We start from the raw sequence: 117,726 nt of genomic DNA on the forward strand, positions 1-117,726 counted from the left end.
CCTGACTTCACAGAATCAGAAATTGCCTGGATGAAGACCATGCATTTTCCATGACCTTTTCAGCCCTTCAGGTCTTTGTAAGATCCCCTGCAGGGGGTTAGTGAGAAAGGGTATGCTTTGTGGTATGTTTGCTTTCCTGTTAGGAACACGAAGGAAACCAGCAATTTACCTGCCGTGTGAACAGCCTACAAAGTAGATCCGAGAGCAATCCATTCTGCCCAATTGCTCATACCCGGAGTAGGACGCGGACCAAAAGAGATCCTCTGCTCCCCAAGGCATGTGCCCCTGCATAGCACTGGCCTTTCGGAAGCATCCCAGTGGGGTTTTCTGAGGCTCACTGGTGACTCATGCCCTGCATTGCAATCCTCTGCGCTTTTATCCCGGCTCTGACGGATCTAACACTGCTCTGTCTTCCGAAGGGAAAAAAGATTCATTTGTTTTGAGCAATAAAGTCATACAAAATGATGGCCATTCATGTGCGGCTCTTTGTCATAATGGGCCAGACGAGCCACACTCCCCCACCCCTGGCTCGCCATCGTCCCCTCCACCTCCCTTGCTTGTGCTGCCCGCTTGTCACCGAGTCTCCCCCCACACACACTCCATCTCTGTGCCCCGGGGAGGGGCAGATTGCCACCCAGCTTCCCCTTTGTGTCCCACCCACCTAGGGGGACCACTTCTGGTAGACACTGCACTAACAGTAGCAGCACAGATGCGCTTCAGGCCCCATGTCTGCCCCACCAGAGCGTGGGTGACCAGAGGAAGACGAGGAGGCCTGGAGGACACTAGATTTGGGTCTTTCCTACTAGTTCTTTCTTATCCATGCTGTTTCAGAGGAGGTGGGTCACAGGTGATTATATATACAGGAAGGAAACTGAGAACATATATATAGGTGCTATGTTAGTGACACCAGTGCCCTTTGAACCCACACAGTTAATCGCTTTTTAATGAAAATTCAGGATTGTCGTAATGTGTGCAGGCCCTTCTTGGTAAGAGGAGAGGGTACTTAGCTGTGGGTGTGACCAGGTGGCCCTGGGTATGACATAAAACCATGGATGGATCACACCGGACACTTGGCAGTAAGAAGAGTAACGTGTGCTCACATGCTGTACCTTCTCCTTTCAAACTGCCACTGTAGCTCAAGACTAGGGAGGCTCAGGCACTGACCCCGACCCCAGCCTCTGATCATTGGGCCAAATTCCAAGTCGCCTTGGGCCTTGTATGGAGGAGGAAGAAATCCCAGGGTCTTGTACCAAGGACCACAATCCTCCCAGAGACCAAAACTGGCCTGGGATGTGTGTCCTTTTAAAAGTGTGAGATGCACTCTTTTGCTGTACCAAATAGGGCTCCCCACAAAGTGCTCTTCCGGGAGGGGTTCCCGCCAGAAGCACTGGTATGAATGGAAGAAGCAACTAGCCACAGTTCACACAGATGAAATTGCACTTCTTAGTGAAAAAGAAACTTTATAAAAAGTTTGGTTTTTTTTTTTCCTAATTATAAAAAATATCCCCAGAAAGAGCCTGAGCAATGTTCAGACAGAAGCCTCGAAATTACTTTAAATTGTTTACTTTGTAATGTTTACATGCATACACTTTTCACTTTTTAAAAAAAGAAAAAAAATGCAAACTCTGACTTTTTAACAACTTTTCAGATTTTTCATGGGACGGTGGAACTCTGACTCACCAACTGGATTTACATCTTAATTTAGAAATGTATTTATTTGTGTGTTTCCCTCCCTACCCATGTGGTTTTCCCCTAAGATCCTGGCAAAGGATGCCCCCTCCTGCCCAGACCCTTGTCTGTTTTCCCCGGTGGCTCTTGCTTCTTGCTTTGCAGACTGCCTGCAGCCATGATTTTGTCACTGACATCTGTGAGCCAAAGACTGAGCCTTTTTTGGCAGGAATATTAAGCAATACTACACAACTTGCTACTTTCAGAGAACTTTTTTTTTAGCTTCACCGATGACAACAGAGGAAGAAGGGGACTAGGATTTTGGGTAAGTTCTCCTCTGTTGTTTGACCAAATTCTCAGTGATAAATAATTGTGCGCAGATCACTAGGAGAAAAAAGTTTGACTTTGTCTTTCTTAGCGTGGCACATAAGGATCTGCCGATTTCACATAGGCAGAGAAAGGGTCTTGTGTATTTTTGTCCATCTCTGATGTTATATGAACTAATTGTATTGTTTTATACTGTGACCACAAATATTATGCAATGCACCATTTGTTTTTTATTTCATTAAAGGAAGTTTAATTTAAATTGAAGTTGTGTGAGCAACTTGATCTTGGTCTCTGTACCCTTTCATTTCCTCTGCATGAGGGACTGCAGCTGAATTCCAGGTGCATCTCTAGCACCTTCCAGTCTCTCTGAATACTGTGATAGTGCTGGATATTTTCACTAAAGACAAAAGAAGTGGATTTAGCAGGATCAGTACCGGGTCCCCGCCGAGTGGAAAGCGGAGGCCAGGGTCCTGTTGCCTAGCAGGGCTTCCTGGTTCTTTGGTGAATATTCTCATGACCTTATGGGTCCCTCGTCGTGAAAGGGGGAAGCTAGGTGTTGTTCCTCTCTGTGGATGAGGAAACAAACATGAGCTTCTATGACCCTATCGTGACTGGAACACAGCGGCTCTTCTGACTCATGACCCTGTCTGAAGCCAAACAGGTCCAGAGAGTACCAGCTCCTGTGATAGAAAAGCAGTGTTCTCCCCCAGCTGCTGGCTTCCGGAGAAGCCCAGATGGACAGGAGGGAACAGTGAGAGCCCCAATTCCCTGCTGGTCTCCCTTCTCCACCCCCCACCAGCAGCACCCTGTCCCCCGGCACCGCCACTCTGCCCCCTGTGAACCCCGGCTGTGCCCCGGGCAGGGAGCATCTGTCACTGTGAGGTCTTCAGGGGCCAGGTCTGTGTCCTGTTTATTCACCTTGCCTGGAGGTTGGCGATTCTGGACACAGAGAAGGTGCATGCAGTTTAGAAATGCACAGTGAATGCTCTCCTGTGGGCACAGCCCATCGCCGCGAGCTTCTGGATGAACTGGAAGGATTCTGCTCACTTCAGAATGTGACAGTCAGAGCTGGGTTTGAGCAGGCCTCTGCCGACTACTGAAACTGTCCCTCCTCAGTTTATGTGAAAAACAAGTCAGAAATTTGCTTACACACCTACTGGGTGCCCAGGCATTGTGCTGGTTAGTGCAGGGACCTTGCCACTCACTTTTTTCTGCAGGCTGTGGCACATACTGTTCACTTGCCTGGAAACCTCTCCTACCTGCCTGGCTTGTACCTCTGTTTCAGGGCCCAGGAAGCATTTTTGTTTTGCCCTTCTAGGCTGGGGAAGGTCCCCTGACAAATGCTCTGGAAGCCTGAAAGCCTGAGATCAGGGACCATTCACTGCTCTGCACCCCCTGCCCCAGGGAGCTAATTATGGCAATAGCTAGCACTGGGATTATTACAATGTGCCATGCCCCAGGTTCAGTGCCTCAAGTCATCCCAAGGTGGCTACAGCAGAAGCTCTCTTAACTGCTCTCCATGTAACTGGGTCTTCCAGAAAGAAGCTACTCATTTCCTCTGGCCCACCGACCAGTGTGTGTGGCACCCTGTTTTTTAAAACACGGGTTTTGTCATTATTTGGTAATAACAGGGACAGCGGAACAAGAGATGACTGCCATTGAAATGATAGTGCATTGTCCCAAATCCCAAAAGGAGGGGGTGTGCCCTGCCACAGTCTGGGAGGCCACACCAGAAAGGCAAGAGCCCATCAGAAGGCAGAGGGAGGGAGAAGCCTGGACAGCAGCCTCTAAGGTGGTTTTCACGGGAAGGAACAGGCAAGTCATGGTCCACAGGCTTCAGGATGATTCTTTGGATAATTCCAGTGGGCTCTGGGGTACAGGAGCTGTCCCTAGTCACCTGGTCTTGGGGTGAGTAGGGCAGGGGACAGTGGTCCTGAGTGTGAGCACCAATGGAGAAGGTGGCAGGGACGTGGGGCCTGGATCGGTGGCTCTGTGTGGGAGGCATGCTCACAGTGAATCAGTCCCTCCCTCTAGGAAGTGGCTGGCTCCGGCAGGGGCAGTCTTCAGGATCCATGAGGCCCTACCGTAGCAAAGCCTTAAAAGACAGGAAAGAACGACATGATCAATACACTGGCCTCACAGGGCTTGTAGACTGCTCAGGCACCGGAGCCCCACCTATTGAGGGGCGTTCTCCTGAGTGTGCCATCTGATCTGTGTGTTCGCCACCAGTATCACTTCCTGTGATTTCATAAATTTGGGCCATGGTATGTAAACCAATGAAATGTGAGTGCCAAGGAAGGAGGTGTTGGGATTATGAGATGATGCCTGGGCATTTTTCTGGGCGACAGTGCTGCTCACACCCAGAATTTAGACACTTAGCTAAGGACTTGAGTTTAGGAATCCTGCCACAAGTTCCTGCTTTGCTTTTCCCTGGGTACCATTTACAGTAACCACTTGGGGTCAAGCCCTAGAAAAGTTAGTGACCTCTACCCCAGGCTCCTTAAAGGTAATAGGTGCTTGCCACTCTGCTCTCTGTCTCCTGCTCACTTGTGACCTGGTGTGGAGGGCTACCCTTACCCCAGCTCATTGCCCTCACCCCTGCTGAGGGGATGTGTGAGTAATAAGTCTCTTTTAGACGAGGTATGATAGGTCTGGTTTATGCAGGGAAGGGACAGGAAGCTCCAGACAGCAGATTCCTTACCTAATGGAAAGAGTTTGGATTTGATCTAGACATTTCTGGGGAGCCACTGAAACATTTGAATCAGGAGAATGAATGGCTGCATTGACATGTTCAGTCACTCTGGGCTTATGTCCAGAGATTAGTGAGCAAGTCTGTTGGTTGAGGTGAGAATACGCTGTGTAAGATCCATAGGAATCTTTCTCCAGTTCTCGACTACATCTGACATTTTCTGTGAGTTGATTAACAGCTCTGATTATCTCAGATGATGGAGTTCCTCCTGTTACAGCTCCCATTTTCAGAGATAAGGAGATTAGAACCGACATTAATTTGCCCAAATGAAGCAAGATTTGAACCCAGACCTTTCTGACTCCAAAGTCTGTACATTAGTGCACCCCCCCCTTACCTGCAGAGGACCCCAGAGGAAGCCTGAAACCCCGGATAGGACCAGACCCTATATTTTCTATGTTTTTTTCCTATATGTTCCTATGCAGTTTTAACTTATAAAAATTAGACACAGTAAGAGGCTAACAATGATAACTAATAAAATAAAACAATTTAAACAATATGCAATAATAAAATCAGCAAAGGTTCTCTCTCTCTCTCTCTCAATATCTTACTGTCCTGTACTCACCCTTCCTGTGATGACGTGAGATGGTACCACGCCTACGCAATGAGGTGAAGCACTGTGAATGCTGTTAACGTCGTGACTTAGCATTAGGCTACTCTTGACCTCATGATGACCTGACAGGAGGATCACCTACTTCCAAAAGGCTATGGTTGACTGCACAAAGTGAAGCTGTGGGGAAGGGGAGACCACTGTACATGCTCTAAATCAGTACACCAGCCACAGTGCCTGTACATTTTAGGCATTCAGCAAGTATTTGTTGAATAGATAGAAAGATGAGTAAGCACTGGACCCCGTCATTATGAAATTTATGGTCTTGAAGGAGAGGGAGGCACATAAGTAATTCATGTTATCACATAAAAATTATACAATTTGCAAGCCTAGATTTTAAATTCCTTAAATAATAGGCATTTACCAGGGAGGGAGGGGGCAAGGCTCTAAGCAGAGGGGATAGCATTTGCACAGTTAAGGTTGAAAATGATGGTAAAACACAGCAAAAGTACAAGTGGTTCCATGTCTAAAGGCTGAGGTGGTGGGAGATTTTGCCAGGGCCAGCTCATAAAGGTTGAGTCAACAAGTTTGGACTTGATCTAGGAATTTCTGGGGAGCTACTGAAACATTTGAATCAGGAGAATGCATGGCTGTGTTGACATGTTAGATCATCCTGGTAGCAGGAAGCAGGGTGTGCAGGCAAGGCCGGAAGAGGAATTGAACCACATTAGGCCAACAGAAGAATCGAGGCCCTCAGTAGTAACAGCAAAAGGTAGGATGAGTCCATAGAAGATTTGAGGAAGAACTGATGGGACTTTATAAGTGGATGTGGAGTGTGGAGGTCAAGCATGGGTCTGGGTGGTCATTGGTGCATCCCACCACGATGGACACCACCAGAGAAGACAACGATTTCAGCATCGGACTCCAGTTTGCATTTCCCGGAGGACTTTCAAGTGCAGATGCTCTACACCCACTAGGTGGTTAGTCTGAGTTCTAACACTGAGTAGAACAGTGTCTACTATTGTGACATCTGGGGGGATGTTTGTGTGCAGCCAAGCCAGGTTGCAGTGGGCTGAAGTGACAGTGAGTTAGGAAATCAAACAGAACACAGGACACTGGGAAACCACCAGAAATTTGAAGAGAGGAGCAAAGACAAGGTAGTTGGGAACTAGGGTAAAAATGTGGCCATTTAGTAGGGTGGGAGGCACCTGAGCTTCTCTATGGGCATCTGTATCTAAGGGAATAGGAGGAACCCAGGACCCAGGCAAAGCCTGCCTCCTGTCTCTCCTCCTCCCTTTTTCCTCTCCTTGGGACTTAATCTTTACCTGCAACGTGGGGCTTGAACTCAAAACCCTGAGATCAAGAGTCACCTGCTCTACCAACTGAGTCAGCCAGGTGCCCCCGACTCCTTTTTTTAAAAATCAGAGCTGGCTCTCACTTAATCCCTGATAGAAAATTTAAGGACTAGCCCTTGCCAAGGGAGTAGCTAAGTAGATGGCCTAGGAATCCCTTAATTTCTGTTGCTTTTTCTCTTCTGCTACCACCCCCTATTTCCCCATCTTCTGCCCCCAAGCCCGCCCCCACCCAACACCCTGGCTTTTGCCTCTGCCCACAGAAGCCCAGTTCAGGCTTTTCCCCGCAGATAGGAGGTGCCATGCGCCTTGAAAAGCTCTTCAGCCTAGATTAATTGGCAGCTTCCAGTGGAACCGGGCAAGTGGGAAGAGACCTAGGTATCATTCTCCAGCTTGGGGCCAGGTCGCAGCTGGGCCTGCTCAGGGTCGGTTTCTTCCTCTGTTTCACGAGGGCGTTGACTGAGGTCACTGTGATCCCTTCCTGTGGGGTCACTACATGATGTTCCAAGAATGTAGGTCAGTCCCCGGGTTTCTTATATCTTGGCCAGTTTAACACTTGCCAAGGTGAGGGTGGAGTGACCCTCAATTTAACCTGAATTGTAAGAGCTCAAACAATCATGACTAGCTTCCTGCTGATCCCTTGGGGTTTTTCTTTTCCATCCTCCAGTCACACACACTATCCCACACACATTCTGCCTTCTGAAATCATGAATGGCAAGCTAGAAGATACAATGGAAAGAGTATGATCATCTCACACCTGTTAGAATGGCTAAACCAACAACACAAGAAACAACAGATATTGGTGAAGATGTGGAGAAAGGGGAACCCTCTTGCACTGTTGGTGGGAATGCAAACTGGTGCAGTTGCCGTGGAGAACAGTACAGAGGTTCCTCAAAAAGGTTGCAAAAACAGAATTTGCAACACAGTCTAGTAATTCTACTACTGGGTATTTACCCCAAGAATATAAAAACACTAGTTCAAAAAGATCTATGCACTCCTGTTTATTGCAGCATTATTTACAATAGCCAGATTATGGAAGCAGCCCAAGTGCCCATCTATCCATCGACAGATGAATGGATACACACACACACACCACGGAATATTACTCAGCCATAAAGAAAAGTCTTGCCATTTGCAACAGCATGGATGGCTTTAGAGGGTATAATGCTCAGCAAAATAAATCAGAGGAAGACAAATACCATAAGATTGCACTTGTGTGGAATTTAAGAAACAAAATAAAGGAGGGAAAAGAGACAAACCAAGAAACAGATCCTTGACTCTAGAGAACACACTGATGGTCACCAAAGGGGAGGTGGTTGGGGGGTTGGATTAAATAGGTGATGATGGAGATTAAGGAGTGCACTTGTCATGGTAAGCACTGGGTGATGTATAGAATTACTGAATTGCTATATTATATACCTGAAATTAATATTAACACTTGTGTGTTAACTATACTGGAATTTAAAATTAAAACAAAACAAAAAACACTGAGCCAAGAGGAAGAAGGCAGCCATTTCCTAGCCATACCGCCTTGGCCAGGTCAGTTGATTCCTCTGAGCCTGTTTCCTCATCTGTAAAATGGGATTCGTAATACCTGTCACATGGTGATGTGAGCCCTTCTATAAAACCATGTATGTGAAAGTGTCTTGTATGGAGCCTGACAGGTAAAAAGTCCCTGATGAAATAGTTTGGGGCCTGCATGCTTCAGACAGGAGGCCACAGTACCCGAGATTTCTGTGATTTTGTGGAATATTTGTGCATGTCAAATCTGAAAACAACAACAACAAAAACAACAACAAAAACCACTTCTTTTTATTAATCTTCCAGGAACTGGAACATAATTTTTTTTCGTTAGTACATTCCTGTGTTGCTTTGTCCGTTCCTGGCTCTCTCTCTCCGTCTGACTCAGGAAGTGCGTTTTTACATTCTTTTCGGCTGATACAATTACAATGCAGTGATTCCCAAGGTAATAGAACAACACTCTCTCTCTGGCTCTATTTTATCTTTCTTCTTTTTTCCCCCTTGACAACAGAAAGCTGCTTTTTTTCCCCTTCCCTCCAGAAAAGAAGCGACATCACTCTGTCAATGTTAATTCTGCAGAAATGGAGCCACTAAAATAGAAAGAGGGGGAAAATTGGCAATAGCTAGAAATGAGAAGTTGTATAGCATTTATTTGGTTGAATGTATTTCAGGAATACCGATACTATGAATTATTGGCAATGATCATCTCCGTGGTCAATGCTCATTTCTAAAATAATTCTCTTTTCAGTGCATGCAGCAGCAGATTGGCTTCATCGGTAGCTCTAGTCCTTTTTGCCCTGTAACTTTGCTGTTCCCCTCACTAAAAGGATGGAGCCTGATAAGCCATCTCTTGCATTTGGACTTGGTCATGTGACTTGCTTTGATCTATGGGATGTTAGCACCATGATAAAAGTAGAAGCTTTAAAAAGTGCTGTTGTGTTTCTACTAGTTCTTTTGGACTCCTAACCTCATCATGAAAACCAGCTTGGGCTAGCCCATTAGAAGGGACAGCCAAGGCTGTTCTAGACCATCCAGCTGGGATAGGTGACTCACAAGTCTGTGAACAAAAATAGATGTTGACTGTTGCAAGCCATCAAAGTGTTGTGGTTTGTTCTACAGCAATAACTAACTGATATAGTGTATTTGCCTAAAATTTCAGTGCTTGGGGATGACCCATGCTTTCTCCAACTGAAATGATGGACAAATTACTGTAGTTCAAGCCCCACTGATATTATAGTCAACAGCCTGGAAAAGTCGTTTGAAATCCCCATTCAAGATAAACTACCCTTTAATTGTTCCCTGAATATAACCTGTGCATCCCTGCCTTTGTATCTTTGTGCGTTGCATTTCTCCCTCCTGGAATATCCTTCCCTCCCTCCTCTGCCTATTTGAATCATACCAGATCCCCCAAACACCTACTTAAAACCAGCTTTTTCTGAATGACCTATGGCTGCTCTCTGCCTACAGAAGCCTCTTCGGCCTATTAACTCTTAGGATATTTTTTCTCTGAGCCACAAATTGGATACTCAACATACACTGCCTTATTTGGTTACTCTTTCTTCCTTTCTTCTTCCTCTCTGCCCCCCCCCATCTTTCTCCCTTCCTTCCTTCCTTCCTTTCTCTTTCTGTTTCTCTAACAAATACATACACATTCACACACACATGTGATAAAGCACATATGGAAAAATGTTAAAAATTGTTTGAATAGGGTAGCCCTGGTGGCGCAGCGGTTTAGTGCCGCCTGCTGCCCGGGGTGTGATCCTGGAGACCCGGGATCGAGTCCCACATCAGGCTTCCTGCATGGAGCCTGCTTCTCCCTCTGCCTGTGTCTCTGCCTCTCTCTCGCTCTCTCTGAATGAATAAATAAATCTTTAAAAAAATTGTTTGAATATAGGTATAGGTTTGTGGTGATTTTAAAATACCTCCATGGATTCTTGACAGTCCTTTCAAAAAGCATAGCCTTGGGGCACCTGGGTGGCTCAGATGATCGAGCATCTGCTTTTGGCTTGGGTCATGATCTCCAGTCCTGAGATCGAGCCCCATGTCAGGTTCTGGGTCCAGTGGGGAGTCCGCTTCTCCTTCTCCCTCTGCCTCTCCTGCTCATGCTTGCTTGCTCTCTGTACCTCTCTGTCTCAATAAATATACTCTTTAAAAACAAAACAAAAAGCGCAGCCTGATTTCCTTCCTCTTGAGTGTGAGCTGGACTTAGTGATTCATTTTTAACAAATAGAATAGGGTGGAAATGATAGTGTGTAGACTAGACCACAGAAGGCACTGCATCTTCCATCTTGGTCTCTGTCTCTTGGATCACTCAATCTGGGGGAAGCCAGCTGCCATGTTGTGAGGACACTCAAGTGTTGCTGTGGAGAGGCCCCCGTTGTTAGGAGCTCATGCCAACTGACTCCTGTTTCTTATCTATGGTTGTATATTAAGCTAGATTCAAGTTTCTGGAGAGACTGACTCATCTTCCATTTCTCTTATCCCCAAGCCTTGCATTGTACCTTGAAAAGGGTAGTTACAGAGCTTTTCACTAAAGACATTAATATTCATAGTTTGACTGACCTTGGAGGGCTAATTGTTAGGTATCATCACTAATAATAAATCCTCAGGGGAAGAAAGTTAGAAGTTAGAGGCTTCCAGACCTGAATGTATTGAAGGTTACCCTACTCTACTATAATGGCCACTGGGAAAATAAGCCCTGTGTTAAGATTGGCCTGATGTCCCATTCCCAGATCAGCTATGCTCTCTCCCTCCTTCAAATGTCCATACCTCTTTATCTGTATTTGTTCTGGATGACCTCACCCGACTTACCTTGTGTGATAGCCAGCCATGCTCCTGCTTGTCCCCCCACCCAAAATGCTCCACCATTCCAGACAGAAGATGCTAAGATCAGAGGCTACACTCTAATTCCAAATCTCTAGCTATCCCTCCACAATATTTTAAATGCCCTAATTCAGGACCTTATCACTTATATGGAGGACTACAAAAATCTTATAACCAGCCTTCCTGCTTCTAGCCTTGTCTCTCTCTCCCTCATTTTTCAACCAGTTAGCAATACACAACATGGAATTCAATTCAAAGGGAAAACCAATCAGGCATTCTCCTCCTAAAGAAGAAGGGTGGAGGACCTCAAAAGCTCCCCTCATCTATGGAATAAAGGCCAAGGTCCTAGGTCTGGCATGCATGGCCCAGTAAGATCTGCCCCAGCCTACCTCTATGGACCCTGCTCCTTTCATACCAGCCCCAAACTGTATTCCAACAGGAGAGCATGGCTAGTGCATCATTATCCACGCTAGGCTGCTTCTTCCTCAGCTGTACTGCCCCACCCCCTTCTTCCCTAGTTGTCTCATTTGGCCTAGACCAGCCCAGCCTGGTCTTCCCTCTTGCCCACCCAATTTTTCCCACTTCCTTCAGGGACTGCCTTGATGACTGTCTTTGCAACATTGCATTGTGATTCTCTGATTAAGTGCAAGTTTCCTGAGAACAAGGACTGGGTTGCTGACATCTTCATATGTGCAGAACTTACCCAAGCACCCAGCATATAGAAGTACTAAAAAATTGGTGAATGGATGGATGGAGCAGGAATCGGCCTGAAACGGTGGCCTGAAGCACACCAGTTTATTACTGACCTATCTAGATGTAGCCTTGACCTAGGGAACCAATGTCTTCATTGAACCCCTCCTGGTATGATCTTGTCTTCCAGGATTAGATAGGATTAAGTTGGCTGGGGTTCAGTCCCAACTGTTATATTTAGGCATCTACTCGCCATTCATGGTGCCAGGCCCATCTTGGACAGGTGAAGACTCACTTAAATGTCACATGATGGCAGCTGACATTCACTGAGCACTTACTATGTACCAGGTACCATTCTTTTTTTTTTAAGATTTTATTTATTAATGAAAGACAGAGAGGGGCAGAGACATAGACAGAGGGAGAAGCAGGCTCCATGGAGGGAGCCCGATGTGGGACTCAATCCTGGGACTCCAGGATCACGCCCTGAGCCAAAGGCAGATATTTAAGTGCTGAGCCACCCAGGTGTCCCACCAGGTACTGTTCTAAGTGCTTTGCATTAATTCATTCATTCAACTCACACAGCAGTCTGATGGGGATACATCCTCTTAGTATCTCCATTTTACAGATGAGGGTTAATAACTTTTCTAAGATCACTCAGCAATTAAAAATAGGATCTGCATGCAAACCCAGGCAGCCTGGCTCCAGAGACAGTCACCATTACCATCTCCTCGTGTCTCCCACGTTTTGTGTTTTCCAGGGGCCCTTCTTACATTTCATAGTTCTCTCTCCCAAGAGGGAAGGAGAGGTAAGGGCTAAGAAGAGAATGTTACTGCTTGATTTTCTATTTATTTGGTTTACCTTCATTTCCTCATGATTGTCTAATGATACATACTTAGCCTAGACAAGGCCCATCTTTTCTTATTTGTCTGTACACACTTACCCATGAAGATCACTCACTTTTCTCACTCAGATTCAAGTGATTAGCCAAGAACCGTATGATGCAAATGGTTTTTCTCTTTGCAAGCTGTCTGTGTTTCCCAGTGCACTGAAAACCACACTATTGCTTCCTCTTTGCATTTGTAGCAAGAACACAGCTTTTGCCGCTCAGTGTCTGAGCAACTTCAGTGACACCACGAGGAAAGGTCTGTCCTGGCCCAAATGGCACACATCCCACGTGTGGCATCTTTCTTTCTTTTTCTGAGTAAGTGTCATCATTCTCCCTGTCTCTTATCCCAGGAGCTAGTCAACAGGAGGCTGTAGGGTGGCAGAGCAGGACAATTTGGTATTTACAGGAAAAACTATGCCACTCATCTCTGGTGTCGGCAATAATTTTTGACTTTCTGATAGAAGTTGCATGGTTTACCTTGGCATCCTTGAGTTCTAGGGTGGTGCAATGCTTGGTTGAGTCTGTGAACCCATGGATTTTTACAGATGTGTGTTGCTAGATCTGCTAGTTTTGCTGGCCCTGCCTCAACCTTATCTCCTTGGGCTAACCCATCCCTGGCACCAGTGAGGGCTCAGCTCCCCCAGCCTGAGAGGTGACCTTGTGTTTTGTCTGATGTGTTTGCCTTGAGGATGTGGCTGGATGGAAGGGAAAGTTCTAAAAGCCCTTAGAGGTTTTAGGTTAAGCTAACAGAAGGTTCTGGATGTCCCTGGGAGCTGAATTGGGAATCAGCTTGAGGATTGAGAAGGGCCAAGAAGATTTGCCGGGCTCTGCTAAAGGGCATCCAGAGGGGTCTTAGCTGGCCCAGGAGCAGGGTGGAGGAAGGAGAGATTTGGAGGTAGACAGGAGAACACATGGCCTGGGCTAGAAATGGAATTGTTCCAGAGCAAGTAGCAGGTACTGTTTTGGTGCTGTGCATGCCTTAGCATCTGGTGAGGACTATGGATCCCACCTTAGAATAATTTTTTAAATGCCTAAAATAAAATGCATGGGATTATAGGGGAAATCCGTCATACTGGAATGCAATCATCAAAATAGTTTTAAATAGTGATGTAATCATTTATTTGCTTCTTTACAAATTCCATAACAAGATCTAGACGTGGTCTGTTAACCACCAAACTTCCAGGGAATAAGGGATATGAATCATATATCAAGATATCTGCAACAACTATAGTGTGATGTGAAAATACCTAATGGCTTGTTGTCCACAATCAGGACTGAAGGAAATACTAAATTTTCATTAAGACTAATGAAAAATAAAGGTGTAGGGGGGGGGTTTCCCCTCTACATTTATGAGCCATAAATTCCCCTCGAATTTATGGGCTTTTTAATCCCGTGTGTGGCTCAGGTTAAGAACTTCTGTCAAGGGCAGCCCCGGTGGCGCAGCGGTTTAGCACCGCCTACAGCCCGGGATGTCATCCTGGAGATGAGATCGAGTCCCATGTCGGGCTCCCTGCATGGAGCCTGTTTCTCCCTCTGCCTGTGTCTCTGCCCCTCTATCTCTGAATACATAAATAAAAAATCTTAAAAAAAAAAAAGAACTTCTGTCAAGACTAAATGGAATCGGTGTGGGGACTCAAGTGACTGGAAAGGTAGGGGAACTAAATGAATTTATCATCAGTGTGGCCAGAGCTGTGGCTAACGCATAAAGAGGCGACAGCCTTCAGCACAACATTGGCTCGAATTGAACTGGGCTTGTGTCTCAGCAGACATTAGATCATGTGAGATAAGGATCCGATCTAGGGCCTGATAGGGTGAGAAGTGGCCTGCAGGGTTAGTTAGGAGGACTGGTTAGTTGCTGGGTGAGGGATGCCCACCAGACTGGCTTGGCAAGCACTGATGGCCTGGAGGATTGGTGGGATCTTCACTGGCTGGTACATTCCTATTTGCCCTGTTCACTATTGAGTGTGAGTCTGCCTGTCTCTTTCTTTCTCTCTTTCTTTCTCTTTCTTTCTTCCTGTCTTTCTTTTTTTCTTTGAATATGATTCTTAAGTGCACGTGTTTTGTGTATTTGGACTGTGTGTTTGGCTTGTGTATAGGGGAAAGCAGGGTGTATTGTGCAATAAATCAGACACTGCAAAGTCTCTCTCTCTCTCTCTTTTTTTTTTTTTTAAATTCTGGTGAGCAGGCTAGAAGGCTTAGGTGAAGGCAAGTTGTAACCAGGTTCAAAAAAAGAAAGCTGGAAGCTTTTCCTTAACCCACATAAACAATTATCCAAACTGAGGCATGTATTTATTTCTTCTAGGTTCTGACTCACCCTAAAGCACTAATTTTGTATAGAACCACAGTTTTTATGTGAAGAGCTCATAAATCAGGAAGTGACTTGAAAGGACTTTGGAAGCCTGCTGTCTTTCCTTACAAACATGGAGGGAAAATTATAAATAAGGGAGGAACTTAAATGCTGATCAATTGATGGGTTACATTGTTTAGCAAAGGTGTACTTTGTTAATTTTTTTTAAAATTTTTATTTACTTATGATAATCACACAGGGAGAGGGAGAGAGGCAGAGACACAGGCAGAGGGAGAAGCAGGCTCCATGCACCAGAAGCCCTACGTGAGATTCGATTCCGGGTCTCCAGGATCGCGCCCTGGGCCAAAGGCAGGCACCAAACCACTGCGCCACCCAGGGATCCCAATTTTTTTTAAATAAACATAAAGACTGATTAATTTTGTTAGAACATGGTGCTGGAAGAGGTTAATATTATGGGTAAATGAGCTCTTGGACTTAGGACTCAGCTTTGCCTTCCTGATCTGGATCTGTCACCCCTCACCCTGACTAGCTGCCCTATATGTAAAAACCACTAATGTGAGAGGGTGCTAGGGGGGACCGATTTTTTTTTTTTAATTTTACCATGACTGTATTCGTAGAAGAAAATTTTTTTGATTAGAAGCTCTCTCAGCCTTCAAGGGCATAGGGATTTTCTAAGTGTAAAGAAAGGGATGTTGCTTGTTATGTCTGTAGTTCTCCAGGTAGGTTTTGTATGAGATGGAATGATCCGAAGTTGCTATTTTTGTGGATCAAGAAAGGTCAGTTATGGGCCATTTTATATCATCCAACCTTAACAGCTTCCATTTAAATAATATAACAGTAAATTTGGCAACTATTGAGATGCCTGGGTGGCTCAGTGGTTAAGCATCTGCCTTCGGCTCAGCTCGTGTTCCCGGGGTCCTAGGATCGAGTCCTGCATTGGGCTCTCTGCACGGAGCATGCTTCTCCCTCAGCCTATGTCTCTGCCTCTCTCTGTGTCTCTCATGAAAAAAATAAAAAAAAATCTTTAAAGAAAAAAAAAAGAAAAGAAAAAAAGCCAGTACCACCTGAGAAAAGTGTGGCCCTGGTATGGTGTGTAGGTGCCCAGCATTGTGTCCATCAGTCAGTGAGAATTTGAGCTGCTGTGCAGAGATCTCTAACCCTCTGTCCACTGGAAGAAAAGCAACAGAACAGTCCTCTGAATTATTTTACTTCTTAGGAGGAGAGATAGGTACAACATATCCCATAGGGAATATCTTGATAAAAGATGCTTCAGCATATGGTCCCAATGCATAGCCTTTTGAATTGATCTCTGTCAACCATTCCTTTCCACACCAAAAATACCCATGAAACTTCCACACTGTTGCTTTACTTCTCTGAGGAAGCAGTACCTTCCCCCTCCTGTTCTTGACCTCATGCCTCTACCAGGACTTTCCTCCGTTCGTTATCCTGTTGTCATCCTCATCTCCCCTCTCAGCTCCTCTTGCCATCTGCCACCCTATTCTGTTTCCCATCTCCACAAAACTTCTTGGAGTCGTTTAGCCCTCCTACAGTCACTTCTTATCCTTGAAATCTTCTGCTTCTGGTCTTTTGAAACCTCTTGTACAAAGATCTCCTCCTATATCCTCCTCATCAAGCTGAAAGAACCGTCCCCCCTGCCTTTGGGTCCTTACCCTCATAGCAGCGTCCAGCAAACAGACAAGCCCTTCTGTGGAACATTTTTCCTCCTTTGGCTTCTACGCACCTGTGTCCTGGCCACTCTCCTATCTCCCTTGCTCTTCTTTCTGGGTGTTCCTTATCCTAGCCCCTAAATACAGAGACCCTCTCATAATCTCTCTTTAGCCTTCCCCCTTGTATTCCCTAACACTGCCCAGCACTGGAACTGACCTAATCCACACCCATGGCCCAGAACCCTCTGTGGTTATAAAAAGGTGCTCAGAGCAGTGAGAAACAATGGAGACAGCCAGGGATTTCACATTTGCAGATTTAGGTTCAAGAGCAGCTCAACCAATTACAAGTTTGACATTGCTAAATGTGGGACTAACACAGAATTCTTAAAAAGGATTAGACCACAGAGATTTTCAAAGGGTTGAATAGACTTGAAAGTATATATATATATACTTTTTTATATATATATCTATATATATATATATATACTTTTTTTAAAGATTTATTTATTTATTCATTCAGAGAGAGCGAAGACAGAGGCAGAGACACAGGCAGAGGGAGAAGCGGACTCCATGCAGGAAGCCCGATGTGGGACTCGATCCCAGGGCTCCAGGATCACACCCCGGGCTGTAGGCGGCGCTAAACCGCTGTGCCACCAGGGCTGCCCTATATATATATACTTTTTAAAAAATATTATTTCCCAGTGTTTGCTGGCTGTCTTTCCTGTTTATGGTATTCAAATTTAGTATTTTCAAAAGCAAATGCAGTATCTTCTCCCTCACCCTTGAACACAGCAGTCTCTTCCTGATACCCTTATTTCTTTTTTTTTAAATGAGATTGTATTTATTTATATATTTATTTATTTAGAGAGTGAGTGTGAGGGTGGAGGGGCAGAGGGAGAGGGAGAGAATCCCAAGCAGACTCCAAGCCCAATGCAGACTCCATCTCTCGACTCTGAGATCATGACCTGAACTGAAAGCAAGAGTTGGCCACTTAACTGATGGAGCCCCCCAGGTGCCCCATAATACCCTTATTTCTGTTAACAATATCATTATTCTCTCAGTCAGCCTCACAAAACCTGCCATCATTTTTTATTTCTTCCTGCCTTCCCTTTCTCCATCCACCCCTTCTACTACTTCCTAGCATCTGAGATCCTGAAAAACTCTCTAGATTTTATCTCGATGGTGGCTCTTTGCATTCCGATTATGGTCATCATTTCTCTCCTGGGCTACCATGGTTTTCTGTCACATTAATTTTCCTGAGACTTTTCCAACACTTATAGTGGATTCCCCATCGCCCAATTAGTCAAGTCCAAACTTTTAAACCTGACTACATGGTTTGGGCCCCAAATTCCTATCCAGCCTTACCTCCTTCTATTCGTCTTCATGTAACCCTTCCCCTAATCCAGTTTATCACTCCCTAATTGCTAAACAGGTCTTTTGATTCCTAGCCATACAATCGTGTCATAAAGTCACCCCACTTAAATCATCATAATTTTTCTGACGCTCCAAATTCCACTTCTCATCCTGTCTCTTCCATAAACCTTTTGTGTTTCCCTCCCCTAAAAGTGCAATCTCTCCTTCCCTCAGATTCCTTAAAGCACTTTTATCATCTCCCTGACATGGAGATATGACCATCACCCTGCCTTACTAAAATTTTAAAATCATGAAGTCAAAAACTATCCCAAGCTCATTTTCACGTCTTAGTTTCTGAACCATCAGAAATACAAGTTGTTGAATAAATATTTATCAAATTGGCAAATAAAGCAGTAGAAAATGGAGTGCTAGTTTTCACAATAAAATATTTCACATGTGGTACCTACCTTTTAAAGTTATGTAAGATGTTGAACAAGTGTTGCCTAGCCACCAAAATAGCATTGTGGTCACATACCCTGTTAGAAATAGGTTAGTGGTACCTCAGAAACCATATTTCTATAAACATTTTTATTGTGGAATATAACACAAAAGAAAAGGTAATAAAACATAAACATGGAGATTAGCAAATAAGTAAAAAAAGTAAGAACCATGTAGTCACTATCCAGGTCAAGAAATAGAACATTGCTAGGACCCTAGAAGCACCCACCCACTGTGCTGTGTGCCCCATCCAGATTACAACCCTCCTCCCTGACGCACAATCACTGTCCTGACTCCCATGATAACCACTTCCTACCTTTTCTTCTTTTTTAAGTGATTTTATGTTTGTATTTATTAAATAATGCATTGTGGTTGTGCCTGTATTTAAATATTTATAAAGGACTGGAATCATTCTACATATCGTCAAAAAGATTCTCCATATACTGCATCTTTCAGCACAGTCATCCACGTTACAAACAGTTGCGATTCACTTTCATTTCTGTGTAATATTTCATTTTATGGATGTGCCACAGTTTGTTCTGCTGATGGACATACAAGCAGTCTCAAGATGGGGGATATGATGAACGGTGCTGTTGTGGGTATTCTTTCACACATAGCTTGGTGCACAGTGCACACAGTTCTCTAAGATATATCTGAGTCTAACCAGCGTTGCCGAAAATGTTTTAAGTTGCCTCTGTTGGATAATTGTTTGGTAAGTAATAAGTCACATTTTTCCTATATGTGCCTCAGTATTAGAAGAGCATAATATAATTACATCACATTAACTTGGATGTATGAATCAGTTGGCGTATTTTAATTATTATTGGAAATGTGTGTGGTTGGTGGGATGTTTGTTTTTCAGTTTTGCATTGAACATTCAATAGGCCAGTTTTAGTGGGTTGCCTCAGATGACCACTCACCCTTTCTCCCCATATGTTGTAGGCCCCCCTTCTATCAGAATTGTTTCCGTTCCAAAATTCCCATCCCCCACCTTATGGTCTCTGTAACATCATTTTTCCTTTTTCTCGCTTTTTTTTCCCCTTCTACTCTCCTTTACTTGCTGTTCTTGTGGGTTTGCAAAAGTCAGCAGATACCCTGCTTCTTCCCTACCTTCTTATGAGTTCTATTCTGTTCATTCCACAATACCAGCGGTTGCTCCCTGGCGGTGGGGGTGGGGTGGGGTGGGGGGGGAGGACTCTTCTGATGTCTTTCTTGTCCTCTTCCCCTTCCACTGGGCCCCAGATTGGGCTCACCCATTGGCATCTCTGTTATTTGCTCTTTGTTCTTTCTGTGGCACAAACTAGTCTCTTATATCAGCCGGATCCATAAACACATGCCTTTCCATTTCTGCAAGCTGCTTGATTTTGAACACGTGCACTTCAAAGAAAATGTTGCCAATTTGATCATGTTTTCTCCTTTAAGCCCGATGCTTGAGATTTGTCTCAACAGGAGACAGTCCAGAGCAATCCCAACTGAAAACTTTCAGTCAGAGAAGAACTGAAAGGGACTCTGAGGCCAGATCCTGGTGGACTTGACTGGCTGGCTTTTACAAAGCTTTTCGATGAAGCTGTGGTGGCTCTTGAAGAAAAATGACAAAACAAAAAACCCTCCACGGTATAGAAAGGAAGTGCTGCTGTCTCTCTGGATGCTAATTTTAGCTAGTCCTGCATTTAGACCTGGCCAGGAGCTACAAATAGTTCCAGCCAACTAGCAAGACAAAGAAAGCGCAGCATCAGAGGCAGTGGGTAGATTTCTCTTCTCCACAATCTCGGAGAGAACTGTCTGACAGGTACCCAGGAATTTGCTGAATTGTCCTAGAAAATAACATAAAAGGTGAATTTCCTTATGTAGTATTGACTTTCAAATAAGTGCCCTTAGACAACACCGGGCGCTAAGTATTAGCAGGTGTAATAGCCCTAATACTGTTGAAGCTAACCTAAGAGGCTAGGAATTATTACAGAAGTTCAAGTCCTAAAAGAGCAGTGAATTCATCAAGCGATCCCACCGTGCCTCAGCCTGAAGGAGACATCGAACATTCGAGTCAATCATAGCTAATAACCTGTGATCTCATTTACTAGAACTCTTCATACAGGGAGCTGCAGAAGGGGGCACACTGGGGACTGGAACACAAATCTCTTTTGATTCCCCTTTCTCTCTTTCCTCTTTGCAAGCTAAGCTCAGCCTTGGCCAGAGAGAGGTAACCATCCAGAGAGGACCGCTGTACCGGGCTGAGGGCTACCCCATCAGCATTGGCTGCAACGTAACTGGCTACCAGGGCCCTTCGGAGCAGCATTTCCAGTGGTCTGTTTACCTGCCCAAAGCCCCGACCCAAGAAGTCCAGATCGTGAGCACCGTGGATGCCACCTTCTCTTATGCAGTGTATGCGCAGCGGGTGAGAAGCAAGGGGATCTATGTGGAGAGGGTCCGGGGCAACTCGGTCTTCTTGCACATCGCAAAGCTCCAGTTGAAGGACTCTGGCGAGTATGAGTGTCACACGCCAAACACAGATGAAAGATACTACGGCAATTACAGCGCCAAGACAAGGCTAATTGGTAAGCTGCCTGCCCCCCTGTTCTTGCCAGCGTCCCCCCCACGCCTTGCAGTGTGACGTGGCTTTCCGTCGTGTCCTTGCTTTGGCAAGAGAGCCCTCATCACCCTCTGGATATGTTGCAGAAGGGGCACAGATCGGTATCTCCCATTCTCTAAATGTTCATCTTTCCAGTCACCTTTGCCCTGGGAATTTAGATGGTGTGTGTGGTCTAGGCCTGTCCACAGCTAGCCACAGGGTGATCGTAGCAACAGCATCAGACAAAACTCTGGGAGTTCTCCCCATGTCATCTCTTCTGGAGGCAGAACGTGAACTTGGTAATATGATCAGTGGTAAGTCACTCGCTTGGAAATGATTATCCACAAACTAGTAATGTCCAACATATTTACATAGAGAGAGAGGGTCATAATCTTTGTAGTTAGCATTTTGTCCCCTTGCCTAGAATATCTTAGCACCTCTTTCTCAGTCTAGCCAACTCCTACCTATACTTGTACCCAGTTTAGGTTTTACTTCTGTGAAATCTGTCCAGATGGTCTCAGTGCATATTCCCCTTCTTTGTTTCCTCTTGATCCTCTATTCACATTGCTATTATTAGCGCTCACCCGGTTGATGTGGTATTTGGCTACTTACAGGACTCCTACTTCACCCCAAGGAGAACAGTTAGGAGAACATGAGAACAGTTATCTCGGCCCCAAGCACAGTGGCTAGCCCTGAGTAGCTGCTTAATAAATACTTACTGATTGAATCTAAGTGCTGCCTTCCCATAAGCTTGGGCTTGGAGGAAGAACACAATGAGATGGTAGTAGGATGGTTGTCAAAACTTTGGTGAGGGCTGCATTTTGGCTCTGAATGGCAGATTGTAAGGGATTATTGCAGAATTTTACAAATAATCAGGTTAAGGTGTAAGGAAGTGAAGTGACTTGCTCCAATTCCTGTAGTCAAGTAGGGACAGATTTAGGATCAGAATCTAGGTCTTCTAGCTCCCAGTGCTCTTCCCTTTTAAATACTCTGTGTCTGAACAGCTAAATTGGTCACAACCTATGGTAAAAATGTAAAGTCAGGGTCAGTACACCACTGAGCCATTAGTTTTGCCAAGTCCCATGGACTATGTACACAGATGCCAACATTCCTCTTGGGGGTAGGGAAAGCATATGGCTGGTTGAAGAGCAACTCAAAGTATGTGCTTTACGGACGGTGGGTCAGGGCGCCATCCTTATCCAAGGAGGTTTGTCTGACAGCTTATTGGGCCAGTCAGTTATCATTCCTTTGTTTCCAGTTATTCCAGATACCCTCTCTGCCACCATGAGTTCCCAGACTTTTAATAAGGAGGAGGGTGAATCATTGGAACTTACCTGTGAAGCATCCAAAGCCACAGCTCAGCACACTCACCTCTCTGTCACCTGGTACCTGATGCAGGATGGAGAAAGAAGCCAAACTACCAAGATTATTTCCCTCTCCAAAGATTTCACGTTGATCCCTGGGCCCTCATATACAGAGAGGTTTGCGGCTGGTGATGTACTGCTCAACAAGCTTGGAGTCGCTACCTTCAGGCTCTCCATAGGGAGGCTCCAGCCCTCAGATCAAGGTCAGCTGTTCTGTGAGGCAACTGAGTGGATTCAGGATCCAGATGAAACCTGGACTTTAATCACGAGAAAGCAGACAGCTCAAACAGCTCTGAGAATCCAACCCACAGGTAAGGATCTTCTCAAGCAATTCATACTATATTGATGGTGGGTGTTTATGGGATATCTTTTGGTTTTTTCTAATCTTTTGTTGTGTCTACAAAAGATATTTAGGAAGTTTGAATACATTTTGGTTTTGGCATCTGGGAAGCATAAGTAAGAAGAGGGACATTTGGTTTCAGGCCTGTCCACAGCAGGTTTCCTATGGGATAAGATCTTCTGAATGGTTAGAGATTCCACAAGTCATGCATGAAAATGTTTTGTTATCCTCCTTGCTGAGCCCTGTGTAAGCACTTTATCTGCATTATCTACTTTATCCATATTACCTAATTTTAAGTCCTTGCTCCATAGGGCAAGTGGTCAACTCCCCATCTTTAAAACAAGGAACCTGAGCCTCAGACATGCAAAAATGCTGGTGAGAGGTAGAGCTGCTGCTCCAAGCAGGTGTGTCTCTCCAAACCGCCCACACCACAGACACCCAGGCCTCAGAGTAGCTCCAGTTTCTAATGTGGAACTTTGTCTTACTGCTGGGATTTCCTTCCACCTGACCCGATTTCCTGCTTGGGATGGTGTTACTTTTCATGATCCATTGGCATTTTCATCAAAGCAAGTGGGAAGCCTCAGCTGCCATTCCTGGTTTCTCTACACGGGCTATGGTCCAATAGGAAGAGGTTGCAAAAACCATATATTTCCATGCTAAAAGCAGTGATCCATTGGTAGATCATTGAAGATTCTTTCTTTCTTTTTTCTTTCTTTCTTTCTTTCCTATTTTATTTATTTGACAGAGAGAGAGCACAAGCAGGGGGAGTGGCAGGCAGAGGGAGAGCAAGAAGCAGGCTCCCCCACTGAGCAGGGAGCCTGATCTGGAGCTTGATCCCAGGACTCTGGGATCATGAGAACAATTTTTATATAAAACAGTCTTCATTTATTTTTACTTATTTCACAAAAACTCTATGTATTTAAGGTGCACATAATGTTTTGATATACATAGGCATTTTGCAATGATTACCACAATCAAGCTAATGAACATATCCATCATCTCACATAGTTATTTTTTGTGTGTAGTGGGTGTGTGCTTGTACGTATGGCAAGAACAGTTAAGATTTCTATTCTCAGCAAATTTCAAGAATGAAACACAGTATTATTAACTGTAGTCACCATGCTATACGTTAGATCTATAGAACTCACCTTGCGTAATGGAAACTCTGTACCCTCTGATCAATATCTCCCCCTTCCCCCTCCCCCTAATCCTGGCAACCACAATTCTACACTCTACTTTTATGAGTTCAGCAGTCTTAGATGCCACATATAAGTGAGTTCCTACAGTATTTGTTTTTCTGTGTCTGGCTTATTTCACTTAGCCTAATGTCCTTCAGGGTGATCCATGATGTTGAAATGGCAGGATTTCTTTTCTCTCATGGCTGAATAATATTTCAGTGTGCATATAATACCACATTTTCTACTTTCACCTATTCATCACTGGACCCTTAGGTTGTTTTCATATCTTTGCTATCATGAATAATAAACATGGGAATGCAGGTATCTCTTTGAGATCCTCATTTCACTTCCTTTAGGTATCTACCCGGAAGTGGGATTGCTGGATTATATGGTAGTTCTATTTTTAATTCTTGAGGAAACACCACACAGTTTGTATAGTAAACTGTGCACATCCTCCACGCTCTCACCAACACGTTATTAATTCTTCTAACCCATGAACATGGGATATCTTTCCATTTATTTGTATCTTCTTTAATTTCTTTCATCAATATTTTACAGTTTTCAGTGTCTTTCACCTCCTTGGTTAAATTTATTTCTAAGTATTTTCTTCTTTTGGGCATTATTGCAAATGAGTTTTTTTATTGAGATAAAATTAGTATATGACATTATACAAGTTTCAGGTGTGCAACATTATAATTCGATATTTGATACACTACAAGTGATCACCACCATAAGTCTAATTACAACCCATCACCATACAGTTGAGCCCCTTCACCCATTTTGCCCATTCCCCAACCACCTTCCCCTCTGGGAACCACCAGTCTGTTCTATGTCTCTATGAATTTATTTTTGTTTTGTTTGTTCATTTGTTTTGGTTTTTAGAGTCCACATATAAGTGAAATCATATGGTATTTGTCTTTCTTTGATTTATTTCACTTAGAATAATACCCTCGAGGCCCATCCATGTTGTTGCAAATGGCAAGATTTCCTTCTTTTTTATGGCCAAGTAGTATTCCTTTATGTGTGTGTGTGTGTGTATACCACATTTTCTTTCTCCATTCATCCTTTGATGGACACTTATATTATTTCCATATGTTGACTATTATAATTAATGCTGCAGTGAACATAGGGGTGAATATATCTTCTTGGTGTTTTTGTGTTCTTTGGATAAATACCCAGAAATGGAATAGCTGGATCATATGGTAGTTCTATTTTTAATTTTTTTAAAAGATTTTATTTATTTAGGAGAGAGAGAGAGAGAGCGTGCACACATATAGGAAGAGGAACAGAGTGGGGAGAGAAAGGGACAAGCAGACTCCAATATGGGACTCTGTCTCACAACCCTGAGCAGAAACCAAGAGTTGGCCACTTAACATACTGAGCCATTCAGGTACCCTATTTTTATTTATTTTATTTATTTTATTTTGAGAAATCTCTATACTGTTTTCAATATTGGCTGCACCAATTTACATTCTTAGTAGCAGTGTAAAAGTGTTCCCTTGTTGCCACATCCTCTCCAACACTTTTTATTTCTTGTCTTTTGGAGAATAGCCATTCTGACAGGTGTGAGGTGATATCTGATTATGGTTTTGACTTACATTTCCCTGAAGATGAGGGGTGTTGAACATCTTTTCATGTGTCTGTTGGCCATCTGTATAGATTGTTTTCATAATGTCTTATTCCCATATTTTGTTGCTAGTATATAGAAATGCAACTGACTTTTTTTTTTTGTATGTTGACTTTGTGTCCTGCAACTTTACTAGTATCATTAGTTTTAAGAGTTTTTTTGGTGAAGTCTTTCGGGATTTCTATATATATAAGATCACATCATCTGCAAGCAGATAATTTTACTTCATTTTTCTGACTTGAATGCCATTTATTTTTTCCCCCTAACTAATTGCTCTGGTTACGGCTTCCAGTACTATGTCAGATAGAAGTGGTAAGAGAGGACATCTTTGTCTTTTCCTGATCTTAGAGGAAAAGCTTCCAGCTTTTTATTGTGAAGTGTTATGTTAGCTGCGGACTTGTTATACATCACATGTACTTTCACTTAGGAAAATTCCACTAGATAGTCTTAGCCAAGAAAAGAGAGCAAAGAAATAATAATTTATAGCAATTCAACATATTATAAAATATTTTATATTTTTTATTAAAAAAAGATACATTATACTTTAGACTTCTATGTATACATCTTGCTTAAAGGATTGCATTCAGAAAGCTATACGCTGTTCTTTCTGAATGATTTAAAGAATAATCAAGGACATTTTTGATTCTAGGTATTTCTTTGGTTGAGCTACTCCTCAGAGCTAAACTCCCGCATGAAATTCAATCCCTCTACTGTCCTTACAGGGGGTATTATCTCTCTGTGGTTCTGAAAGGACAGATGCTGTGGCTTCTCTAAATACCTGTGTTGCTTTTGTTTCCTAGTGAGAGATTTTCAAGTCAACATTTCCGCTGAGAGCACGTTTACTGCAGGGAAATCCTTAGAACTGGTCTGCCTGGTAGTAGGTGGTGGCTGGGACCCACAGCTTCAGGGCGTTTGGTTCTTCAATGGTAAAGAGGTGGCCCGCATGGATGCTGGGGGTGTTCTGGACCTGAAGAGAGACTACAAAGAGAGAGCAATTCAAGGACAGCTCCAGGTTTCAAAGTTAAGCCCCAAGGCTTTCTCTCTCAAGATCTTCTCTGTGGGCCCAGAGGATGAAGGCGCCTACAGATGTGCTGTGGCAGAGATGGCAAGAGCTCAGATGGGTTCCTGGCAGGTGCTTCAGAGCAAGCAGTCACCAGATACCCGTGTGCATCTGAGGAAGCCAGCAGGTATGTGAACTCAGAACAAGATATGACCGGACTGCTCTCAGCTTCCCTCCTTTGTGAGTACAGGATGCCTCCATGGACACAGTGGACTTCTGAAGAGTCAGGTGTCAGCTGGATCACTTTGAGGTGGGATAGAGAAAAGCGACCAAACTAGCTGAAGACCTGAGTCTTATTCCTGGGTCCTTAAATGGGCTGTGACCGCAGGCCCAATACTTAACTTCTTTAAATCTCAGCTTCCTCAAATATGAAATAATGATGTACAGTTAGATTGTCCTTAAATCCCTTCTTGCTATCTTAGATTCTTATTTGCGATTAGTCCTCATTTTTGTTCATTGGGTTTTTCTTCAAGCAGGAAACACCTGTATTAATGAAACCCTCTGTCTTCTCTTTGTTGTCCGTGTGATATGAGTACGTGAGAATGACACTTTGCCTTCTTCCTGGGGATTAGACACCTACATTATGCCTCCCTGCCCCCCAAACATCTCTCAGATGCCTTTTTCCATCCTCTATTATCTTAACCTGATAGAGGGGATGATAGTATGTCTTAATTCTGTATCAAAGCATGACTCAAAACAAGAAATGAAGAGGCAAATGAAAGCAAGCAGACTCTATTCCCTGCATTTTGCTGTAATGTGATATGCCTCTCCAAATGGGTCTGTGTATCTGTAGGCATGAAAGTGGAAGGCCACTGGGCTCTCATTTCAAGTTTGTGAAGGTTGAATGATCTTAAATATGTTTGAACACTCAGTGCTTTTTGTGTGAAGAGAAAACAAACAAATCTACAACTAATATTAGGATGCTCTGGGCTAGGTATTATATTCAAAGTCTAGAAAGATTAATTGCCCAAAAGCACAAAACAAAACCCAACTAAAAATATAGATATCCTTGTTTCACTTGCCTATTGGAGGCATCTTCAAAGATGGATAAATTTCCCTTTCATGTTCTTCTCTGTCACCTCATTTGCTAGCAATGAAGACACACAAGCCAGGAGGTGTGTTGGTGTTCATTTTCACACTAAACATTTGGTCTAACTTTCTAGGATTCAGGAAGAACTATGTGGGTGGGTTTACATATTTACACAGAGCTAAATCTCTGCTTCATTCATCTAAATCTCTGCTGAAACATATCTGTAAAACTTTCTTAAATTCAGCATATGGGAATTTGTGCCAAACGGATGTAAAAGTGTTTTTTTTGTGTTGCACAGATCATAAGCCTATCAGTAGTGTGGTCTTCCAAACCTAAAAATAGTTCTTTGCATAGGCTGGAGTCCAAACTGGGACTAATATGTAGAAACAGAGAAAGTTATTAGCAAATTTATTAAGGATTCTTGTGAGCATTCAGTTTTGAAAGTCAAACCAAAGTATGAGCAGAGTTTTATCATGAAATTCATATTTTATGAATATTTTAAACAGAAGGGGGTACTCACTACCACTGTGAGTGTGTAACTTATACATACTTGATAAGTGTATTACTTCTTATCAAGAGGCAGTAATGACTGTAATGAACTAAGGAAACCTCATTTTTTTTCTTAAAAAAAAAAGATTGATGTTAGTTGAAACTAACCATAATGGTTTATATTCAAGTAGTGAGATTATGAGTAATAATTTCCTCTTTATTTTCTAAACTTCAGTTATGAGTCTATTTTTAACTTGAAAAAAACTTAAGTATAATCCTGCCTCCAATACCCAAAATTTGGAAGCAGTTTTGCATATACATATACATAGATATATAAAATATATATTAAGTATTATTTAAAGAATTATTATTTAATTATTTAATAGTGTTATTAAATATTTTAAAATATTAAATACATACGTTAAACTTATTTCTGGACATTGACCTTCATTCTGCCTTTGTAACTTATATACATATACACATAAAGCAGAAGATAGGACTCCTTCCTCAGCAGGGAAGAACAATTTGCAAATTCATTTAGATCCTATTTAGATTTCTCATCCCAATTCGATTTTGTTTTCTCTCTTTTGTCTTTGAACTACTTCACTTTCACTAAGTGCCTATCATTACAACCAGTGCTAATAGCCACCCTTTACTGGTTCTTTCCCTTTCCAGCCAAGCTAAGCCCTTTTGCATGTACTACTTTTAGTTGTCCCAACAATGCAATAAAGCGGGTGCTGTTATTACCTTCATAATATTCAGGAAAGAAAATCAAGGGTCATGGAGGACAACAGTATTGCCCAAAATAAATTCTGACACCCAGGACCTTGGCCTTAAACCTAAGATGCATGAGTTACTGAGGTGTCTTTGCTTTGCCCACAAAGCACCCAGGACAAAGGCTTACACAGGAAGTATCTGTTGAATGAATATTTGCATTTCTCTGTGTTTTGAATTTCCCATCTGGGAGCCAGATTTTTATTTTGTAGCTTAACATTATAGTTCAGATATAAGAAGGATCTCCCATCAACCAAATATATATATATATATATATATACGCACACACACACACACACATATATATTTTTTAAAGATTTTATTTATTTATGAGAGACACGCACAGAGAGAGAGAGAGAGAGAGGCAGAGACACAGGCAGAGGGAGAAGCAGGCTGGACGCAGGGAGCCCGACGTGGGACTTAATCTCAGGTCTCCAGGATCACACCCCAGGCTGAAGGCGGTGCTAAACTGCTGCCACCCGGGCTGTCCATATATATGTGTTTATAAATATGTATTTTATATATATGAATATGTGATTTGAAAGAGTAATATATCTATATATTACTATCTATCTGTCTATAGGTAATATTTTCCACCAAGTAATTGTTTTTAATGGTAGTATTTTATTTGATGTTGTTGTTATTGTTGTTTTAAATAAACTCTACAACCAACGTGGATCTCAAACTCATGACTCTGAGATCAAGAGTCAGATGCTCTAAGGACTGAGCCAGCCAGGCACAACTGGTAGTTTTGAACAAAAATCTAATTACTCCTCCCCTGTTCAAAACACTTACTAGTTAAGGAAAGATAAGTAGGGAGAGGAACATCAATTCAAACTGTGAAAGACAAAATTCCAAAAAACTAAAAATTTAAATAAATGCCGCTTCCTTACTCTCAGGCTTGTACACCCACCCGAACTCATCTAACAAAATATTACCAGATGTCCCAACTAGATGTTCATAATGAAAGGCTGATTTAACAAATCACTAAAAATAGGCCAAATTATAAATTGTTTAGGTGTAAATAAGTTCTTCTGATATCCCTCTGCTGCCCTGTTTCCATTAGGTAAGTGTTAAGCAAATCTCTTTCCTGGGGGTGGTCCAGCAGTAAAACAGCCGGATCTGATTTATCACAAACTAGTCAAGTCCTAATTAAAGAGATTCACTGTGTTTTAGAAAAATGTTCATTTACTTGAAATACTTTTTTTTCTCCTCTCAAATGTAATCCACAGCAAGGAATGTAGTCTTATTTACCAAGAGCAAGCTGCAAGCAGTGTGGGAAGGAGAGGCATTAACCCTTCTCTGCAAGGCAGATGGAGCTGAGAGTCTCTTGTCCGTGGAATGGTGGCACTTCCCACAAGGCCGGACGCAGCAGGAGTTTGTGGCTGGCATGCGACAGGATGGCACCGTGCAGCTGGGTGCCTCTTCCAAGGGCCACGCAAGGCTGGAGAAAATAGACTGGGCCACATTCCAGCTAGAGATCAGCTCCACCACCATCACAGACAGTGGTGTGTATGAGTGCAGGGTGTCTGAGGGCACCCAGAACCCGGCCAGAGATTGGAGCTGGACTCAGAAATTGGCAGTCACTGTCAAATCTCTGGGTAGGTGTCAAAGAAATCCTATTCTAAACTTGCATATCATTGGAACCTTCCTTTGCAGTGGGATGCAGTGGAATTTGATTGTGTGTCATCATGAAACCCCGAGTTGTGGCGTGTACACTCCAGGACACAGGGCACAGTCTCTGGCTGCTGCATCTGTCAACTAATCTCTAAAGTTTACTTACCTTGATAAGGATCATCTGTAGGGTGCCACTTGTAGGTGTTATTCAAAGCTGAACACAAAAGCCTCTGACTTGAAGTAGATTTAGAGAGGACCTGTGCCCAGTGCCCCTGAGCCTCTTATATCTGGGCTTCTGTAGCTGCAGCCCTGAGACTGCAAAGTCTCTTTGAGCCTATGCAAAAGAGCGACACTGAGCCCATGAGTAGAATTGGGGGGGGGGGCAGCCACAGAGGTGACGAGTGCCCCACCCACTCAGTAGTAGCTGCCTAAGCAGCAGGCTGGGGATACAGAGCCTGTTTGTTGTCATTGCTGAGGATGCTCTTAGAAGAGGATCAACTTTGAAAAATTGAGGGCCGGGATGCCTGGGTGGTTCAGCAGTTGAGTGTCTGCCTTTGGCTCAGGGCGTGATCCCAGGGTCCTGGAATCAAGTCTCACATCGGGCTCCCCACAGGGAGCCTGCTTCTCCCTCTGCCTATGTCTCTGCCTCTCTCTGTGTCTCTCATGAATAAATAAGTAAAATCTTTTTTTAAAAAAAAAAGAAAAATTAGAGACAGAATTCAGGACAGATTGGACTGTGAGTCAACTTATACCCCCAAATATCTGATGTTCCCAATGCATGGTTCTATGTTGAAGAGGGGGTGAGTAGGAAAACTTAGACCCGATAAACATATTGGAAATTGTCTTTCCCACTTTTTTCTGCCCCCAGAGTCGAGTTTACGGGTTAAGTTGATGAGCCGTCAACCCCAAGTGGAATTAGCCCACACCTTTGGCCTGTCCTGCATAGTGGAGGCTGACTACCCCAACCTCGGGATGCTCCTCACTGTGACGTGGCAGTTCCAGCCTGCGACATCTCAAGTCTTTCATCCACTAGTTCGAATCACCCATAATGGCACTATTGAGTGGGAGGATTTCCTATCTCAGTTCCAAAAGAAGACAAAGGTTCTGCAGTCATCATTTCATTCCCAACTCCTAGTCCATGATGCCACCGAGGAGGAAGCAGGAGTTTATCAGTGTCAAGTAGAAGTCTACGTCAGAAATTCCCTCTGCACAGGCAGCCCCGCAAGGGCTTCTGCTATCTCTCACTCACTGATGATAGCCGTCAGTTTACCAGGTAAACACCACTTGAAATTAATAGCTGCTTTCGAAAACAAACACATGTCTCTTTGGGTCAGTTATAGAATTAAAACAGAAAATATCTCCCCCCCACCACCACCACCACCATGTTTTATAGTGTGTATATGTAAAACCACTATCCAGGCTGACATGAAGTTACTGTGCTTGGGAGGGCCATCCTGGTTATTAAAACACTGACCTCCTTCCACACCGACTACTAATAACTTGCTCCATGCCCCTTCCCCCTAGTCTCCATAAGTCCCACCATCCAGCAACTGAAAGTACCATGTGGCACAACAGGGGGCTTCTCAGGCCAGTTTTGGTGGGGAGGGAGGCATTCTTTTGGATTGGTCACTGTCTGTGCCTTACTGCCTTACCAGTCATTAAATGTTTGGAACATCTCCCCTAGTGGTATGGATAATGTAAATTCCATTAAAATACATTTATCCTCTTGGTTTAATGTGTTAATGTATAAGAGAGTACAGGATCATAGTCAAATATAATTTACATCATCGGTTAGTGAAAGAGCAGAGGTGAAAAAAAAAAAAAACAAGACACAACCTGGTCAAAGTCCTGCTGGCTCATGTATCTTCTTTTATCACTTCCGTTCTCTTAAGACACAGTGTTCAAGAGCCTTTGAAGTCATTTCCACCTGACAGGCACCAGCGAGCAGCTTAGCTTTGGGCAAGTCACTCAATCTGGTCAACTCTAGGTACTTCTCCCTAAACTGCCACTGGCACTGTAAAGGTGGTGACATATGTAATGTGCCTAGGACAGTACCTGATGCATCCAGTGGATGCTCGGCCATGGTAGCAGCCATTATTCTCTCTGCTGCTGAGCAACACTTTTGGTAAAAGTAATGATGTCCATGTTGATTAACTTATGCCCTCATTGCCTTGTCCTTCTCTTGGTATTTGAAATTGGTGACCCAATCTTTTCTTCTTAAAACTTCCCTTTTCCTTGGCCTCAGGACACAAGATTATATTGGTTTCCTTCCTAACACTCTAACTGCCCCTTCTCATTCCCTTTTGCAGAATTCTCCTCCTTCACAGATCCATTCCTTTGTGTTTCAGGCTCAGCTTGCTCTCTCCTAATTCTGTACAGTCTCCTGAAGTGGGCTTATTCCTCCTCCTGGTTCTGCCTATATACTGACCACTCTTAAATCCATTATCCTGAAAGGCTTCTCTTCTGATCTCCAGACTCGCTATGCAATTGCCTCCAAGGCAGAGCTACACTCACTAAGTCTGGGTGTAAATGCACCATTCTTATCCTTCCTTTTTGTTTTTTTTTAAGAATTTATTTATTTATTTATGAGAGACACAGAGAGAGGGGCAAGCAGAGACATAGGCAGAGGGATAAGCAGGCTCCGTGCAGGGAGCCCAATGTGGGACTCGATCCTGGGTCTCCAGGATCACGCCCTGGGCTGAAGGCAGATGCTCAACTGCTGAGCCACCCAAACATCCCCATTCTTATCCTTCCAAAGCTCCTCCGCCTACAATGTTCTCCACGTCCTCACAATCACCAGTGGCCTAGGTGAGAAACCACAAGGCCTCCATATCCAGCTCATCCACACTCCCATAGCATGACCTGCAAGATCCTTTATAACCTGGTATATTTGTGTCTTTCCAGCATCTTCTACTTTCCATCTTGAATTTGCACTCCATCCACACTGACCTATACTTGCAGGCCTTCAAACACTCTATGTTCTCTCCCACTTTCAGTCTTCAGTTCAAGTCATATGTTTTGTGTGGAACTCTAACCTCTCCTCCACCAGACTAATTCTTATTAACCCTTAAGACTTAGCTTAGAGATTTCTGCTCTAGGAAGCCTCCTCATCCCCATCTTTGAGTTAGGCAGTTCTGCTCTGTGCTCGGACGGCCACTTCTGCATACCTCTGTCAAACTTGGAATCAGTAAGCCTCTGTGCCTGTATTAGTCTCCCCCTCTAGACTGTGAGCCCACTGTTGAAGGTATCCACAGGGCAGGGAATGCTCTGGCACATAACACAGTGTGTGCTTGATAAGTATTTGTTGGAAGAAGAGGAAAGAGACCCACTGGCAACTTTAAGAAGCTTCTACAAAAGTAGAATCAGGGATGTCAGCAAGAAGTTAGAATAAGCTTTAGAAGGCAGGTTATAGCATTCATCCTCCTGCCAGAGCAGAAAATCTGCTGGAGTAAAAGGAGGGTTGACTCTATACCTGTATGAGATTCCCACAATTGACTGGCTGCAAAGAGACATACAACTTTAATAGCCCACGTATAGCTTCCTTTTGTTTACCTGTGTTTGAAGGCAGATACAAACAAGGACATGTCAAAGAATTGTGAATCAAGGAGTGTTCTAGAGAGTGAGCACACGACAAAGCATTAACAAGGCCACTTTTTCTCACTTTGATTTATGAAATGCAACAGAAGAGAAGATGTCTGTGCTTCGAGAGTGAGGCATTATCATGTGGAAGAGATTCGTTTTCTGTATGGCACTCCATCCTACCCCACATTCCCTATCCCACTCCTATGGGTAAGGGTAGAACCAGTTCCAGTGCCTGGAAGATATGGAGTGGTAAAATTCAAGTTGTTGTCAGAAAGAATTCTCTAGTGGCAGTGATGTCCAAAGATGAAATGGGCTGCTTTGTCAGTTGGTGAGCTGTTCAGAAGCTTGACGGGCAGATAGTGGGTTGCTGGGGAGGGAATTTCCACATCCAATGGACGTAGGAGGCATTGCCCTCATTGACCTCTAATGTCCCTTCTACCTTAAAATTCTGTTTTTTAATGAAGTAACAAAAGTCACTGTCACCATTCTTTTATATATATATATATATATATATATATAGATATAGATATAGATATATAGATATATATATTTACCATTCTTTTAATTTAGAGAGCAAGCTACAAGTGAACTCAAGTAGTCAAGTCCAAGAGATCTCCATTACCTCCAACACTGTCATAGAATGTGGCATCTTGTCCCGGTCTGCTGGAGACCTTCAGTTAGCCATCGTTTGGTACTTCTCTCCCAGTTCCGCTAACACAACCTGGCTGAGGATCCTGCAGATGGACCAGACCAGTGTTGTAAAATATGGGGATGAATTTCACACCCCAAGGAGAAAACAAAAATTCTACCCTGAGAAAGTTTCCCAAGACTTGTTTCAGCTACACATTTTGAACATGGAAGACAGTGATCAAGGCAAATACCTCTGTGCTGTGGAGGAGTGGCTCTTGTCTACAAATGGAACTTGGCACAAGCTTGGAGAAAAGAAGTCTGGTCTGACAGAACTGAAACTCAGGCCCACAGGTAAACCTGGCGAGTATATTCTCACACATCTTTCTATAAGATTGCCATGGCCATCTTCTCTTAGGCAGGTCTTCTCTGCTGTGGTTATGTGAAGGTAGAACTATGACCCAAGGTCATAGGAATGGTGTCCACCTACCCAAAGAATGTAGGACCTGGTTGGTCAGCAGAAGAGGCGGGAGTCACTTAAGGTGAATCAATCTGAGGCTTTAAGGAGCTTGGATGGGAACAAGATCTCTTTGATTGGTTTGCTTTTCAGCCTGGCAGCCTGGTCTATGGAGCTACCCAGGGTGTCGTATCTCTAGATCTCTGTAATAACAAGCTATGTCATTCCAGTGGGGCTCTACTGTAATTTGGCAAAGAAAGAGTAATACGAAGCATATTTCTCCCACTGTGAACAGAAACTGTACAACTCTATAGGGATGTGTGGAGAAATTGCTTTTCAACATTTGGCTTCCTAAACATAAGGCGAATAAGAGTAGTTAACTGTTGGAATGGCTTACTGAGGGAGTCTCCACTTCCTCAGGAGATCTTTAAAAATGTAATAGAAGTTCCATCCATTTGCATTGGTCTAGGTGTACTGTGGTCTCAATGTGGGCAGGGTTGATTAGATCTCTCTGTATTAGGTCACCTCCGATGTTGATGAGAATTAAGTGAATGTCACAGCTAAGGTTGGGGAACTGGCTGAGATCCAACAGTACAATGCAAATAAGTTAATCTAGTTTAGCGCTTAAAATTTTATTTTCAATGTAGCATGCGAAAATAAGATTATTATAATGAACATTGCTATGTATTAGACAATTAGAGATACAAAGAGAAATAAGGCACAGCTCTTGCCTTAAGGAGCTTACAATCTGTTGGGGGCGGCAGAGCAAAACAATAGTTTAGCATAGGGATCTCTCTTTCTGCTGCTCTGGTTCCCTTCTCCACATTCTTCAGGCCTTTCTCCCTGCTAAACATGGATGTTCCTCAGGGGCAGATTGTGGGCCCCTTTGTCTTGTTATTCTCTGCTCTTTTCAGGATTTCTTAAACACCACCTTGGTTTCAACTACCACCTTCAATGAAATAGTTCTTTATACTTCACCCCTGTCTCCTGAGCTCCAGGTCTTTCTTCTCAACTGCCTGTTGTACATTTCTGTTTGGATGCCCCCAAGACCCTCACGCTCAGCATGGTCCCAAATTGCATTATCATCCTTGCCATCCCCCAAGACCCCTCCATACTTTTGCACTCTCTGTCTGTGGCTGGCAGCCTTTTCTCCCAGTTGGCCAAGCCAAAACTTGACAGTATATGCACACCCCTGTAAGGAAGCAGCCACTCCTTAGCTCAAGCTAGCAAGTACTTCCCACCCAGAAATGTGAGCTCAGTGATGTCTGAACTTTTAGTCTACCAAGAAGTGCTTAAAATCTTTTTTTGTGACATCACTTAATTTGAGAACGTATGCAAATAATCCATCTTCTTTTCAAATTCTGAGGGTTTCAAGCAAAATAGATCTGTGGGTGGGGTATGGCTGTCTGGAGGTGGTCAGCTGTGTACCCCAGTGTAGAGAGTGAGTTAAGGAAGAGGCCCCAGAGAGAGATACCAAGAAGGAGTGGTCAGAATTGTAGGAGAGGCATTTTCTCTGACATCAAAAATGAAGAGGATTTCAAGAAGAAAATGGACTTTAGTGATACAACCTGCAGAGAAGACAACAAAACTAGAGAGTCTCAAGCTGGGAATTGGGCCCATCCTGAGGATCTTGACCAGAGCATGGGGATGGAATTGGAAGGCTGATTGCAGTAGAGTTGGGAGGAATTTGAGATGAGGAAACAGAGACAGTATCATATAAACTAACCTTACACATAATTTACCATGAAGGGAAGGAGAGAGTAAAAGTGGTAACAACAAGAACAAAATCCAGGATCAGACAAAGTTATTCTCTTAAGGATAGATTAATAAAGGTGTTCGCAGTAGAGTTGAAAATTTAGCGTATACTATAATTTCTTTATTTTGTTAGTAACTACCCTTGCTTTCATTCAAAATTCTCACCTGCTGGTTAGGAGGGGAGATTTTTAAAAAGTAAATGTCAAACTCTGTTTAAAACTTAGTCTAATCCCATAGTTTAAATAGTCTCTCCTTGAGTGTATCCTAACACTTGTGTAAAATGTTCAGTCTCTCAGTAGCCTCCTCTTTCCCTGTGTCTCGAACTGAGATATCTGGGTATATGGGAGGAAGGTAATTTGCTAAGAATGAGGGGCAATAGTTTAATACACAACCTGAGGGAAGACCAGAAGTTTTGAATGATCCCTCTGGGAAGTTGAAGGAAGAGTTGACCAGGGAGAGGTAAAGCAGCAGGGCAGAGCACCCACTGAAGCTGGGTGGTTTTGAGGGCAGGTTTGTGGGAGACAAGAGGTAGGGCTGAAGAAGGAAAATGGATGGTTTGATTCATAGCACAGAATATTCTAGCAAATATGGAAGAAGGACAGGGGTCAAGGAAAAATGTTAAAGATGGAAGATCTGACATCTAAAGATTTTAAGATGGCATCTCCTCAGTGAAGACTAGATTTTTCGGAGGAGGTATCCAATCTAAAATCTAGATTTTTCTCTAATTTACTGCCATTTTATTTCCTAGGAAGTAAGATCCGTGTCTCCAAAGTGTACTGGCCGGGAAATGCTACTGAGCACAGAGAGGTGGCCATCCACTGCAGCATGGAGAGTTTTGGCAGTTTAGCTTCCCTGTTCTCTGTCACGTGGTACCGGAACAGAGAAAATTCTGGAAGGAAGATGCTGGTGCATCTGCAGCATGATGGCTTGCTGGAGTATGGTGAAGAGGGACTCAGGCAGCATCTATACTGTTACCGTTCATCCCCTACAGACTTTGTCCTGAAGCTTCATCGGGTAGAGATGGAGGATGCTGGACTATACTGGTGCAGGGTGACAGAATGGCAGCTACATGGCAACCCAAGCAAGTGGGTCAACCAAGCATCAGAGGAGTCGCAGCACGTGGTACTCACGGTACTGCCTTCAGGTAACGAGGGGTTAATCTGCCATGGCTCATGGTCAGGAGAATCTTGGTCTCTCCTCTTGTGCTTTCCCTCTCAGCTATGTTTTGCTGAAAACAATTCACAACCTAAAGAAAGTGACTTTGCCGTTTCTCTATTGAGAGAAATTTCTCTCTCTCTCTCTCTCTCTCTCTCTCTCTCTTTCAATAGAGAGAGAAATTACTCTGTTGAGAGTGATTTCCGTTTCTCATTAGGACAGACAAGGTCTATGTGAGATTTTGGCATAGACATTTAAATGTCAGGGGCTTCTGACCTTCTTCCCCCGCCCTTCCCCTCCTAAGCAAAAAAGCCATCAACATTGCATCCCTTTAAATAACAAAATAATGTTCAAAGCAGCATCCTTACCCCTGGGCTGATTCTCCAGTCTCAGAATACTTCAGAATGAGGGATGGGGGACCGGTGACTTTAAGGTCCATGTGGTTGAACCAGAGTCAACTACACCTAAATGTTCCCCATCTCAAAAACAAAACCTTTCCCCATGAATAAGTGCCAAGCTTCTTATCTCTCTATTATGTTCAGCAAATCAGCAGGACTTTGATCATGATAGTCATTTGGTGTGCCTCTCCTACTGGCAGCTTGCAAAGCATCAAAGGGAGGAGTGTGCCCAGTAGAACTCGTTTACAGGGTCCTGCAAGGAGGGTAGCTACTTAAAGACCTTGGCTAAAGAGTGGCCATTCCCTGTGTGGGAAGACCATCCTGCTCAGCTGAGTACGCAGCTACAGGAGGGATGTGAAACAAGTGGTTGTGAAGGAAAGGAGAGCATCCTTACAGCCAATACAGTGCCAAGAATGTACCAGGCATTCATTAAGCATTTGTTAATGAAGGCAAAAATTTCTCTAGCCAAACCAGTAAATCTTCCCTGGTGATCAGTGTGCTACGCTGGCTGATGTTGTAGCCAGCTCATCTCTGAGTCTCTCCTTTCTGGTGCACTGAAGGAGAGGGTGAGAGGTGCAAAATAAGCTGAACTTACACTGGAAGGGGATGCTGGAGACGCAGAGGTGTGGTCTGGGTGCCCCACACCAGGAAGGGGAGAAAGGATCAATGAAGGATAACATTCCTAAAACACCAGCTAGCTTCGGTGATACTCCTTCGTGGACGTAAGGGGGAGGGTGCTGCCGGGAATGGGTGGCAACTTCTCTGATGTAGGGTTAGTTGCATCCCAACCCCAGCCAGGCTTCTAGAGTGAAAGTCAGAGTTATCGGATTTTTTCCCTAGGGCCCTGACCATTCTTCAGCAGAAGGTTTCTCCCAAGTGTCCAGAGAGAATTTTTCTTCATATCAGCTTTCCTTCTATTCTGACAATAACGTGAGGTCCCACAACCCTGAACACATTCCATGCATGTTTTCTCACTGGAATTCCTGGGTTCTGTGGAATCAGCAATTTTTGTGGTAGAATAAATAGATAATACATGTTTTAAAAAGTATATATCCTGTGAATAAAAAGCACATCTCCTCTGAGACAGGTAGGATCCTTCACAGCATATCTATACTGTTCATCTTTGTGGAATCCTTATAAACCAGGTGAAAGGTTTTAAAAAAGATAAACTCTGGAAACAAAACATTAAGAATTCAGTGGTCTTTGTATTCTTTACAGTTGAAGAAGCTTGAAAGCCTGTGCCATGATAAGCTGAGGGTTTTCATTATAAACACAGTTAAGGAATCCCAGGTAAATCCTCCATCGTAGCATCTCACTTCCTTTACCTGGGTACTCCTTCCTGGTAGTTGTGGAGTTATGGAGGCCATGTGGGGGATGAGAAAAAATCCCAGGGTTTGGAATCAGACAAGCCTAGGCTCAAGTTCTAGCCCTGCCACCTCCTTACAAGCTTTGAAATTATACCCTGGTCACTTAACTTCTGTGAACCTCAACTCACTCTTAAAATGAGGATCATAATACAAGTGTGTATAAAGTATCTAGCATAGTCCCTAGAATATTATAAGTGCTCAAGAAATGTGAACTCTCTTCCCCCTTAAACCTCCAAATATGCGTGTGCACACCTATATTTGTATACTTATAGATATATCCATGCATGTGACAAAATACTTTATGTTGTTCAACAAGTAACTATGTGAGGATCTAAGAACATAAAAACATGTATTACAGAGTCTTTTCTCAAAGAGCTCAGATTCTGATGGGAGACAGGAAGTCCAAAACGGTAGGTATCATCAAAGAAGTAGCCTCAGGATGCAGCAGGAGGAGCAGAGACCGGGCTGGGATAAAGGGCAGAGTGGAGAGGAGATCTGGGAAGTTCTCCAGAGTATGGGGCCTATGAAAAGGAAGAGAACATATTTCAGGAAGAGGAAAGACTATTGAGATGATCAGAAAAGCTGTGGTGCAAGAACGAGAGATGAAGTTAGTGAAATGAGGAGGGTACGGATGTCAAAAGTATCCTGCATGCATAGCTAAGGATGGCGATCTGATTCATGAACGTTATGGAGTGTCAGCAAACAAGTTCAAGCAGGGGAGTGACATCATGAGATCTGCACTTAGAAAGCTCCCACTGGGAGCTTGTTAATGATGAATTGGTAGGGAGTCAGAGAAGGGAGAACTATCTGAAATTGATAATAGGAACCCAGGTGAGACAAGATGAAGACCTGAATTAAGGCAGTGCATGTGAGGACTGAGAGAACAGGAGGCATTCAGTGTTAGGAGGCATCATCTCCAGATTTAGACACTGATTAGATGTATGTGGAGGGTGCAGGAGCAGAACGGGGGGAATCAAAGATGAACATCAAATTTCTAGCATGGGTGGATAGTGGGGCACTCACTAAATGAGGTAATATAGGGGAAAGGTCTGAAGAGGAAATTGGTTGAAATTTGAATAAGCTGGACTGGAATTGAGTTTGGAGTATGTGGGAATTATCCAGAGAGGTCTACTCATAGACCTGGAGACTTCCAAGTGAGATCTTTGCCAGAGTTGTAGATTAGAAGGTATCAGGTTATAGGCAGTAATGGTGCCCAATGATGGATTCCTGAGATATACCACTGTTGATCAGGGGAGTGCAGAAGAAGAGCCTGTGAAGGGGAATGAAAGGAGTAGCCAGGAGGAAGTGGGAGGAGGAAAACCCAGGGTTTAGTAGTATCATAGAAACCAAAGGCAGAGAGGGTATCAAAAGGGAAGGGGAAGCAAACAGGCTCAACTATTGCAAAGAAGTCAATCAGGATAAGAATGGGAAAATATCCAGTGGATTTCACACTGTAGGGCAATTGCAGACAAGCAATGAGAAAAGTCAGACCGCAGTGAGAAAGTAGACATATCAAATACAGATTACGCTTTCAAGAGCTTTGAGGTAAAGACAAGAGAGAAAATAAATGGCAAGAAGGGTCAGTGAAGTTTTGCTTTGTTCTGTTTTTGGTTTGGAGCTGGTATATGTTTGGAGCATGGTTACATTCTGGAGGGGAGAGAGGCAGAGGAGAGGACAAGCAGGAAGATTAGGGGAAGGTAGAACAGCAGTCCAACACCTTGCATCAATATATATCACCTCCTGTCTGGAAAGTTCCTTCATGTCATCCTTCTCTGGTCAATGTCTATGAATCTTTCACCTCCCAAATTAACTACCGCCGTCTCAGTGACTGACCTTATTCTCTTAGTCATCACACCTAACATCCATCAGCACAGCCAGACTGTACATTCTGAGAAGGCAAAGACTGAGTGTCTCACTCCCAGCGCAGCACCGTGCCTGGCACATAGAGATGTTCAAGGACTTACTGAATCACAGCATAGTCGCACTTCTCATAAGGACCTGCTCCATGTATTAATAAAGTCTGGGTCAAATATAACATGCTACCAATTCTCACTTCTCCAGTGGTTTTCCACCACCTGTATGTGGCACTTTCAGGTTGGGCTAGTTTTGGACTACCTAATACACCTGTGGAGCATGTGGCTCAAGTGAAGGCAGAAAAGTTAAGAGGAATGTCCCAGGGGTGGGGGTGGGGGTTGGACCTTGCATTTTCTTCTCCATCTTACTTCCTTATCTGTGACTATGCCGAGGTAGGGGCCAGAGATACCTTAGTCTTCTACCTCACCTTCAGAGCCCAGACATAAATGTCTTATTCTAGAGAATTCTCTGTGATTCATTAATAGGCAAGACTATAAGGCTTCCTGGGGCCTGGATTAGTTGTAATAATATGGTGCTTATTACTATTCCCCAGCTTCTATTTGGGTAAGGATGTACTTAGAAAGTGAACCTTCAAGGGAGATATGTGTCCCTATCACTGAAGTTTCTGGAGAGACGATAGAACTTATCTCCAGCAAAGTCTGGCACGTAGTACATAACAAATGCTTGATGAGAGAATGAGTAAGAGAGTCTTCAGTTGAAACAGGATGCTGACAGGCATTACTCATTCTGGGATGTACTCCTATCAGGTTACCTACCCCTACTTTAAATTTCTGGGCAGGAGCCAAGTCTCTCACATGGCCACACTTGGCATAGTCTGTTGCCAAAGTTTTGGTGGGGGTGGAGGAGGAGTCGGTAGCCCCCTTATTATCCTGTATCTTTCTTCTGCTGAGGTCAGTGTTTCTGAGGTAATATCAAAAAGGAATGCTCCTCGTGGTGTGTTTGGCTGTGGGTGGAAGCAAGTTATAAACTAAACCTTGTGATGAAGTGTTCTCATTACATTTTTGGCTCTGTCTTGCAGACCTTGTACTTTGAGCATTGGGCACTTACTCGGATTGATTCAAAATGCCAAACCTTAATGGTTTTGAATGTCACTAATTCTAATCCAGATATGGGTGAGAGGCAGATGGTGGGAAATGGTGATCGTGGGATCCAGAGCAAACACTGCCCTCCCAGGAGAGGTAATTTAGAAGCACTGGAGCTGACAGTTGCTAGCTGTTGGCCAATTCAGGCCTGTGAAGAGCGCACTTTGCCATCCTTTGATGGCAGATTACTCCAAACAGAGCTGCCTCCTCCCCATTAAGATAGTCCAACTCTCTGACAGTCCTTTTGTGCTGAAGGTAAGAGTCTCAATGGCAAAAAAAGCCAAGTACCAGATTACTTTCCACCTTCTGTGTGCCTGCCCCATCTCCTCATTATCACACCATCATCAAACAATGGTGAGACTGAAGTGGACTCTCACCTTTCAGTTTTCTGCCACCCATGACTGGGAAGGGAAGTCAGAGTCTCCTACTAAGTAGTCATTTGACTGATCTCAGTGGATTGTCACCCAGTTGTGGCAACAGAGGGACCAGAGATTTAAGGGGGAATCTTGGCTTGTGGAAGAACATGGCCAAGCATATGGCCCCTGTGTGGGGAATCAGCTGGTTCAGCCATGTTGTCCGTCCCATCTCTTGAGAGAAAGTTGCCTAGGATTTTCCTAACTTGCTTGCTAGCATTCCAACTAATATTTATTTCTTGCTGACTCAACAAATGCACTGGGCACTGTTAAATATTATACATTGTCTCATCACAACTCTAGAAATTATTATCCTCATTTATTAATGAAGAAACTAATCATTATGGAGGATAAGGACTGGTCCAATGTCAACAACAGTAAGTTGAAGAGCCCAGTGTGAACCCAGCTCTCTTCAAGATGGTAGTCAATCACTATTGTGCATATGAGGAGTGTGAAGTGTCAAAGCCAGTACTCTTACCCACCATTCCCTACAGCTTCGTCCTCTTTCCGCATCACCATCTATACCTCCTTCTTATCTACATGCCTTCAAATATATTCAGATAAGAGTTGGGAGACTTATTGTAGTCAAGCAGGACTTGGAAAGAGGTTGTCGGGTAGGATATGGAGAGAGAGGGTGGTAAAGAATTAAAGTCTAGCTTTACCTTTGCCCACCATTTCAAGAACAAAAACCAAATTTCAGCTGGAGAATATAAATGAGACCAGAGAAAATCCAGGCCACAAACCCCTGAAGCACTTTGTGAGTCCTGTTCAGAGCTGCCAGCCTAATGTTCAGGGATGATCTTTACTCTGCTCAGTGATGATGGCAGCCACCCCTGGGTTCCTGTGGGTGGGTTTCAACTAATTCCTTCATCAGTTTCCACTGATGACCTATGGACAAAGTGCTAGATAAGATAAAAAGATGTGTAAGGCATTGTCCTTCAGGAGTTCACAATGTGGGAGTTGGACAAATGTTTAGATTCTTCCTTGACTTTAGCAAAGATATATTCTTCAAGGTGCAAGATGCATCAGCAATGCCCAAAATGGACTTCTTGCAGCCGAGGTTGGTGGAAATGACCTCTAAAGCTGTTTACATCTCTAAGAGTCTATAATCTCATGAAGCCCATAGCTTAACCTCTGAAGAAGAAATTGCTTATGGCATTACAATTTTCCAATAAAATCACAGCTCCTATTAGCATCTGATTTTTCAAAAGAGCCTGGGTTTCAACTATCCTGTCCTAAGTACCTGTAGTTGGAAGACTACATTTAGTTGTTGGCATTGCTCAAAGCATGTGTCTTTCTGCACAAAGAGTCTATAAACCCGGTCCTTTGACTTGTGAGTCTGGGTGCTGCTTCCTAGCTGTGGTGTTGGCAGTCCTGTCCCTTTGCTTCCCTGTCCCCATGCTGGGGAACCGCTCTGGGGAACCGCTCTGTGTGCTTGGCATGTCTGTGTGCTGACGGTGCTTCCCCACGGGCTGCAGCTGCCTGACGGTCATGTGCCCCAGTTTGCCTTTATATGGTATCCTCTGCCCATGTGGTTGCAGTCAGTCCGATTCACTTCAGATAGGCAGAAGTTGTCACGCACGTGTGCAGGGCACTGCAGGGGCCACGGAAACACACGACACTGTCAGGCATACTCAGGCACCTGTGATGAAACGAAGGAGATGGGTCAGGGGGAACAGAAGAGGTCTACACCCAGGGACATGTGAAGAGAGGCTCTGGGAAGACTGTGCCTGAGGCAGGTGGGATGACCTTGGGGAGGAAGTGTCTTCTGAGCCGGGTCAGAGGGACCCAGGGGATTAGGGTACAGAGAGTGTGCCTGTTGGAGGCCATGGTATGAGCAACTCAGGAAAGGAGCCCAAAGGTGGGGAGGAGACCCATCTGGAGTGTCAGGAGGGGATGGAGCTGCTCACTGTGGGTGCGTGTGTTTGTGTGTGTGTGTGTGTGTGTGTGTGAGTTGCATGAGTGCACGCGCACTTAAGCAGCTGTGGGAATCATCCCATTAACAATTCAGGACCCGCAGCCGAGTTGAGAACGAGGGTTGAATTCTAGATCTCTTTTCTGAAGAGAGCAGATTAAAGGAGAGGTTTGCTTTTTTTTGTTTTTTTCTCTCTCGTGGCTGTTGGTTTTAAGTAGGTCACGGGAACCCCAGTGGTTGGAAAGGGCTGGGTGAGGGCAGCCGAGGCTGGAACAGCGGCATGCTGGACTTCTGTTGGCCCCACTGCTTCCCCCTTTCTGCCCACGTGTGATTTAAAGTGCCCCCCTCCAGCTCTGCTCTCTGGCCCCCAAGGATGTTACCTGTATCGGCCTGTATCAGTACCCACCTCACCCCCCCACCCCCGCAAGGTGTTTATCCGTTGATCAGGGCAGGTGAGCTGGAGACTCATTATCTTCTTTGTTCTCCTTTCCTTTGCAGAGCCCACATTTCCTTCCAGGGTCTGCTCCTCAACATCTTTACTCTATTTCCTCTGCGTCTGCCCCTGCGTTCTGTTCATTCTTCTGCTCATTTCCCTCCTCTGCGTGCACCAAAAGGCCCGGAAGTTGTCAGCGCTGAGCCTAAAAGCGCAGCAAGAGAAGTCTCTCTGGGTGAGCCTGAAAGGGCCTGGAGACTGGACAACCAACCGGAGGGAAGAGGAAGACAATTGAATCCGGAGAGCTGCCTGCAGCCCTGGGGAAGGTGCGGGCTTTGGAATTGGACTGAGCGGTGGCAGGTGAATGGATCCTGATTGGGTTCTTCTTGGTGTCTGTGGCCTTGGGCAAGTTACCTAGGAATCAGGGGGAATGTTTACTGGACAAGTACCCGGGGCCCCACACCCCTGACTGTTTCTTTGTGTGTTACCCTCATCTACCCCTGGCATCCTCCCAGGAGCAAGATGATTTATCCTGTTTTTCATTTGCCCACAGAGGTTCCGGCTCCCTGTCTGTAGGGGAACAACCTCCCTCCCACAGCCTCTTGGGGTGAGGGTGCTCTCTCCTCTCTCCTCTCTTCTGTCACTGATTCCTGGGAAAGCTCTCCGAGTGGTCCAGTCACACTGGCTCTAGGTCATCTTTTGCCCCCCAATAAGAGGCTCAGGAAGGGGCCTGATGTCAGCGAGGCAAAAAGGAATTGGAGATATGCCCTTCATTCACATCAGATCTTTCTCCCAACGCGAGTGTGACTTCCTTCAAAGCAGAAATCTTGCCTTTCCCTCCTCCCATCTATAAGTGCTTCTCAAGAATAAGCTCTGCAGGGACGCCTGGGTGGCTCAGTGGTTGAGGGTCTGCCTTCGGCCCAGGGTGTGATCCTGGAGTCCGAGGGTCGAGTCCTACATTGGGCTCCCTGCATGGAGCCTGCTTCTCCCTCTGCCTGTGTCTCTGCCTCTCTCTCTGTGTCTTTCATGAATAAATAAATAAAAATTGTAAATAAATAAGTAAATAAATTGGAATCTCTGAGGGTGAACCCTGGGCTTTAGAATATTAAAAAAAAAAAAAAAAGAATAGACTCTGCATAGAGGATGCCTAATCAATATTGGTCCTTTGATGAAATTATAAAGCATTTTGTAGTCTGAATCCTTTCTTTCTTTTTCTTTCTTTCTTTCTTTCTTTCTTTTCTTTCTTCCTTCCTTCTTTCTTTCTTCTTTCTTCTTTCTTCTCTTCTTCCTCTTTTCTCCACTATCATTAGGTCATTGTTAAGGAGAAACTTTTTACAACAGTGCTCTAATCAGCCCCCAAGACCTCCTACCTCCCCTTTCTCCCCACACCAAAAGACCCATCTGGGTCCTGGCTCTTAGCCAATGCCTTATTTTCTTTGATGTGCCAGCATTAGGTAGTAGCACAGGGCCTTGTGGTAGTTCTTGGGGGGAGGAGGAGTAACAGTGCCCCTGCCCCCTCCTCCTCCAGCAGGAGCTCAGGGGAAGCAGTGGGTCAAGTCTGGCTCCTCAGGGCCCCCTGTTCTCAGCCACGAGAGGTCAGGGGGTCTGAGGTTGGGGAGTGTCATGGCTTAAGGCTTTCCACAATTGTCCCCCAGGATATAACAACTGTTCCCACTGGGCCTGAGATCTCCTCCTCTTTGTTTAAAAAGCTGCTCAGGCCTGGTTGTAGCCAGAATTAGAAATCAGTGCCACCTAACAGACTTGAGAAAACGCATCTATTTATTATCTACGTGACCAACAGGGTGGCTTTAAACCTGGTAATTTGCATATCCAAGGAGAGCAATTTATTTTTAATTATTTTATCAAGCACACACGTCTTCTTCAAACATAATTAGTTCCTTTGCAAGGTGAGCATTGGTGGCTATGAGAACTCCCCATGTAGACCCTGTAGGTTCCTTATGTTCATCTCCCTTTATAGGCTCATTTGAAATACTCCAAGTGTTTCCTTAAATATGTCAACACATTTGTCTCTTCTCTTTCAGGTAGGGTGGCATATTTTTTAGAAAACAAAGACTTCGGCAGCCCTGGTGGCTCAGCAGTTTAGCGCCGCCTTCGGCCCAGGGCCTGATCCTGCAGACCCAGGATCGAGTCCCAGGTCGTGTTCCCTGCATGGAGCCTGATTCTTCCTCTGCCTGTGTCTCTGCCTCTCTCTCTCTCTCTCTCTCTCTCTCTCTCTCTCTCTCTCTCTCTGTCTCTCATGAATAAATAAATAAAATCTTTAAAAAACAAACAAACAAAAAAGACTTCTTAGAATTATGTCCCCTGCCTTTTTTTTTTTTTCCAGAAACCTGTGTTTTAATTGGGATTTGAAGGGAAGGGGAGCAGAATTGAGCCCTGCCAGATAATCAGAGCAGATTCTAGTGCTGCCCTCTGCCTGAGGTACTCTTTCCCCCGACCTCTTTCCTCTCTCCTCACCTGGGTCCTACCTTTCAGCTCATAGCTCACATGCTACTTGTTGGTGTTTGAGTCCAGCATAGATATTGCACAGAGCAGACACTCAAATATCCAAGTGCCTCACCCAGAGCAGAGCATGGGAATGATTATTTCCCAGTGAGCACCTCCTCATGCCCAGAACCAGGACAGATGTGAGGGGTCCAGTGATGATTCAACCAGACACAGCTCCAGTCCCCTGGGGTCATGACTTTGTTTCTTCTGGATGCTATACTTGCATACAGCATGTTAGATGTTCTAAGGAGCTACATTGCACTATGTGGCCCATTATAAATTTTTAGGCAACTAAACCCCAAAGTCATCTTTTCTTTTTTTTGAACTGAATAAAGTTTGTTTTCACCTAAGTCAGTAGACATTTTACATGAAACTTCTTCTCTTTCCAAGTATGTACTTGTTCCATTTCACTTTCTAAAGCTTAGTGGAGAACTTGGCTTTTATTCATCGATTTAAACTTTTCCATTCTATGTCAGCACCTGGTTTTCCTTTCAGCGTCTTGTGTTTTAAAACCCCCTTGGCAACAGAACAAACCTGTCTCGGGAGTTGGCTACCTCTGGCCCACAGGCCAAATGTGGCCCACCACCTGTTTTTGAAAATATGAGTCACTGGAATACAGCCATTCCCGTTTGCCTGCATATTACCTCTGGCTGCTGTCATAATAAAACAGCAGAGGCAAGTGGTTGCCATGGAGACTGTATGCCTGGAATATTTACTATCTGGCCCTTTACAGAAAAAGTTTTCCAACCCTGCTCTGTTTCAGTGGCTAATGTTCTATTTGTCTTAGCCATGCACTGTGTTCCTGGGAAACTTGATTTGACCTATTATATCTGTATCTGTTATATACCTGATTAACTGAAGAATAATCTTAGGTCCTCCAGATTGGTGTCTAGCCCAAGCAACTGTGAAGTGCAAATCCTCTGCCACACTCCTACTAGAGATGGAAAAGTCATCACTCCAGAGGTACTCCTACTCTGTGCAGGATGAGATGATATGCAGATGAATGAGGCATGAATAGGCTGGTTTCGTTCTTTTTAGCCTTTTGAGACATGAATAGGAAAACGATTAATGTATGACAGAACATGAATGCAATGGTAGAAAGTCAAGTGCCATAATACTCTCTGACAGTTGCACAGAAATTGTTCATCATCTCAGAATTTCAGGGTACCCCCATGCCAAAGGCATTGTTATTCCTGTCCTGCAGGTAAGACATGGATGCTTAGAGGGATTGGGTTGATCCAGGATCATCCAGCCATATGTAGAAGACTAAAAGCTCTGATTTAGGTCTTCTGACAGCAAATCCTAGAGTCTTCCCACAGGAGACACTATGCTCAAACTCACAGCAATGGGAACATCTAGTGATAATATCTACCTCATGTGGTTGTTATGAGGAAGGAATCAGATACTTATATGGAGATAAGTTTTAAACCATTTCAAGTCACAAGTGAATGTTGGCATAACCAAGTCTTTTTTAGGCCTCACCTGTCTATGCACATAAATTAGCATAATCAAAAATCTTTAAAGATTTTATTTATTTGAGAGAGAATGAGAGCAGGGAGAGGGGCAGAGGGAGAAACAGATTCCCCACTGAGCACGGAGCCTGATATGGGGCTTGATCCTAGGACCCCTAGATCATGACGCTTAACTGACTGAGCCACCCAGGTGCCCAATGATAATCAAATTCTATAGACTTTCGCCCCAAGCTACTTACACAGGGTGTGGGCCATCTATAAAGCATTCTTCAAGTATTTCTGGAAATTCCATAGGATTCTGGGAATTAATATGAGTTCACAAACAAGTCCGCTCCCACATGGTCTCCTGCTGCTCTATTCAGATCTATGGGCTCCCACAACCACTGGGATTCTGGATCCTATGATGTGTCAAAGCTGGACAGTGTTCACTGGTAAGCAAGGAAAAACACCTCTCATTCTGCCCTCATATTGTACTCCGGATTGCAAACAAATCCAAAATTGCTTGTGCCCCCATATCTCCAAAGATTGTGAAAACTGGTCCTTTAACTTTTGCCGAACACTTCCTTGCTTCATAAGGTCTGGGCACCAGCCAATCTGGGCCCAGTCTGGGAGAAAGATGTCATGCTGTTTGCCTTTCCCCATGCTCAACAACTCAGAACTTGTTAGTACATATTCATCCCGGCCCCCTGTCTGTCCTGCAGTTGACTCATGCAAATTGTGCTTCCTGGGAGGCCACCCGCTCACCAGACAGGTCCAGGGAAGTTTGCATTCTCTGCAGGTTCAGCTGGGACTTCCTGTCATATTGGCTATTAATTTTTACCCCTGATTCAGTAAAGTGCTATGGCAACTGAGAAATCAGAGACCACTTCATAGAAGAGATGTTGTGTAAACGAGGCTTCAAAGTCAAGAAATATTTTCACAGGAAAAGCTGGAATAAACAGTAGTCTGGGGAGAGAAGTTGTTCCATGAAAAGCAGTTTTTAGAATAGCTTTGATTTGATATAAGTGTTAGATTTATAGAGGGGAGCGATGGGAGATATTAAATATGGAATGGTTAGAATGAGGAGCGGCAAGAGACTAGATCTTGAACATGTACAAAAACTTGGACTTTATTTGGTGGACAATGGTGTGAGCCATCGAATGCTTATTTAGCAGGGAAGGAGCAGCTCTCCTTTAGGACAGTTGACAAAGCAGCAGGATAGATGATGGGTAGGGGTTGAGTCAGGGCTGAGGCAGTACCTAGGCAAAGCAGGGCAGCTAACTTTAGGAAACAACCTCCACTTTCCTAATTTGTGTAACACGGATAAAACTAATTTAGCAAGGTTTGAGGACTGAAGCAAATTATCAAAACGTTTTTTTTTCTTTTTTTTTAAATTTTATCTATTTATTTATGACAGTCACAGAGAGAGAGAGAGAGAGAGAGGCAGTGACACAGGCAGAGGGAGAAGCAGGCTCCATGCACCGGGAGCCCAACGTGGGACTCGATCCCGGGTCTCCAGGATCGCGCTCTGGGCCAAAGGCAGGCGCCAAACCCCTGCGCCACCCGGGATCCCAAATTAGCAAAAAGTTTTAAGGATTACATCAAGCTCATAGAGGTAGCTGATGTATATTTGTTAAATACAATGGCACATGTTATGGTCTTTTTCTCCAGTTTAATAAATATTTGCTAACCTAATTTTCTATTGATAAGTGTAGAGGTAAGAGAGTTCTGTCTTTTCAGGATCCCTGGGTGGCTCAGTGGTTTAGTGCCTGCCTTTGGCCCAGGGCGTGATCCTGGAGTCCTGGGATCAAGTCCCGCGTTGGGCTCCCGGCTTCTCCCTCTGCCTGTGTCTCTGCCTCTCTCTCTCTCTCTCTCTCTCTCTCTCTCTGTCTATCATAAATAAATAAAATCTTTAAAAAAAAGAGAGAGAGAGAGAGAGTTCTGTCTTTTCACTTAGCTGGCTTTCCATTTGCCTTATCCTTTTTTTTAAAGTAATCTCTACACCCAGTGTGGGGTACGAACTCACAACCCCAAAATCAAGAGTCACTTGCTCCACCTATTGAGCCACCCAGGATCCCTTACCTTATCTTTTTGATGCTTGCTTTTGTGTTTAATTTACTTGTTAGATATTTGGAGTTCCTACCATGTCATCTTTAAATCTGAAGCTCTTTCTGGATCAGCTCTGACTTCCAATAGAGATACGTTGACTAGAAGCATAATTATCACATTAAACCATTCGCTGAGATGGAAGACTACTTTGGACAGGAGGTGTGAATAAGTTCATATGTCAGAAATAACCAGTAAATGAAAACCCAAATTCATTATGCCTTTATGGTCACAATGGTACAGGATGTTGAAAGTGTATAATTCAATTTTATATGGAGAGATAATCCATTTTCGTGGATTGAAAGCCTCAATACTGTTAAGATGTCAGTTTTCTCCAAATTATTCTATAGAGTTGATTCAGTAGTTATCCATGGGGGAGGGAGGGCATGGTAGTTGGGCTCTCCAAAGAACATTTGGCAATTTATGGATGCATGGTTTTGTGTGGCATGGCCTGGGAAAGGGGGATTTGTGACTGGCACCTAGTGGATAGAGGCCAGGGATGCTGCTAAACATCCTCCAGTGCACAGGACAGACACCTTTCCCCATGGCATGAATTGCCTGGCCCCAAATTTCAATGGTGTTGAGGATAAGAAACTCTGATTTAACTGAATCCAAATCAAAATTGCAGGCAATTTTAAAAATTGACTAGCTCATGCTAATAAATTAAAATATAAATAATCTAGGAAAGACAATATTTAAAAAGAAAAAGTTGGAGGAATCACACTCTTATGTTCCGGGACCTTGTATAAAGCTATAATAATTAAAATAGTGTGTTATAATAGGGGTAGCTGGCTGGCTCAGTCGGTGGAGCATGTGACTCTTGATCTCAAGGTTGTGAGTTTGAGCCCATGTTGGGCATGGAGATTACTTTAAAAATAAATGAATAAAGTCTGATAGTATTAAAAAAAAAACCCTAGTGTGTTATAGGTGCAAGTATAAACAAGGAAGCCAATGGAAGAGAATAGAGTCCAGAAATACACCTGCATATGTACATTTACCTAATTTCCATTATAGGTGCCATTGCAGTGGGGAAATCATTCCTCTTCCAATAAATGGTGCTGATATAACTGGATAATAGTATGAAAAAAATGACCTTGACATTCTACCTCACATTTTATACTACAAAAGAAAAAATTAATTGGACATCACTAAAATAAAACCTTTCTGTTCATCAAAGACATCATTAATAAAGTGATTACACAAGCCATAGATGGTGGGGGAGAGAGTCACAAAACATATCAAATAAAGACTTACATCCAGAATATATACAAAACTCCTATTAATCCATTAAAAAAAGAGAGCGAGAAGGAGCATGAAACTCAATTTAAAAATAGGTAAAAGACTTGAACAGAGATTTTACAAAAGAGAATTATGGGAACAGTCAGTAGTCCTATGTGTCAGTTCTGGCTTCATAAAGCATATGCCAAGATGAAGGGGTCTCCAGAGGGAAATGCCTATGAAGGAAATGGGGATGGAGCAGGAGAAGGTGGGGGGAGAGCCCTGGACTGTGGTGCAGGTTTGATATCTATAAAAGGAAACTGGGAAGGAAGAAGGATTATATAGGAAGAACTTTAAAGTCAGTGCAATTTTGAGATAATCTGGGTCAAGCTGTTGGGAGTCTCTTGAACAAATTTTGGCTGTTGGGAGGAGTTCCTCACTGGGCAGAAATGGCCTAACTCTAGTATCTCTGCCATGCTTAGTCTTTGACCGGAAACAGCCCTGGGAAAATGTAGCCTCAGCTACATTTAGTGATTGTAGTGTAGTGTAGTGTAGCCTCAGCTACACCAATGAGCATGGTGACAGATATGAAGATCTAGCTGCTGGAAGCTGTCAGTCAGCTATGTTTCCTGCAGAAGTTTCTCTTGAAGGAAGATTTCACAGCACAGCTCTATGCCACAGCATCTGAAAAGATGCTCTGAAAAGATCATTCGTCGGCCAACTGAAAATTAAAACAATGAGCTCCCTCTATCATCATGATGATTAAAATGTAAAAGACAATATCAAATATCAAATGCAGATAAGAATGTAGAGTTACCACAACTTAATACATTATTGGTGGCAGTTTAAATCTGTTCAGCTATTTTGTAAAATAGTTTGGTAGGTTCTTTTTAAGATTTTATTTATTTATTCATGAGAGACACAGAGAGAGAGAGGCAGAGACATAGGCAGAGGGAGAAGCAACCCCCTTCAGAGGGAACCTGATGCAGGATTCGATCCTGGGACCCCAGGAATCACGACCTGAGCCAAAGACAGACACTCAACCACTGAGCCATCCAGGCACCCTCCCTTAGTTTGGTAATTTTTGAGAAAGTTAAACATATACCTGCCCTATGACCTAGCAACTCCCCTCCTTGCATTTACCCAAGAGAAATGAATACCTATATTCACCAAAAGACACATACGAGAATACTTACAGCTTTATCCATCATTGCTAAATCCTGGAAACAACCCTATTGTCCATTTGTAGGTGAATGGATACAGAGTTTATTTATACTGTGAAATACTACACAGTAATAAAAACGAACAAGCTACTGACATACATGACACCATAGATGGATAGCATAGCTTTTTTTTTTCATGAAAAAAGCCAGACATGAAAGGGTATGCTCTATATGATTTGGTTTCTTTGAAGTCCAAGAACCAGCAAAACGAATCTATGGTGACAAAAGTCAGAATAATTATTTCCTCTGGTAGGGGAAGTATTGGCTGGAAAGTAGTATGAAGAACCTTCTGGGGCAACCAAATTTTTTTTTATTTTTATCTAGGTGCTGGTGCTGTAGGTGTATACCTATGCAAATATTGACAAAGCTGTTTTCTTAAGATTGAGCAATTTCTATAGATAACATATAACTTAATAAATGTACAATACAAATATAATAATATGTGACTTAAATAACGTATTGTGTATGAGTAACCTAAACCTGAGTTTTGAAAAACAGCATCTCTTTTTCAGACCGTATTTGAGAACCAACTAGATGACCAACGCAGAGTGAGGGATTTTAATATAGAGGGATATAAGATTTATTTATTTGATAAACATTTTCTGATATTCTGCATGTGCCAAGACGAATGCTAGGAGCTAGGAATGCAGAAATATAATGGACATCATCCATCCCCTCTAAAAGGAAAGGAGAAATAAGTTAATGTTCACTATGTTGAACAGCCATCATGAGTTAGGAGGACTGGATCTTTATGAGAAACTTATGAAGCTGAAATTAAACCATAAACCAGGAAAAAGCAGGTAAGTATCATGTCTTAAGTATCATGATCAGTAAGTGTCAGAGCTAGTATCTAACCCCAAGTGCATTAACTCCAAAAGCAAGGGTCTTTCTATTGTATTGTTCCTCTAATTATAAAGACTCTACCATTTTATTTTGAGCAGAGTTCTGTTCACACAAGGTGGAACGGGAGGACCACTGGAGAAAAAATAATCATAGGTGCTTGTTTTGTCACAAGCTAAGTGCCAGTTTGCTCTAAAAAGGGGAGATGAATTTGGAGTGGACAACAGGGGACCCCTTTGCACTCTGTGCCCTGATTCCCACCCATTCAACCCAATGCATGTTGATTGCCTGGCTGCTCTGTGCTACCTTATGAGGCCATTCAAATAAGCACATGAGAGCATGTTTGTCATGGGCTCTCATAAGTGAAGGCGATTGCTACAAGTTCTTGACTCTGTCTTTAGGAAATCTTTGTATTGTTTAATGGTCTGGTGGCAGCTATTTGTACCACCCTGCTGGTGGCAGAAAATTGAGGATCTTCTGTTCTTAATAACCCAAGGTGTGACCAGCCCCATTAAGATGGTGCTGATGTCAGAAAGGCTTTTATTACTCCATATGGGCCAAATCCCTTGTAGTCCTAGACCTGACAAATTGGGATGCTGTGCAAAAAAAACACCACTATTAAAGCAAAACTGAGGCAGTGTTATAGGAGTCTGAAGTAGCTGGACTTAGCCTTGATACTGAAGAAGGGCCACTGGCTCTGTCCAACGGCAGGTCCTAACACACACACATGCTAAGTTTTAAAGTCCAAGTCTCGGGTTCAAATTCCTCGCTTGAAACTTTTCTTGACCTAGGGAAGGCATCCAGTGTAGTATTAAGTAGAGGGCATTCAAACACAGTAAACCAAGAGACTTCCCAACTGGCAATAGCAGGCTAAATGGGGACTGTGATATTTAGTAATCCTTTCATACAAAAGAAATCGTCAGCACATGAGCCCTTGTGGAAAGTAAGAGGCCGCAAAATAAAATCAAGACCATTAAACTATCTCCTCTTAGGTTTCTCCACTTCAACTTTTTGCTCCTTTTGGGTGGCATGCCCAACAAATACATCTGGTTTCTTAATAGTCAGGAAGGTGAGCTTCGGATTTAGACTTGCCTGCATGCAAATCCTGACATCCATCACTGGCTGTGTCATCTTTGCCAGTTAATCTCCTTTTGCCCCATCTCCCTCGTCCGTACAAAGGAAGCGATGTCCATTACTTCATGGAGTCTGTTGGAAGGGTTAAATGAGATATGCACGTACAGGAGTTAGAATTCATGAATGTTAGGTTGTGGTCATTACCATCCTTGATAAGCTGGACATTTTAATCCTTTTTACTTCTGGAAAGAAAACCAGATACCTGCATTTTGTGTTCTAGTTCTTAACATTAATAGTGGACAGAACAGAGTATGGACATGAAATACCAGCAGTGGCTTTGCTACAAAACGGGATCATTGTTTGGGTCCACAGACCAAAAGCCTAATTTACAGAAGGGTAAGTATGAAGTTGCAGGAAAGAGTCCTCATTCAAGGCAACGTGGACAGAGGAACATTTGGACAAAATTGTCTAAGTGCTTTATAGTTAAATGAAGAGCCGTGGTACTTTAATTCAGGAGTTCCAAGTGAAGATATATAAATATATGAGAATTAGTGGGGAATGGAGTCACCAGAGACTCCTATCCTGAGGTACTTTATACCTGTATTAATTAGCTAATTCAATTTGCATGTAGATTCGAGTGCAAATGGCACATTTGGAAAACAAATGTTATGGTAGATAGCAAATAATTAGCTTCGGAATTTGTTTTAGTCAGTGCAGGCTGCCATAACAAAATACATCGACTGGGTGGTTCAAACAACAGAACTTTAGTTTCTCACGGTTCTGGAGACTGAAAGTCCCAAATCAAGATGCCAGCCAACTGGCAAGGGCCCTCTTCCCAGCTTGTAGACTGCCAACTTCTCGCTACGTCCTCATATGGCACACACAGAAACACACTCATACAGAGGAACAGAGTCTCTCTGCTATCATAAGGGCACTAATCCTGTCATGAGGGCTTCATCCTCAGGACATGATTTAACCTAATTATCTCCCAATGGCCCCCACCTCCAGATACCATCACATTGGGAAGTAGAGCTTCATCACATGAATTTGGGGAGACACAATTCAGTCCATAGAAGAATTCATAGCATAATTAATGACTTGAACTGTGGTTTGCTCCCTACCTGTGTTCTTCATGCCTGTTAACATGGTTCAGATGGAGTAAGTTATTTGATATTTCTTATTGTACATGCACACACCCGGGCAGGGCATACAGCTTAACAGCAAAGCCACTCAAGTGGGCAGAATTTCTTTACCTACCACTTAGCCACGCTCCAGCTCTTCTTCTGTCAGACAGAGGAAATTAGGAAAGTGGCAGGAATTGTATCACCCTGAAAAAAAGTGTGAGACTGGAAAGGGCATAAAAGAACCTGGGTGAGTCCTCTTCCACAGCCCTCCTTAACGCTGTTTTTGTCTCCCTTGGACTGACAGAGATATGTTGAGGGTTGGCGAGAGGGGTAGTGGGGAAAGTGGGAGAAAAAGAGGAACGAGAGGGAAGAGTCAGGCAATTAGCATACGAGTGAGAAAGCAGAAATAAAAGTCAACAAACCAAAGAAGACCCTCACAGCCCAGTCTCCACCCAAGCTTTTCTCATGGGCTCAGGTGCGGAAGTCCTATCCCCAGCACCAGGCACCAGCAGTGTCTGAAGGAACCTGCTGACCGGGAGAAGGAAGAGGCTGCCTGCCTACAGGAAAGGAACTTCCAGATGCCAGGAGAGGCAGCCGGGCCCTGAGCCCTGAGGCCAGGCCTCTCTGTCTCCTGGCTACCATGGAGGACCGTAAGCTCTGTCAGCTGTGTGGAGGACTTCTGCTCAGAGTGAGGTGAAAGTGGTCCAGGAAACAGAGGGTGGGGAAGCTCTAAAGGAGAAGTAAAGAGCTGGGAAGAGCTCCATCTTTTGAAGGGGATGCCCTGGGCTACCCAGGAAGGCTGCCTCAGATCTTCATCAAAAGAGTTATTAACTCTGCTTCTTCTCATTGTCCGACCCTGGCAAATCCCTCACCCAGAACCCGCCAGCCTTCATCCAAATGCACGCAAAGCTGGAGAGAGAACTGGGCAGGAGGTGGCCGATTAGATAAAAAGTGAGAGGTGACAGGCATTGCCAGGCAAGTGGACAAGACAGGAGATGGTGTGACTGAATGAATCACTAGCCTGGCGCCAGGCGAGGGCCTTTGCCCTGAGGAACCACATCCCCCTGCAGCGTCCAGGCCACTTCCTGTGCTGCTCACCAAGAACAAATCACCCAGGTTAATCTCACTTCCTCTTTCGCTCAGCTTTGCAGGCTGGTAAACCAAGGGACACGTACAGAGCACACGTGAGCCGCAGCAAGGCTCTGGAACCAGGAGTGACGTGGCCCTCGGGGCTGACCCGGAGGACCGTCCCTGAATCATGACACCTTGGGCACCACGTTTACCCACAGGAGGCCTCTCCAGGTTGTGCTGAAATGCTTCGCATTTCTCCTGGCTACTGGGAGGGAGTCAAAGGGAGAGGCCTTGTCAAGTGTTTGGTTGACACCGAAGTCAGGAGACAGCATTAATAGGTCAGCTGACAGAAACAAGATTCAAAGAGATCTAGACAGGTTAGAATGATGGATCTCTGCCAACAGGATGAAAGATAGAATCCAGAGTTAAGTTCGGGCAATTAGATGCATCAGGTAAAGGAGATGCAGGTTCATGCGTGAAAGATGAATGCAGCGGTTCTGGTTGGTTGCACACTTGATATGAATGACTAGCATGACACATTCGTTAGCAAGGAGAGAGAAGTGGGGTTTTTTTTGCTGCTTTATATTGCCTGGGTATAGTGGTCATATACGAAATAAAGGAGAGAATTATCCCACAGGATTCTTCATATTGAGTTCCAGTTGAGATGCCTCAAATTAAGCAAACATTCACTGGAAAGTGCTGGTGAGGGGGTCCAGAGGGGACAGAAATGATTGCAGCAGCTGGAGCAGACTCCCCTAGGACTGGGAATTCGAGCAGGTGTGGGGAGGATGAGAGAGCCGTATTCAAAAATTTGAAAGTGACATTGAAGAGAAAATTCAGTGGATGATGCAGAACTCCAGATTACAAGGAAGTGGAAGTTTCAGACAGAAAGGCATATTCCTCCTCAATATACGTTAGAATTAATTGCCATTTTGAGCTACTCTAATAAAGAATTTGCTGTGACTCCAAAGTCCTATGCTGAATCTGTTAGGGATGATGTGGAGGGGATTGGGTGGGCACCCTAGGTACTTTAGGTCCCTTCCACTCTACGGTTTCATTTATTTCACTTATCAGATATGTATTGAATTTCTACATACCGTGGTGAGCAAGTTTCTAGGTCCTGTAGTCCCTGCTTTCTTGACACTTACACATATAATCTATGAGGGGGAGACAGACCATCAACAAGGAAACAGCAACACGCAAATGACATGTTATGCAGAAAGCAAACAGGGTGCTGAGGCAGAGAAGAGCAGGGAAGGATCTCTTTAGATTAAGTAGTCATGGAAACTCTCACTGAGGGGATACTTCAGCTGAGACCCCAAGAGCTAGGGGCGAGGCTTTTTAAAGAACTAGGAAAACAGGGCAGGCAGAAAGTACAAGGTGAACAATAGACTTAAGGGGAAGACAAGCCCAGCACAGTGAGGCAAGGAGAGCAGGTCAGGATGGAGGGCACACAGGGGCGGGGAGGACAGTGCAGAAGGTGAGACAGAGAACCAGACAGGGTCAAGGTCACATGGGCAGCCTCCCTCCCCCCCCCCACCTCCCCAGCATGAGCCAGGATGAGGATTTCAACTTTTCTCAAAGTTCAGTGGAGAGCCACCAAAGCATTGTCAGCAAAGAGTAGCAGAATCTGATTCATGTTTTTAAAAGGTTAGTGAGTGGGGCACCTGGGTGGCTCAGTGGGTGAGCATCTGCCTTGGCTCAGGATGTGATCCCAGGGTCCTGGGATTGAGTCCTGCACCAGCTTCTCCCTTTGGCTATATCTCTGCCTCTCTCTGTGTGTCTCTTATGAATAAATAAATAAAGCCTTAAAAAAAAAAACCTTAAAAAATAAAATAAAAGGTTAGTGAGTTCTGGAAGACCATTCTAAAAGACAGAGGCTGTTCTGCTCCAGCTCCTAGGTTAACTCAGCAAGGAAATGGAAGGGGAGCTAGCCTGAAATCTGCTGGAGTTTGCTCAGCCGAGCCCAAAGATCCCAGCACCTAGGGAGGCTCACAGCAAAAGTCTTTGGAGTGGATTCTCCATTTTCCACTTGAGAACCTGGGATCTTCCCTAGTGACATTTGTTACTCCTGAGGAAATTCAATTCAGCGTGACACCAGAGCACGTGCACATGGTCACCGAGGTCCTGAGACTAGGGCATCTGGAACTCATAAAAAGGCAAGGGCTTTAGGGAATGAATGAGAAGGGTCCTTGCTTTCCAATGATATTTGGAACTTGGGTAGATGATAAGGTCAGAATTAAGCAAAATAACTAGTATAGAATTAAGGAAAAAAGGGGAAAAGGTATTCTTGCTATAAGGTTTGGAATGACATACCAAAAAGTGGACAGGAGGAAAAAAGAAAATAAAGGGAAAAATGAATGATAGGAAGATCAGGGTTAACTAGCTGGATTGAGAAGTGAAGGAGTTTATGTTATTTTATTTTAAAGATTGTATTTATTTATTCATGAGAGACACGGAGAGAGAGAGAGGCAGAGACACAAGCAGAGGGAGAAGCAGGTTCCACGCAGGGAGCCTGACATGGGACTCGATCCTAGGATCCCAGGATCATGCCCTGGGCCAAAGGCAGGTGCTAAACCTCTAAGCCCCAAGAAGTGAAGGAGTTTAAGAGGTGCTGTGGTAGAGGTGTGGAGATATGGGTTCTCCAGCTATTTTTCCACCAACAGGCTAGCAGCATTGCACGCTGTACAGAAAAATGGGGAAAAAAAGAAAAGAGCTCCCAATAATCCTGCCATCTTAAATAAGCATGATTATTGTTTGGGTCATTCCTTCCTTATTTTTTCTTATGCATCTGCTCTTAATGTAAAGACATCTGAATTTTTTTTTTCAATCAAAGGAGTAACACATGTGAGTTGCACAAAGCAAGAATTGCACCTATCTCCCAACCCAACCTCTCAGAGCCATAGGAATGGAACTCAACAGTGTATTAGTCTTAGAAGTTAATAGTTTCTTTCTTTTTCTTTCTTTCTTTCTTTCTTTCTTTCTTTCTTTCTTTCTTTCTTTCTTTCTTTCTTTCTTTCTTTCTTTTTTAAGAAGTTAATAGTTTCTTGTGGGGCACCTGGGTGGCTCAGTCGATTAAGCATCTGACCCTTGGTTTTGGCTCAGGTCATGATCTCAAGGTCCCGAGATCCAGCATTCCCCCCCCCCTCCCCACTTCAAGCCCTGCATGGAGCCTCTCATGTAATCCTGAGCTAGCCCCATGGAGCCTGCTTAAGATTCTCTCTCTCCCTCTCCCTCTGCCCCTCCAGGCATCCCACACACTGAGGGGTTCTCCTCTCTCTAAAAAAAAGTTAATACTTTGGTAGTTAAGTATTTTTCACATGACCCGGATCATAGTATGTATACAATTTTGTTACTTAACATTATACAAACCATTACTCTTTCTTTGATCTCCTTGGATTAATAACAATTGATGTCATTTTTACTTAAGTTTTAGTTGAAGTTCCATTCAAAGGAAAGGAACAAAGGAAAAGCCTTTCAAAACCATTGAAAAGGGGCACCTGGGTGGCTCACTCGTTGAGCGTCTGCCTTCGACTCAGGGCCTGATCCCAGGGTCCTGGGATTGAGTCCCACATATGGCTCCCCGCAAGGACCCTGCTTCTCCCTCTGCCTGTGTCTCTGCCTCTCTTTGTGTCTCTCATTAATAAATAAATAAAACCTTAAAAAAAAAACATCGAAAAAGAGGAAGGTGATGGCTAATAAGCGCATGAAAAGGAGCTCAACATCAAAATTCATTAGGAAATTCAAATTAAAACCCAAAGGAGAAACCACTTCACAAGTAGGAGAGTGACTATCATTAAAAAAAAAAAAAAGGCAGACAATAACAAGTGTTGGTGAGGATGTGCAGGGGCTGGAACCTTCATATCCCGGCTTCTAAAAAAATGAAATGGTTCAGCCACTTTGGAAAACAGTCTGGCAATTTCTTAAAAAGTGAAACCTAGATTTACTACACACCCAGAAATTCTACTCCTAGGTGTGTACCTGAGAGGAATGAAAACAAATATCCATACAAACACTTGTTAATGTTCATAACATCATTCCTCATAACGCCAAAGGGACAACTCAAAGGTTTATCAGCTGATGAATGAATACGTTGGACTACTCTCCCCTCTCCTGCAATAGAAAGGATAAAAGATGGATACATGCTACAAAATGGAGGGACCTCAAAAGCGTCGTGCCACATGAAGATAGAGGCTGTAGATTACATGCTGTCTATTCCATTTACATGAAATGTCCAGAAAAGGCAAATTTATTAAGACAGATAAGTGGTCGCTTGGCACTGGGGATATTAGTATTATTATACACAGGTTTGAGAGAAGTTCTGGGGTGATAGAGACGTTCTAAGGCTAGATTATGGTGATGATTGCACAACTTTATAGGTTTATTTAAAAAATACTGAATTGTACCCTTACCAAAAAAAAAAAAAAAAGGTAGATGAAGAAGGGGTGCTTTGAACCATGTGGGGAACAATATTTGAAGACCAGGGAAATTTGGGACCTACTTGTAAAGTCTCTGGGCTTAACATAATATCATCCTGACTGTGTCTTTGGTAAAGGGTGAGTTTAAAATGGTCATATCTTTGAAAGGCACAATATGAAGAGAAATTGTTACCATTACGGATCCTGAAACAAAAAGAATGAAACTGCGGGCTCGTGTTTGTTTTTTTTTTCATGTTCATGTGCTGCCACCTTGCGATCATTTATAAAATGGCACAACTTGGTTTGCTTTTTTAAATCTTGGATTTGTTGAGCTTTGTCTGCATACCACAAATATCTGAATGCTTGGCTATGTGTAGGTTAAATATCTGAATGAATCACTGAATAGTTTTTGCTTCATAAAAATACTGTAGTGGCAAGAACTGGATTGGGAATCTCAGAAAATAGCTTCCAGTCCCCAATCTGCCTGGTGTCAGCTTTGTGACTTTGAGCTCGAACAAGATTAATCTGGTCCCAAAGTTCAAGTAGAGGCTCTGTGAGATGGCAGGAGTATGGCATTGGGGTAAGTTCCTAACTACTCTCAACTTTGGTATCCTACTCTTCAAAATGAGGATAAAGGAATACCCACCGCCAAGGTGGGTCCCAGAACCAAGTGTGAAAATGCATGTAAGAGCACTTATCTCAGAATACACTTCAGAAAGCATAGGCTGTGATAGTTTCCACCATGTGCCTCCTGGGCAAAATCCTTTATCTGACATTTCAAAGTAGTTACTTCTCCCCACTCCACCTCCAAAACAATAAGTAAAAACCCAGAAAGATATAAGTTTAGAAAATAAAATATGTTTCTTAGAATTGGAAAAACACATTTGAACAATTTAATTGTTAAAATAACGAGTAAAGCCAAAGACTGCACAGAAACTGGAATTTTACAAATAACTTGGAATCATTGATTATTTAAGATTGTATCTATTTATTTGAGAGAGAGAGAGAGAGACAGAGATAGAGTGTGAGCAGGGGAGGAAGCAGAGGGAAAGGGAGAAGCAGATTCTCCGCTGAGCAGGGAGCCCGAGGACATGGGATTCAGGACTCCATCCCAGGACCCTGAGATCTATAACCCGAGTCGAAGCCACTGAGCCACCCCGGCGCCCCCCACTGATTATTTTTAAACGTTACAGAGAGTGACAAGGACGTCAAGGGGTGACTGTTCTGGCTGAGTCTCCCATTGCCAGCATCTTACAGGTCCCCGATGTGTTTAACATCAGCCAGGCAGCACAATGCTGACGAGAGGAAACGGAATTTTCCCAGGAATTCAGATGAGTGTTTGCATCACTTGAAATTTTATTCCATAGATCAGAGAACCAGTCTGCATAAGAAGCCGCACTATCTGAAAGTAACAAGTTTCTACTATTTTACTTCTTCTCCCTTTATGTTTCCTTAGGATATCAAAATATCGAAATGATCTTAGCTTTTATTTTCCAGACAGATGTTTTGGCATTACTTATACATTAAGCTTTTTGTTTGTTTTTAACAGCTTTATTGAGGGATAATTTAGATACCATAGAATTCCCTAACACATATAATTGTCTGAGTCTCAGTAAATGTACACAGTTATGCAGCCATTAACACAATTCAGTTTTAGAACAATTGCATCATGTACTTTGCATTTGACCATCCCCACAGGGAAAGAATTTACTAGATCATTAACCTGCGGATTTAAACCGTCTAGCTCTAGAAACTGGTCTAGGCATTCCTTTTGAATAAATCAAGCATTAAAAGGAAACAAACTAAAACTCTCAAATTTACTCAAAGTAGAGGTCAGTGAAACACATTCTCTCCAGGGGTCGTCTGCAAACTAATTAGAATATAAATTAAGCATATAAATTAAGAATAAAAGTTAATACACATACGCTAACGTATTTGTATATTTCAGAAAGTGTATATTATGTAATTCATTACAGTCTATGCCAATATTATGGCCACCTTTCACCCAAGGACACCCTTATTTGTTTTCTCACTCTTATAAATATGGGTAGGTGGGATAAACCGCCTGGAGCCTGAACATTTTGATCTGGCATATCCCAAATTTATGGAAGAACTATCCTCCCTTTCTGTAATTTGGCTGCACCCTTAAGTGGGGTTGGACCTGAGACACTGCCTTAGATCCTGCAGAGGAAGAGCTTCTTCTTTAATAGGATATTTAAGAGGCCATGATGCTGCCTTATCTGCTTCAAAAGGCTTATTTATTCAAGAAATAAGTTACCATGGTCCTCATCCTGCAGATCCAGTACTTTCCCCAATATAGCATCTCTTAGATATGTACACAAAAATCTCTCAATGCAAGAATTATAATCTGGGTATAATAAAAGTGCCTCTATCTATTTGTTTTTTTGTTCTTGCCTTATCTCTAAGTTTATAGGTGTTTCAGACAGGTGGTTATGTATAGGTGAGGTCTGGAGCCAAGAACCAAGGAAGAATTCTTCAGACATCTTTGGTGCAAAGTGGTAGTTTTATTAAAACATGGGGGGAAGGACCCAGGGTGAGAGGTGTGGGGGGGGTGTGTGTGTGCGGGGGGTGGGGGTGGGCAGGAAGAGCTGCTGCCCCCAGCTTGTGAGAGGTGGGTGGCTGATTATACACCCAGGAGTTGGGGGATGTAAGCAAAAGGGAGATTCCAAAAGGATTTCCACACACTATGGAGGACCTACAAGACACTGGAGGCCTTGCCATTGTCAAGTTAAAGATTGCTTTTCCCTCTAGCAAGGCACCAGCATTAACTGGAAACTTCCAGAAGAATGTCACAGGTATCCGATCCTGGGTGGGGGGCGTTTGTGGGATTTCAGCTGGGCTCTGTCCTCAGCTAGCCCTGTTCCCCCATCATAAACTAGGGTCCAAAACTTTGGGTCCAAAAACATCTTTATATCTAGCCTCCCTTACAGAGTTGACTAACTCCACTTATCTTGACATTTAAATTCTATTTTACTTTGTTATTTAAGTGTTCAACGTGTGCTAATCCAGCCTCCTTCGCATACCAAGTTCCCTGTGGTTAGAATAATTGTCTCAAACTTTGTGCTGTGAATAAATGGATTTTATGTTTCTCTGGCGCCTTGTTCACACTGGGCAAACAAAAAGCTATTTAATAAGTTCAATAACTTCTTTAATTAATAATGACATTAATCCTTACGTTTGTCTCCCCTCCTGTGAAGCCCCTGCCTCCCATCCTCCCCTTTACACTTATCATATAACCCGGATGTCCTAGGCATTACAGATTTCCTGTCCTACTGTCCCATAAGAACCGTTGCATGTGCCACACCATATGTCCGGGCATATATATGGTCCTCAGGAGCTGTAATACGAATCCGTGTCTATGGCAACACATCTCTGATTCCTACTCCTCTCTTTTTGCGAATGGCTCTGATCACCATTTCAAATACGACCCCCTTTCTTTTTATTTAACTTCAGCCTTCGTGTTTCAGCATTACAAGAGCATACTAATGGGACAAGTTCGACGACACAAAATACACGGGGGCCTCCCAGCAGAGGTTCTTTCTTTCTTCCCGGCTGTTTCCACGTGGGCTGGCCCAAGTCAGGGCTCCTGCGCACGCAAAGCAGCAGGTGCGCGGTCCCCCGGGCACCCGCCCGTCCACGGAGCGCCCACTAAGCCCGCGCGCGACCTTGGCTGAGCCACTCACATCTCTCTGGACCTCGGGGCCCCCCCGGAACGCTGCCCGTCTCGGCAGGCGGAGTCCAGAGACGAGGACGTGTGAGCACTCTGCGGGGCCGAAAGCGCAACGCAACCGTGCAGGACTGTTCCATGTGCTGCGGGGGGTCCCCTGCATCAGTCTTCTTGCCTGCTCGCCCCCAGGCTTCTCGGCTCCCCGCGCAGCTCCCTGCAGCGGCACAGGCCCCTCCCGTCCCCAGGGACCCAGCCCACGCCCCGGCTCGGACACCACCGCCGAGCTCCGGGCGCCGCCGGCCGCCGGGAGGAGGAGGAGGAGGAGGAGGAGGAGGAGGAGGAGGAGGAGGAGGAGGAGGAGGAGGGCGCCTTCCGGGACGCGCGCTCCCTCTAGGGGCGCCCCTCGGGCTCCACTACAGACCCGGCCTCCCCCGCCTCCCCAGCAGCCGCGGAGCGAGGCCCCTCCCCCGAGCGGCCTCCTCCCCCGAGCAGCCCCGCCGCCCTCCGCGAGGTCCCGCCGGCCTCAGCCACGCCCCCCCGTTTAAACCCGGCGCTTCCCGCGGAGGCGGCGGAGCGAGGCCCGCGCGGTGGCTTATGGGGGTTGAGCCTGCAGAAGGCGGATGCCGATTGGCTCCTGCGCGAGGAGGGCGGAGTCAAAGGCGGAAGCAGGCGTTGGGGCGGGGCTCCGCGGCGAGGGAGCCCGAAGCGCCCATGGAAGCGGTTGAGTGCCCTGAGCACGGTGAGGGGTCGAGGTCCTTGGAGGCTCCCCGGGGTCTGCCAGGCTGGCGCGGCGTAACCGTGTCACCTTGCTGTCCTTAGGGATCGCCTGCCTTCTCAAGACCGGCGTCCGCGATGGCCCGAATAAAGGCAAGAGCTTCTACGTGTGCCCGGCTGACGCGTGCCGCTTCGTGCTGGCCGCCGCGTAAGTCTCGAGCTGGGCCGACCGCCGGCGCCCGCCCGGCCCCCTCCGCCCGGCCCCCTCCGCCCGGCGCCCTCCGCCCGGCGCCGCAGGCCCTGGGAGAGGGGGGACCTGGGCTGGCTGTGCAGCCAGGGCCTCGAAGTAGTTGCATCCCGTCCCAGGGCGGCGCGGCCCGTTCGGGAGGCGCACCTGCCTGCTTGCTGTTTGGCCCTGGGCAGCTTGTTCCCCTCTCTGGCCTCCATTCCCCCGCCTGTGAAACGGAGGGTCGCCTACCTCGGGAACCGCGCGGTCCTTTCCAGCTCCGGGTTTCCTTTGCACTTGTCAGGCCTCTGCTGGGATGTTGCGTCTCCCTGCTGAGAGACAACTTGCAGGCCTCGTACGGAATGACTGGTCTCGGTTTTGCGCTAGTTTCAGGCCAGGTCGGATTATCAACTGCCCTTTGGAATAGGATTCTCGGGTCACCTGGGTGGCTCAGCTAGTTAAGCGTGCGGCTCCTGATCTCAGGGTTGGGAGATTGAGCCCTGCATGCGGCTTGTGCTGGGCATACAGCCTGCTTGGGATTCTCTCTCTCCTCTCCCGCTGCTCCCCACGTGTGTGCCCTCAGGTGCGCGCTCTCTCAGGAAAACAAGAAAAAACAAAAAAAGGTTCTCTCGTTTAAGGTGTGAGATTGATAATCCAAAGAAACAAGTTACTGCTGAAAGAAAATCAGGTATCTGATTCAGCATTCCGGTTTTACAGAATTGGAAGCGGAGACCCAGAAATGTTAAGCGTCTTCTTAAAGTGAGAAAAGTTAATACTGTTCTCATAAAAGTGTTAATAAGGTCCACAGCCTATGTGAATTTTTAAACTATCACATGAAACATTTTTCCTGCTCTCTGAATTGCGTAGAGAAACATACATTTTCTCCATCTGATGTAAGGCACAAAGTAGATACCAACACTTAGAAAATAAAGTATTTTTTAACATGTATATTATGTTTCCGTTACATGATTTGCTTTGAAACTAAGTGAAGGAATGTGTATGTTCTTCAGTTTGGGCAAATAAATTTTTAGAGAAAACGCATTCTTAGCCTTCTAAAAAGTTGTTTTATTTGGGAGAAATTACCGGGCTCCAGCTTGGTTAAATACGAAACAATTTTGAGAAAAGCAATGTCAAATCTTAGATAGAAGGGACAAGCTGGATAAGTTTGCAGGTTTTACTATTTATTTCTAATTTCTAAACTGAGTTTCTTAGGTTCTGTACCTAGCTCAAGTTTCGTGAAACATGGAAGCATGTTCACATTTGTAGGAATTAAGCATTAATGGTAGCTTAAGACTCAGTTTTACGTTAAAAGAAACATACCTTTGGGGCACCTTGCCGGCTCAGTTGGTGGAACGTGCAGCTCTCGATCTCAGGGTTGTGAGTTCGAGCCTCACTTCGGGTGTAGAGATTAAAAATAAAATCTTTTTTTTTTTTTTTTTTTAAAAAGACAGACTTTTATATATAGTAGCATTTATACAAAGGCCCTGCTGCCAAAGTAGTACAACATAATATTTGACTTGATGACAGTTATTTGATAACCTTGACCTATTTGGTCAATATAAGCAAGACAAAGGAAGAAACAAGTGCCATAGGTCATATGAAAGTACTTTAGGCCTTCACTCAAAACTCTGTATCCTCAAATGTTACACATACGTTCTCTTATAATAAGTTGGAAAAGAGGAGTTAAAAAAACATGCCGGGCATGAGGCAGGTTAGGAGAGCCTGCTTCTGAACAGATTGTAGGAAAAGGGATGATGGAAAACCTAGGGAAAGTTTACAGCCAGTCTTAACGTATTTCAGCTGTTCCTGGGTGGGGGGTTTGCAACATAGAGATTGTAGAACACAGGACAGTTTTGAGCTTTTGAGTCATCAGGAAAAAGATGTATCTCTGTCATCCTGTCTTTGGGGGACTGGGAAAAAAATGAAAGCTCCAGACCTTTTCCCCAGAGGAATGTACATAGACCTAACAATGTTTGGGATTTACAAACCCAGTGGAGGTCATATATGCACTATTATGTTTAAAACCCATAGTTCAGGGACGCCTGGGTGGACTCTTAATTTCAGCTCAGGTCATGATCTTAGAGTGGTACGATCAAGCCCTGGGTCAGGCTCCATACTAGGTGTGGAATATGCTGGAGATTCTTTTCCTCCCACTACGTGCCCCCTGCCCCCCCGCCCCACTTGTGCACATGCGCTCTCTCTCTCTCACAGTTAAATAAATAAATAAAATAATAATAAAACCCAGAGTCTGGATTTAATTTTGGAACGTTAATTTCTGTTGTTTACTAAAGCAAAATTTCTTTTTCCCCTCCCTCTAGTATTCCTGTTTCTCATTGTTTGTTGCATGAAGACTGTGTGGTAGGGCTTCAGGGTTTGCTTCTACCCCCAGGCAAAGAAGAGTATAGGTAAGTGTCCAAAAGGAACATCTAAATGTATTTACTTCTTTCTTTACCTGGAAGAGTTACAGCCAGGTGTGTTTTCCTAGGATTGAGTATTCTGTAAAAAGTCATTGTTAACAAAGAGTATTTCTGTCTGTATTGAATGTCATCTTAGCCGTTGCTCCCTCACTGCTAAGTAGCTGATCTGCGAATCTGATTAATTTCTGGATCAACTGTTCTTCCTCCTTCAGTCTCCAGCTCTTAAGTAGCCAATAACATCAGCCCACCAGCAGTCATTAACTTGCAGTGACTTGTCAACTTTTCTAGTAATAGGATGAAGAAATAAGTCTAAAAATGTCTAAAGTGTGTTAAGCACTTAATAAATGTTAGTTTCCCTTTTTTTTATGAAAACTCAGGTAAGGCAGGGAAATCTATGTAGGTAGCAGGTGATATTTGTCATGAGTATTGAAAGATAAGAAGGAATTCACTAGGGTTAAGAAAGAGGTCATTTTTAACAGATCCATACCCTGCATAGGTTTTAGAGTTATGAAGTGACCAGGAATCGCAAGCCTTTGGTTTGGTAATAATTTAGCGTGTGTTTGAGTAGAGATTTCAGAAGATTAGGCTGGCCAGGAAGGCAGGGGCCATTTTTGATGGTTGTTATATGATATTCTATGCAGCTCAGAATATATATTCTAGGTCAATCCCCTTACCTCTCCCCCAATATTGGCATTTAACTATCATCTTCACCATTTTTACATACCTGAATATTGCCCATACTGCTGTTTTTCTTAATTGAGGTATGGATACAGTAAGATGGCAGAGAATTTAAGTGTTCAACAGTCATGTTTGAGAAATTGATATAACCATTCTTATAACCAAGCCTCAGTCAAAATATTACCTCATTAAGTGCCATTTGACCCCTTTCTAGTTAATCCTTCCCTTCTACCACAGGCAGTCACTATTTTTATTTATCCTTTTGTATCTGGCTTCTTTTATGTAACAGTATCCATGAAATTCATCCATATGATAGTGTGTATCAGTAATTCTTTACCACTGAGTTGACTTCCATTTTGTGAATATCACAGTTTCTTGTCCCTATTTGTCATCCGTGTTATCTTCTTTGGTGAAGTTTAAATCTGTTTAAATCCTTTGCCCATTTTTTTAATTGAACATTTTATTGAGGTAATTGTAGATTCTCATGCATTTATAAGAAATAGTTCAAACAGAACTCCTGTAGACTTTACCTAACAGTAACATTTTGCAAAATGTATATAAAAAGTATATAATATTATAATTAGGATATTGATTCAGTCCACTGATCTTATTTGTGAGATTAATTTTCCTTGTACTAATTTGTGTGTGTGTGTACGGATTTAGTTCTATACAGTTCATCATGTGTAGTTTTTTGTATGCACCAGCACAATCAAGATAAGGAACAGTTCCATCACCACTGGATTCTTCCACCGTGCTTCCCACTCCCTCCACCTCATCTCTGGCAACCAGAGATCTGATCTCCATTTCTGAAATTTGCCATTTCAGAAATGTGACATAAATGGAATCCTAAAATGTAACTTTGGTAGGTTTTTGCCTATCTTAAAAATTGTGTTGTCTTTTTATTATTGAATAGAAAGAGTTCTTTATATATTCACTATACAAGTTCTTTGGCAAATACATATATAATGTATATTTTCTCCAAGTCTTTGTTTTTCAATTTCTTAACTCTCTTTTGAAAAGCAGTTTTCATTTTTATAAAGTCCAGTTTATCGTTTTTGGGGTTTTTTTTTTTTTTTTTTTTTTTTATCCTTTGTAGCTTTATGTTTTTCTCTCTGCCTCACAGATTTCTCCAAGGATTTCTTCTAGAGGTTTTATAGTTTGATTGTTTTTTTTTTTTTTTTTTTCCCTCTTAGTGGCTTTTTAGTCTGTGGTCTAGTTCAGATTAATTTTGGGTATCTTATGAGATAGGAATAGTTCATTTATTTTTCCCTTTATTACTGAATGAATATTTTTCAGTTGTCTTACCACCATTTTGGAAGACTTTCCTTTCCCCATGGAAATGCTTGGCACTTTGTAAAAAATCAGTTACTGCCATGTTATGAATCTATTTTTGAACTTGCTAACCTGTTCTGTTGGTCTACTTGCCTATCCTTACACAATCAGATAAGATAGTGTGAGTCTTCCAACATTCTTCTTTTTTAAGATTGGCTCTTCTAAGTCACCTGCATATAAAATGTAGCTTCAGCTTCTAAATTTCCTTAGAAAAACCTTGCTAGTATTATACCGAGTCTGTATAGATCCTTTTGGGAAGAACTGACATTAATGTTAATTTTCTAGTCTATGAGCATGATGTATTTATGGCTTTAAAAATCTTTTCCAGCATTGTTGAGTAGTTTTCATTATAGAGTACTGTACCTTTTTGGTTAAATTTAGTCCTCGCAGAGTGTTACCATTTTTGGTGCTTTTATAAATGGAATTTTTAAATTGTTCACTTTTTTAAAAAAAGATGTATTTGTTTATCTGAGGGAGGTAGGGGCAGAGTGAGAATCTTCAAGCAGACTCTGCTGAGCACAGAGCACCATGCAGGGCTCAATCTCACAACCCTGAGATCATGACCTGAGCCTAAACCAAGAGTCGGATGCTTAACCACCTGAGCCACCCAGATACCCTGAAGTTTTTCACTTTTTGGCTGTTTTTTGCTAGTAAGTGGGGCTAATAAGCCTCTAGAGCATGAAGATAGGATATCCTGACACCTAAAATTGTTTACAAACTGCTGGGGGCTCTCTACCATACAGGAAGACTTCTAGGTTGTAGGAAGCCACTGAAGGAATTTTTGTCCAATTTACATTAATAAAAGAGGAGCTCTGAAGAGCATTAGTTAGGAAGATGGTAGAGGCAAGGAGACTGCTAATACAGAAGTGCTATTAAATGTCTAGTAAATGGCACAGTCCGTATTGCTCACTGCCATATCACTCTTCTGTGATAGGTAGATGAGGCACCTGACATTTTGAGAGGTTAGGAGAGGAATCAGGTCCCACAGTTGTGGAGTCACATTGCTGGGATGCATACCTCGCTCGGTCTAGCCGATTCTAGATATATCCATTTTAGTCTCTAAGTGAAAGGTGTGCTTGGATTGAGGCATTGACAGTGGAGTTGGGTGCACTTAGAGTTTGGAAGGAAAAATCAATAAGGCAGTTTTTTGGTAGGGCATTTAAGCATGTACCTTCCTCCCTCATTTTCTTGTCAGGAATAGTGATCCTGGTAGTCCTGTGTTCCCTGGGTTGTGAGGATTCAGCGAGGTCATGGGTGTGATGCCAGTGGTCTGTTGTTTGGCTCACTGTCAGTGCTCCATAAATGGTTGTTAGGTTGGGATTTATGGGTGATGATTTTACCATTAAGCAAGATAAGGAAGGAAAAGTAACATCGTCAGAGGGTTGGGATGTGTGGCCAGCACAGACAGCTTTGAACCAATCATGTCTTACGTGTATTTGAAACCAGCTAGTAAAGGGAGTGCAGCTCCAAAGAAAGGTCTAAGCTGAAGATGGAATTTTGAGAACTTACCATGAACATTCTTCATACTAGGGAGACGAGGCTGAGAGTTGATAATTATTTTAAAATAGAAAAGTAAAGGGGTGCCTGGGTGGCTGGGTCAGTTAAGCATCTGACTTGATTTTGGCTCAGGTCGTGATCTCAGGGTTGTGAGATTGAGCCCCCGCCTTGAGCTTTTCCCAGACATGGAGCCTACTTAAGATTCTCTTTCCCTCTCTTCTGTCCCCCTCTAAAAAAAAATAAAATGGAAAAGTAAAGTATGCAAATGTTTTTCTCTTAGCCTGAGTCTAGAACATTATCACTAGGAGGTACTTACTGGAAGTTTTAAAAGGTTGGTTTAGGGGCAGCCCAGGTGACTCAGCAGTTTAGCGCCACCTTCAGCTCAGAGCGTGATCCTGGAGACCCAGGATCAAGTCCCATGTAGGGGGCTCCCTGCTTTGAGCCTGCTTCTCCCTCTGTCTCTGCTCCCCTCTCTCTCTCTCTCTCTCTCTCTCTCTCTCTCATGAAAAAATAAATAAAAATTTTAAAAAGTTGCTTTAAGACAAAATACAGCTATACAACACACAATAAATTAAAAACAAGTACCCTGATAGGTAGCACGGGCCGGAAATTTGAATAGAATTAGGTAAGCTGGTGGATGACTTTCTTAGCAGACAGGGCATTTAACCAGAACCCCTGTTGTCTGGAGGGAATACAACATTTCCTCCTGTAAACTGAACTTAAAGTACTCTACATCTTTTTTTTTTTTTTTTTTTTTTAAGATTTTTATTTATTCATTCATGAGAGACAGAGAGGCAGAGACACAGGCAGAGGGAGAAGCAGGCTCTATGCAGGGAACCCAACGTGGGACTGGATCCCAGGTCTCCAGGATCACGCCCTGGGCCAAAGGCAGGCGCCAAACTGCTGAGCCACCGGGGCTGCCCAGTACTCTACATCTTTGATTTTTAATTCCAGTATGTTTAAAGCTTAACCCAACTAGGAGCCAGGTGCAGCAGAGTAATGGGGGAGGGGGAAGTGTAAGCCCAGGTGAGGCTAAGATGCCCATTTTTCCTACCTTGGTGTGTGGGCGCATTGTGTGCAGTTCTCAAACTTAAACCCCAGATGGCACCACTCACCAGCATTTGGTCCTTCAGCCTTGGCTCTCTGTTTAGGGACAATAAAGAGACAGCCACTCAGTAGAACCAACCTTAAGGAAGAATTCTTTCCTCCACTCAAATGAGGCAAGAGTTCTTGTTTCCTCCCCTCCTGTCCTATCCCGCCCCCCTTTGTTTTTCAACCTTTCAAGGATGTAGAATCAAAATGGATAGAAGTACTCTTTTATCTTGTAAACTAGATAAAACAAGTATTAGTTCTTTGTATAACTGGTGGTTGTGGGATGTTCAAAATATTTTATTTTTAATAACCCTGGAATCTTTGCATGTCTAGCAGATTTCTTGTGTGGTTGGTTTTTGGCTGAAATTGGCGTGCAGTGTGATACAGCTCAGTGATGATTTTCTGGGCAGATGATCAACAGGAATTTGGGTATAAGCCAGGCCCGTGCAGAAGCACCCCCAAGTCCTACTACCCCATGAAGAACCCTCCCAATAAAGCTAGTACATCTTGTAAGGCTTTTATACCATAGAGTATCATGCATTGTGCTGTGGGCTGGAGCTGCCGTGGCACATCACTCACGTGGGGTGTTGGTGTCTCCCACAACTGGTAGTTTACAACCTTTATGTGGTCAGATTTACTAAATCCTTTTTTTTATTATTATTCTTTTGTTTCGTTTATTTTTTTAAATTTTTATTTATTTATGATAGTCACAGAGAGAGAGGCAGAGACAGAAGCAGGCTCCATGCACTGGGAGCCCGACGTGGGATTCGATCCTGGGTCTCCAGGATCGCGCCCTGGGCCAAAGGCAGGCGCCAAACCGCTGCGCCACCCAGGGATCCCAGATTTACTAAATCCTTTACCTCTCAGCTGCAGGACTTTAGGTCACACATAGGAAAGCCTTCTTCCCTTTAGGGTAACAAAACAAAACAAAAAACCATTCATCTCTCTTTTCTTCCCAGAACATTTATAGTTTCCTTTTTTACATTTACATTTTTGTTCCATCTTGAGTTTTAATGTCAAAGAATGAGGTAGAAATCCAGCCTTGTGCTTTTCTAGTGCTGGAGCATATAACAAGAAGTGAACCTGCATTCCTCAGGGCCTTTGACACCACTGACATCAGAGTCAGGCACACAAAGGCTGGTGCCCAGCATGATCTGCATGTATTAGCACTAAATTGCATGTGTTCAAATGCAGGCGTTTTTATGATATAGTAAGGCCTACAGTAAGGGGTTAATGCTGGTGCAAGTTACTGAGAAAGTGTAGGAATTGAGACATGAGCTTGGCCTTGAATGACATTTAAAATTTGGATACAATAAAAGGTAAGGAAGTATTTAGGGGCTGTAAGCAGAAGTGTGGATATAGGAATAAGGATGGTCAGAGAGAGTGGAATAGTGATTGCTATTGCTTAGCAAGCCTTTCATATGCGTCATGCTTCAGTCTGAACCTTCTTTACATGTATTAATGCATGTAGTCTTCACAGTGATCATAGGAGGTAGGTACTTTTTTTTTTTTGCCATTCTACAGAAAAAGAAACTGGCACAGTCAGATGAGGTACCTGAGGATTCAGAGCTAATTCTATAGTAAGATTGGGATTCAAACTAAGGGAGGATGACTCTAGAACCCCAGAGAATCCCAGCCTGGCTGATGTGAATGTGCCTGACATTGTTAAGTCTGGATTGGACGGTCAGCCTTTAGTAAGAAGGGAGGTTATGCCTTCTGGTGAAGCATTGAAGAGGTCGAGCTTCCTCTAGCCGTGTTCATCAGTATTGTTTATTACTTATGTCCTGAAAAATAATATAGTGCAGAAATTACACTCTTCTTCATAATGGAATCGATATTTGCTTTCTCTGAGTATATTTCCATTGCTTCCTTTGTTGATTTGCAATTTAATAAACATAACAGACTTTATATCCTAAAAACAGAGAAACCCACCCAGGTTGGTTTCAATAAAAATGCAAATAAAAGCATTTTTGGCACCATGCCTAGAACATAGTAGATGCTTAGTAGTTGCATCGTAGGTATATTGTTTTCTCCCTTCTTGGTCTTCAGGTCTTGCCCTTTGGAAAGTCTGCAGTGGCTTGGGCTTTTTTAATAGTTATGATTTATGAAATGTTTTTGTCAGTAAAGATTTTAAGTACTTGATACACTTGAAACAACAGCAGCAATTTATTCTTTTTTTTAATTTTTATTTTTTATTTTTTATTTATGATAGGCACACAGTGAGAGAGAGAGGCAGAGACACAGGCAGAGGGAGAAGCAGGCTCCATGCACCGGGAGCCCGACATGGGACTCGATGCCGGGTCCCCAGGATCGCACCCTGGGCCAAAGGCAGGCGCCAAACCGCTGTGCCACCCAGGGATCCCTAGCAATTTATTCTTGATTCACTTTGATAAGTCGTGGTATTGCCCGACAGTTGCCAATACTTTGATTTGTTACGCATTTGAAGCTTTTCAGAAATCTTATTAACACGTGTTCAATCTAATATCTTTTTGCAGTGAGACAAACTAAAGAGACCAGTAAATTTTTTTTTTTTTGTGAGCTAGAATGGGGGAAATTGTGAGCCTATATGAGAGGAGCTGGACCAATTTGTTTTTAGTTTGACTTTTATGGAACACTTGTTCATTTGAGGCTTATCTGATTATATGTTCAGGTGAGGTAATGATGTCAGGGGATTTTGAATTAGGACTCAGACTGTCATGATTTATGTTGTATATTTGAGAAGTTAGAAAAAGAGCCAGAAATTAAACTGAAAGAATGGAGAAAGAAGGGATTCATTTAGGTAAAAATGGAATTTAATGAGTTCAAAAACAGCAATAAATAAAATCCAGAAGGTAATTGACCAAGAAAAACAAAGAAGGCCCTAATACCTGATATGAGGAGTAGGGAGTTACCCTACAGATATATTAGGATTCATTGTGGCATTGTTAGTAGCACAGAATTGGAAACAACCAGATTGTCTCTCAAGAGTGTTCTGGATAAATAATAGAACTCTAAATAGTGGGAAACTGTAGCTGTAGGAAAAAATATATATATGTGTATATATATATATATATGTGTGTGTGTGTGTGTGTGTGTGTGTATATTTATATATGTAGACCCTTTATATCTTTTTCTAGAAAAATCTTGAAGACTGTTTAAAAAAGCAAAGTATTTAGTAGTATGTATACTATGCTATCCATATATGTGGAAAAGGAAATTAAGATTCATTATATTGATTGGAATATACAGTTTAAAATCTCTGGAAAGGTAAACAAAGCTAATAGGCATGAGTATTGGAAGAGATGGGAATTGGGCAGATAGGGTACCATGAGAGGGTCCTTTTCATGGCCATTGTATACTTTTTGGTTGAGTTTATTAGCTAGTGAAACAAGTAAAATGATATTGGAAGCTCTTTGATTATTAAATGTGTTTGAGGAATCATTTTGGGTAAGGAAGAAATCAGCTTGCTCTATTGAATTCCACAATACTTAACAATTATGTACAAAAGGCAAGGCATAGTTGGGAATAAGGAGACCATATATGGTAATAGCCTTCTAGTTGCTGAAAGTATAGTCAGCAGACAGGTAGATACGAGTATAATACGGCCAAATACAACAGAAATACAGAAACAGTGCAGTGGATGAACAGGGAAGGAAATGTCTGAAAATCTTGCAAAGCAGGGATAGCTTGAACTGGATGTTGAAAGACATGTAGGATTTTGACAACTGGTGATGGGGGAAGTGGTGGGCAAATAGGGATAAAGAGGACATCCTTTGGATGAAGGAAGATACACCTGCAAAATCTGGGATGCTGGAGAGCGCATCCGTGTTTTTGTTTGCAAATGGACCAGTGTAGCCATTTCTTTATAGTGAATGTATAGGCTGTGTTTACTGGTGCAGTGACAGGCAGTCTTGTATTGGGATATATGTCTGAATGCAGTCTTTTTTTTTTTTAATGGAAAATTACAAATAAATACAAGTAGACAAGATAGAATAATGCAGCCTATGAGCTTCATCAGTTACCAGTTCATGCCAATCTTATTCCCTATATACTCTACACACTCCATCCCCCAGCTCTTCCCTTATTTTGGAACAGATCCCAGATAACATCACTTCTTCTGTAAATGTTTCAGTGTATGACTCTAAGAGATAGGGATTCTCTCTTTCTTTTTAACCAGTTGGAGTATAGATTTCCAGTAGCTTCATCAATACCATAAGTAGTTTATTTTTTTAATAGTTTTTGTTTATTTGTTTAAATCTTTAAGGTTCACAGTTGCAATTGATTGATAATGCCTTTGAAGTCTCTTGAGTTCTCTCTCCATTTTTTTCCTCCCTTGTAATTTATTTTTTGAAGGAAGGCAGTTGTTCATCATAGAGCATTTCCCACTGTCAAGATTTTACAGATCACATCCCTGTGGCCAAGCTCTGTCTGTTCCTGTTGTTTGTATTTCCCATAAATTGGTAATTGAATCTAGGGGTTTGACCTGATCCCGGTTAGTTTCTGTTTGTTTTGATTTGGCTTAGTTTTGTTTTGCTTTACCGTATAGGTCCTATCGGGGTTTCCTGTCAGGGATACATAATGTCTACTTATCTCTCTTTTTCTGATTTCAGCAGCCACTGCTGATCATGTTTCTATTTTAGTTATTCTTTGCAGAGTAAAAAAGAATAAACCTGTGTGCATCTTGGCTTCCATGACGCCTCTTTTCTTTCATTTCTTAGCCCTTATAAATACCCCATGCAGTAGAGAATTTTTAAGTGGAAATATAAGAGTAATTGGTTTTTTTTTTTTTCTTTCTTTCTTTTTTTTTTAATTTTTTTATTTATTTATGATAGTCACAGAGAGAGAAAGAGAGAGAGGCAGAGACATAGGCAGAAGGAGAAGCAGGCTCCATGCACCGGGAGCCCGACGTGGGATTCGATCCGGGGTCTCCAGGATCGTGCCCTGGGCCAAAGGCAGGCGCCAAACCGCTGCGCCACCCAGGGATCCCGAGTAATTGGTTTTGAGTGACCTTTCAAAACCAGTGTCAGATAGTTGCAAGATATGTTTTTGGATAAAAAAGAAATTTATCTCATTTTAATGGATTTCCACAGCCTTGATTATTTGTGTTTTATACTTCATTAGATTGTTCTTCCAGTGCATTAGAAGTAAGGCAGCAGGGAAGCAGTGGTGCGGAAGTATCCCATGGCAGGTAGGAATTATTCCTGTCTTCAAACCTATGTGAAGACTGTTTAATCTTTGGTGTTGCCTGAAAAGACCTTGAAGTCCAGTATAAACTGGTTGGTCTTCATCATACTGTCTCTGAAAGATAGTTCTTTTCTTTAAGCAAGGTAGACCCTATAGGGTCTCTTAATTCAAAGGACTATTTGGTTATAGTGAAGATTTAATTGTTTGTCTCCTATTTCATTTAAATATTTTTCAAGGTCTTAAATGTAGTCACTGCTCTATTTAGGAAGAAATTTGGGTTTACTTGACCAACTTCATCTTTTTAGACACTGGTGTCTCCTCAGTGTTGTTACAAATGGGGTGACATTCGTAAGCTAGAATGCAAGAGACCGATAGATAACCAGCACATGGGGGGCTAGGGCCAGGGAAGCAACAAGACCTTCATTGGTTGAGGCAGAGCTTAGACTTGTCACTCTGGTTTCCTACAGTGAAACTTTCATAATGCCAAACTCAAAGCAAGCATAGGACATTTTGGGGATAAATTCTCGAGACATTAGTTTTTTGTGAAAGGTATCCATTATGGCTCTTACAACTGCAAACACACTTGATTTGATCACTACTTGTCCTTGAGGCCTGTGAAAGCAGTGGTCATGGGCAGAGAAGGAACCAAGCATTGAAAGTACTCTTCAGAAACTAATACTGTGTGAGTTAGGCACGTAGTCTTCCTGAGTGGCAGAAATAGTTTTGGGAATGTTCAGAAGTATTGGACTACTGTTTCCATTTCCTCTGATAAAAGGCATTCTGATATGATGCTTGCATTAATCTTATTATATTAAGATTATTTTCTTTGTCTTTTAGGAGCCTCATTCCAAAGAACGTTCTGTAACCAAGTCTCAGTGTGCCTCTGAGCTACTTCATCATTCTTCCACCCAGCAGAGGAACCCGTTCAAGGTACTTGACAAGAATCAAGAGCCATCTCTCTGGAAACAGTTCACCAAAGGTGAAGGTGAGGAAAAGATGGTGGATAAGAAGCAAAAGGAAAAGGGAGACCTACTCCTGGATCAAAAGGAGGAACGGAAGCCTGAACCCAACTGCTGTATGAAGAAAAATCTCTCATCTGGCCTGGAGGTAAAGAAAAAACAACCAGCACCTCAAGAGCAGCAGCGACGGGAGAAAACAGAGTTGCAGCGTGAAGTGAAGGAGAACAAAGGAATGCACAAAAGAAACCTTTCTGAGGTGAAATCCAAGCAGTGCCATGTTGAGGAGCTGAGAAAACCATCTGGGTCTCTTCAGGAAAAATCAAACATTGAGAGTCATCACGTCGAAAAGAAATCAGAGCCTCTGAGGGAGAAGGAAGCCAAGCCTTTGCCTAGAATTATTCACAGTCAAAACCCAGTAAGCAAGCCCCCAAAAGGGGAACATGTCAGCAAAGAACACTCCAAGAGCTGGGAGGCAAGAGAAATAAAGGCAAGCGACGACCCCAGCTCTCAGACCAACCAGCAGTCAGAGCCTTGGGATGGGCCTGCTCCCGGGGGACCAGCCGCACAGTGTGCGCCACCAGCCAAGGAGTGCTCCCTGGGACAGAGGCTGGAAGTGGCCTCCAGTCATGTTTTCACTTCCTCTAAGCCTCCTTTGTTCTTTGGCTTGACCCTGAACTCACAGGAGGAGAGCCTGCCATTACCTGGTCAGGATATGCAGAGAGAAACACCTCCTGCCACAGGTGGTTCCAAGAAGGTAGAACCTTCAGACCAAGCAGCCCAGCATGTGTACCTCACAGCACAACTGAGGCAAAAGAAGGTAACTGCTGGCCTGCCGTGTGCTTTGTTTTTAAGGTCAGAACATCGTTAACTATGGGCCACAAGCTAGTCACGTGTGTTAACGTGGGAAAAGTTTTGTAGGTGGGTTTTCGTTTCTGTCTTTTCCTATGTTTATATTTTTGGGGTTAGAAAATCAGCTGGATTTAAGAAAAAAAATAATAACAAAAAACCCTGGTTTTCACACATTTACTTAAAGGAGCCTAATTTCAGAGTTTTCACATTGTAGGCTACTTTAATCTGACACTGTCTTTCTAAGAACTTGAGAGACCATCTTACAGGATCTGTTTTCCAGAGCACTCTGAAATCGGTGAACATCCAGGCTCTTCCAGACAAGGGTCAGAAGTTGCTCAAGCAAATTCAGGAGTTGGAGGAAGCCCTTGGTGCTCTTGCCCTCTCCCCAGAGCCAGGTAAAATGGGTTATGCCCCAGAACTTGGGGTTTCAGGAACTTTACAAGAGATGTGCGAGAATCCCTTTCCATGAAGAATCTGTTGATTCATCCACCTTTCCATTTGATAATCCACTTCTGAGCTTTTCAGAATGCACTTGTAATTTCTAAGAACCTCCTTCATTTCCTGTGGACTCAACTCTATCCCCATCACTTAAGAAATGTTCTGTGTTGTGGTCTTGAGGTCTCCAGCTTGTTGGAATGGTGATGACCCCACCCTCTCTTGACCTCCTCTCACACATAGAACTTCTTTGCTGTCCTGAATTGTAGCCTATTCTTTCCTTGTTTTTGTTTTTTTTTTGGGGCAGACACTAATGAGAAGAGTAACACTCAAGTACTGCAACAGAAGAACATCACCAAAGCTACCACTGACCCCCCTCACCTGGTGCCTCCCAAACCCCTGCAGGGTGAGGATCTCCAGCCTCTGGTTTCTCAAGGACTGAAGGCTGTCTGCCCAGTAGCTGCTGGGGAATCCAGTTGGTGCTCTGGAGGTAAGATCCAAGGGCCTGGCCCTGGTGTGAATAGCTATACCTACAAGTTAAACACTGCCTAGGAGATGTCTCTGTGCCCATGTGAAGGGAGAAGCCATTCTGGAGTAGTAAATTGCCATTATAATAAAAATGCCCAGCTGAGCTTTGCACAGTGTTTCAGTTTCTGTGGTTGGCTCGTTTACTGACCGTTTTCACAGGCTGTCATCAATCAGACCAATGGCTGGCACACAGCAGTCATCGTGTAAATGTTTATGAGTGAAAGCTCAAGCTTACACCACGATAAGGTAGGCTGACCAGCGGGCACATTTGCACCCCTGTGTAGGTGTTAAGGCAGAGCAGAGGAGCGACATGAGTCAAGCTGATGACCAAAGACCCACTGAGAACTGTGACACCCTATTTAAATGACTGTTTCCATCCTTAACTTTACAGAAAACTGTGTTTCAGAAGTAATTGCAAATAAAGATCACAGCAGAGCCTCACAGATGTGCTGGGATGGGCTGATTTGCCGATCAGGGGACAGGACCTGGGCTCACTGGTCAGCTTGGCTGGCATGACTGGAAGCACTAAGGCCAGTTTTCTCCCAGCTGAGGACTGCTAGAGATACAGAAAGGGAAAAGGAGAGAAGCAAGGGAACAAAAAAGGAAGGAAAGGGGGAAAGTCGAAGAGCAGTAATTAATAGGGGATAAGAAATGGACTTGGTGCCAGATGAAGTTGAGGCTAGCTTAAAAAGGAACAGAAAATCCTGTTTCAGGGTGCCTGGGTGGCTCAGTCGATTAAGCATCTGACTCTTGATTTCGGCTCAGGTCACGATCTCCAGGTTGTGGGATTGAACCCTGTGTTGGGCTCTATGCTCAGCGGAGTCTGCCCCCACTTTGCACATGCACACATGCGCACAATAGATAGATAATAAAAATAATAAATAATTTTTTTAAAAGCACCTTTAAAAAGAAAAGAAAATGTGCTTAAGTAACATGACAGTTCTGGCTGAGAACATTGCTGTTACAGCATCATTCAGTAATCATAGTGGTGACTGAGTCAACTAGACAAAAACTAAATTTTATTAGAGTCTTAAGGTTAAGAAAGTAAGTAATATGTTTAGAAAGCATTTCATCAAAGCGATTTTTCATTTAAAAATACTTTAACATTTGAAATGGTTAATTGACATCTGCCTAGAAACCTCCTTCAGGATACTTCATGCCTGAAATTGCAAGCAGTGTAGGGGCGTGAATAGTGTTCCCTATAGGATGAGTGAGCTAACAGCACCACAGTATCTCCTGGCACAGTGCAGTCAGTGTGTGACACACACATCAAGGGCTCTCTCCCCGTCTATCTAAACGTCCACGGACTTCCACAATCTCAGCCTTCCCTGTTGCTGACTTCCCTTCTTTGTATCTCAACCCTGAGGATCTTTTCTTCCTAAAATAATGATGACATTACCTTTTCCTCTGCTTCCGCTTCGAAACTGGGCAAAAATTAAAAAGCGTACTCAAAATACTACAAGTTATCTTTTTATTATACTTTAATTATTTTGCCCTTTATTATAGTAGGTGTGTGGTTAAATGAACAAATGGAAAATGGGGATAGAAGAGTCTATGGGGAAGGAAACCCTATGGGCAAGAATTTGTAGGCCATGCAGATGTGTTATCTGGCAAATCGTGGATTGCTGGTTCACAGCATTAGCCAGGGTGGAACACTTGTGACACCTTTAGATAACATTTAGATAACACCTTTATTCGTACACAGGCCCCATGCAACAAGATGGGCCTCATGCCACATGGAAAATCATAAGTAAAGCCATTGATGAGCTGCATGAATCACTTGAGTCTCGGCCTGGTGAGACCGCTGTGGCAGAGGATCCAACTGGGTTGAAGGTGAGCCAGGGGAGACTCCTGGTGCGATGTGTCCTCTAGGAGTGTCCCTGCACCACAGATGGGGAGAACCTGTGGAGCTGCCCAGCAGAGTGCCATCCTGATGGATCTTTCCTACACATGATGCTTTAGTGGCTTCCCTTGTGGTATTTTCTCCTCCTGTGTGGTAGGGAGGAAAAAAAATACAAAACCCACTTTTTTTTGTTAAAGCCATAACGTTCTATAGGTGTATAGCAATAAAAGACTCATTTATTGAGCTTCAGTGAGTGCTACGAGGATGCAAAGGACTTGCTGCTCTTAATGAACTAGTTGGGGGCAAGTGCGCATATGCAACATATATGAAACATAGAAAATTATACGAAAACAAAGGTAAAATGTGCACTATCATGGGCTGCAGACAGTATACAGCAAACAAAAGGAATTCAGAATAAGGGAAAGTCACCGTAGGTAAAGAAGTCTTTATTGCCTGCCTCCCTGTGCCTTAACAAAGTGGCAAGCCCGAAGGTAGCAAGGAGGATAGAAACCAAACACTTGGGTTGGAGAGAAGATGCAGGCATCATTACTAACAGGTGAAGATGGGGAGCAGCAGGTCACATCACTGAGCAGGGGGCCTGCCTCACGATGCAACCTGGCACAGGGGAGCAGCTCAGATAGATTCACTCAGGAGATGGGACGAGATCCCATAGAACCTTGAGCCGGGTGTTTCCTGAAGATTGTTTTTGTCGTGGAGTACCAGATGAGCTGGATTAAAAGACTGGAAGGGGGTGTCCGTCAAAGGGCTGCTGAAATTTATGACTCCCAGTGCAGATCCGGGACCCTGCCTACAGAGAGAATGAGCAGAAAACATCGGAGTGGCTCAGGAGTGAAAGGGAGGTGGCCAGTCAGAGGTCTTGCTTGCAAACAGTAGAAGCTGCCTGGCTGATTCAAGCAGACAAAGCAAGACTCCCACTTGAGGGGGTGGGGGATGCTCTTGGTAGACATGCTGGCTAGCAGGTGCAAGTCTGTCCCTAGCAGACCAGGATGTGTGGTCACCCTAGGTGAGATGTGGAGTCACGGACCTCTGAGGTGCTGTGAGCGGCCCCACGACAGCTGGAATATTGGGAGGATCACTTCTAGAAAAGGAGAGGAAAGCGTGGAGTCTGAGTAGTCAGGATCCAGTGCTCATGAGGAATTTATACTCAGCTTTTGGTTCTTCCCTTTGCCAGGTCCCCTTGCTCCTGCACCAGAAGCAGGCATTGGCCTGGTTGCTATGGCGGGAAAGTCAGAAGCCACATGGTGGAATTCTGGGTGAGTCTGGTGTTATGATAGGAGCCAACATACATATCATATTGTTTCATTTGGTCCTGTCAGCAGCTCTGGAGTGAGCACTTTGCTGTCCCCTTTTCCAGATGAAGAAACTGGGGTACAGGATGGTAAAGCAGCATACTCAAGAGTACATAGCTGTAGGGTCAGCCAAGTCGTGGCTACAAGCAGAAGCTGACTGACTAATTAAGCAGAGAGACAGTTCATTCTCTGGTGGCACAGAACAGACAGTCTGAGAGATGTGGAGAGCTAGATGGGAGGCCGGACGTCTAGGAGCATGGACAAAGCCAAGGAATAGCCTCAGTGTCTTCTGGGAACTGTCATGGCTACTTTGTTCCAAGAAGCCACCCCAAAGTCAGAAACCCCTGTCTCCACTCCTTCCTGCCAAAAGGATTTCACAGGGAGCCTCTTTTCTCAAGTTGCTCACATCTTCGAAATCTTGTGTGAGTGTATGTATTCTCCAGAGCCGGATCACGCTGCCAGGCCTTAGGTGTGGGGAGCCTAGAAAAAAAGTTTTCTGTGTTTTGCTTTGGAAACTCAGCAAAATAAAATTTTCCAAGGTGCTCAGCTTCTAGGAAACATGACAGATGGCCATAATGGCTAGTAAGTGGCTATGATAAGGATCCCCAAGACTAGCTCCAGGTTAGACACTCTGCTAGGAAGATGCACAGCATGGTATCTTACTCACGGCTAGGGTTTATTACAAAATAAAAAAAGTAAGATTATTTTGATTTGTTATAAGTCGCAATCTGCAAAGGGAAAAGGCACATGGAGCAAAGTTCAGAGGATACTGGGTACAAGCTTCCAGAGGCCTTTGGCAGTGAAGTCGGCCAGGGTGAGCTGTGATGACACTTGTTAAGATGTTGCTGAGTGGGGGAGTTCAGGCCTAAAGTGTTTACTGGAAGTTGGTCACACTGGCAGCTTCAGGCCTGGTTGGTCCTGGAATCCCAGGCTTCCAGAAGGAAAGCAGATGTTAAGCAAAACCACATTGTTGTTGTTTTTTTTAAATTAGTTTTTTTATTGGTGTTCAATTTGCCAACATATAGAATAAACCGTATTGTTTGTGTGTGCAGTTTAGGCTCAGTGAACCACTCTTATAAGTTCTGGGAATGGTGGGAACCCTGCTTGAATTCGAGTTCCCAAGGCCGGCCCAGGGCCCTGTCAGCAGGCCTTCCCTAGGATGATGGTGAGGCCTGCTATGTTAGCTCCTTGTCTACTCAAAGTAGCAGGGCCTGAATTTGAACCAGAATCCACACTGTGACATTTTACTTCTGCTTATGTCAGCGATTATTTAAACTGTTACAGTGAGGATGAGAATATTTTATAGGGTCTAAAAAATAGTAAACTAAATTAGAGGAGTCCAATGACCAGCACAATGACAGTACCTAAGAAATGTTAATTTATGTCTCTCTTTGATGAACAAGTTTAGGGAATGGAGGACTGTTTTGAATTAACTCCATCTATTGGATCTTTTTGGTTTTGGGGGAGTAAAAATTTTTAAAAACTAGCCAATATCACCAAATGAGAGACAGATACCAGTGAATGCATTAGGTAAGTAACAATACAACCTGCAGACCAGAGTAAGGTCTAAATTATAAGTCTTGCAAAAATCACGGTAACATGTCTTTGATCTGGATAATGAGTAGCAAGAGCTAGGGTTCATCTTCATACACAAGGTGAAGGATTTTTTAGGGTAGGAAAGAACAGTGCCTGAACCAGCAGGAGCCAAGGTATGCCAGTGATTTCTTCTCTTGAAGTGGAGGTGATTCTTTGCCCTAAGTGATAAACTATCTAACTTCCTTTTTTTTTTTTTTTCCAGCGGATGATATGGGATTAGGAAAAACCCTAACAATGATTGCCCTCATCCTGACCCAGAAGAATCAAGAGAAAACCAAAGAAGAGGACAAAAACGTGGCATTGACTTGGCTTTCCAAAGATGGTATCCAAACGCCCTCATAGCCTGTTATTTCCAAAATTATCTGAGCCAGCAGAGAGTGGACATTTTTAGGCTACGAAAGAATACTTTTGGTCATGTGTCATTAGTCTATTAGAGAACCAGTGTTAGACTCTTTCCTCTGGCATCATTTCTGATGCTGGATATGCTAATTACAAGTGATCATTGCCTCTTTTGCTATCAACTTAGCTTGACCTGGGATTAGAAAAAAATTTTAAAAAGAAAGCCAAGGCTTTGAAATGGCTCTTATTATTTTTGTTAATGTTGAGGACACAACTATGGGGCTGGTCCAAATTAGTTAATAATATTTTTTTTAATATTTTATTTCTTCATTCATGAGAGACACAGAGGCAGAGACACAGGCAGAGGGAGAAGCAGGCTCCCTGCTGAGCCACCCAGGCATCCTTTTTTTTTTTTTTTTTTTTTAAGATTTTAATTAATACTATTTTTTTAAGGAAGGTTTGTCCCACCTTTGGATTTTAGCCACTATAGCAGAAGCTGTTTCCAAGTTTTCTGAAATTCTTCAGCTTTCCAAATTCTCAACAATTTCTCACTTCATCCTCTGTTTTTAAAATAAAATAGCTGTCTGTGTACTTTAAAGCTCTGATATGTCACGTGTTGGCAACACTGCATCACACGTGAGTTGCCATGTATGCAAGGACCTTTCTTAGTTGGTTGGTGCAGATCTGGCTCTCCACTCTCAAGGCTTCTCCTGGTGGCAGCTGGATCCCGTGGCTCTGGGTGCAGTAGTGACATGCTGCATGCACACACAGAGATGGGGGTGGTGGGACAGTGGTACAAATACTCTTGCTAGCTAGTTCCTGGGTAATCTTTGCTTATTTTAGGAGTTTTGTACTTCTGTTGTGAGGTGGATGTGTAATTAGGTGACGCTTTTCAGAAAAAAAGTACCCCCCTGTAACGAACCAGCTCAGGCTGAGGTAGGAAATGATCCTGCTTCTGCCTCCTGACCACTGTTGGAAGCACATTGGTTTCTTTAGATGGAGACCACGTACTGTGCCCTTTCTTTTCTTCCTTTAGCCACTGTCTCTGTCTGACCTTTGTACGGGGGAAAATAAAGAAGTGTTGTGAGTTAAAAGACCACCCCTTTAATTTCCCATTCTGTTCTATACTGTGTGTGGAAATAAGAGCAGCAGTTTGTTAAAAATATTGATTGAAGGAAGAATAGTCTAGAAAAAGAGGAGATAACTTTAAGGGTTAAAGACTGTTTAATGAGAGTAATGAGGTGTTGACTTTTTTTCCCCTCAAGACTCCCGTGAGTTCACTTCCCGTGGCACACTGATCATCTGTCCTGCTTCCCTGATCCATCACTGGAAAAACGAGGTGATGAAACGTGTGAGCAGCAACACGCTAAGAGTCTGTCTCTATCATGGGCCCAATCGGGATCAACGTGCAAAAGTGTAAGTGCAGAAACACTGCATTCGGTGCCAGCTCTTAGCATCTTGGCTTGAGGGGTCATATTGGCCTTCCTTGAGCTTTCTGGTAGTCAGGACTAATGATACTTGAGAAGACTAAAGGCACTTTCGCCACCCAGCATCCTCCACCTGTGCTAGGAGATGCATCTTTTTTGTTTGTTTGTTTACTTTTGTAAAAAAGATTTCATTTATTTATCCATGAGAGACACACACAAAAAGAGGCAGAGACACAGGCAGGCTCTCTGCAGGAAGCCTGATGTAGGACTGGATCCCAGGACCCCGGGATCACACCCTGAGCCAAAGGCAGATGCTCAACCATTGAACCACCCAGGCATCCCTAGGAGATGCTTCTCTGAAGAGAATGGTGTTCTTTTGCTGTATCCTCGTTACCATCGTCAACAAGAGCTGTCATGGGAGGTAGCCTGAGATGCCCGAGCTGTTGGTCAGGAAGCAGCAGCATTCTCTTGGCGCAAGAGGGTCTGCCACAGTTATTTCATTCTTGCTGAATTTCTGATTCCAAACTCACATTCATTTTCCGTTTGTGTAAATGTAACCAGCCTGGTCTTAATAGAGCATCTTGGTAGAATATTAATGATTAGTTGGTATGGACTGGCTATGTTTTTCACATAGGAACCATCTACGAAGTTTTAGAATCAAGGGTTTAGATTAGACCTAACTGAATTCCTGAAGGGGGTGGATCAGGAAGCAGGAAGGAAAATGTTTCCCCAGGTGGTAATTTTAGTCCTAGCTTTGCCTTTTGGTTTTAAAGGATTTTTTTGTTTTTTAAGATTTTCTTTTTAAGAAAATCTCTATATCCAATGTAGGGCCCAAGATCAAGAGTCACATGCTCCATCTACCGAGCCAGCTGGGCGTCCCTGAAGGAATCGTTTTTAGTTCCTAATTGTGATATGATGGTCTAGGTTGAATACTTGCTAACCTAGTCAAGGAACCGAGTTGTTTCTGCTTCTAAACAATCTCTCCAATCTCTCATATTAGGTATTTTATCTCCTAAAGAACAGAGTGGTAGTCTTCCAGGGGTGAGTTGCAAAATTGGGGGCCATCAGTCTTCCAATACACCCATTCTCATGAATGAGGGTCACTTTAACAGATGAAAGGTGTTAGGGCAGCAGTGCCTGCGTGCCTTCTCCAGAAGAGTACCATCAGTGGTTAACCTTTGTTCTAGCGAGTTTTTTTTTTTTTTTAAAGATTTTATATATTTGAGGGAGGGAGGGGAGAGAGAGAGAGAGAGATGAGTGATGGGGGAGGAGCAGAGGGAGAGAGAAAGGCAGACTTCTTGCTGAGCAGGGAGCCCAACAAAGAGCTTGATCCCAGGATGCTGGGATCAGGGCCTGAGCTGAAGGCAGATAATTAAACTGACCGAGCCACCCAGGTGCCCCTGTTAAAGTTATTAGAAATTAATTGCACCTTACTTGATTTGCACTTCAGTCATACCTGATTTGGTATTCAGAATGTACTACTAGTTGGCTGTTTGGAATCATTCTTAATCCTTCTTCTTTGTATGATGCTAAGTCAGCGTGTAGACAGTGTTCCCTCTGAATTAGGCGTATCATTTTATCAAAAGTATTTATGGGCATTCTCTCAGGTGCACGATATTAAGTTTCATTGGAAAAAAGATTTTTTTGTTAAGAATCTTTACATATAAAGAGTAGAGGCAAGGTAAACTCAAAGCTTACGTGTGTATATTTATACTCAAATATCAAGGCCAGATTAATGTGTTTTCAGAAATCTGTTATAGAATGATAAGGTGAAAGATCAGATCTAGATGAATAACGCTTTGAGGGTTTCTTACTTCCCTGGGACTTCAGCATCAATCTAGCTCAAATCATTCCTACATGTTAATTCCCAGCCCTGCCCTACTTCTGTTGTTGCCAGATCAAATCCAGCTTAATATGACTCCAGCCAGAGATTTTCTTTTCTGACTCATGTGATGGGAACAGGGAGGCCGTTTAGCTCTAGTAAACAGGCTATAAAAATGATCAGAGGAAAGACATAAGGAAGCCAAGTAAGTAAAATTTACCATGTATGTGTGGATTAAGGGCACGAATTAATGAATTCTGCCCCCTGTCCTTCTTCTAGTCACAGGCATTTTTATAAAGGGATCAACTCCCCCTTTCTTGTCAGTCACAATGTGGAGGGATAGTTTACTGTTTGCTTCCTGTTCTGTCTGCACAGCCTCTCTACATATGACATCGTGATCACTACCTATAACCTTCTGGCCAAGGAGATTCCCACACAGAAAGAGGAGGGAGCGATCCCCGGTGCAAACCCCAGTATGGGGAAGGTGAGTCTGGGAGCCACCAGGGAAATGGACCAGCACCTCATAATTTAACTGGAGGCCTCCCACAGCATCACATGCATCAAAGGTACATTCTTGTGAGGTTAGGAATGGCCTGGACATTCCACCTGTGGACACGGAAAGTGCCTTCCTCTCTTCGTTCCTATTTATTCCAGACCTTTATCATCAGTGATGAAGGTTGAGGTCTGGCACAGTATTTAGTTGTTGTGTAGAGTGAACAGTAACTGCATAGCAGTTGTAGTGGGGCCTGTCACATGAATATGGGAAGTGCCACTTCCTGCAGTTTTTATTTTAGAGCCTTCTGGGTATACTCTTAGGGTATTTTTTTTTTTTTTTGGTAAGATTTTATGTATTTATTTGAGAGTGAGAGTGAGACCGAGAGGATGAGCTGGAGGAGGGACAGAGGCAGAAGAAGCAGGCTCCAATGCAGAACTCAATCCTGGGACCCCAGGATCACGACCTGAGGCAAAGGCTCAACCCATTGAGCCACCCAGGCACCCCTCTTAGGATATTTTTTTATATTTAACGTGAAGAGCAGCATTTTAATACTGGCATTTTTGCATCAAGCTGTTACTCCTGCCTGTCTTCCACCTCCTAGGGAAAGAGGTTGCAGTCAGGCTACCAAGGGGCCTGAGGCTAACTGATAACCAGGGAAGACTGATTGTTTGCTAGGGCGTCCAGGGTCGTCTCCATCAAATAGCATAGAGGCTTTCTGGCATCATTATCATGGGCTTTTTCTCCTGAAAATGTGGTGCTGTTCCAAGAGCTAATCTTTTGCGTGTTATTTTTCATCAGATCGCCATATTGGGGGAAATCTCTAGAATGCTTTTCCAGTCAGACCAACTCTGATTTCCTGTCGATGATGAACTTTTCAGATTCCTCACTGGTTCCTCATTGCTTTCGGGATAAAACCGTAGTTCCTTTCCAGGATGAATCAGGCTTTTTATGACCTTGTCCTACTTGACGGGGCTCTTATCTCCTACACCTTGGCCCTCCCTGTGACTTCTCCTTAGTCCCAGGGGATGTATGTCTGCCCTGCTCTGTCACACTGCTGTGCCTTTGCTCTCTCTCAGTGGAATGCTTTGCCTCTGTTCCCTTTCCAGGTTAGTTTGGGTTTTTTGTTTGTTTGTTTTACCTGCTTTAAGAATCCTTTAATCCTTGGTTAAATGCCTCTCCTATACCTTGTACTTACTTAAGTCCTAGCACTCCACATATTCAGCACATCTTGAATATCTCCTATGTGCCAGATGCTATTTCAGGTATTAGAGAGACAGCAGTGAGCCACCCTGGCTAGGTTCCTCCAGCATGTGTTGAATTATCCAGTGGTACTTAATATATCGACATCGTGCCATAATTAATCTTTCTGCTTATTTTTCTTCCCTGCTCCCTTTTGAGCTCCTTGAGGCTGGGAACTGTGCTTCATGTCTGATTTCATATCTTACGTATAAAAGTAGACTTAGGGGCACCTGGGTAGCTCCGTGGTTTACCGTCTGCCTTCAGCTCAGGTTGTGATCCTGGAGTCCCTCTTCTTATGTCTCTGCCTCTCCCTCTGTGTCTGTCATGAATAAATAAATAAAATATTTAAAAAAAATAAAAGTAGACTTGAAGTAAATGTAGTGAATTTTCATAAATTTAGTAAATATTTTTATTGAAACGAGTGAATTTCTAGACTTGAGACATAGTGTCATCCTGACCCATGGCCGTTGCTCACTTTTGTGTTTTAACTTGAAGACTCAAGGTAAAACGTTTTACTCTTAAGCATCTTAAACTCAGAGATTGGGACTCTCAAGTCAACTTGTTTATTTCTACCCACTGAGAATCTCCACTTTTCGATTCTTCAGCTTAATTCTTATTTCAGTGTGCCCGACCTAAGCCCTAAAACTTGATGGTTAGAGTGGATCTCAGTACTTGTTCATTGTTTCTCCTTATCTTCTTGAAGGCATGGCATTTTCCCATACAGTTGATGATTTTACTTGGGTTTCTTCCAGGATATTGCCAAAACACCTTTGCTTCGAATAGTCTGGGCTCGAATCATATTAGATGAAGCCCACTGTGTCAGGAATCCGCGAGTACAGACTTCCATGGCTGTGTGCAAGCTACAAGCCCATGCCCGTTGGGCTGTCACTGGAACCCCCATTCAGAACACCTTGTTGGATATGTATTCACTGCTGAAGTGAGTAAAAACCTTCAGGATCATGGAAATATGAACCGTGTCAGTAACCCTTCATCATTATTTCCTATCTCAAGAGAAAGCTCCAGAGTGTGCCAGATTATTTCATGTAGCAGATGGCAAGCTTCTGAACCTCTAAAGGGCAAAAGAATTCATGTTTTTGAGGAAGTAATCAGTTGATTGGCAGATACAGGACTATGATCACATCGAGCCCCACTATATGGAAAGATTTAGGATGGATTAAAATGAAAGGAAACAAAAGTTCTCTTTCTTCAGTCCAGTGAATGTTTGGGGTTTTTTCCTGCTTTAAAGTATATGGCCCAAGGTTAGGCCTACTATTTATTGGAAGCAAACAGAAAAGAATGCTGATTTTAAAGCCCTTGCTTTTATTCAAGTCAGCCCATCAGAGGATAATGGAATTTCTTTGCCGGGCTTTGAAGCTTTAGGATTAAATTACAGCTATCGGTTCATATGTCCTGTTGTGATGATACGGACATCGTTAATGGGAAAATTCACATTTTACAATGTGGTTTTGTTATTGAGTTAGATTCTTTTGATGTGTCTCTCAGGGCTTTGCTATGAAATTCACTGTTAAGAACTGATTGAATGACAGATGTAACAGAAAATATGATTTGCTTCTCACCTTGTGTGTTTCTTTGGACCCTTGTTTATTTTCTCCTTGCACTGTTATTTCTCCAATTCTTCTGTCCTGTTCTCTGTCCTCTTCCTCAACAACAAAAAAAGATTTCTTCGCTGTTCTCCATTTGATGATTTCCAACTATGGAAGAGCCAGGTTGACAATGGTTCAAAGAAAGGAGGAGAGCGGTTAAGTATTTTAACCAAGAGCCTTTTGCTGAGGAGAACAAAAGACCAGCTGGACTCCACAGGCAAGCCCTTGGTAATCCTCTCATTTATACGTGTCCCTGAGGGAGGCTGAGGAAGGAGGGTGGTATGCCCTCTTCTTGGCTCAAACAGCCATCTGCTTTGCTTGGGAGCCTCCGAGGGTCCCATCTGCCTGTGAGGGGGCCCCAGGTCGTCATGTGTCACCGCAGTCCTGTTTTTAGGGCAGGTGGAAGAGCTGTCTGGGGTTTGACTAGGTTTCCAGGGTCACCTGTGGGGAACTTACTCTGTAATGCCCAGGGCATTTGTCTGACTTTGCCAAGCTGAGTTCTTCTTTTCCTCCAGGTGATGCTGCCTCAGCGTCAGTTTCACGTGCACCGCTTAAAGCTTTCTGAAGATGAGGAGAATGTTTACAGTGTCCTTTTGGCAAAATCAAGGTGTGTGCGATGAGGAAGCACCTCACATTTATTGTTGTGTTGTTCCTGTTCTTGCTTGGAAGTGAATTAAGGGTCAAGTTTCTTCAGACAGTGTTTATAGAACTATTGATGATTTGGGTATCTGTGTTCCTTTCTCTGTTTGTTTTGGCTTTTAAATCTCCCTCTTTGTCTCTCTCTCCTCACCCGCACTCTGGCTCGCCTCTATCTTGTATACACACTGAACCTGTTCTTCGTTGGCTTCCTTGCATAGAAGCCAGACAGTGTGGTCACAGTGCATCAGGTCTGTCTGGTCCTATGGGGCCATATTGGGAAAGAACATTTCTTTGACCTTTGACCTGTTACTCAGCATCTCCTTGGAGCCTAAAAAACAAAACTCTGATCCTCGTCACCTGTTCTTTGTATTTTCTCTAAAACTCTTATCCTTCCCTAAGCTCCGGATTTACTCTCCCGCTTCGTACCTCTCACTTCCAATGTGAATATGTTTCTTTTCTCTTTGTAAACCTGATGTAGTATATTTATTACTAAATATAAACCAATACTAATTAATTTTGATATTACATTAATATTATAAATTAATAATAAGTTATCACACATAATATTTATAATATTAATGTTTTATTAACACATTTAAAAAATGATTTGGGAGGTACCTGGATGGCTCAGTTGGGTGAGCGTCTGCCTTCAGCTCGGGTCATAATCTCAGGGTCCTAGGATGGAGCCCCATATCCAGTTCCCTACTCAGTGGGGAGCCTGCTTCTCTCTCTCCTTCTGCCTGCTGCTCCCCCTGCTTGTGCTCTGTCTCTCTGTCAAATAAATAAATAAAATCTTTAAATAAATAATGATTTGGCTTTTAAAATAATTTTAATTACCTTTGGTCAGTGGTTGCCATGAGCCTGTCTTTATTTAACAAGTCTTATTCGAGTTCCTCCTGCAAGCTCAGTTAAGCAGTGACCATGGGTAAACCTCTTTTGTCTTAACAAACATCACATGTGCATTTTCTCTTTTGATCTGAGGTAGGTCAGCTCTGCAGTCCTATCTAAAAGCAGGGCGTGAAGGTGGGGGCAACCAGTCTGGAAGAAGCCCTGGTAATCCATTCAGTAAAGGTAAGCAGTGGGACACTCCTAAGTACATACAAGTTATGAAACTGTGGATTTAGATCAGGTAAAATTACAGATATGGCCGTTATGAGTTCTTGGTATCAGAGATTTGGCCTTAGCTAGGAACCTCAAACCAAAGTAACATAAGCCCATCTGCCTTCACCCAGACCTGGTGATAGAAACTTCTTTTAGATTACTTTTGAACTCTGCATTATTAAAATGCAGCTTGGTCTGTAAAGAAAGCCAGTATTTCGTGTGGCTCACTTGGTAGAGAGGTCAGTTACAATGATGTTATTGAATCTCAGATCCAGGAAGTTCAGAACAGCCTCTTTCGGTTTGCGATCTGTCCCCATGTTTCTGTTCTAAACCCTGTACTGTTTGCCGTGGTTTGTGTCCCTTCGTGGAAGTGGCCCAGGAGTTTGGGTCCAGTAGGCCGGGACCCTGCGTGGCAGCAGACTCCCAGAGACCCGGCACCCCCCACTTACTGTTGACCCGCTTGCTGAGACTCCGCCAATGTTGCTGCCACCTATCTCTGCTGAAGTCGGTAAGAAGAGCCCTCAGGGTGCACCCCCAGAATGGCTGCCAGAGAAATCGTTTCAGTCTTCCATAACTGGGGTCCAGCCTGCCGGATCAAGGGCAATGGCATGTTGGGGCCTTTCTGTTTATTGGTAGGGCAGAGAAGAGGAAGCTTGTTTATTTTCCTGTATATTAGTTTTCATTGATCTTGAGATAATTCCCATAGTATTGAGAACAGCTTTTCTTGTTGTTGGGTTTTTTTTGTACATAAACTTTATTTGAGAGTGGAAAATGTCATTTTGTTAAGCCATTCATGAGTACTCTGGTATTTTAGGGTATCAGGAAGCCAATTTAGGTACTAGTTTTTTCTGCCTTCAGGCAATATTGAGGCTTTTAAGGCTAGTCATGAAAACTCAAGTATTTATACAATTGGAAAAGTTGCCTTTACATTGGAGAAAGGCACATCCATCCGTAATTAAGATGAATCTGTTACTCTTTTTGAAGAGCTGTGGTAATGTGTTTTGCTTATCAATAGCTTAATTAACTGTACTGTTAAGCTGGGGAGAACAGGATGATCATGTAATCTGGCAAATCTCTTCGTTCCATCGTTTTGCTTTATCTTTAATCTGTTATAAAAACCTGCAAGGTTGGGCAGCCTGGGTGGCTCAGCGGTTTAGTGCCGCCTTCAGCCCAGGGTGTGATCCTGGAGACCCAGGATCGAGTCCCATGTCAGGCTCCCTGCATGGAGCCTACTTCTCCCTCTGCCTGTGTCTCTGCCTCTCTCTCTCTCCCTGTCTCTCATGAATAAATAAATAAAATATTTTAAAAAAAACTTGCAAGATTACATTTGAATCAGATTGTCTCTGAGGAGATACTGATGAATTATAAGACATTTTGCCTTGTGAGATGTTAAACAATCAGTACTTCATTGGCAAATAACATGGCTTGCTGCCTCAACTGCCCACCTGTTCTTCTGTCCCCTTCCTGTATTCTTTTCAGGCCCTGGACCCAGTAGAACTGAAAAGCGAGGGCCTAGCCCTTTCTCTGGAAGAGCAGCTCAGTGCCATGACATTGTCCGAAGTCTGTGATATGGAGCCATCTCCCATCATTTCCCTTAATGGTGAACGTTTCAAGGCAGAGCTTTTTGACAACACAAGAGCAAGCAGCAAGGTACTTTTGTCACCTCTGTTCTGATAGAAAAACTTGGATTTGTTTTCATGTGTAGGAGTGGCACATTGGTTCAAGCACACACAGCCATTGCATGACAGGGCTAGAACTATTAGATTTGAGCTGGTCCAATACCCCTCCCAGTCTTAAATTCTAATTTTATTTCACAGATAAAACTAGTCTTATTACATAGTGGGCTTTCAGAGTGTGATTTGGGCCAGCCCCAGCAGCAAGGCAGATTTTCTGTCATGGGTCACTGGGAAAGTTGCTGATCGGGTTTACACCAACGACAGGGCCTCAGTGAGCAGTTTGTCTCAGGAAAGCTTTAAAAGAAAACCACAAAGGCTGACCCCAGAGACTGTCTGATACTTCTGAGCACCAATTGCTTGGACTTGTTGAAAGTCATCCATCTGTGAGTATTATTTCCTAAATAGCCTTCTATCTTCATTAGTCATTTTGTTCTATTTTCATTAAAGCTTTTTAAGGCTGAAGCGTTGTGGTGCAGGAAGGCTGAGGTGTGCTGTAATTTGAATCCTGCCTTTCTGTTGGCTGCTTGGAGTGTATACTATTAGTCCGCATAGCCTGAGATGAGGGCTAGTCTCTTTTCAGCTGCTGTCTGAAGCTGCCATTCCCAGGCCCAACCTCTCTTCAAAACCTTTTTTTTTTTTTTCAAAAATGCAACTAGAAATGAGGTCACTGCCAAGAGCTCAGTGTTACTTAAGAATTATTTAAATTTTACAAATATTTACTGAGGTCTTCACCACTAGGAACCGAGAAAAACATAGGAAGAACACCTCACGTGGATAAACTCGATGTCCTAGCACCTTCAGAGTTAGTTCTTGGGTAAAAGTTAGAGTCCTCATAATTTGTGTGCCTCACCTAATACTTGGGTAATGTTTATTCACAGGGCTTTTTAACGTCCGCCCGTTAATAGTGATTCAAACCATTTAAGGTTGTTTCTCGTAGGGAAGGAAGTTTTGGCAGCACCCTCCTAAACTCATGTAGAAGTTCCTGGAATTTGACCCCAGCTCATAGACTGTGAGGCCAGCTTCTCTCCCGCTAAAGTTTTCTCAAAATACCTACTGCCAACTTTTTTGTGGCAGTCTGAGCGTTTATCAGAACCTCAAGTCACCAAGACACCAGGTGTTTCATTTCCTGCTTTTCTTTCTCCTTGCAAATTCAGAATGATCCAGTGCTGTCCTCACTTTCTGTCCAGCACATCTGTTGAGACTGGGTGGCAGCCTCATGGGTGGTGGAGGCCTCTAGAGGTGACCACTCTACGGTAGCAGGGGACATAAGTGCCGAGGGCACCTCAAAGTTCACCCAGGGCAGCTCCTTGTTTCAGTGATGAGGTGTCTGAGCTCTTAACCAGAAGTCATGAAGGGATACAGCCATGTGATTGATGGCAGAGCGTAAGAGCTCCCGTCATCTCTCAATTCCTAGTCCATTTTTCTTCCTCCTCCACCATCTTGGGGGTTAACTCCATGGCCCTTAGAGGCTTTCAAAAGGTCATCTGCATTAGCGGTTGGGAGGAATGTATCCAGCTCATGGGTTCTTACCACCTGCTCCCATGTGGACTCAGATGTGCTCTGAGGGCATTTGGTAAATACCCAGAGAGCTTTTTGGGAAGCCTTAGCAAGTGTTGCTCAGACTGAACAGGTCGTCTTCTTCAGCAGCCTTTAGAACTGGATAAAGCTCTTTCACTTTGTCTTTCTGCAAAAGTTTGGATAGTACCTTCTCTGGTCTGGCTACCTGCTGGATGCTAGGGGTTTGAACCAGGGATGAACCAGTCATATGCTGGCTCTGTTTCCTTGGAGCACCTCAAGTCATGATAGCAAGAGATGATCAATACACAATGTGTAGTGTGAAAAAGACCATGACAATAGAAACAGAAGGAGTGCTCAAGCCATAGGAGCAGGTGGGCAGTGGGCACCTAACCCATACTTTGGGGTTTGTGGGGACCTCCAAGAAGTGATGCTGATCTGACTTGGAAGGGTGTTCTAGGCAGAGAGGACAGAGTGGACAAAGATGAGACAAAGTATGGCTTAGCAGAGGAAGGACTTTGGTATAATGAGAGCATTGTTTGGGGAGGGAGTAGTGAGATACAAGACTGTAGACATAAGCTGAGGCCGGAGCAGCACGGATCTGGTAGGTCATTGTCAGAAGCTTGGGCTCCATCTTTGGTGGGAAGGCAGTTCAGGAACTCCAGCCAGAGAAGGGAAGTGACAGCCTGGACATTTTAGAAATAGCCCTTGGGCCACAGAGAGGAGGGTGGCCTAGAGTGAGGCAAGACCAGAGGCAGAGAGCCCACTTCTGTAGTTCAAGTGAGGGATGAGGGAGAAAAGCGAATTTGCTACGACTTACGTATACCAAATAACATTTCCCAGATTTCATCTCTGTTGGTGGAATTGGAGGCAATCCGAGGAAATTCAGGGTCCCAAAAGAGGTAAATGTGTTATTTTATTATCCAAATATTGCTTGTGATTAATCAGGAAACCTTGATATTGCTGATAATTCTCAATCTCAGCTTTTTATAAATCAAGGACCTTGAATCATCCTCAGCAGAAAGCACTGAGGTGATAGCACAAATTCTCTGTGATTTGTTAAAATATTTGTGGCACTGATTGAGAAGGAAGTCCCTAGAGGATCAGAGTAAGCTAAGCATCTGGACAAGTGTTTAAAAGTAGAGAAGCAGCTAAAGAAAAGCAAGGGAATAACAGGTGCAAAAGGCAGGGGGAGGTGTGTGATCAGACAGGGAGCCCCGCAGTGCTGGGAGTGTTCTTGAGCCCGTACGATATGTTGGATCCATTTGTCATCTGTTACCCTTACTTGTGGGTTATGGACCTGCATTTGTGTATGTGAATTATTTTGATTTAATAACTTAAAATCCTAATTAAAACATAGCATGGGGCTTGGGGGTGTGGGTAGAGACCTCCCAGTAGCTTGCTGTGGGTGGCAAAGGGAGGGCAGCCCGTATCCCTTTCCTGCAGGACCACAGATCTCTAGAGGAGCAACAGGTCACCAAATAACAAGAGGCTGCAGTCCTTATTTTAGGCCAGCCACCACTTTATTCTGACCTCATTTAGCATGAGATGAATTACGCACTGGATCTGGAAACAGTTGAAGCATTCTGACCTTAAAATGTGACCTCAGTGTGTGCCTTTGCCCCACAGGGGACAGAAGGCCTTTCCTGGTCCACATTTGATAGCCGAATCTTAAAGAGTGACAGGGCATTAAGACCCTGAAATGTGTTTCATCTCTTCAGGGGGGTTGATGTTTTGTTTTATCCTTACTTCCAGTGTCATTGTCTCCCAGTGGACCAGCATGCTGCAGATTGTAGCGTGGCACCTCAAGAAGCGTGGCCTGACTTATGCCACCATCAATGGCTCTGTCAGCCCCAAACAGAGAATGGACTTAGTGGAGGCATTTAACAGCTCCAGGAGTCCCCAGGTAGGAGCTGGTCCCCTCAGAGCTCTGTCATTGAGAGCGCATGGTTCTCAGTTACACAGCGAGAATTCTAGGGTAGCAGCTCAGCATGAAAACATTTGTTGCCTTGGTCCCTCCACATGCTTTTAATTTATTAGACATCTATTGGGGTACATATCAAAGTGTGCACTTGCTTTAAGGAGAATAAAATACGAGGGCTAAAAGCAGAGGAAGAGCAGAGCTGGTTGGCTCAAGCTATCTTTGTAGGGGAGGCAAGCCTTTGAAGGGTAGGTCGCATTTTGATAAGAGGAAGTGTGGGGGGAGAGGTGGAGGGATGGCAAGAATGCAGAAAACACTGGTGGACAGTGGGCGGGAAGATCAGGGCAGTGGGTGAGGGTGCAGAGACCGAGGGAATGGATAGAATCTGGTTAATGGAGAGCTCGTCCAGCCAGCCACCCCGAGTACTCTAAATTGTAGCATTTGTGCATTTTGGCAGGCATAGAATTCACATTCTGAGGTTAACTCACAAAAAAAAATACGAAGTGAGAGTTTTCTTAAAGGTGAGGCATGGGACGCTGCATCTCAAGAGTATTTTAACAGCAGAGGGAAACTGGATAGGAACATGGTACTTACCTGTATTGGTCTTGGGCTCCAATTCGAGAGCTGTATTATGAGTCACATCTTGATAAGTGAATGCTGTGTTTTCTTTTCGAAGGTTATGCTAATCTCTCTCTCGGCTGGAGGTGTTGGTCTGAACCTGACTGGAGGAAACCACCTTTTTCTTCTGGATATGCACTGGTAATGATTCTGGATTTCTGTTGCATAGTCCTAGCATAGCGTGGCGGGGGGGGGGGTGGCGCACGGGGTAGTGGGGCCCAAATCCTCTTGTTGAGGATGCTCTTTTTTATGTTAGGCAGATGCCTCTGCTGTGTATACGTGTACAGGTGCCGTCTAAACAAGGTGTGGGGCTGTTGGAAGCCTGCATTCCTGAGCAAGCAAGGCTCCAAATGACTGCTTAAAATAGCACTCACTTATTGTTAATCTTACATCTGTTTCCATGGAAACCGGGAAGAAGGCTTTTTCTCAGGGCTAAGAACTCCATCGCTCAGTTTTTTCCCCTCTTCAGAATACCGTATTTCACACCATTTGTGGATGTTCAAGGAGATCTCAACCCTGGAAAAGGAGAAGCTTTACTCCAAAAGGAAAGGGAGAAGGAATTTTCTGGTTATGGTAGGAATACACTTAACACAAGACCCTTGGCCGCGCACTGAGTATCAACATTGGGAGCATAACAGCAAATTTCCTGGAAATAAGATAACTGAGTTTGTGTGTTAGGAGGACAAGAATGTCATAATTAGTCTCAGTTTGGGGTTTTCCAATTATGCCAAGCAGAGATTGCCACACACTTGTCTGATTCTCCAGGCAGCCCAGATTGACACACACAGGCCAACCTGTTACCATCTTCTGGGAGAATGTGTTTGGGTCTTAGGACTCCCTGACAGATTTAAGGGAGGAAAGCAGAGTGGGAGTTAAATGCTGACTTCTGGGGGCGCCTGGCTGGCTCAGCCAGTAGAGCATGCAACTCTTTTTTTTTTTTTTCTTAAAGATGTATTTATTCATGAGAGACACAGAGGCAGAGACACAGGCAGGAAAGAAGCAGGCTCTCTGCAGGGAGCCTGATGCAGGACTTGATCCCAGGACCCCGGGATCAGGACCTGAGCCAAAGGCATATGCTCAACCACTGAGCCACCCAGGCTCCCAGAGAGTGCAACTCTTTATCTCAGGGTTGTGAGTTCGAGCCCCATGTTGGGTGTGGAGATTACTTAAAAATAAAATCTTAAAAAAATAAATCAGTGCTGTTTTCTGAAATGGTGAAATGCTGTCCAAGATCTTAAAGAGGTAGGATGAGAAACTAGTTTGGAGTTGATAGCATGTAGAAAAAAGGAAAGAAATTAAGTCTCTTTAGTTGAATCTCAGAATATTAAAGTTGAGAAGGGTGTTTCCTGTCATCATTAGGCAGCCCTGGCGTTTCCAAGTAGCAGTGTGAAGTACAGAGGGATAAGGTGAGGTGACTTGCTCAAATTCATCTAACTAGTTAGGGAGTGAATTTGCACATTTGTTTCACCTGTGCTACCCAGAGTTGTTCAGCTGATGATGGTGCTGAGTTTCCATTGGCAGACTGACCTGTGTTTCTCATTTGACGGCGGGAAGGTGTCTGACTTTCAAGGTCAGCATAGCCACAGACAGGGATTTATAGACTCTAAATATTTGAGGCCAGATGATACCTTTCTGACTTTGCAGGCCACAAAGGTCTCTGTCCCGGATTCTCCATTGTGGGTTTTTCATTTGTTTGCATTGTCAACCCTTGAAAACCCCTGACTGCCATTTGTAGCTCCAGAGCCATCCAGAAACAACTGCAGGCTGACTCTGCCCAGGGGACTTGCCTACCCAGTCCAGGGCATCCACACCTTTGAGCTTTGCCTCTCTTCTAACAGGAATCCATCACTGGAGGACCAAGCCTGTGACCGAATTTACCGGGTAGGGCAGCAGAAAGATGTTGTTGTACACAAGTGAGTAAAAGCCTGCCGGGACCTAGGCCCCTTCACACGCTTTACTTTTGTGAAAGCCTTTTTTGGGTAGTGTTTTAATAGGACGTCAAGTATTTGGTGAGTGCTTGACTAATGATGTTCCTGAGGCCTAGCCTCCTTGGGACTCTCAGGCCAGAGGGAGCACAAAGCAATTTGGGGGTGTCCTGGGGGTTGGTTCCTTCAAGAGAAGAACAAGCTTGTGTATTAGGGCTACAGAAAGTACCCTCTTCCCCATCCTTTACTTATTAATTTTCTTTCTTTTTAACTTGTATTTTGGTTTAACTTCAGATATGTAGAAAAGGAATGTAAGTTCTTAAAAGAATAAAATCCCCAAAAACCTTGTTTGTAAAAATAATACCAAAATGTTCTCGTGTGCCTGTACCACGTATATATGTACGTGTAAACTTTTTTCTGGACCATCTGAGAGTCAGTTGCAGCCATTGTGTTCCTTTACCCTTAAATAGTTCAAGGTACCTTTCCTTAAAATAAGGACATTCTCTTAAATAAGCACAGGAAAATGCCTGAAATCAAAATGTTCACAGTGATACAGTACTGTCATCTGAGCTCTGGACTTTATTCTATTTTGCCACTTGTCCCAGTGATGTCCCTTACAGCAAAGGAAAACCCTAGATCCTGCATAGCATTCAATTGTCATGACTCTTCTGTCTCCTTTAATCTAGGACAATACCTTGGTCTTTCTTTGTGTTTTATGACATTGACATTTTTGAAAGGCACAAGCAGGTGATTTTGTAGGATGTCCCCCTCTTTGGGACCTTCTTCCCTTAAAAGCAACCGTCAGCCTTGATGCTCTAATCTGTTCCAGCAATGGACCTCTTTTTCTCCTTCCTTTTCAGGCCAGGTTTCCTGAAGAATTAGAAATTACTGACTGTCTTTTCTTGTTTACCTCTCCTTCGTTCCTTAACCTTTACAGATCCTCTACGTTTCAGCGCTGTTGTTCCACTACAGGCCATATGTGAATGCCACAGTTTGCCAAATACAGCAACCGTGCTAGTTTCCTGGTGGTTAGCTCTCCCCTCACCCTGTATGCAGCTCCCTTAATAATCCTGTCTACTCCGGGAAGTCCAAAGTCTGAACCTTCATTCCATCACATCAGACCTAGATACCCAATCCCTGCAAGCTATCTTGAGTGTGCACATACTTGCCCATTATTCATTCCCTCATGCTTTCATCTCATCCAGCTCCTAAAACTAACACCTATTGAGTATTCACTATGTAGCAAATACTATGGCATGTTCCAGGAACTCAGAATATCACAGACTGAAATGAGATACCACCTCCTATCTCTTGATGCTTCTGAACATGTGAATAGTATCCCTGTAACTAATCCTCTAGATTAGGTACAGATTAGGTTCCTCTCTTTTCCTCACTTTTCATATACCAAGTCCATTACTTTTATTTTCTAAGTGTCTCTTAAAACCATCTCTTCCTTCCCATCCACACTACCACTTCCCTTTTTCAATCTAAATTTCTTAGCATGAGGGCGGCCCTGCCTGCACCCTGAGGTGTGACCCTGGAGACCTGGGATCGAGTCCCACATCAGGCTCCCTGCATGGAGCCCTCTTCTCCTTCTGCCTGTGTCTCTGCCTCTCTTTCTCTGTGTGTCTCTCATGAATAAATAAATAAAATCTTAAAAAAAATAATAATTTTTTTAGCACGATATGCAAAGCCACTCATGATCTGGCTCCCACCATCCTCTTGAGTTTTTGCCATTGCTCTGCCACATGGTAGAGTCCTTTGGACTTTTTTCCTGGCCAGACTGGACAACCTGCTCTTCCTCCAACATAACCATGTTCTAAACTCAGCCATGGTTTTACCATATCCCCGTTCCCTGGGACACCCTCCATTTTATCTGGCAAATTCTTGCTCATCCCACAAGTCACACATTACAAGTTTAAGTCTTCAATGGAGCCCTGCCAGTACACTGTAGATGTTTCCTTTTACTCTCTGCACACACCGGACATATTTCTACAGCACTTTCCAGCTCATGTTATTGTTTACTTGCATGCCTCTCTTCCCATGTTCTCTTCGAGAGCATCTCTCCATCCCTTCACCTAGCATAGCACATGGCATATCATAAATGCTCAGTCAATACTTGTTGCATGAGTGAATGACAACAGTGGCATTTCTTCAGGTTGCAACACCTGTTTTCAACGTGAATTAGCTAAGAAATAAGACACTGTATTTAGAACAGCACACATACACCTGGCAGAAATTTGATAAGCTTTAAGGCCTTCTGACTTGATCAAGGTTGAGATTTTTGGGTGAACACTGGATGGATCTCTGCCCGTTTTTTGGAGAGGGATATTGTTTGCTTATTTTGGTATTTTTCAATTACCTTAGCTTCAGAAAGAAATGAAAGATAATTTTAGTTGTGTCATTTTAAATGGGCATGTATTTAGATCAAGGTTATTTGTGTCTCGTGAACATGGAGTTTTTAGCCAAACCTAAGAAAACTTAAGTCAGGGAAGAAATCTCATGTAAAATCTGAAGCATTAATAGAAATTTGAATATGTTATTAAACATGCTGTTTTGATTTTTTTGATTATTTGCTTATTTGGGGTTTTTTGTTTTGTGTGTGTGTATGTGTGTGTTTTTTTTTTTTTTAGATTTATTTGTGAGGGAACCGTGGAAGAGAAGATCTTACACCTCCAAGAGAAAAAGAAAACTTTGGCCAAACAGGTCCTATCAGGATCTGGCACATCTGTCAAGAAGCTCACTTTGGCTGACCTCAAAGTCCTTTTTGGCATCTAACTCCCTGTTTCTAGGGCTCAGGGTAATGGCTTTGAGGGTTAGTGGTAGCGTCTGGGATAGTGACCTGCATATGGCCCCCTGAGCCCTCCTCAGCTTCTCATTTCACTGGCAGGCTCTCTAGGCCCTCCCAGGGAAAGGGGCACCATCTTACCCCGGAACTGGGCGCCAGTTATCCCATTAATCACTTGGTTCATAAGTCAGTGTAATCAACTTATTTCAGGGTGACTGAGAAGCCAAGAAATTACTTCAGAAAAAGGGATGTGCTTAGAGTTAAATAATTTTGGAAAACAATACCAGGGGAGCATAAAAAAAGCTTCAGTAAAAGCTCCAAAGCCCTCTGTTGCCTTTTTCTTGTCAGCTCAGTGGGGACCAGTGTTACTGCTCTTTCCAACACCGGCTCCATGCAGTCTCTCCCTATTTGCTGCCAGGGAGGCTGCCCCTTTTGCCATGTCTTGGAGCAGGGCACAGAGTGGGCCCCAAGGCCAGGCCTCTGCCGCTGCCTCTGACCAGACCATTGTGGCACCCCAGCGCCATAGCAAGGAAGTGCTTCACCCATAAATAGATGTCTGGTAGGGTTTCGTTGTACCCTCCAGTATCTGCTATCATTTCACTTTGTGTTGTTCCGGCGTTTCCTGTTGCTAGAGTATCATGTGCTGCTTGTAAAATAAAATTTACTACCTGACATTTTTAAGATTTTATTTATTTATTTATGAGAAACACACAGAGAGGCAGAGACATAGGCAGAGGGAGAAGCAGGCTCCCTGCAGGGAACCCGATGCAGGATTCGATCCCAGGACCCTGAGATCACACCCTGAACTGAAGGCAGACACCCAACCACTGAGCCACCCAGAGGTCCCAAGACAGTGGATTCTTGAGATGGAATCTACTCCTGGTGCAGACACTTTGAAGATTGTTGAAATGATGACAGAGGATTTAGAATATCACATAAACTTTGTTGATAAAGCAGCTGCAGAGTTTGAGAAGATTGACTGTAATTTTGAAAGAAGTTCTGTTGTGGATAAAGTTATCCAACTGCATTCTGTGCTACAGAGAAATCCCTCATGAAAGGAACGGTCAATTGATGTGGCAACCTTCACTGTCATTTTTAAGAATTGCTGTGACCACCATCCTCATCAGTCAGCAGCCATCAACATTGAGGCAAGAGCCTTCACTGACCCCCTGAAAGTTCAGATGATGGTTAGCATTTTTAGCAATAAAAGGGTTTTTTTTTCAAAAATTCCATTTATTTAGAGAGAGTTCAGGCGAGCCGGAGGAGGGGCAGAGAGAGAGAGGGAGAGAATCTCAAGCAGACTGCACTGAGCAGGGACCCCAATGCAGAGCTCCATCCCACAACCTGAGATCATGACCCAAGCCAAAACCAAGAGTCGGATGGCCACCCAACTGACCCACCCAGGTGCCCCAGCAAATGGAAGATTTTTAAATTAAGATATATATATTATTTGTTAGACATACTAGTGTTGTACAGTTAATAGACTGTAGTATAGTGTAAGTATAATTTTTATATGCACTGGGAAACCAAGAAATTCGTTTGACTCCCTTTCCTTTGATATTCACTGTAATGTGGTCTGGAAACAAACCTGCAATATCCTAGGTATGCCCTGTGTTTGCATCTTTACAAATTGACAGTATTTGTAGCACGTACAAATTCAGGTCAAATTCTCTCAAGGTATCATGGTCCACATCAAGATTCCAGACAATCACAGAAGTCACAGTGAGTATTGGGGGGCCCAGGATCATCCTACTAGTACAGAAGAATCTGGCTTCACCTTTGAACCCTGCTGAAAGCCACTTCATTGGGCAACCGAGACCATCAGAATAAAGCCAGGGTTCACAGGTAGCTGTTCTAAGTCACACACCCAGCTGATAGAGAACAGGGTCATATTCTACAAAGATGCATTCCTAGAGAATGAGAGAGGGTCATTCTTTGATTTAGTATCGTATCATTTAGCGTTTGTATAATACAACAAATGTGTGCTTGACCGTGTAGCAGAGAGAATGCTGTATGTTCACTAACCCATTTCCTCTCTTGGGTCCCCAGAGAGACTACATTTCCCAGTGTTACTGCAGTTACATGGATCCATATAACTGAGTTCTAGTCAATGGAATGAGGAGAGAGGTGATGTAAGTGATTCCTTACCTCTCCTCAAACTTTGTGAGTGATTCATCACTCTGTCTCTTCCCTCATTAGCCCACTGGGTGCAAAGGAACTGAGGGAAGCCTACGAGGCCCTAGAGAAGCCACTAGATTATGGATTCTTAGCCACTTTTGGGCCATAGACCCTTTCGGTGGACTAATAAGCCTCGGTTACTGAATGACAGGCACAAAGCCTGCACGTGTGCCTCCCTCCTCACCCTTGCTCACCCACATGGCGTTATCACATGATCAAGAAATAATATTTTTTTTTAAGCCACTGAGATTTTGGGGTTGTTCACATAGCAGTTGGTACTTTAATACAAACTCTTGAGACTTGCATACTTTGGGAAACTTCATAGTTCCTTTTTCCCATTAGCAAGCATTTCTAAAACACATCTGCTAATTTCTGTGAGAAGGCATTGTAGTTCTCCTAGATGGAACTATTCATGCCATCCTTGAATCAGGGTTGGGAGATGAAACCTTCTTTAACCCAGTCACAGTATGGGCGGAGGCACTAGAGGCTGGGTAAACAAAGGTGCTCTCTCAAGACAAGGTCTGAAGACCTACAAAGGTGACAGCATGGCCCCATCAGAAGAGTTCTCGTGTAGAATTCAGTCTTCAATTGAGTTCCAAGTTTTTCTTTGCTGGGGGCATAGACTTGAAAAAGATCATTAACTTCTCTGCCCTCTGGTTGCCCCATTAATAAAGTGGGCATTGTTTGCAGAACTCAGCAACTACAGCAAGGTCCCTGATGTGATCAGGAAATGAAGGAAGTGAGATTGGAAGTTATAAGATCATCACACTAGGGCAAAGATACAGTCCCCAAATAGCAGTGCCTCCCAGGCCAGCAAGGATGTACAATCCCTGGCCCTGTTCTCCGCTGATTGTCTGATAAGTAGGCTAGCTATAGATTCCCTGGGCATCTCAGCTCTTTCATCTGTAAGATGTATGGATTAGCATATATCTCATTATGCTCCACTGGAATTTAGTAACTAGTAACAGTAAACCCTACAACCTGTTTGACAAGGTGGATGTCAGTCATGTCAGGAGACAAATTATATGAACATCGTGCATTCCAAGCATTGTTTAGGAGAGAAGCACTGTTAACTTTGAGGTTCAAGCATTTTTGTTTCAGTTTGGAGGCGGATGCAGGGATTTATAACCTCTAATCTTCAGGTATTCAGAGCCCATTGACCTGTAATCTGCTCTAAGATTCTTCTGGTCCCTTAAACAGTTTCTCTGGTGTTCTTGTTGGGATTTTAAACTGGCAGAGCCACCTGATTATGTCTTGGGTAAGTGTTCCTGTACCAGTGAGATTCTGTTGAGGTGTGGATACAGAAAAAGTTGGAACCATTGTCTTAATGGGATGGAATGTACCAAACCATGGCATTCGTAAATCCTAGTCCTTGAGTGGAAATTTCTCATGAACTAATATAAGTAGCACTCTGGCGTCTCAGGTTTATATTCATCTTAGTCCATTTCTTAAAGCTGGGCATGACAGGGTGCATCCCTGCACCCGCTAGCAGCAAGCAGTATCCCACACTAGTGATCTAATGGAAGTGCTGCCATTGCCAACCAGCCTTCCGACCACCTACTGCTGGATGTTCTTATGGCTGACTGCCTTCCTTACCAGACTTGGGCAAGGACAAAATGATGTCATCAGTGCTTTTATAAGCTGTGAAGTGGCGTACAAGTGTTAGTGTTACTGCTGTGGGACTGGATCTGGGAATATGAGAGTAAGACGGCAGCATGGGTGCAGCTGAAAGACAGATGGTGAGCATCTGTCACTGAAGCGCAACACCACGGAGTACCCAATTTACAAGCGATTGCTCATATGACAGATTTGCCTTCATGGCATGCTTATAGTTTGACTTCTCTTTAGCAGTGTTGATCAAAAAAGGGCACTGTGAGTACCCAGGCTGGACAGGATCCTGTACCCTTTAAAAATCCCTCCAGGCAGAGAGAGCATTTGATCCATTCCTGATCAAAACTCTTAAAAGAGTGTAGGGATAGAGGGAACATTCCTCAACATCTTAAAAGCCACCTAGGAAAAGCCCACAGCAAATATCATTCTCAATGGGGAAGCACTGGGAGCCTTTCCCCTAAGATCAGGAACAAGACAGGGATGTCCACTGCTATTCAACATAGTACTGGAAGTCCTAGCCTCAGCAATCAGACAACAAAAAGACATTAAAGGCATTCAAATTGGCAAAGAAGAAGTCAAACTCTTCCTCTTCACCAATGACATGATACTCTACATAGAAAACCCAAAAGCCTCCACCCCAAGATTGCTAGAACTCATACAGCAATTTGGTAGCGTGGCAGGATACAAAATAAATGCCCAGAAATCAGTGGCATTTCTATACACTAACAATGAGACTGAAGAAAGAGAAATTAAGGAGTCAATCCCATTTACGATTGCACCCAAAAGCATAAGATCCCTAGAAATAAACCTAACCAAAGAGGTAAAAGATCTATGCCCTAAAAACTATAGAACACTTCTGAAAGAAACTGAAGACACAAAGAGATGGAAAAATATTCCATGCTCATGGATTGGCAGAATTAATATTGTGAAAATGTCAATGTTACCCAGGGCAATTTACATGTTTAATGCAATCCCGATCAAAATACCATGGACTTTCTTCAGAGACTTAGAACAAATTATTTTAAGATTTGTGTGGAATCAGAAAAGACCCCGAATAGCCAGGGGAATTTTAAAAAAGAAAACCATAGCTGGGGGCATCACAATGCCAGATTTCAGGTTGTACTACAAAGCTGTGGTCATCAAGACAGTGTGGTACTGGCACAAAAACAGACACATAGATCAATGGAACAGAATAGAGAACCCAGAAGTGGACCCTGAACTTTATGGTCAACTAATATTCGATAAAGGAGGAAAGACGATCCACTGGAAGAAAGACAGTCTCTTCAATAAATGGTGCTGGGAAAATTGGACATCCACATGCAGAAGAATGAAACTAGACCACTCTCTTGCACCATACACAAAGATAAACTCAAAATGGATGAAGGATCTAAATGTGAGACAAGATTCCATCAAAATCCTAGAGGAGAACACAGGCAACACCCTTTTTGAACTTGGCCACAGTAACTTCTTGCAAGATACATCCATGAAGGCAAAAGAAACAAAAGCAAAAATGAACTATTGGGACTTCATCAAGATAAGAAGCTTTTGCACAGCAAAGGATACAGTCAACAAAACTAAAAGACAACCTACAGAATGGGAGAAGATATTTGCAAATGACCCATCAGATAAAGGGCTAGTTTCCAAGATCTATAAAGAACTTATTAAACTCAACACCAAAGAAACAAACAATCCAGTCATGAAATGGGCAAAAGACATGAAGAGAAATCTCACAGAGGAAGACATAGACATGGCCAACACGCACATGAGAAAATGCTCTGCATCACTTGCCATCAGGGAAATACAAATCAAAACCACAATGAGATACCACCTCACACCAGTGAGAATGGGGAAAATTAACAAGGCAGGAAACCACAAATGTTGGAGAGGATGCGGAGAAAGGGGAACCCTCTTACACTGTTGGTGGGAATGTGAACTGGTGCAGCCACTCTGGAAAACTGTGTGGAGGTTCCTCAAAGAGTTAAAAATAGACCTGCCCTACGACCCAGCAATTGCACTGTTAGGGATTTACCCCAAAGATACAGATGCAGTGAAACGCCGGGACACCTGCACCCCGATGTTTTTAGCAGCCATGTCCACAATAGCCAAACTATGGAAGGAGCCTCGGTGTCCATCGAAAGATGAATGGATAAAGAAGATGTGGTTTATGTATACAAAGGAATATTCCTCAGCCATTAGAAATGACAAATACCCACCATTTGCTTCAACGTGGATGGAACTGGAGGGTATTATGCTGAGTAAGTCAATCGGAGAAGGACAAACATATGTTCTCATTCATTTGGGGAATATAAATAATAGTGAAAGGGAATAGAAGGGAAGGGAGAAGAAATGTGTGGGAAATATCAGAAAGGGAGACAGAACATAAAGACTCCTAACTCTGGGAAATGAACTAGGGGTGGTGGAAGGGGAGGAGGGTGGGGGGTGGGGGTGAATGGGTGACGGGCGCTGAGGGGGGCACTTGAGGGGATGAGCACTGGGTGTTATTCTGTATGTTGGTAAATTGAACACCAATAAAAAATAAATTTATTTAAAAAAACATCCCTCCAAGGATCCCTGTTGCTATGCAATCATGAACAGCAATGGGTAGGAATGCATCTTTGTAGAATATGACCTGTTCTCTATCAGCTGGGTATGTGACTTAGAACGGCTACCTATGAACCTTGGGCTTTATTCTGATTGTCTTGGTTGCCCAATGAAGTGGCTTTCAGCAGGGTTCAGCCAGGTTCTTTTGTACTAGTAGGATCATCATGGGCCCCCCAGTACTCAGTGTGAACTCTGTGGTTATCTGGAGTCTTGATGTGGACCATGATGCCTTGAGAGAATTGGGTTTTCAAAGTGGGCTATTGTACTTCTCTTTGTTATCTAGCATCTTGTCCTAAGAAAAAGCAGAAAGAATTTAAAAAGCATAGCTGCAGCCACAAAGATTTATAATAGGAGCTTAGAATTGCTAAGCACATAACCTAGATGAAAACTTTTTCAGAAATAAAAATGGTACCAGCACCAGGTACCACGAGAGTCAGTAGGTGGGGATGGAGATGGAAGTGAGGAATAGCCTGACCTGCAGCTACACAACCTCTTTCTTGCCTGAAGTCCTTTTACCCAGAATCCTTAGCTAACCTGAGGGTTGGTAGAGATGGTGTATGAAAAGTAGGATGGGGGGGATACTTCCACTGTTCAAGTGTTCATACATCAGTTCAAAAATACATATTAAATGTGTCAGGCACTGCTGGGCACTAAAGGCAAAAGGGCAAGCCAACCCCCAGACCATCCTTGTCCTCCCTGAGGCTTACAGTCTCCTACAGGAGCTGGACATTAAACAAATCACAGGTGGTTGTGAGCAGACAGTGGTGTGGTAGCTGGGAGGGCTTAGAACAAGGAGCTAGAAGAAGAACAAGTTAGGGGAGGCTCGGAAGTGATAGAAGGAGTTGAAGTCAATCCATAGATTGCTAACAAGGCAGACTGAAATGCATCTTTATCTGCATTCTGCCTCCGTTAGGGTCACTTCACCTACCCACCTCTTGAGGCTGACTAAGCAGGTGCACATCCTCTAGAGTAAAAGTTGAGTGATGATTGCATTGCAGAAATTAGAGCCGGTGGGCTGGTGGGGATGTACGTGTGTGTGTGTGTGTGTGGCCTGTTACGGCATCCCAGAGGACAGAGGCTGTAATCTGGCTCTTTTTTTCTTGCCTGTAACACCAGAGAGAAAACTTACATCATAATGCTGCACCTTGTTGATGCTTCAGTGCTCCCGACTCAAGGGTAATTTCTGAAGCACTTTGTCACCCTAGGGACAATTCTAAGTCCTCAGATCTCTTTTTCTTCACCTTGGGAGTCTGGGGCTCTGCAGATAGATCACTCTTAACTGCCTGAATTGATCACTCTTAACTGGTTGAATTGAATTTTGACTCCATTGGATGGCAAGCCAATGAACAGGCCACCCCCCTCCTCACAAGCTATCTTAAGGTTTATAGCCGAATTGTTACTATTAATATTGCCAAAAGGCTAGGACATTTGCCAGAACTTGGCTGTCTTACAGAACTTTTCTTTTGCAATATAACTTCATCCACAGTAGAGTTATACAATTACCCAAACCTTTTTCCAACTGAAGTAAATGAGAAGCTTTATATCCTCTATTCCGAAATCTGATTCATTAAAGGACACTTGGGGGGGCGATGATGTAATACAACAAGCTTCTTCATGGCAAAACAATTCCCTGGATGTCTGAGGTAATTGGAAAATTCAAGGCTGGTCCCTAAGGTGCATACAGTTTATCCAGCAGGTTTGAGAGGACTAGGATTTTATTTTATTTTTTTCCCCAAGTGGTATTTGGTTAAATGACAAATATTGGCATTTGGGGGAAAGGAAGTCTGGCTTATAGAAACAGACGCCAAGGAGATCCAAACTAAAACTTGTACCAAATTATAACTTTTTTTATTCCACAAAATGTTGATTGAACCTCTACTATGTGCCAGGAACTGTCCTACATGGGGACAAGGTAGTCAATAAATGTCCAGAGAGCTGACAGTCTCATGTGAGGTGGTGATGAAGCCGGGTAAAGGTGATATGGAGCCCTGGGGGTGGGGCATTGCTATTTTATTCAAGATACTTAGGGACCTTTTCAATAAGATGATGTTTGACATAGGAGCAGAAACCTGAGGAGAAAGAGAAAGAATCATTAAATATTTGTGAGAAGAGCATTCCAGATGGAAGGGCAGTGATTCTAAAGGCTGCTAATGAGAGTATGTGGCGAGTTTGAGGAGTGCCAAGTCAGCTGGTTTGGCTGGAATAGAGTGACTCAGGGTCAGGGATAGGAAATGAGAGAAGAGCAGGGAGCTGGGGTGAGGGCTCTTGCACACTGATGTCAACACTGGCTTTGTTCTAAGATGGGAAGCCATTGGCAGGTGTCAAGCAGAAGAGTGACATGATCTGAGGTATTTCAGAAGGACCTCTCTGACTCCCAAGGGGAGAGCAGGCTGCAGGAGGGGAAGGGTGGAAGCAGGGGAGAAATCTTGGGGTCTTACAGCAGGGAAGCAGCAGTGGAGGTAGAGAGCAGTGCTCAGCAGGTGTATTTTGAAGGGACAGCCGAATGGACTCACCCATGGATTGGATGTGGTACGTGAGGGGGGACTCAAGCATGTTTGCCAAGCCATTGACTCTGTCACCTGTAAGAATGAATCTGGACTTTCCTTTTTTAAAAAAAAAAAAATTATTCGAGAGAGAGAGAGAGCGTGAGAGAGCACACTAGCAGAAGGAGTGGGAGAGGGAGAAGCAGACTCCCCACTGAACAGGGAGCCTGATACAGGATCCTGGGATCATGACCTGAGCCAAAGGCAGACACCCAACCAACGGAGCCACCCAGGCACCCCTGGACTTTCCTTTTAAAGAGGTGGAACAGACTGCAGGAGAAGCAGTTTGGTAGTGGAGGCAGGTGGGAAGTGAACCAGAGATTGGGAGTTCTGTTGTAGACATCTGAAACGTGAGGTGCCTGGGATACGTTCAAGTGGAGGTGTTAAGTCATGGGATATAATGCTTTGGAATTTGGAGCGGGAGATAAATGTAGGAGTTATCAGTGTCTAAATGGTATGTAGAGTCAGGAGAGGAGAAGATCATCGAGGGAGGGGGAGGATGTGGAAATGCAAGAACGGATCGCAGGGCCGTCCAGTGTGTAGGACCTGGGAAGATGACAAGGAACTGCAAAGACAAGGAATCAGGAAAAATCAGTGAGACAAAACTAAGGAGAGTGATGCCATGCAAACCAAGTGAAGAGAATGTTTCCAAGGAGAGAAAAGTGATCAGCTGTGTTAAATGCTGTTGGTAGAAACATCAGGAACTGATCATTGGGTTCCATAATGTGGACATTACTGGGGACTCTGAGCAGCGATTCCAGATGAGGAAGAAAGACTGATCGGGTCAGATCTAAGAGGGGGTGCGAGGAGAAGTAGAAATAGCAAAGAATTGTTTTTGAGATTTTTTTTTTTTAAAGGGAAACAGAAAAATGGAGTGGCTGTTGTCAGAGGGGGATGAAAAATGTTATGGACTGAATGTGTTCCCCCCAAATTCATAGGCTGAAGCCCTAACCCCCAGTGTGACAGTGTTTGGAGACGGGGCCTTTAGGGAGATACCTGAGGTCAAATGAGGTCAAATGAGGTCACAGATACAGGCCCTAATGCAGTAGGACTGGTATCCTTATAAGACGAGAGGGGTGCCTGGGTGGCTCAGTTGGTTAAGTGTCTGCCTTTGGCTCAGATCATGATCCTGGAGTCCTGGGATAGAGTCCCTAGTTGGGTTCCCTGCTCAGTTGCGAGCCTGCCACTCCCCCCTACTTGTGCTCTCTCTCTCAAATAAATAAATAAAAGCTTTTTTTTTTTAAAAAAAAAAAAAAGGAGATAAAGAGACACTCAGGATGTTGTGTCTGCAACAAAGAAAGGCCATGCGAGGATACAGAAACCAGTGGTCATCTGGAAGCCAAGGAGAGGGAGCCTCAAGAGAAACCTTCCTCTTGAACTTCCAGCCTCCAGAACTGAAACAATCTTGTGTTGTTTAAGCTCCCTCCCTCACCCCCTGTCTGTGATATTTGGTCATGGCAGCCCTAGCTAATAGGAATTTTTTTTTTTTTAAGAGGGGGTAATATCGTATCATGTTTATTTTCTGAAATGAGCAGTCAGTAGAGGGGGAATTCCTGGAGCAATGTTCCTGGGTTGTGGAGATGGAATGGGTTTAGCATATAAATATAGAGGTTTGTTTTGTTTTGTTTTTTAGATTTTGACAGAGCAAGTGAGAGAGAGAACATGAACAGAGGGAAAGGCCAAGGGAGAAGCAGACTCCCCGCAGAGCAAGGGGCCAGATGTGGGGCTCCATCACAGGACCCTGGGATCATGACCTGAGCCAAAAGCAGGTGCTTAACTGAGCCACCCAGGCGCCCCAGAGGTTTGCTTTTGATAGGGATGTAGGCGGATTTGTAGTTGTGGTGGGAGGGTAGGAGAATTCGTTTCTTAATCCTTTTATTTTTTTGGTGGAATAGGGGAGGCAAGATCATAAGTGGGGAGGGAGAGTTGGATAGAAAGTGGAGTTTGAGAAGTATGATATAATTGTCTAGCAGAGTGGGGGAGCAAACACGAGAGAGATGTCAGACAACTGGGCAATGCCAAGAGCCCACTGAAATTAGTGGTCATAGATTTAAGTGAAGCTAAGTCCTCATGCTCTTGTGTTTTTCTTCAGGATCATCTGGTTGGATTAGATGAAGATTCAGATCCAACCAGGGGTTTTGTCACGAATGGCAGGGAGACCACATGCAAGAGAGTGGTTATAATGATGGTCTGTAGGGCAGCTCAGGTGGCTCAGCGGTTTAGCGCTGCCTTCATCCTAGGGTGTGATCCTGGAGACTGGGGATAGAGTCCCACGTCAGGCTCCCTGCATGGAGCCTGCTTCTCCCTCTGCCTGTCTCTGCCTCTCTGTGTCTCTCATGAATAAATAAACAAAATCTTTTTAAAAAATGGTCTGTAGAATCTGAGCTGAGAGAAGATGAGGGAAAGCACATGTGGGTGTGAGGTAGTGGGATCGCTGCATCGTGGGTTCCAGGAGGAGAGTTGGGTTATGATAAGGGGTGAGCTGGAAACACAGAAGCTGGTGGTTGTAGGATGCTTGAAGTTGAAACTGTGCAGAGGGTGCATCTGGAATCCCCCCAGGTCTAGGGGATGACTGACTGGTTAAAGTAGGGAAAAAAAGAACAGAGAATCAGCCAGAGAATTAGGAAGTGTGTGCAGATATTGAATTACTCTGACACTATGAGGCATGCTCCTGCCATGGCAGCAAGCATGGTGCTAAAGTCTTCAAGGAATGAGGGGAAATGATGCAGGGCTGTGGAGTTGGCTGGGAGGGCAGCAAATTATAGAAAGACACGAGCCTCAAGGCTGGCCATTTTTTTTTTTTTTAAAGAGGTAATGGTCTGGAACAGGGTTT

General features: G+C 43.6%; 2 protein-coding genes across 7 annotated transcripts; both read left to right on the top strand.

Annotated features, from left to right (window-relative positions):
* Nucleotides 1-12,766: 12,766 nt before the first annotated feature.
* On the top strand, nucleotides 12,767-47,719 carry CD101 (CD101 molecule). Of its 3 annotated transcripts, none has more exons than XR_008662730.1 (10): nucleotides 12,767-12,878; nucleotides 20,561-20,941; nucleotides 22,214-22,630; nucleotides 26,265-26,651; nucleotides 30,050-30,418; nucleotides 31,303-31,707; nucleotides 34,587-34,997; nucleotides 37,604-37,999; nucleotides 45,559-45,853; nucleotides 47,536-47,719. XR_008662730.1 is itself a non-coding variant. In XM_055312512.1 (9 exons), exons 1-9 carry the CDS (start codon nucleotides 12,836-12,838, stop codon nucleotides 45,786-45,788), a joined length of 3,039 nt encoding a protein of 1,012 aa, XP_055168487.1. In that variant the 5' UTR covers nucleotides 12,767-12,835; the 3' UTR covers nucleotides 45,789-46,035. The 3 variants fall into 3 exon arrangements, 1 of the variants encoding a protein (XP_055168487.1); XR_008662731.1 differs by lacking the exon at nucleotides 47,536-47,719 and adding an exon at nucleotides 46,047-46,493; XM_055312512.1 differs by lacking the exon at nucleotides 47,536-47,719 and having other exon boundaries at nucleotides 45,559-46,035.
* A 19,176-nt stretch (nucleotides 47,720-66,895) lies between these two features.
* TTF2 (transcription termination factor 2) lies at nucleotides 66,896-106,632 on the top strand. Of its 4 annotated transcripts, XM_055312457.1 has the most exons (23): nucleotides 66,896-66,950; nucleotides 67,031-67,133; nucleotides 69,470-69,556; nucleotides 79,268-79,334; nucleotides 80,168-81,106; nucleotides 81,419-81,533; nucleotides 81,881-82,063; nucleotides 83,807-83,934; nucleotides 85,137-85,218; nucleotides 87,053-87,172; nucleotides 88,455-88,605; nucleotides 90,814-90,922; nucleotides 92,926-93,110; nucleotides 93,852-94,005; nucleotides 94,293-94,384; nucleotides 95,402-95,487; nucleotides 95,889-96,025; nucleotides 96,997-97,167; nucleotides 99,552-99,610; nucleotides 100,464-100,614; nucleotides 101,306-101,388; nucleotides 103,086-103,160; nucleotides 105,806-106,632. In XM_055312457.1, the coding sequence occupies exons 1-23, from the start codon at nucleotides 66,923-66,925 to the stop codon at nucleotides 105,948-105,950; spliced, it is 3,450 nt and encodes a 1,149-aa protein (XP_055168432.1). In that variant the 5' UTR covers nucleotides 66,896-66,922; the 3' UTR covers nucleotides 105,951-106,632. The 4 variants fall into 4 exon arrangements, with proteins under 4 accessions (XP_055168432.1, XP_055168433.1, XP_055168434.1 ...); XM_055312458.1 differs by lacking the exon at nucleotides 103,086-103,160 and having other exon boundaries at nucleotides 105,806-105,902; XM_055312459.1 differs by lacking the exon at nucleotides 79,268-79,334 and having other exon boundaries at nucleotides 66,904-67,133.
* Nucleotides 106,633-117,726: the final 11,094 nt, after the last annotated feature.

Source organism: Nyctereutes procyonoides, unplaced genomic scaffold (genome assembly GCF_905146905.1).
Source record: "Nyctereutes procyonoides isolate TBG_1078 unplaced genomic scaffold, NYPRO_anot_genome, whole genome shotgun sequence".
NCBI lineage: Eukaryota > Metazoa > Chordata > Mammalia > Carnivora > Canidae > Nyctereutes > Nyctereutes procyonoides.

Coding starts and splice junctions, on each gene's coding strand:
- CD101 (XM_055312512.1), top strand. CDS start 12,836: ATGGCACACATCCCACGTGTGGCATCTTTCTTTCTTTTTCTGA. Junction 12,879..20,560: donor ATCTTTCTTTCTTTTTCTGA/GTAAGTGTCATC, acceptor CCTCTTTGCAAG/CTAAGCTCAGCCTTGGCCAG. Junction 26,652..30,049: donor GCATCTGAGGAAGCCAGCAG/GTATGTGAACTC, acceptor TGTAATCCACAG/CAAGGAATGTAGTCTTATTT.
- TTF2 (XM_055312457.1), top strand. CDS start 66,923: ATGGAAGCGGTTGAGTGCCCTGAGCACG. Junction 95,488..95,888: donor TGGTAATCCATTCAGTAAAG/GTAAGCAGTGGG, acceptor CCTTCGTGGAAG/TGGCCCAGGAGTTTGGGTCC. Junction 97,168..99,551: donor ACACAAGAGCAAGCAGCAAG/GTACTTTTGTCA, acceptor AACATTTCCCAG/ATTTCATCTCTGTTGGTGGA.